The sequence below is a fragment of the Symphodus melops genome, assembly GCF_947650265.1.
Source record: "Symphodus melops genome assembly, chromosome: 1".
Taxonomy (NCBI): Eukaryota; Metazoa; Chordata; class Actinopteri; order Labriformes; family Labridae; genus Symphodus; species Symphodus melops.
Window position 1 is genome coordinate 8,041,390 of NC_136691.1, and position 144,179 is coordinate 8,185,568.

The 144,179-nt window shown below is 39.7% G+C and overlaps 4 protein-coding genes and 1 long non-coding RNA gene across 6 annotated transcripts in view; 3 read left to right on the plus strand and 2 right to left on the minus strand.

Moving 5' to 3' along the window:
* Positions 1-1,793: 1,793 nt before the first annotated feature.
* Positions 1,794-4,582, minus strand: LOC306819995 (melanocortin-2 receptor accessory protein 2A-like). Its single transcript, XM_079337621.1, has 4 exons — positions 4,332-4,582; positions 4,109-4,242; positions 3,479-3,578; positions 1,794-2,915 (listed from the first exon to the last, which is right to left on the minus strand). Exons 2-4 carry the CDS (start codon positions 4,224-4,226, stop codon positions 2,453-2,455), a joined length of 681 nt encoding a protein of 226 aa, XP_079193747.1. The 5' UTR covers positions 4,227-4,242; positions 4,332-4,582; the 3' UTR covers positions 1,794-2,452.
* Positions 4,583-13,423: 8,841 nt separating this feature from the next.
* ripply2 (ripply transcriptional repressor 2) lies at positions 13,424-14,458 on the plus strand. Its single transcript, XM_079337632.1, has 3 exons — positions 13,424-13,922; positions 14,024-14,091; positions 14,183-14,458. Exons 1-3 carry the CDS (start codon positions 13,803-13,805, stop codon positions 14,343-14,345), a joined length of 351 nt encoding a protein of 116 aa, XP_079193758.1. The 5' UTR covers positions 13,424-13,802; the 3' UTR covers positions 14,346-14,458.
* Positions 14,459-20,286: 5,828 nt separating this feature from the next.
* LOC306820014 lies at positions 20,287-81,643 on the plus strand. Its single transcript, XR_013778627.1, has 3 exons — positions 20,287-20,410; positions 76,324-76,419; positions 81,560-81,643. It is a non-coding gene; the product is annotated as an uncharacterized lncRNA (long non-coding RNA).
* Positions 39,924-50,849, minus strand: LOC306819973 (single-minded homolog 1-like). Its single transcript, XM_079337600.1, has 12 exons — positions 50,583-50,849; positions 49,410-49,845; positions 47,763-47,845; positions 47,580-47,669; positions 47,336-47,444; positions 46,846-46,931; positions 46,324-46,523; positions 46,011-46,117; positions 45,716-45,863; positions 42,868-43,024; positions 42,398-42,785; positions 39,924-41,925 (listed from the first exon to the last, which is right to left on the minus strand). Exons 2-12 carry the CDS (start codon positions 49,582-49,584, stop codon positions 41,183-41,185), a joined length of 2,286 nt encoding a protein of 761 aa, XP_079193726.1. The 5' UTR covers positions 49,585-49,845; positions 50,583-50,849; the 3' UTR covers positions 39,924-41,182.
* An 18,519-nt stretch (positions 81,644-100,162) lies between the features above and the next one.
* LOC306819957 (glutamate receptor ionotropic, kainate 2-like) overlaps positions 100,163-144,179 on the plus strand; it is a 68,304-nt gene continuing 24,287 nt past the window's right edge. Inside the window, exons 1-6 of one of the 2 annotated variants that reach the window (XM_079337583.1) lie at positions 100,163-100,739; positions 120,034-120,201; positions 121,418-121,681; positions 124,095-124,276; positions 126,803-126,856; positions 129,097-129,270. In XM_079337583.1, the coding sequence (XP_079193709.1) occupies positions 100,616-100,739; positions 120,034-120,201; positions 121,418-121,681; positions 124,095-124,276; positions 126,803-126,856; positions 129,097-129,270 (966 nt within the window). In that variant the 5' untranslated portion in view covers positions 100,163-100,615. The remainder of the gene's footprint in view (positions 100,740-120,033; positions 120,202-121,417; positions 121,682-124,094; positions 124,277-126,802; positions 126,857-129,096; positions 129,271-144,179) is intronic. The other variant, XM_079337584.1, reaches the window with a different exon arrangement.

The window sequence follows — 144,179 nt, forward strand, 5'->3', positions numbered from 1 at the left end:
AAGAGTTTAAGCAATGCCCTTGCTCATATCATGGTAAAATACATTTGGACCTCAAAATATGTTGATCCTCTTGTTTTCTTGTAATCGCCATTTGACTGGCATAGTTTGTTTAACACCAACTGGGTCCCAGAATTTCCAGCTCTAACAAAATGTCAGTGTTTTCTCTTTTTCCCTCCTCCTGCTCTGCCTCTCAGTTGCTCCCCTACTGCTCCTTAATTGTTAAGGCGTTACTGTAGCTCACCAACTGTCAACAACGATGCCTGCTGAGACCGCCATGAATGGGGCACTTAGAAAAAAGAACAAATGGCAGACTTGATTTTACCTCACTGCCCCACCCACTGGTTGCATAATCTTACTGCACCAATGGAAATCAGGCCGGAAAGTCAAATTGAAAATAAAATACATATCACGGTTAAACTGCTGAGAAGCAAAAAGCAAGTATTTCCTGCATTTTTAATATGTAAGGCCCATCAAGAGCTGGATAGACCATATGTATGCATTTATTTGTCTAGACATTTGCCTTCTATACAAATGGTGTATCAGTTTTGTTGTGTTTGGATGGTTCAGTGGGCACAGTTGACTGAAACCTCATTCAGAAGATAAGTAAGACTCTGACTCACCCCCGCTGCGTCCTTATCACATCACCTGAGCAACCATCGGCAATCATGACTGAACACATAGTGGCGGTCTTCATTCAGAAACACAGGGTTGGCAATAATCATGAGGAAATAAAGCTTAATTGACTTTGTTTGAGTGATAATTTTAGGCACCTAACTTATCACTTTTGTATAGCCCTGCCCCAGCTGTTTGCTTTCTTACAAACTTGGCATATGCCTGCGAAAGAAAGAGGACAGGTGTTGAACATTTATGGTGAACAATTATTTTGTCTGGTACATCAGGAGAAAGGAATTAATGGGCTGTTTGTCAAAGATGGGCTGTTTGTCAAAGTCTAAAACAAAAAGAGGATTCGTTGGAGTCACTTCCATGGCATTGTTGATTGACTCTCTGTTATTCCCATCACATCCCTGCAGCAGCTAAATGTACGAAGCTGCGGCATTTACTCAGAATGGACCGTAATGGCTCCCAATGTTCCTTTGCATAATCATCACCTGATGTGACTTTAAGTAATTCAATTTGTTTGATGGTGAGGGTGATTTTCACATGAATATAGGCACAAACAGTGAAGAATAGCTCAGGAGAAGTCAATGTATGCCTTTGGATTGTGCTTTTCTTTCATGTAATTTAATTGACTTTTCATATTAGTACTAATATTTACTGACTTCTCATCATTTTGGGAAAGACTGCATTTATATTTTCCCCCAACTGCTTTTAGCTATACTTTAAATAAGAAATTGGCAAAACCATTTTGACAGCTTTTGGTTAATTGACTTTAACTTTTAAGCCTTAATGTATTCCAAACACCATTATAGTAACTCACTGGAAAAGTTTGGCATTATCTTTTTTTATAGGATTCACTTCAATTTGATATAATGTTGAAATAATTGGCAAGAGCCCCTTCAAAATCCTGTTAATTTGTAGCTTTTAGACATGATAAACCTGACTGGGATCTCTTCTTGTAACCCTATATGTGATGTTAAATGATGCGACAACAGATGTTTTCTATATTATTGAGGTTTATTTGGACAACGACAACTTCTAATCTAAGAGACAGAACAATAGCATCAAATTGTCATCTCACATTACCTGTCCTGCAACCGTCTGCTTGATTTTATGCTACTTGCTAATTACACAGTTAAAGTACACCTCTAATGTAACACAAATTCTAAATCACGCGAAATGGGAAGCTCAACTTCTGTCATTTTTTTTAAAATATCATCTCAACAGGTAATCTTAAAAAACTTTGATTGAACAGCAACTGAAAAGACTATTTATGGTGTAATTCCAGACAAACCTATTTCAACATTTCAAGGTAAATCCTCAAAGCTGATCTGTTATCTATAAAACATCTCACATTAAGCCACTTCCAAGCTAAAATTACCACTTGATTGTTTAATATAGCCTATAGCACAACAGAAAGATGTGCAACAAAAAAAGCTAATAATAGAAGAATGAATTGTGGAGTGTTCTGTCCCTGCTGAGTTAATAGACTAATTTTTGTGAGTGAAACCCATCTTGTCAGAGCACAGCTCCATTCAGTTCAGAAGCCTCAAAGTAACTACTGCAATTTTCAGAGTATATTTTTCTTTCCTCTTGAAGACATTTTATTCTAAACTGGGAGTTGAGCTATCTCATTTATGCTATCTCTTGTGGTCTCTTGCTTGATTTATGCTTGTTAGAAAAAGGCTTTGTACTGTAGGGTTGTTGTAAAGGACAAAAGAATATGGTGATTAGTTTTTCCCTATGAGGTCACATATGAACCTGTGAAAAAAAAAGAAAGAAATAACATAATATAACAGTACCAGTATACATCCATGACTGTGATATATTTGTCTCAGTGGATGTCACGATGAGCGTCCTGGGAGTGAGCCTGGCGCTCCAGTATGACAGACGGCTCATACAGCAGATCCTCCTCTCCAAGATTTGAGCTCTGCTCCAAGTTCACAAAGTTAGGGATGTTGAAGTGAGAAAACAAGTCACTTTCTCTGTCAGCCTTACTTTCCTCTATTAGTCCATTTAGAGGTTGGTGTCTCCCAGCTTCCTCGACATCCTCCTCCATCATCCCCGAAGAGCTGATACCTCTGGGTCGGTTGAAAGACTCCTGCTGTTTAACAGCTGTCTTATTATCTGACTTCAGCTTCCCGTGGCCCTGATCCTCCTCATTAATGTAGAAATGAAAATAGGAGCGGGACGATAACAATGGGCGAGAGAAGGCTTTGTCATTTTCATCCTGGGGACCATCAATGTCTACGAGGCAGCTCCCAGGTCGATGGCGCTTTTCAGCAGCATCAGAGTTTCTGTCAGAAAAGAAAGAAAAATCCTGAGTGAGAAAAACGCTTTGGAAACATGATGGCCTTTGATTTTTATCATTTGCTTAAAATAATGCAGCTGAACACAAAAACTGAGAAGTGATCATTATTTGTCTTGTTTTGTCGTCTTTGTACAGGGATCAATACTAAAAATCCACCTGGAATCCTAGCACAAAGAAGGGATAATATGAGTAATAACCGGAGAATATGTCCCCTTTTTCCTCCCAGCTTTACAATTCCAGTGTGTTTATAAAGGATTTTATACACCAACTCCCACTGCTGATCCCTTCTTAAAATGGAAATATCACTTGTGCTATATAAGAAATAACCTCCGAATACAATATTAGATGTTCACAAAAGCAATAACCCTTAATCATAGAAGAACAACCTATTTTTGCCTCAATTAAAACAGACATGAAAGCTACTCCAGCTTTGAGCAGAGAGGTGCAGAACTGAGCACATTGAGCTCTCCTTGGTGCTGAGGTTGTCCCCTGGAGACACTCGTTTGATGGTGAAAGCTAAAAACTGCATTAAAGCTTATTAATACTCACTCTTGATGGGGCGCTCCTGTCTTTGTGAGCAGCGTCAGAACAAAGAACATGAAAATGACGAACACAGCAAGTCCAACCCAGAAACCGATGACGATAGAATCTGAAATGTCAGACAACATAGAGACTTATTAGAGTGTGTGGAGCCATAATAATCCTCTGTATTCATTACTTGTGATCTTCTTTCTCTCAGGGGCCCAGAGAGTCTCGGTGATTTAATAAAACGAGCATTCAGTATCTATTATTGGATTACAGCCGCCAACGTGTCTGTATAGGCTTGCTGATGGTTCTCTTTGGGTTTCATTAATTGGCATCTCATTATCAGTGGAGTATAATTTGACGGTGGAGGTTGTGCATAAATTATTGAAGCCAGATAATTTTGGTGATTATCTGGCGTTGGTTGTTTACGACGCCAGATAATTCTTAAGGAGAATAAGGGGGCACGAGTCAGCCCACAACTAAGGCAGTACAAAAACCTGAACCTCGACATATGAATTGCTATTCAGTGAAGAGGTGAGTAACCCTGACACTAACAGCCTAACGCACGCATTCTCACGTGCACCAAAATGCACGCATTCTCATGCACGTGCGCACTTCACAAGTTAAAGTCGACAGATGTTTGATTTGGCTCACATCTGTGCGCTATGAGTCCCTCAAAAGACACTGGCTCCTCGTCGTCGTAATACTCGTACTGCCACACGTAGTCACTGCGACGTGCGCTTGTTTGGCTCCGGTTGTGGAAGGCAGACATTTCCCACCGATTTTTACTTCCTAGACAAAAGAAAACAAGGACAAATCAGCCCAACTGACCCTTAAAAAAATCATAAAGTTACTCAAGGCTAAGTTCACAAAACACAACCTTCAGAGACGTGAAACCTTTAGGTGATGATGTTATCCACCGCCTGGAAATTTCGGAAATTACGCAAAAGAACTCCTCGGTATTATCTCCCTTTTGGGAATAAAAACAACCCGACAAAAAAGGTGAGGAAGGGCAGGGAAATCCATCGCTTTACAGTTGAGCAAAAACTCCGTCCACCCTCGTGTTGTGAAAGCAAAGCAGGAATCTTATACGGAGCAGATCAGTGCGCATCACCTCCATCCAGCTTCCCTCACTAAACTGATGACTCTCTTCACTGACTGTAGAAAACACTGGTCTGAAAATAAATAAATAAATAAAAACGCTCACCTCCTTCTGACACTGAGCTGGAGGCTGAGACTCAGATGTATCAGAGGCTATTGAAACCATATGCTTAACTTTAATGATTACAATAAAATAACGTGTTTATAATAATTTTAGCCTAATTATTGATCTGCTCTAAGTTTACTTTACTATTTTCATATATAACATGTGAAGCAATCTTTTGAAGAACACTTTGAAGGAATATCTTCTGATGACAGGACATTTCATTCATTGATGGTCAGTGGTCAGTGTGCAGACTCAGACTTCTAACACAACTGAGATGATGTCAGTCTGCAAGATGTGAAATGAACATTATTTTGAGTGAGCAGTTTTTAAAAGGTTGTAAACAACTAAACCATGACTCATGAATTTTAAAAAAAATCGTTGTAAAATTACTTTGATATCTGATTCCGGCTGAAAAAGGTGTATTAAGACTCAATAGACACATCACCAAAGGCCTTCTTTTCATCCTTTGATCAGTCTTCATTGAGTCACAGGCTCCATTAGAAATATTGCCTTACTGTCACTTCTGAAGGACCTCTGGAGCACAGCCCCCACATGCATCTATTCATTTAATGATGCTTCATACGTTTTATTTTTCATCATCATTGAATTAACATTTACTTGAGTGACCAAAATATTGTAATGATGCACTCATATCCTTCTTGTGCTTTGGATGTCCTTTAAATACTCTGCACTGTTACAATAATTAAGTGCATAGATAGACGATAGGTGAGTACTGTCTTTTATACATACCTGTATATTGTTGAATAGTTTTTATAATAGTTTACCTCCCATGTCTGGAAAATGTGGCTGCAAAGTGCCTGGATTTGACCAGCGTAAGCTACACAACATATTATAGAGCAAACTCGAACATTATCAACTTGGGTTTAAACTAAGTCCTATTCAAGAACTTGACATTTAAAGCTATAGCTGTTTGATTTCTCCTCACCTCATTTTGGCACCATCTGGTGGTGGTAGCAAGAATGACTGCAAGAATGCCCAACTGTTGATCACGCTCAAGAATGATATATTCAAGGCATTTTACATGATTTCAAACATTTGCATCTGAGGTTTGTCTAAGATGTATTTTACATTGAACAGTTAAATCTGAATGAATCATATATCCATTAAAAATCTAGATCTGGCTCTTTACAATCATTCTGTGTTCTATGATACGTAGTAGACTTCCAATATTAGTCTTGAGCTGTGCAGATGGTACCCAAACTGATCCAACCCAAAACTCAGAATACCGTAAATGCATTGACTGAAGAATCATGTAAATGATTTTAATTGTATACAAAGCCTACACACTACAAATAAACAATCAAAAATCAAAGTTGCTATTTAACTTTTAAGCATTAAAACTTAAAATAATAATATTGTATGTCTGATGATTCTTTTGAAGCCTGTGTTTTGATTTTTTTTTTTTTTTTTTTTGCTTTCAGTAAATTGTTGGTTTCTCACATCCAAGTTGGTTCTTTTGGATAAATACCGTAACTACCATCAACTAATCAGAAATTATTCACAAACACCCCTAAAGCACCATGTGGGTTTCTATTATTCCCTTTTTTAGTCTAAACATTACATCATTTCTTCTTCTCAGATAATTCGCTGAAGAGTGATCAAAGTAATTAATGATCAATGCCTCAGTAATAAGACTAAATGAGGTCTTCTATGGAGTGGATATTGCCCTTAAGCCAAACACCTTCACAAAACATGGACAGACTATGACATAAGAGAATGAATCATACATGCCACTCAGCATTATATAAACCCAGAAAATATCAGCAGGTACCATACATTTCCTGAATCTAGTTACTCTGCTGCCGACATCTTTAAGCTGGAATGGTTGAAAAGGCTGCATCAAAGCTTGCCATTCAGGATGAAAGCCTCATATTCCACTGCAGATCAATGGTGCATATTTAAATGAAAGCAACTGTTCTCTAAAATCTCTCCTACCCTTATTGCTTCTGAATGTTGATCTCTCAGCTATTGCTTTATTCTTCTTTTGCCACCATGTCACAGGGAGGGGATTTGTTGCACTGGTTTGGCTATTGCCCTGTGATCCTTCCTTTTCATGTCTTTCTGTCATTCTCAGAGGCTAAATATGAAAAGTAATTAATTAACCCACTCACTTACTTACTCACAAAAACAAAACGAAGACCCCAGGAAGACTAGCTGTCATTAAATTGGCAGCTAATGGGGATCCTAATAAAACAATAAAACTCACTGCAAATATTAACCACAGTCTCCATTTCTTTAGATGTCCCCCTCAAGGATTGAGCAGCTCTTTTATCTAAACAAGGCTGAATGTATTAGTACAAAACCATGACAACAAAGAGTCCAGACCAGGAGACATAGCTGCATAATTAAATGCTTCTTTATGCTTCCTTTATTGCAGTTTCCCAGCTATTCTACTATAATCATATACAGACTGTCTGTCAACCGTCGTAGACCATTTCTTACATTTTACCCAAACATACATAAAATCCAAATAAAACAAAACTTCAAGTAGTTTTATCAAAAGTCTGATGATTATGCAGTCCGTGAGATATTATATCATGGCCATCTAAATCTCTGTTAGTAAATTATCTGAAATCAGAAATCATTGATGTACTATTTTTAACTAAAACCTGACTGTGTCAGGATGAATATGTTAGTTTAAATTAATCCTATCATCCATGTCATTTTAATACTCAATACCCAAGAGACTGCCTGAGGTGGAGGAGAGGAAGCAGTTTTCAACCCTCGACTAAAGGAGAATTCTGATATTATATCATTTCACTTTACTATCCTAATTCACAGAATCTTTGCCAAATTAAGTCCTTAGCAATAATAGAATAATTGCTGTCTGCGACTTTATCATTCATGTGGATGTTGATAATAAGGACAGCTTTCATGTCACTATCTTCACTTTTGGCTTCACCCATGGGTGTAAACAAACCTACTCATCATTAAACCACACCCTGGACCCTCGTTGTACTTTATGGTAAAATCCTCTTTTATCAGATCATTTCCTAATAACGTTTGACTTCATCTTACGAGACTTCACTCCTCCAAGTCAATATGTGTTTACTAGAAACATCTTGTCTGATAAGTGTAGCTGACTTTAAGGAAGCTATTTCAGCTGCTTTTATTTCAGTGCCATGTGTTCACCCAAATAAAACTGCTTAATAACGGTTATCACTATGAGCTTAATCAGTTTGTAGATAGTGTTGTAGATTCTCTGAGAGTCACTCTTGATTCAGTTGCCCCCTAAAACAGAAGGTTGTCAAACTTTAGGAACAAGCTCCATGGTACAAATCAGAAACTCAGATTCTGAAACAAAAGTTGTTACACAAACAAAAGTTTAAATTAATTTGGTAATCCTACAAAATGGAGAAACGTGTTTCCTTTGGCAAGATAGTCTTAATAATTATAAGGTCTTAAGCCATGCTCAAGCTGCCTACTACTACAGTGATGTAGTGTCTAAACAACAAGTATTCAGTTATTTGACAAAATTGACTTCAAGGCATCCTGTCTTCCCACACTCACACTCTCCTGTTAACACTCAACACCTGAAAAAAACAGCACCATACAACACACTGGAGACAGTACAGCAGAAGAACCAAGTAGTATGGGCACTCCCTTTTCTGGTTTGTGAAATATATTTTGCAGCAGGACCAACGTATACTACTCCTCTCTTATCGAAGACAGTGAGTCATAGCTCCATTGAGTCATGTATTCCTTTAGCCCCCATAAGTAATGACTTCCTTAGAATCTTTAATAATAAAATTCTAAATAGAGACTGAATTCATAACCTCCCCAAACTTAGGTGAGACAGAAATAGCTCAACAACCTGAAATTTACCCACACTGGTTTTCCTCTTATTAATCTTTCAGAAATGAATCAGATTATATTTAAGTACGAGGCGGTCAACCTGTCCTTTAGACCCAATGCCAACCAAACTGCTCACTTCTCTGTATGCATTCACATTATATCATGTTATTATTCCAGCTGTCAATCCTCATGTACTAGTTGAGTAACTAACCATAAATAATCCTGGGAGCTCCTGAATTTATCTCGTAGCTTTCTTTGGATCATTGTAGTTGATGGCTTCCTGCAATCTTAAAGCAACGTTGATAATCAGATGTCTGATATTTAAGCCATTTGAACAGCACTACATCATTGAGCAGCAGGTGAGTTTCTCAACCCAGAAAACGGGTGTTGTAAATTGCATTTAATAGCCTTTTTTGTCTGTTACTGGGTTAATTCTGAGTTTCGACCGCTGCATCTAAACGTTCCAGTCTCCAAATGCTTGATTTTAAGGATTCCGAGATATTCAAGCTTTTCAGTGTTTCAGCAGACTTATTTCCCCTTCTCTCACTCTGCATTGCTGATCTTAAAACTCTCTTCCGCTCCTCTGTCATCCAAATTGATTTTTGCAAGTGTTTTTTTTATTATATTTTTGAGCCTTCTGAATGTGTTTCTGTCAGCTTGCAGTGGGCTGCATATTGAGGGGATGCTGAGGTTATCTAAATGCAAAGTAAGAGCAGAGGACAGGTCACTGCCATCTTGACTCTTGCTCTGCTTTGCTTTCTGTGGTTTGAGGTTAATATAAAGAGGATGGAGATGATGCAATTGAGAAAGAACCAAGAGAGAGAAACATGGAGCAGCATGACTCAACATTAATTAAATAAAATTATGAAAGATGGAGGATACCAAGACTAGTTGTTATAGGGATGGTTCTTTATTCAATAACAGTTAAGTTCCATATGTTATCCACTAAAAGTCAGATGTTGTATAAAATAGTCTGCTTACACTAATCAGGTGTTATGTTGTATTCACATTGTTCACAGACCATGCTGTCTTCTAGCAACACTAAACTTTACCACATCAGTTGGTTTCCAGGGAAACGCTAAATTGAACTGAGATAGGGTTCAGTCTGACCTTCTGCTTTTTCATTCTCAGAACATCACTTAGAGTCCATGGAAGGACATGTACATACTGACATACTTGTGCACTGCATCGCTCACTCATGACATCCACATTGCATCGAACAGTAGCTGCAAAGCTTCTCTACATTATTTGAGGTAAATCAAATCAATCTACCAAATACGTATCCCAAGCTCTAACTTCATTCACAGGAAAGCTTGAACCCAATTCCAAAGATGGGGTGTTATGGATGGATCTAGAGACACATCTATCTATCTATCTATCTATCTATCTATCTATCTATCTATCTATCTATCTATCTATCTATCTATCTGTCTGTCTGTCTGTCTGTCTGTCTGTCTGTCTGTCTGTCTGTCTGTCTGTCTGTCTGTCTGTCTGTCTGTCTGTCTGTCTGTCTGTCTGTCTGTCTGTCTGTCTGTCTGTCTGTCTGTCTGTCTATCTGTCTATCTGTCTATCTATCTATCTATCTATCTATCTATCTATCTATCTATCTATCTAACTAACAGTTTAACAGTTTAACAGTTTAACATTTCTACCTCTTTTTTCCCCCATCACCACGACTTTCCTATATTATCCAAAAGTGGTCACACGTCGAAAACACGGACCAGGTAACTTCAATAGGCATCCTTGAAAATGAGTCAAATGCATGTTTAACATGTTCTAAATATTTCACTCTCTGAATGATGATGTTCAATTCTGATAGCTTCTTTGGCTTGTTTCTGACCTCACAGAAGATAGCAGAAATGGAAAGTTATAATTAGACGTTGAAAGTATAACTTGACCTGCCCTCGACCTGCTCCCTTGCTGTGAACCTCCTGTTGCACTCTAAAGGTGATGATCTTTTGGATCTTGGTAGTCGCTATGATCTCCAGAGTTTCCTCCTCTAAGATCTGGTTGAGAGGGCAGATATCAGGCCTTTGGAAAGCTAGAAGCCATTAAAGTTGACTACAAACGTGTCCAATCATTTTTTTCTACATTATTTTGACAGTTCAAACCAGTATTTTTTCTGTCACACATAGTAATAATGTTCAAATGCAAGATAATAAATTGATGGCACCAACGAGCCTGCAAGGTGCCAGCAGGCGCAAGTTCTAAAGTGAAAACCAGAAGTAAAGCTCTGTGAAGAATTTAAGCTTTTTTTTTTTCAGATATTTTTCAAATCAGTCCTTCAAGCTGCTTCAAACAAATAATGAAGGACTGACTGATTTAATGGTAACTCTTTGAGGGGAACAGAACTAAACTTGCTGCTTTTCTCAGTCAGTGTTTGTGTAACATTTCTTATTACAAACATGTATATTGGGTGTTTGAACCTAATTTACCAAGATATTTATTCTTTTTAACATGTCCTTCAGTTCATGAGATAATGCCTTTCGTTGAAGTTCAAATCATAGATAGACATCTTCTCAGAGACATTTCCAAGAAACCAGCAGACATATTTTCGGGAACATTGTGTTTTGGTTTGTTTCAGATTAACCACATGTCCACTGAAGTCCGAGGAAAAGATGCAAACCTGGAGAAATTCTGCGAACGCTGGGACATTAGATAAGAGCTTGTTTGTCAATCTGCGTCCTGGAGTGCTAGTCTAATTGAAATTATAGCTCTCAACTAGAACACAGAAATATAATCAGGAGAGTCAGAACAGATGCCCGGCATTAGGATGAAGTCTGGAAGCAATCAAACACATAAGAATCATGCCCCAAAAAGAGTTCAGCACCTGATTTAGGTCTAGGTAATTTAACGTGGTTATTTTATTATTATTATTTTTTTTGCATTAAAAATAATTCATGATAATTTGGAGGAATGATTTGATGCAGTGATAAGAAAGTGATATCTCAGTGGATATCTGGAAACATTTGCTGTGGCTGTTTCCATGGAGATGGACTTTTGGAGTCAAGTATAAAGTGCCTTTGTAAGTCAGAAGTGTAAATGACTTGGGCATAAAAGATTGAACTTGACTCATGAATAATAAACCAGACACAGCAAAAGAGAACGACAGGAAGAGTTGAAAATTGGACAAAAGTGGTGACATAGAAGTGCTTGAAGATGTGTGTGAGGAGAACCAGATCAAAAGGGTTCTCTTAAAATAGCTGTCTTTAAGCTGTTTGGTCTTTCTCTTGCATAGAAATAAAAATAAATAAATCCAATTTATAAAACAGAGACATCTTTTCTGATTTTGAGCTGCAGCTAAACTTGTTTCACTTGATCTAATTACGTCTTTTAGGATTAAAACTATAGGAAATGTTGTTATTTTTGGCTTGGTTAACTTCGTTCTACATGATGAAGGACCTTTTAGTTTTCTGTTTTCTTGTATGTATACTGTGTTGCATTTTGATTCATGGGGAAATTCAATTTTGATTCATTCAGCGCTGACAATGAGTGACCTCATATCAGTTGTTCATGCTGTCTTTATATTTTTTCAATTCGTTTGCTGTTTTACATAGTTTGAACTGCGCCCATGAAAAATCATTTTACAAAGTATGAGCCGTATACTTTTTGATGACCAGTATATACAGTATTACGTAACATGAAAGACCCAGCCTAAGTTTACGATTATATATTTAATTAGCCTACCTATATTGTTAACATGGCCTTGTGGATGTACGACAGGAGAATGTGATGGATTCATATAATTGTGCCTGCAGAGCAGTAGAGTGTGTGTCCAATTAGCCACAGAGCAGAAATGGACACAGACAGAGAGAAAAAAAAGACATGAGGCCAGTGAGGGAGGTCCATGTGGACCTTATTAGTGCCAACTTCTGACTGCTCCCTCTCCCTGGAGAGAAGGGTTGCGATGTGGATGAAGCTTATGGACACTTTTGTTTAAAATGCTGGTCATGCACGGTTCACCTCTAACCACAGGCACCTTCTCTGCAGGCCCTATGCGTTTACACAAGTCATACTTTAATGTGGCACCCAGCAGCCGTGAATGAAGATAGATAGAGATAGATAGATAGATACTTTATTGATCCTGAGGGAAATTCAAGTAATGGGCTGAACACAGATTAACATATTTCACATAATGAAAGCACTTTTTATATTATTTTAATTTAAAATATAACGTTATGTTAATTTTGTGCCATCTTAAAGAACCACAGTTCCACCTAGTGGTGCACTGAAAGGAAACACAATGGGACTATTTAATTGAATCAATGGAACACAAAGGATCTTTTTAATGAATGGCAGGCACGTGCAGCTCATAAATTAGCTCCATTATGAAGTTTTCCATATGAGAGTGATTGTGATGCAGTCAGCCTGCTGTTAGCGGCCCCTCCCTCCTGCTGTTGAGTACACAAAAGGCTGACGCGTGTCAACCCTCCTGCGCTCTCTCCAAATGCACGCGAACGTTCTTCCATCACGGCACTCAGCAGGCATTGACAGTAGGGCACGTGTTTCTTCACACCTCACACACACGCAAATGGCTCCACAGACGGAGTGAGATACAGAGAGGTGAAGGGGTTGCTAAGTTCAGCAAGATGTTATCAGCAAAATCTTAACCAACCGACCTGATCCTGATTTAATTCAGACGTGTTGGTTTTATTTCTACCTGATTTACCAGATATTATCAATTGAATACTTCTTTTGAAACACATGATGCACATTTTAGCCTTCACATTCTTTGAACTAAGAACCGTGAGCATGCAGATGCTTTTCAAGGATAAAAACAAAAGAAAGATAATAAGCTTCTGCTGTTTTCTAGAAATAAATAATATTTAAGAGAAAAAAAACGTTTTACCATGTTTAGTATTTATGTACCTTTTCTATTCTTATTGCTATGCAGCTATTCACGTTCGTTCTATGTTGAACGTAGGCTTGGCAATAAACATGCACTTTCTAAGTATTCCAATCATTCATCTGCTCTGCTCGAACCCATAACATAGACGGTAATATGAAGGCATAGAGCAGGAAGCCATGTACATAAACCTCTGATCCGGAATATAATTCATTAACCATGTTTCAAGGTGGCAAATAAGTCCATTTAATTAAAAAAAAAACAGATTATGAAGGAAAGTGACCATATGGTTGGAGTTTGCCCAAGTGTGATTTCGCACCTCACCACAGTGGCGCATGGAGACACTTGGGGACGCGTCAAAGCGCAATTTGGCACCAGCAGCCTGGGCCCCTGATAAATAGGAGCTTCCTGCATGCATTCAGCCACACATTCTCTAAGGATCTAAAGCAGGACTGACCACCACAAAGACAGAAGGAACCATGGAAACTTTTACTTCAAGTGGAATATCTTCTGTTCTTACTGGAAACAATTTTTCACAGCAGCCTGGTCGTTTATGGAGACCGTGGACTGGAAATGCGAATACAAGTGGTGTGCAGAAGGTGAGTTAAGGAATTCTCGAGCCTTGAAAGTTTGTGAAGTCAAACATATTCAAAAAGTGTCTAAGTCTAACGAGTCGATTCGATTTGTTTTGTGCTTTCAGGCTCATATTCACGGAGACCTTTCCGCTTCAAAACAAGCCAAAACTCCTCAGGTCGTTCATCCAGTGAAGTAAGTCAAGTTTTGTTTGTTCAATTGTTTCTTTAACTAATTTATTTGAATGCATCTTATTTACATGTACTTTACCTCTTTTCTTTCATAGGTTGTACTGGCCCAAATCCAGATGTTTCGATTATCTGTACCAGGACGCAGAGATGCTGCTGCGTAACTATCCGGTGCAAGCGACCATCTGCCCGTATGAAGACTCCAGCAGCGATGAAGACAGCGATGACGAAGAGGAGGAGATGGAGAAGGAGCTGAACTGAACAAAGCCCATACTTTTGCATATTGTCATAATATATTTTTCTTAAATTATTACTGTAAATATGTGTAAATAGACCCATTTTCATTTGTCAAGAATGCACGCTTAAGTTATTCATATAACATTTCTACCTCTTTTGTATTTTGCTGAAAAACGCAATAAAATATTTAAAATGAATGTCGCTTTTTGGGGAGATGTTTCTTTGTGTTTATGTGTGACAGACTTATAAAGCGAGTATTTTAAATTACCAAGGAAACCAGTATTGAACGAGACAACTGGGACTTTAGGACTAACTATTTGAGAAGACTAAACATGATTAGTTTATACAATGACTTTGGTCTCTGGATTTATTTTTCTATTAAACAACATGACGACCTTTATTATATACTGAGGATTACGAACACGTGGGCTTAGTTTTTGAATACACAGACGGATAGAGTGATTAAGGATTTGCCCGCGGACAAAGCTCTTTTCCAATGAACAAGTGCGGGGTGTTAATCGCGCAGTTTCCTGCACACTGTCGCCTGAAGTGTGGAAACTAAGTGACACGTGGAAGGTGTCAATCACGAGTGTCAGTGGACCATAGAGATCTGTAAAGAGATAGTTACGACAAGAAAAAGATTAGTAGGTCTGGAAAAAACACAGACAATCCTGATATTGTTTGGTTCTTACATTCCATAAAAAAGTGAATTAAATGATTTTTTTTCAAGTTCCAGGGGGCCTTAGCCAAGAGTTTAGTGCGCGGCCCCATATATAGCACAGAGGCCCGAGTCGTCTAAGAGGGTGGCCCGGGTTCAAATCCGACATGTGGCTTATTTATGACCATTCATTCCCCGCACTCTCTCTCTTTCTCTCGCTCCCTGATTTCTGACTATATCCATGGGCCTATCTCTACAAAGGCATCAAAAGCCCCCAAATAAACCTTAAACATTCAGAGATATATACAATATATATAATATTACAATATATGATATATACAATATATGAGATGTAGGACACGAAATGACACTAGAATTCATCGTCACATAAATCCATGGTAAAGACCAGGGTCCAAGATATGTTTTTTTCTGCAGGTATTCTTACATCATGAATAGATGAATGAATAGAGTGTACACAAAAGCATACACACAACCACACATCAAGCTGTGATAATTCTAAAAGCTTTTTTCAGGTATTTCAACTCATACTGTTCTACAGATGTGCATATTCAATACAACAACCACAAATGTGCATCTTCACAAAATAAACGTGAATGATTTGTTCAACAATAAAAAAGTAATTAGTCTTTTTGATTGCATTACTGCAGTAGATACAGCTCAACTTTAACTTCAGAGTGACCTTTGCAGGGAGATTCAGTGCAAATTGAGGATCAGGTTTATAAACCACATGATATGTTGTGTAGTGTGTGTCATGTTGTTATCTGCACTGAAGGTGAACAATTAGAATATTATATTGTAGTAAAAATATCATGTTGCCCTGCAGGCGTTGGTTTCAAGCAAATTATTGCATAAACATAAACATACATTTTGCGTTTGTGAGTTGAACTCTTCAACTCCCCCTGGTGCCGAGCTCTCATGCCGGTCTGTGGGAACCCTTGGGATCACCTGTAGGTGTTTTTCAGGGTGCAAAGTTTACACACCTTATGAAGTGAGACATGGTGGCCTGTGACTGGTCCTGGATCTCTGACCTCCACGGGACAGCCTTTATTCTCATCACAGACAAAACCTTTTAAGAATAATATGAATCTGATTATACCCAGAATTCACTGTCCAAACATGGAGCAAAACGTCAATAGCTAATTGATCAAGAAAAGAGTTATAAATTAACAACAAAGGTGTGTTTTTCAGGGCAAACGCTTAGAACTGAGCGTGAGTATAAACTGAATATTCATATGCAGATCTCGTCTTGGGGTTGCGATGATGCTCTGATAGCCTCTTCACCTCTCTTGAGCCTGGCAGAGACTTTCCCAGGCTTTAGTGTCAGAGCTGCTGCTTTCAGGAGTGTCACTTACTTGGGTGTGAAATCTGCTCACCTCCAGAGTTAAACATAAAACCAGGGCCTGATGCCCGAACTGATGAACTTATAACCTTCACTGCAAAACACTTCAGGTCAAAGGGGGCACATGTCGGGTATTGTACATACATATATTACATGTGTGTGGTGATAGCGGTAATAGAAATTAGACACAGGGGGAGAATACTGTGGAGGAATAGAGCCTGGACAATACCGTTTCAGACAGAGATGTGTTTATTAAACGATTGAGTTTAAAAAGGCCAATTTTACACATGTGTAATGTTTGGTGAATTTCCCTCGGGATCAATAAAGTATCTATCTATCTATCTATCTATCTATCTATCTATCTATCTATCTATCTATCTATCTATCTATCTATCTATCTATCTATCTATCTATCTATCTATCTATCTATCTATCTATCTATCTATCTATCTATCTATCTATCTATCTATCTATCTATTTCTCACTAGATTTTGTGTTCAACTCTGAAACGCAGCTCTGAGAACTTTGCTGAACTCTGCACAGATTCAGTGTTTTCGACACATGCTGTCCTTTTCTTTCCCAGGAGCCGGTGTGAAATCAGGCGTGAGGAATACACACCTAAAGGGGTGAACAGTGTTCGTTTTTCATGTTTGACCTTTGTGTTCCCATGAGCCACTGCCACTGCTTAGTCTCAATCTAATGACAATTAGATTGATTTCTGACCACAACAAGCAGCTACAGGCACAACTTTGAAGATAAACATTTCAGTACCTGAGGGCCATTTTTAAAATTAAAAAAATACATTAATATCTACCTATCTGGACTTTATGTGTTAAATTCACACATCGCAACGCTGACTACTGTACAGCTCCTGTATACATGTATACATCTCACATACTTTAAAAAAAATTAAATTTACTAAATGTTGTGCCACTTCAAAATCAAGTATTGATATTGATGCAAACATTTTGACGTTACTTTTCATAACCTGTTATTGTATTTTCAAAGGACTGCAGGCAGTGAACTCTGCCCGAGCTCAGCGTGGTGTGATCACAGACACCAGAAGAGGTGATGAAGTGTGACTCAGCCGTGCTCAGACTGAACCAAGTCCTCAGCCTTCCCACAGTCACACCTACGTCCCTCACTGCAAACACAGAACATGCTGTCTGATTAACACCACGTCAATTTATGAGTATGGCAAATGACTGGACCATTAGTAATGAGTTAGCCTGAACAGCAAAGCTATAACCTGGGAGAATCTATCATGTCATCCATTTTTGTTTATATTGTATATTATTATAATTTTTTTTAAACTTATGAACCCATTTTGGTCACAGCTGATATATTTTTGTATTTTTGTTTGGACTGGTCTGTATAACGATGAGATTTATCAACACTTTGTTTATCCGTTTTGACATTTGCTCTTGAAAGGTGACATAGATAAACGTCGCTTACTAATTTATATAAAGGCTTCTTGGCCAGCTTCTAAAAACTGAAACAACTACTTTATCTAAATACATATGCAGAGGTAGTGGTCGGTTGATTTGCTGAAAGTTTTCTGTGACAGACAAAACAACGTTTTATGTGTAAAAACTGCTAAAGAAGCCCTGAAACAAACAGGAGGTCCCTCAACTTTTCTCACTGGCTCATCTTGTCCCTCCCTTACCTGCATTTGTGTATCTACAACAAAGTTTCATAAAAATGTGGTAATGTGTTTATTTGCAATGACCTTACTGCACCAATCTGTATAGGCTATTACACTTTTTGTTGTCATAGGTAATTCCACTCTTAGCCACAGGGGGTCACTGTGGTTGGTGACAGTGATAAAGGGGCGCAGGTAGAAAGGAAGTGTTGCTCTTTGTGGAGTGAAAAATAAGCTGATATATATATATATTTTTTCGGGGTTTTGCAGAAATTTGCTGCGGTTTTGTCATTCAAAAATTAAAGAAAAAGTGGATTTTGACTGAAACAACAGTAAGTAGGCAACTACTTTCTCTGTGGCTTATTTTTTATAGGCCTAATGTATAATAATGATAATATTAATAATGTCATTGGTATTAAATATCTCGTTGCAGCGATATCACCTGTGTGGACATTTGAAACAGTTCACTTTTCTGGCTTCTCTTTTCAGTCTGTCTTTGAATAAACTGTACATCGTTGTTGCTTACTCATGTTAGATTTGTCTCGATTACTAGTCTCTGTTTCGTTTATCGGGCTTTTAGGCTTTTCTTTAAAGTGTTCCCATGAGATTCTTATTTATCCTAAAAGGTCATACTGTGACTATTTCTACTATTTTAATTCATTACGTGCTTTATGTTTTTTAAAATGTTGATTACTACAGTAGGCTACATGCAGTGAATTGTTTTAGAAACCTGCGCAATGACTTTAATTGGCCACTAGATGGAGCAAGAGATCCAAACATGAGATGTGAACTGGCGCTGTGCAGCTGTAGCTCTTTGCTACAGATGGGGGCTGTGTTGCACTTGTACTGCAACCAATAATTGTCAGTTATGCGATAGAATTAAGATAACTGAAACTCAGAGAATAAAAATAACAAATAGGTTCATTATTTGACTTTCACAGTTTATGATTATAGTCATAATCTTAATACAACATACATTATGTACATCTTATGTTTAAATACAACAACAGCAGCAAGCATGCACATTTCTTTGCACTACAAAGGGGATTTAGTGTCTCACTATTTCTTGTTGCATCCCAGTGCAGTATTTACAGTCAGGAGATGTCTAATTTAAACTAAAGATTTATGGGTGAGTGAAAGTGAATCAGTATGCAGATATGTTTCTGCTCAGATTACACTGAAGGGCTTTAAGCAACAGATTTAACAGTTTCTCTCATATTGTATTTATTACAACTTTTTGGTAAGCACGTGCTGACGACAAATTAAAACACGAGATTACCTTTGATTTGAATGGTGATGCTTTAGGATCATTTTATTAAAACAACATTTTAATAAAACAAAATAAAATAACGTAGATAAAATTTGACATCAATATTAAAAAACACATTTAATGAAAACTAATTAAGGTCTTATATACTATATCCAAACTTTGAAAACAAAAATTAAAGTTAGAATAACACAAACAAGTTTTGTAATAAATAAGGATTTTTGTATATTCATGTGACTTCATTTATTTTACATCATATATTTTATTGATTATTATATTTTTTCTAAATGTATATTTTATTCCATATTTGTGCGCACGTGTGTGTGTGGGGGGGGTTATTCTATCTTCTTTTTTCTATTTCTGATGTGATTAATAAATTGACACAACTATGCATTTATCCATCCTGTCAGTGCACTATAAATATTGTGGCTCCTGTCACTCATGCCTCCTGAGAGTGTGATATACAGGCCTCGGCGTGATTAAGCAGCTAACAGACTGAGCAGCAGTGTTTCCGTAATGAGACGGACGAAAAGCAGCATAAATCTGTCAGCGGTTCATTTCGACCGCCGAGCTGCCGTGTTTTATCTCGGCACATAAACATTCGGCATCACGCCGCTGTCTCACAGATGTAGCTGTTGTGCTTTTCTCCACCTTGTTACCTCGGCCTCCACTTAAACAGTTAGTTTGGTCTCCTCTCTCTGAGATGTGTGCAGTGCAGATAATTACAATTTCAGCAACGTTTGCCAGGTGATTACCTCATAATCCCCTATTTCATTTGATAAGTCACGCATTGATTTAACTCTGAGTTGGACCTAATGGAGTATCTTTTCCACCGCCACAGTGATTTGTATGCCGGGGCGAAAGGACAACGCTGGATTGGAGGCAGAAAAACAGCCACTCACCGTTCCTGCTCACTCAGACGCTGGTGAAAGACGAGCAACAAGAAGGCAGGTTTAATCACAGCAACCTGAATGTGAGCAGTAAATCACTGCCATGCCTGATGCAGTAACATGTGCTGGTAGTAAGAATTGTCTCTGTTTCATGTTCTCTCCCCTCACAGGCTGGCAGAGAAGGAGAGAGAGAGAGGGGTGAAGGAGGGATGAGATGAGAGATAAGAAGAGAGACCTGTTTGGTATGCACCTGTCTCTACGGATCAATAAAGGTAATTTGGGCTGATTCCTCCCTGTAGGCCTCTTAGCAGATAGACGGGGAGAGGGGTCAGCCTCTGCTGAGCTGCGGGGAGCTGGAATAACTTAGAAACACACTCTGCAAATGACTGCCCCTCTTTGAGAATGTCTCGTTCATATGTTCCTCTGCGATGTGGCGCTAAGTTCTTACACCAGCTGAACTGCAGGTAGGTAAAGGTGCACTGTCCTGGAGCTTTAAAACCTGCATGTTTGGCCTTCTACACGTATGGAAGAAGTTACTTCTAAAAAAATTAATATATATCAACATGATTAATTTGATGCTTTTTTTTTACAAAAGGGGTAAGTATGAAGGAAGTATAATATAAAGAAGTGGAGAATAGAAGTAAACAAGTTTAAATGCTGTGTGTCTCCTGGTGATGTCGCCATGCCAACCAATGGAAATAAACCAATTTAAAAATCAAACTGGAGGGGGTCTTATAAAAATCAAAAAAAATCAAAGTCAAGGCAAAACTATGAATCAGGCGAACCATGCGTTTCTATTCCTGTCTTGTCCTTGAAATTCCTCCCGTTAAAAGCAAAAAAAACAAAAAAACCCCCACTGTGCCTGATGCCTGCTCCTCTTTTCCTACCTGCTCACACATCATCTGGGGGACAAAAAACATATTTAAGTACTCATATAATTAATCCTATGAACAATGTTGTGATCAAACTTGAACTTTTGATCAAATAAAAAAAAAACAAAGCACAAAATATAATATCTCCAACATTCACTTAATGGTTTTGAGAAGCAGCTGTGTGAGAAGAGAGTTCACAGGGAGGTGAGGATGCTGATGAAGAAGAGGTTTTTGTTTAAGTTAGGAGCAGGCCGTTCACATTCACAGGTCAGACTTCATTAATTATCATGACCAGGGGTGTCAGGTTGAATGAGGAATAACTTGAGCAACAAACACAGACACATTAAAGAACCCTGATGCCAGACTGTGGCGTGAAATAAAGGCGATGATTCGTTCTGTTCGCCATTTACGGTTGTACTGAATCTCATGTGCTCCCATTCTGCTGCTGATTTCACTGTAAACCTTTCAGACATTTGTAGTTTTTTTTTGTGTGTTTCCAACCACACACACACACATTTTGTTTTTCTTCTCACATTCCTAATTCTAACCTCGGTCTATCTCTCGGGGCTGAGGTGGGTCTCATCAGTCGGTGATAGGCATGAAGGAAGCCATCCGTCATGAGGGGGTCACCAGTCTGAGAGGAATGCTCTGGGTAAGGGGTGGACGTGGTGTAGGGGGTGTCCCAAGGGAGAACAAAACCACCAAGACTGAACCCCACCTACATCCAATCACTGCACAGCATGTTTTGCTTTAGTTGTGTGTTTTCTCAGAGTACACAGGTGTGCACTAACACCTGCATGTTATACACACACACACACACACACACACACACACACACACACACACACACACACACACACACACACACTGCAATTTTCCTGCCAATTATATTCGTGTGTTGGAGTGCTCGCATGTTGCGGACTGCTCGTACATGCTTCCCCCCCCCCTCATCACTTCTTATAAAAATTTGCTTCGATGGTGTCGATTGCAGCAGAAAACAGGATGCAACAGGTTGGCAGTCCAGACTTTGGACGAGCAGATACCTTTGAGTTTGTGTGCCCTGAAATGAGGTAACCATTGGTTGTTGTTTTTTCTACTTTTGAAGCCTCAAGTTTGGCCCTTTGGCAGTCGCTGTTCCAGCAACCAGAGGCGAACATATTTGTGAGACAGTGTGATTATGCATGACTATTTCTTTCCTGCTTTGCTTCAGAGCAGACTTAATAATCAGAGGTCGCTACGCCTGAACCATTCCAGGCTTCATCCTCTATTGAACTCTGTATGGCAGCGTTAGGAAAATGTCTTCTGAGGTCATTTACTTAGTTTTATACAAACTGACTCCTTTCTGGAACCATTAGTGTTGCCCCCTGCTGGCCTGTAGAAACATTGCAGGTTTAAGGCACTTGCTTGCTTTTGAAACCATGAGGCTACATCAACACAGTCTCTGTATTGTTAATATGTTTTGATAAGAAATGGGCAACAATGAAACCCAAACAAACCTGCAGTCTTGACCATGGCCTGATCGATATGCGATTTCTGGGGACGATATCGATTTTAGATGAGAAAAAATCAAAAACTGATTAGTCGGCTAATATATTTCTTTGAGCTTTGTTTGAAATATATACACATTTATTATTTATCCCTCAAATGTAGTTATCAAACACTTGAAAATCATTTACACTAAAACCAAGACAAGTTAGGTTTTTGTTAAACTGTTAAACTGTTTTTCAAGGCACACTGGAGAGTGATAATGCTTCTTGTAATCCATATAAAAACACTTTGATGGTGAAAGAGAACTGTTGGTGTTATAAAATGAAACTCAAATTAAATTATTTTTGACTGGTGAATAAATCTTAAAACATCAGCGCATGTCTGCAATAAAATTAGCCAATATCGATAGTCACTTGAGGCACTAACATTGGCCGAAATAACCGCATGGCCGATTAATCAGTCGGGTTCTAGTTTTTATAGCTTTGTCCATATCAGTATCCAATAGGATCCAGTTTGGTTTTTACTGAAATCAGACACAAATGTTTCAAGACTGAAGAATGCTGAAAGTTGAAAAGTTAATGAAGGTTTGGACTTTGAGAAAACTTTTTTACAACATTAAAAAAAATGCTAATAAGACCGTGACTGTGCATGAAGCAATCCAACCAAAGGAGCAAATAGCACAGTTATTAAAAAATTGTTGATAAAAATCGGATTTAAAAAAACAAACAAAAAAAAACAAAAACATATCGTATATATACTGAGGGGGAAAAAAAAAGAAAAAAGGTTTTTAAGCCAATGGGAGCGGTGTCATTTTTTAAAGCTAGTGTCATTTTCTAATATCTTGGTTTCAGTTTCACTCAAAATGTTCAGATCCACAATTTCTGTTTCTGTATGAATATCTTATTCTCATTATTAAGCATGCAGTAATGCATGAATTAAATTATAGAGTAGATATGCAAAAAAAAAAAAAAAAGTAGGTTTTGTTAAACTGTCCTCAAAGAAGAAAAAAAGAATGAAACTGAATATGCCATCTTACATCCTTGTGTTTGACTGAATCATTCTTTGGAGTAAGAACGAGATCTAAAACATCAAGTGTCTGACAAAAAAGTGGGATTAATAGTCTACTTTTGCTTCCCGTATCCTGCTATCAAACTTCAATTATCTTCCAACATCATTAATTGTTTCTTGAGGCCGCACATATTGATAGTCCGACATGTGCGGAACAGTTTGAGGCCGACTTAGCTGACAAGTCATTTCCATTCGAGTAGCCTGACCTAATCACCATATCTTATTATCATTCACATGAAAACACTAATTACAAAGGCAGGGTGAACCTGATTTATGCTAATAGAAACGTGAATATGCGACGGATGCATTAATCTAGAGTATAGGACCCTGCGCTGGTGTTAACTGTGATTAGCATGTCATTACCATAGCATGGGTTCTATCTACTGGAAGCCCCGCGTCTGACGGGCTCGGGGAAAAAAAATCTCTCCACTCTCTGAGAGGGAATGAGGCTGTGACTCTTCACTGCACGGGGAAATAACGCTAATAATGGAAAATTAACAGTTTTGATTGTTTTCCTCTAAACAACAAATATCTCATTAACAGCGTGTCTATTGTAACATGTTGTGTTTTAGAGTGTAGGAGCTTAAACATCAGGGCATTCGAGCTTTTTGTGAAAGGTTGTTCAGAGGATTACAAATGAGCGAAATAAAGGAGTTCAAATGAAAACAAATTTGTTAAAGAGTTTCTGGAAAAAAAATCTAATCAGTCAAAGCCCACGATGGTGGAAGATAAGTTCTATAGGTAGACCATGATTTAAAAAAAAAAAAAAAAAAAAAAAGTTTCTATGATGTGTTTCAGTGTCCATCCTTCTTCAGACAAAAATAAAAACATTTTTCTCATTGGCCGAGTAAAGACATACTGTACTTGAAGCTGATTTTCCTCACAGCGTGGTTTGGCTCCACTTATTTCTGCTTCTGCTGCAACTTTGTACATTCTTGTGTGGCCTAGTAAGGTGAAACAAACAGGCAGGAACTTAATGTTGCATAATATGCTATAACGTATGCTACATAATGGAAAATATTTAAATAACGTGTGGGAAATGTGCTCTTTGCAAAGCTGCAGCCACAATCCTCAAAAAAGCCTCCAAATTGTGGGCAGGGTTCTGCAGGCTGTCTCCTGTCGTACTGTCACACAAGTTGCCATTCTCTCTGGCTAATTAGTGGTCTGAAGAGTATCTTGCTCAGCTCACTTGGATCCCTTGTCCAATGAAAACATTTACCAGGCAATATTTACAATATTTTTTCAGGAGGTAAAAGCCAGTAGCTATCAGGCAGACATATTTCAGCTTTCTACCCAACACAATGGAACCTTGTTTATGGTGCTCAAAGCAACAGAAGTGAGAAAGGCAGCAACACTTTTCCCAGCACCAAACACTCCAGGTACTAAATGTAGTATGTCATTAATAATTTATCTTTGGTGTAAAGTAGTTCCAGCAGAGCCACATACAACAAATATTTTATGCTTTATCAGATACCAGAAGAGATTATATAAAACCTTATTCTTTTTGTTCTTTGGGGGTGAACTGGCCCTTTAAATGACAAGGTCGTTATTATTTTACACTAATTTAAAAGTCTGTCTCTCAGTTATTGTCCTGCCCCCATACTTTACATGTTTAAAGCAATCTAAGAGGTTTCCCAATTAAAGCTGAGATCAGTCCTTTTTTAAAGAACATTGCCAAAAACACAGGAAATAGTGCAAAGAGATATTAAGGAATATTATAGTAGGGGGTTAATCCAGTAAAAATCTATTGCTACTCATGTTATACATTTTGATAATTTCCTGTCGAGTCATGGGATTATTTGACATCATGATGAAAACAAAATGTCCCCAGACAGCCTCACACTTTGACATACAGCTGAGTCTAATGGTCGCTAAATAAAAAGTAAGCCAAATGAAAGCGGATTTGCAGATGTGTTGAACGCCACACCTCCTTTTGCACAGTGCAGGTGTCTCCCAGTGGCAGTTCCCATGCACCATCTGTTCCTCCTGCCGACCAGCTCCATGCAGCTTCCATCAGGCAGGAGGATGCGTTTGTTTTGGGAGACACGAGAGCACAAAAAGAGGGGGCCCATCCTTCAATCCCTGCTTTGATCCCTCCATTGAGAAGACCCAGGCGTGGCCCTCTCTGTCTCTCTCTCTCTTAGCATCCCCCCGGCTTGTGCCTGCCTGGATGGCTGAATCTGGAGGCTTTGGCGACACGGCACTCCAGCAGAATGAGCCTATTGACGAGGCGACAGATTGGCTTTGAGTGTGCGTGATGGTTATCCCCCACTTCTCCCAACTGGTCTCCCTTCTCAGTCTCTCATTCAACCAACCAAAGACAATCCCTGCATCTCCATCTTTTTAATCAAATTGCCAGTTTGTAGTGGATTTAAGAGAGTGGCGGCAGCCATTGTTGGCTAATCTGTATCAGACAGAAGAGGTGATGTTGAGTGCGGTCCTTTTCTTAGTCAGGATTAGGCTTGGTTAGCCCTCTTTTGGAAACATGTTTGGCTTTAGTTGGAGCTTGTGAGGTACAGAAAAAAAAAACTCTTGGACAAGCTCAAAACCAACCAACAAGTTGAACTGAAATGTGTCAGAGTTAGAGGGGTTCTTAAACTGATCCCAGTGTCTGAAATACCTGGATGCTGCCTAAGTATTGGACTTGGTACCAGCAGGTTTGTCAGTCAGTGCACCTGTGACACCAAAATGATTGTTTTTATTCCTTTTATCCTTCTTTATCTCTTATGACTGACTCTCAAACTAAAGAAAGATTTAGCATGAATTCCCAAAGTCAGGCAGTAGAAGAAGGGCGACCACAGTTTAGCCATTGCATTTCATTTGTACTTCTCATATTCCGTTATTTACATCAGTGTTGTAAAGCAAAACGTGTAATCGGAACATCTCTTCTTAAGAATAATCTTGGAGACAGAACAACTTAATGGCGGCTTCTCAACCATCCAGCAGGTTTAACAAAAGTGTGTGCAGGAGTGTGTGTGAGAAGTTTGTACGAGGATAGATTTATCATTAGCCAGGCAGAGGGTCATCTGGCTTTAATAGGTGTACTCAGGTGTTGGTTCTGATGTCTGCAGCAATGGTGTTGTTTGCTGTTGGGAATCAGATCTTGGCTCTCCCCCTTCCCCCTCTGCCCTCCCTCTGCCCTGCTCGGGTCCCTCTGCACCCCGGCTAATACCAGGCTCATTACAGCGCTATCGATCGGCCCTCGCTTCAAACCAAAGGGCAAAGAAGTCCTCTCCTTTCTCTCTCTCCTTTGTCATTCTTGTCCCCCTCTTATACCCTTTTTTAATCTGCCCTTTCTTCCTCACTGACATCATACATACTGCCATTTCCTTTTGAGTAATTATGTTTCCGTTCAAAGAGATGTACACGTCGAGAGAGTGAGAGTGCATGCACATAAGCCCCAATGCAGACATCACTGGATCTTTGAGGAAATACACATTTTGGCTTTTATTAGAGGGTTTTTTGGTGTGATGTAAACATTGTGACTGTATATACAAATGGACAATATGCCTCAACTTTCTCCTGTAGGACAAAGATGAAGCCAAAATAAGCCAGTAATGGGCACTGACATATTTCAAATTTGCATCCGGTAGGGATCAGCTCGGAGAGCCACTGAAGTGACGTCACACTGCTTCCTCTAGCCAAAGCTCCATTTAACTTATCGACAAAAGGGAATGGATCCCTCAGTTTGGTAAAATCCACAGCAGAACAGATTTCTGTGTTGGTTTTAAGCAGACACTCATAGTTAATGAGGTCCAGTTATTTTTGTATTACTCTCTGCTGCACTCTGCCAATCCAGTGCGCACAGCAGTGCAGGAGCTATAGTCTTCAACAGAGTTGTCAATCAAGGCATTTTATACCTTTTTAGCATCATCAAAAAGAAATCGCTTAAGAAAAAAAACGTAGTGAGAACGCCATCGTCGTGATAATAACGATCATTACAAAACTGTTTGTAAGATTTTTTTGACAATTCACCTTCAATTTCGTATCAAAGTTCGACCCACGTCCCATCAGTTAACGTAGTCGTGGGCGGGTCTGTGACCTATACTGCAGCCAGTCAGTAGGGGGAGCTCCACATCTGTGTGCTTCACTCGAGGTTAGGTATTTCTCTGTCCGCTCTGTGTACAGTCTGTAGTTGTCAACCGCAGACCCTCACTGTACCTCCACCTGTCACTCAACCAATCCTTCTGTCTCCAAGCCTTCATGCTTCTTTTCCTAATTTTTCCCCTTAATCTCAGCGAGAGATTAGGCGCTGTGTAAAAGAACACCCAATTTATTATCCAGATCTCTGTAGAAGTATGCAGCCTTGTGTGGGCCGAAGTGTAAACACAGTGAATTGGCTTTAAAGAAAAGCCCGGTCTTAAATTACAAAATTTTTTATGTAGTGCAGGATGACATTAAACAGCAGGTTTACTTACAATTACACAGATTAAAGTGCATTGCATTGAACATGCTGTAGTGGTTGAGACAAAGTTAGGAGAATGAATTCTACAAAGACCACTTTTTGACTGAATATCTTTACATAATAAATATCAATGTATCCAGAGATTTAAAGTCGAGAGACAAACTATACATTATTACAGAAATATAGCCCTGAACCTATTATATCTTTATGTATAGTAATGCCATTATTATTTTGGAAAGCTCAGATACTTCATCTACGTGTTTCCAACAATGTCCAATGTTTAGTAAGGCAACAGGGAGCTGTATTTGGTTGCCTGTCCTGCAGGAGGAAGAGAATGTCTTCAGTATCTTAGAACATCTCTGATTACTCCGACCAGAGTATGTTGCTTCAAAGATTTTAAATCTGTTTCGAAAATGTCTTTTGTTAAAAAAGGAAACACCTTTTTTTTTTTACGATGAATTTGAATGTAAAATTATATAATATAACCAGGAAGTTATTTTCTTTCATTTATAAACAACATTTCCAGGTTCAAAAATGGATTTCTCCAAAAAAAATAGAAAATCTTCACCCTAAAAAAAAAAGCTCTAATTCAGTCTTTGAAAGCACAAAGTGTGTTTGCAACATGCAGCAAAGAACATCCCTCTCTGTTGACAGAATGTATTAGCATTTTTCCAGCTACAGTAACTCAGCATGGGGTTTTCTGTCCTCTGACCTCACAGCTCACAGGCTGCATCGCCCCTTTAACCATAATTGCTTGCATACCATATTACACCACACTTCTTGACTTTGCATTTGCATCCTCTGGCATAAATCTGCATTCATCCCTCAGTGACTTTACCCTCAGAGTCTTACAGTAGGGTTTTATAATAAAAGACTGTTCAGTGCAGCTTTACAGAGGTGATGCTGGGGCTCCTGCAGTTACCCAGGTTGGCTACCTCTGACCCCCCGCTACCTCTATGTCTTTGTTTCACGGCTGACAGAAGGAGTGCCAGAGCTCCTCCAGCGCGGGTGATTTATGACCGGCAGCTGCTTCTGCAGCCCATGACCCACACAGCTGGGTGTCAGATGTGGTCTTCCTGTAAGTAGAAACTTATCTGGCAACCCAACATCAGTGGAGCACTGGACAGAGAATGAGAGGGGGTAAAAGAAAAGAGGGGAGAAGACAAAGTAGGAAAAAAGATGGAGTGGTAAATTGTCGAGAATAAAAGGCAGTAGAGAGGAAGCCGACGGAAATGATTTAGGATGACAGAGAAATATGCCAACATTTAAAAAAAAAAAAAGCAAGTAGCTACTATGAAACAACAGCTAACACTAGCAGTCTATGGCTTAGTAGCTAACATTTGGGTCCATAGTGAGCTCATTACTCGTTTACTTTATGTATATTTTCTTGTATTTCCTTAAGAACTGTAGGCTAACGCCATCAAACTAACTTTAATTCGGAAGGGGTCAATGCTGACATTCACTGTTGTTGGATGGTAAGCTAGTTAATGGTGTTTCCATTTTTGAGCCTTTTGAACAACCTTTTAGAATCAATAAACAACTTTGAACTTTCACATTTATGATTTGCTAACATTCCTGTTTAATAGTGTTACACGAAAGGAAAGCTATACATGAATCCATTTTAAACAAAACCTCATGTTTTGAAAACGTTAACTTAAACCCAGATGTAAAACACATGTAGTGAAACTATCACACAGAAATGTAAACTTGGAAGTGGCTAAATGCTCATCTTAGCTGTGCTCTAACAGTAGTTAATCGGGTCTCAATTATGTTATCCCTTCTGATTTTCTCTATACATTATCTTCATTTTCTAATAAACCAAGAAAATGTTAAATAATTCCATTATTCATTATTTCTCCTATTTGAGCCAAAGCAATAGGACACTGTAGCGTCTTAGGTTGCCACCCTGAGAGCAAAATGAAGGCTGTGTGCTTGTGATGAATTTATAGATTTTATTCATTTAAATACGTTCGCTTCCGTCAACTTAATAGAATTCTTACATAAGAATTCTTCCGACATAATGTCTGCAGTGTCACTACAGACATTAAAATGCAGACTACCTTATTGTCATTTTAAAATCAAACCTGTGTAAACAGGAATTATGAGTTTTATTTATCTGTTTGATATTGTTCTGGGAAAGATAAAAAAATTGAAGAATGCCAGAAGCTCCAACAGAGTGACATCAAGTCCTGTAACAAAAAAAAAAATGCGACATGTGATTCAAGACAATTGATTTGAATGCAGCAGCTAAGCTCTGCATTGATTTCTGCTGGTGTGGAGAAAGCAAAATGTTTGTATTATTTCATAAGCCAATTAGCTGCAAGGAGACTCCTCTCCCTGTGCGCCTATTGACCCGCAGTCTGTGGCTGCAGCTTTATTGTCTGGGGGGCGCTCTATAAAAGATCAATAATAGGCGAGTGATTGGATTATGGGGTAATCAATGCATTGTTCTAATACATCAGCAGTGATTACAGAGCACTGGCTAATAGGAGGCCTTAGAGAGCTGTAATGACATCACACTCCTGTATGTGGGCAGAAAAAAAATTGTGTCATAAATGAAGTGTGGGGTGGATGGAATTATGTATGTATGTGTGCAGGTGCAATTCATGTGTGTGTGTGTGTGTGTGTAGGGGGTAGAAGAAGGGCTGGGGAGGGGGGGGGGATGATCGGTTGATTTTCTTGATTCTTCAAACAGCTGAAGAATAGTACTACCAGATGGTGCGTGATCGCTCGCTCAGAAGGGGCCATCATCAGACTCCATGCTGGAACAGAGTGACAGGGCAGCAACATGTGTGCAAACTGCTGTGGAAAAAAAAAAATACTCTTCACAGTTTTCTTTCTTAATTGTACTTTCGTATATTATGTCACCTTTTAGTAATAATTGAAATTAGAAATTTGTGATAACTGCTGCTTTCAGGGGGGATTGTTTTAGATAAATTGATCTGTCCTCTCTGTGGAGAGAAATTGTCAGCAGATGTTTGCAGCAGTTTGGATGATTGCATGTGTAGCATTCATGATCATCTATTTCTATTATCTATTTCTATGTGAGAGAGTGAATAACATTGGCTTTTCTTATGTGTGACAATGTGTGAGCTCGGTCGTACGTTCACAAACATTTTCAGCGCTTTGCATGAGTGTTCTCCCCCTTTGGACTAGGTCTGCACTATTAATCACAATGAAAACTTGACGAACTGCAGGATTTTGCACTTCTGCATCGGCTTCATTTCTCAATAGCAGAGTTTGGCGCTTGATGATATCCCTCCTTCCCTCACTTTAAAACAGCAGATGATTTAGTGTTGTGAGTTATGTACAACCACCCACAATTTTCAGCTGTGACTTTAGCATCACAACTTCTGGAAAAGTTTAAGAGTGGTAAGCCCTTTAGCAAGGCACAGTATCATCAAAACATGATTTTCTTTCAACTCCTTTTCTGCCAATCCAAATTTATTTCTCATTTTCTCGATACAATTTAGCCACAGAAATACAACATAGCATCAACATGTTATTCTCTTTAGATGAAATGAAAAGGTGACTTTTCTTGTTATCCCTTAATGTGGCTCAAATCCAGGACCAACAGCATGAAGCCACCAGCTTGACAAGTTGTCCATTGTCTGCTCGCCTGAGAGGAGAAACGTGACCAGCAGGCTAATCTTGTTAAACACTTAGCACCACAATGGCAGAAAGTAATGATGTAATGATAATGATGAACCTTTTCACAACTTATTATCTGTTTATCAACACGTGTCAGGCCGTTTGCTGTAATTTAGTGAGTGATTGCCGCCACTCTCCTCCTTGTCTGTCATCATTTGTTGGATTTGTTGAAGTATTTAAAGCTCAATGATATCAGTGGTGTGACGGACAGGCAGCAGTATAAGGAGTAGTTCTCTAGTCCCAGTTCTTTATCTAACAATTTCCCCCTTAAGATGAGAGAAAGTCCAAGTAAATGAGATGTGGTTTAACACCTTAAATCCTTTTGAAGGTGTCTTTGTTTGGTTTCTTCTTAACTGCTTTGTCCCAGTTTCTCCTGCTCAAATAGGAAGTGGAGCCATCAGCTGGTCCCCGAGACTTGCACAGGGGAGCTTTAGAAGAGTTTCTGTTTGCTCAAGAGTTTAGGAGGCTTTTATGTGACAACTTGTTAAAAAAAAAAGCAATTACAAGACTTTAAACAGGGAAGAAGGAGAAAGTAGTGGGTGTTCCTCCAATTTCAGTTTTCTTCCATTTGTTTGAAGGCATAATGACAATCCAATCAAAACCAAAAAACAAAAAAGCCTGGAAAACAATAACAATAGCATATTATTTACAATAATGATAATAGCACTGTCTCTTTAAAAGCCAGGAAGTTCAATATCATACACTGATGGATGAAATACTACATTTTATATTTATTTTATTGTATTTATTATTTATCTTTTGTGAATAAAGCATAACAATAAGAGGGGGTAGGACTGGGGAAAAAAAATTCTGTCCCTATTGAACATGAACTATATTATTTGACTTGTTTATTTGGTGTGGAGGATCCTGAGGATCCCATTTGTTTTTGCTTTGTTGTTCCCTTCTTTATTGCTTCCACTTCTTATCTGTTTGTTTTATTGTATTTTACATGTTCAATATAGAGTATGTTAAATGCATGCTAATGTTTACATTAAAATATCTAAATTAAATGAAACATTGACTTAACCCATGTTATATATATATATATATATATATATATATATATATATATATATATATATATATATATATATATATATATATATATATATATATATATATATATATATATATATATATATTGTTTTAGTTGATTACTTACATTGCCTGAAATATTTCCAAAAGTTATGAAAGCCAGAGGAATCCGTAATTCTATAGTTGTAACAGGATGTGTCTTGTAGGAAGAAGGATCAGAGAGGAAACAACCCAACAAGATTACTAGTTGGGAGGAAACCTAGAAAAAAACACACAAAATGTACATTTTAGAAGAATATCTACATTCTATTACATTATAGTCCATATATTGATTATGAAATAGTTGTATATTTGTTACAGGAATATGCAGCAATATAAAGGAGTGTCCTTTAGTTTACAGTGGCAGTATCTAATCAGAGGAGGAATAATCTGATACCAGAAATCAGAATTTGGTCATAATATCTCATAAACTCTATGATATCAAAGTTAATTATGGTTTTATAGATTAGACCTACCATATGTAGGCCATTGTGTTCAATAGCACCATAACACTGTCACTATATTGGGTCGGCTGTGGCTCAGCGGTTTAAAAAGCGCTTTGAGTTGTTAGAAGAGTAGAAAAGCGCTGTACACGCTCAAGTCCATTTTCAAATTTACTATAAATGACATGTATGAGTTGTCTGTATGTATATCCTAAGCCCTGGCTGTCTTTCACCTGACATGGACAGCAAAGAGCTTTGAGGCCTGTTCCTCTCAGCTGTCACTTTCCCGGCTGTTTAAGTGTCCGTTTAAAAGCTGCTCCGTCCCAGAGGGCTCGTCTTTTACCCATCAAAAGCTCTAATCAGCGCACAAAGCTGAGACAACCCACCGTTCGCTTGTTAGCCCTCGTCCCAATCTTGGACGCCCCCTCCCCCTTTGACATTAACACAGGCACTTAATTCCCCCCTATTATGTTCTTATGTTTCTATAGCCTCCTAATGAGACAAGAAAGGGGAGTATCAGGTTGTGTCCATTGATGCAGCGTGTGCTGAATGTGTGCGAATGCGTGTGTCGATGCTCTGAGCCATCTGCCCATCACAGGAACACGGCGTGTAATAACAGAATCATGACCGTGGAGATCAGTGCCCGGGCGGGGAGCCTTGTATTCATGGAGATTTGAAAAGCAGCCATCCAATACTGATCGGACACGCCCAGCTTGTATCCCCCCCCCCCCCCTCTACTTTATGTGCACCCTAAACCATCACGTAGTCCCTGCTGGAACCATCCTTGGGCCTCAGCCTCCATGTTGCCAGGGACGACGTGGTTGTCGGGGTCAGAGGTGCTTGTTGGAGGTGAGGTTCAGACAGCGGGCCCATCTGATAGGACCATCTGGACGAGTGACCTGACATAATTAGTTATTAGTTCTTGTGAAGGAGGGGGAGAGGAGAGACGAGGAGGTGGTTAGACACAGCCAGCACTGCTTAACACGGTGTTAGCAACAGATGTGACTGTTCTTCTGCTATTATTAGAACGACATGATGGAGCATTAAAAAAAGAAACGGCTAACTACTCATAAATCCCTCACTGGAATCTTGCTCAGTTTAGTTCTCACTCTTTGTAGTTGTTTGTGCACTGGAAAGGCCAAAATAAAAATATTCCAGGATAACTGTGTTGATATGCAGTAAACAGCAGGTGTGGGAGTTTTGTAGCAAAAACAGAAAAGGTATCTTTCCAGTCAACAGTTCCGGTGCTCAAAGACTCAGACAGGATGAAGAGATTAAAGTTTATTCAGCAGCAGAAGGGATGGCACACTTTCTTTTCTAAAGTAGAAATACACACAGATGCGCAAATGTCTCTGGAAAAAGGAGGGGCTCTGTTTCTGAAAACTGTTGCAGTAAGTTCTTACCGTGTAAAAGTAAAAAAAGTAAGTGAGAGCTGTGTCCCTGCCGAGATAACTACACTTTGCAAACATTTGGAGATCGGTAGAAATGTCAAACCACTTTTAACTTTGTATTTGTCCTTTATAATTCTCATCCCTTCATGACAGGTTCAGAAATCAAACAAAATGTAATAAATTTGTAGTTTACATGTCTGGAGAAGGGCATGGGAACATTATCTTTATAATAACAATCATGTGTTTTACATCTAACAAATGTTGAATTTGAAGAGCATTGTGATCAGTTTTGGTGTCGAAAGTGTTTCTTACACTCTTGGAATCATTAAACAGGAAACCAGAATGTGGACATTTCTGCACTCTCTAATGCAGCTTTCAAGATGCTTTTGAAATATTGGAAACCTAAACATGGTAGGAGAGGGGACAAAAAGCGACTCTGCAACTGGACACAAACTGTCAAATGTTTTAACTCAATCCTGTGACTTTCTCAAGTATTTGAACACAGCGTTGTAACGACAGTAAAAAAGTGATAGCACTGTTATAGCAGTGGTTCTCAGCTGACAGGAGAAAGACAATATAATGAAACACGTTTTTAAAAAGGCACATCGCCTTTTTTTAAAAAAAATTTTTGGCCACACATTCCTGACCCACTGAAAATGGCTCTGCGAACCACTTTTGGGCCCGACCCACCAGTTGACAGCCACTGCTTTATAGAACTAGACATATGTGACTACTTCTAGTATCTTTATGTATTACTATTTATTACACTTAAATCACATTTGTATAGTTTTAGCATTTAGCATATTAGCAGCTCCTAAATCCCTGTCAGTTATTGATTGAGTATGAAGGTAGAAATGTTTGAATCTTTGTCAATTATAAGAAGACAGTATTTTAGTGTTAGGAATAGATTTGAGTTTTGCTTTTCTTGTTAGTTGAAATATTTTTCACGTGTGTTTGAATTTATATTTATGTATTGGGATGAGAGCACATATAGAAATTGAAATCCACCCTAACAGTAAAAAAACAAAAAGTATGTATGTATGTATTTATTTATTTTTTTTAACAATTTTCATGTGAAGTTCAGCTCATTGTGAGGACTGGAGTCAAATGTGACGATGAAGGACTATGATGGTTGTGTGTCAGCAGCCGCCCCTCCTGCTGCTGCTGCTGCTGCTGCTGCTGCAGGGGAATCTCCTCATTGGCATGCAGGCGGTGACTCTGAGCCGCAGAGCACCGGCACCTTCTCTCAGGGGACTCGCTCCTCGTTCCTTCCTTTCTCCTTCTTTCTCCTTGTCTTTCTCTCTCCTGCTCTCACACTCTCTCTCTCTCTCTGTCCCTCTTGCCCCCCCCCTCACCCAGCTGTCACAACACTGTCTTGCTTGTGAGTGCTGCAGGGATGCGAGGAGCAGAAGAAGAGCCCGGTTGATGTGCCACTTTCAAAACAGATTTCAAAACAGAACGGCTGAAAGTCCTCTCAGGAGAGGTGTTGAATCAGTCTGAAGATTTGTAGCGTGCATGTTGCGCGCTTATCAATGCACGAGGGCTTTTTTCCTGCAACTCAACAGGAAATCATTTAATAAAAATATATTTCCAGAGGGTTTCTTGTGCCTACAGTACATGTGTCCCTAATGGGATGATTGTAATCATGATAATATATTAACACATGAAAATCAGAATTCTCTCTGATGTGATCTTGGCAGATTGCTCGGCTGTTTACGGAAAGGGAGTTGCAAACAAACACAACTCCATTGGCACGAGTTTGGAGAGCCTTTCTCGGGGTTGTTGGAGTGAACAATAGTAGAGGAAAGAGAGAGGGGGGGGGGGGAGAGAGGAGCCATGGATCCTGGGTGGCTCTGTGGATTTGTTGGCAGCAGTGAAAGCAGGGAGAAGAGCGCTGATAGCAGCCAGACTCAAGCTGTGGGCAAATCAAGCGTGAAATCAGGAACAAAGGGATTCACAGGATTGGAGGGCATTAGATTCACACTGTCTGAGACTTGTGTGTGTGTGTGTGTGTGTGTGTGTGTGTGTGTGTGTGTGTGTGACAAGAGATCAGGATATTGTACATGTAGTCTTTTTTTAATAGCCTCATTGCAGAGGGATTAGTGAGTTTCAAATTAAGGTGCTTTTGATAGGGTTTTGTAGAAATTATCATCCTTTTGGTGCTATTGTTAGTTTAAAAACTTCTCATTCAAGGGGGAAACATTCCATCAAAAATAGAAATGGCTTTTTTAGTTTCAAGTTTGTCGGATTTACTTCTTATGGACAAATTATCATTTTTTTTCTTCTTTTTTTTTACAGGAGCTTTAAGAAGCTTGATTTGTTCACGATGGGATCCATGGACTTGGATCTTTAGGCCATGGAGTAGCAAATTTTGGTGGTTCTGGTCTTCTCATGAGGCTTTAAATAAGAGATAAATACAGAAAACAATGGTCCTATCCTTTTAATTCAAACCTTGAAATAAACTTTATTAAACTGCTTAAACCATTAGATAAAGTCATCAACAAGTGAGGGTAAAGACCTCATCATAATGCTTTAAAGTGCATGGATGTTTTTTTTATCCTGCCTGTAATTAGCTGGATCTTTTCTCAGCAGCATTCTCTAATCAGCTGCTGTGACACAAAGACAAACCTCATTTCCTCTCACATTTGCACAATGACCTCAGTCTCCAGACTCAGCCGATCAGATCGACCGGATGACCTCAATATCCTGGTCCACCCGATAAGAACATCTAAATGTGTTCTGGTGCAGTCAGGTCTGCAGCAGAGGTGTCACTCAGTGCCCTGCTTGAATGATTTTCCCAGGTCCTGTGCTGCTTTTGCCCCCTGCCTCCCTCATTTGCAGGTGAGTCACTGGCAGCAGTTCAAGCTTTTATTGTTGCTGCATAGGAACTGAGTGTGAGCATGTTTTTTTTTTTTTTATACAATGAGGGGTCAAAGTAGAAATGAAAACGTCACGACTCCACGCTGGTCTGCAGCAGCATCATGAGAAATACTCTCTACTACATGCTTGTAAATTGTGGAGACACGAGGGGAGAACACACTTGAATTGACATACTAGTATGCAGTTGCACCTCGATCCTTGTCCTGAAATAAATCAAGAAAAACATTCAGGAGCTATCCCAAACCTCACCACCCAACCTTGGTTCTATTCTGTGGTTGTTGATAAGTTTGGATCCATTTCTCCTTCACTGCAGTCATGACGCCCAGAGATCTTGCTCCTGTGGTTCTGCACTTTGCTTCCATATCGAGGCGGCTACATGGTGCAAGCAGAATCTTTAGCTCCTCTTACTGCGCTTGGTGAAAAGACACCGACTCCCTTTCGTGCTCTCTAAAGTAGCATCATAGTTTTACTGTAAATGGTTATATTTGTTGTACTGTGGTTTATTATGGGGTGGCTTCTACGGATAAAAGAAAAATCATTAACACTTTTCACACATTTTCTTAAAATGGCATTCTTTCTTTTAATTTCTAATGAATTTAATTCTACACCTAACTGCGTTTTATTCCACTTACATCTTAAGTTGGTGCTTAAACGTTCAAAGACTCAGTCTGAGAGTGTCCTGCATCGTCAGTTTGTTATCTCTGCAGGCTCTTTGTTTTCTGTTGACTGTGATGGAAAATAACCAAAATATGCCCTTGAATACATTTCTGAAGTAAATACACTTTACACGGAAATTTCCATTTGTACCAGTTTATTCTTCCACGTCACCTACTTCAAGATGGAAACATTGTAATAACATTAAAGGTCAAGTGAGGGACTCTTGGTTTATTTTGGACACCCTGGCAGATGAAGGTTGTACTGTTATCTCTTTACAAAATGTTGTCCTGTTCATGTGTCTGTAGTGTTTTTTTAACAAAAGAAAACCATCTTGTTGTCTTTCAGCTTTTGTCCCAAACAAAATACACCCTACTGTTGTTGGGGTTGTTTTTTTTTTAACTTTACTGTGATTAGTTTTTTTTTTCAATCTGAGAGAAAATCATTACTGTGAAATTACCAGCTTCCTTCTAAAGGGCTAAGAGGGTGTGGAGAGGATTTTTCAGTGTAGAGGTAAAGAGGCTGAGGAGGTGGTTGTAAGTGTGCAAAGTCTGGGCAAGGGGCCCACTGTTTGGCCTCATTTGTAGCTGACTACACGTGAAAGCCTTCAGGGCACACCAGGCAAAAGCCCCAGTGTTTAGAGGGGGCGAAAAAAAACTCCCATTATTGAAGTATATCTGCAATAAACACACACTTTCACACACACCCTTACTAAACCTTGGTGATGTCAACATCATTGCAGTTGTACCTCCTGGAATGACAGCAGCACTGATATCTGGCACACCATCACATGGTCACGTCAGCAGTGACTGATGGGGGGGATCTGCATCCAGGCCCAGAACAGGTCCAGGTCCCTCCCAGATCAGACAGCCAGCCAGGCGGCCGGCCAGCTCTCCAGCTACATGTGAATAACTTACATATATTAAAATACATGGCAGCCAAATTGGCTCTGAGCAGAGGTCAGAGCGGCTAAATGTGCAGGTTCAACAGCTCCAAACAACAGGAACGTGCTGCTGAAAGAACATTAACAACGTGACAGCGCTGTAGTGCTATTAGCCGTGTGCTGTGGGAATGACTTGTATAATCATTTAAAACAATGTCATCCTTCAGCTCATTTGTTGTGAGGTACAATATAAAAATAAATGACATTTGATATTTGAAATAATTTTCAAATGACAAACCTTTTTCCAGAAATAATGTGTTGTACTTTTGTCTCCGTTTTCCAAATGTGATTTATGTTGATCCTATGTGTCGTATAGCAGCATAGCCTGTTGTACAAAAACTATTTAATGTGAAATTATACTCCAATTATTTGAATTGTAGATTCAGCTAGAAAATGATGAGAGAGGATGTAAATGAACTGGATCTGCTTTATTTTCTGAAAACTATCAAAAATAATTAAATAGGCAACCTTTTCTTACCCTTCAGACGTGTCTCTCACATTCCAAATTGGGTAGAGTTTGCAAAACACTACAGTACCCAGCTGTTCAATGAAACCATTGAACTTTTTAAAAAGGTTTCAGTGTAGTTGTAAAAAAATGACAGTAACATACACGACCATCAACTTCTGCATGTTCTTAATTTTGTTGTTATCTACTGTGTATATCCTCATATATATTTTAGATTGATAACAAATCAGACATTTATCATGATCCTGTGGTATAGGCAAATGTTTAGTAATTCAATGACATGGAAATATTAACTTAAATTATTGAGTATCTAAATGCATATTAAAACCCATAAATATCATACATCCCAAAATGTATTGTACTAGGTGGTCCTTAGTTTCCTCAATCAATGCATCAAAGGGATGCATGTCTCCATTATGTATTTAAATCGCAGTCATGGAGCGTTTGGGAGACGGCAGCATCATAGGTGTTTAACATTCAAACCAGTTTGACAGTTAATGTACAACAATAAAATTACAGAGACAAAAGCAATTTGTTTACAACTGTATTTAGATTTAGAGACTTTTTGAAACCAATTCATAAATTACTGTATCTGGTAACTACTTTTCCAAAAGATCATAGTGTGATGATATTTACATCATAGAATAAATTAGAAATAAAAGACATTCAACATATTTTAGAGAGGCTTGTATCAATTATCACAACCCTTTAGGCTCTCATGACAAAAGCATTGGAGTTTTAAAGAACAATATGTTCTTCAGAAGTTTAAAGCATACTCTACATATGCTTCTAGTTAGGCAACAGTAGCGTGAGGCGAAACAGGAAAAATAATACCTTCATCGTATGTCTTTTTCGACCCAAATATATGTGGAAACATCCCATGCCTACATTTAGAGGGGATAGGTAAATTAGCAGTGTGGAGGAAGTTTAACAATTAATCAGAAATTGACCAGCTTATCCAAAACTTTTACATATCAAAGGCATTTTTCACTTTTTTCCTTTTCATTAATTTTTAAGAAATCTAATATTTGTGTTATCCAAACATCTAAACTCACTTTATTCAACCAGGAAAGGTTCTACAGAAAAAAATGACACATACAGAAAACAGCTTACTGACAAATAAATACCAGGAAACATTGACATCTTACAATAGTGAAACGCTTGTCTTTTCCATTTTGCCTTTTCCATCAAACATTACACTCCGTGTCACAGAGTTTTCAGGTGAAGGGGCAGTGGAACAACAGACTTTCTTTCTACCTTTGGAAACTGTGTCCCGGACAGATTAACTTACATGGCCAACGATGCATGAGGTGTTTTGAACAGAAACACTGGCTTGATGTTTAACTAGATTCAGAACTTCCCTTGCCTTTTGCAGGGAGGTAAATTCAGTTAATCGCCATTAAAATAACACTGTACTCCTATGAAATGGAGCAAACTTCCTCCCTGTAAAGTGGCATACACAGTGCCACTTTCTTTAACACTAGTTCTTCTCACAATGAGGAGAAGAGATGTGTGACACAATGGTCGACAAAAACAACATGTGCTCAATGGCCACCAAGGACAAACCAATAAAAGCACAATTACTCGTTTGGTCTTTTTTGTTCCTTTGCTTGCATCAAGCAGCTGGTCCGTGTTTGCTTGTTCATGAAGCCTCCACCTTTGTGCAACATCCTCTTTTCAAGAACTGAACCTATGTGTACCAGATATCGTCAGCTCCCATTGGTTATTATAACAGAGGTGGCCTTATGTCCCTGCATCTGCTCGGCTTGCATCCTTACATGGGATGCCATATCATACTGGACTCCCCCACAGGCCAGGCTTGAGTAACTCCTCAGGTTCTCCGGGTCATACAGGTGATCCAGAGAGTACCCGGTTAAAGCGTAAGCCGCTTGCCTATCCAAAGGTTGTCGGTCTTGGGCTGTGTAGAGCAGCGGGCTTCCTTGGGGTTGCTGAGAGTGAGGTGAAAGATCAGTCTGCATGTAGTCTTTGGCGAGGGTAAGACCTGATCTAGGAATCCCATCCGAGCTAGGGCTACTGAGACGTGAAATGGACGCCGGACTGGTTGTGTTGTCATCATTGTCATGTGGACAAGAAACTTTGACTCCATCACGGTGATGGAGGCGTTCAGAGGAGAGGTCGATGCTTGGAGCTCCAGGACCACGGCACACCACACTGGGCATGGTGAGCTGGGAGTGGTGGGGTAACGTGGAGGTAAAACATGGGCTGTGAGCTTTGGCGAGTCCAGAGACGTCCAGTGGCGCCTTGTGTTGTTGCAAACGAGTCTCTTCCTCTTTAATCATCTGCTGTGTAGCTCGGATTAGGGTCTCCATCTTGCTGGGTTCTCTCTGGGTTGCCCGGAATTGGTCACCATGGTATCGCTCACCTGAATCACTGGTGGACCCACCTCCTTCAGGTGAACTTACTACACTGTCTTCATCCCAGTGACCCCGACCTGTAAGGAGAGTTCAATGGCCATATTTTAGTACAGATGATTCAAAAAATAACATTGTGTTTATACTTAATTTGATCCTTTGTGCTTGCATTGCCAAATTTTAAGACTTTCCAGATCATGATCTGTGTCCTAGACTTCTTTTTGAATACTTCCAAGTGGCATTTTTCTAAACCAAAAGTTGCTTCTGTAAGTGTGTAATTCTTCTTTAAATGTATAAAAAATGGAGGTCTGTTGTACTGAATCTCTTGGCAGAAGCACACTGGGGGTTGATTCCCTGTTTGAGATGTAGAATACCTTGGCTTTCAATTGCAGGCAATTTTTAAACAGATGGTAGCAATCACCACACTGGCAAGAGACGGCGTAAACAACTTAGCATGTCCCATAATAACATTTGGAAAAGAGCTACCAGGAGAAGCTAGGCCAGAGCTATTTTCAGAGACAGATGGTTGTGGTCTCAACCCTGACACCTCACCGTGAATGGCTCCATGGTAGGATGTGATTTCATAGCCCTCACTGTTCTCTGCAGACGACTTTGGCAGTGAGAGAACAGAGCGTGTGGCGTCCCACCACATTTCTCTTCCCGACTGAGGCGTTCCTAAGAAGTAGCGGCCACTCTGGCATCGCACCCGGTCGCATGTAGTGGTTGCGTGAGGATGGGTTGCGGCATGGGCAAGATCATCTTCTGATAGACCCAGGCCGTAACACAATGATCCTGCGTCTGGATACAGTCGATAGGCACAAGATGCCTCTGCAGCCTCACTGGGGTCCAACAGCTGAGGAGACGCCGAGTCTGTCAGTGGGCTCCCTCCCCACTGGCTGTCTTGGTCTGACTCTGAACGTTCTGGGTTGAAAGCTGAAAACTGCAATCAAAAAACAAAAATCACATTCTAGCCCAGGAGCTTATTTAAGACAAACGAGACAATTATGTATGCTGTTTATTACCTGCGGGTAGGGTGACACTCTGGCTTTGGCCTTCGCCGGGGTCAGCCGTGTCTTGGTACTCTTCCTGTCTTCACTGTGATTGTCAGCATAAGGGAAGGCAGGCTTGGTTGGGCTCATTTGGTCCAAGGACAGCTGCATTCCCTTGTACTCAGTATCCCTTTTGAAACAAGCAAAATACATATCAAAGACATGTTTGCAGTTTTTAACCCATATTTATCAAAGTTGTGACTTTTTAGCCAAGCTAGATCCTCTAGGTATTGTAATTCTGGAGAGAGGATAACTTTAGTCAAGATTGAAATGTTTTTAATATTGAGGGTAATTACTCAGCACCATCACAGGCAGATTGCCAAGAAACTAGGCAGATAGTGCCTCCTCAGGATAGTGTCTCACAACCAAGAGGATAAAACAGCAAGTTATGATGAACATAATGTCGAATTTAACAAAATACTTGAGAAACGAATAGGGTTACATCTAATATAGCCAATTTACATGCACATATACATATACTTATTTAATTGAAATGATCATCTACACACACTACAATGTAAATACTGTAAAAATAACTACCTCATGTTTACTTCATCATCCTTTTGCACTACTCACCACTGTACTATTATCATATTTAGTTTTTCACATATTAGTCTTTATTTACTTGTTTATATTGTTTAGTTAATTGTTAATATTTAATGTTTACATTTTACAGAGAGAGCACAGTCTACCGATGTTAAATTCCTTGTGTGTTAAACATACCTGGCCAATAAAGCTGATTCTGATTTAGGATGGCTTTTTTCCATTATCCAACCATCTGGCAATTATTGATAACATTGTTAAATAATTTTTAGTTTATGAGTAAAATTGTTGTTTACAATCCTTTTCCCAAGCAAAAACGGTTGTCTTAATTTTGGCCTAATTTTTGAAACAAGCATTGAAACCATTTAAGCCCAAAGACATTTCATGATAAAAAAAAAAAAAAGCTCATCTTTCCCCGACAGATCAATCAATCAATCAATCTCCAGCATATCATACTGATGCTCTCCTTCTATGTTATACAGTCTTATTGATCGTGTTGTGACATCATCAGTAATTTATCTGCAGCAGACATCTCTACTAATATTAAATGAAGATACATACTGTAGCTGCACAGACATATTGCAAACAAACTCTTAATGCCACCAACAACATTTACGATAAGCCCAAGAGATTAAGCTCTCCCACTTCAGAGAAAACAACAACAGTGAAGAAGTTAATCATTCTTTTTAGCCATATAACCATTTATAGACCATGCCAAATAGCAGTGTGCAAACACAGACGCATGAATGTGCACCTATGCACTGATCCTCTTCTGCAGGAATCTAATACAACACAAGGTGGATAATGCAGACATCTTTTTACATGTATCCTTGCATGCAGCTTGTACACCATCTTTGACACTTTAACCCCCTGTCCTGTGGCTGAACTCGATCCAAGTGTCACTGTCGAGGGAGTGAAAAAGGCTCCTGTGTCAAGTGTTCAGCAAACATGAGCCTATTCTTAACTTATCACATCAACAGTATGTAATAGCAGCTGCCTGGCATTTTAAACCCTGTGGCCCATCCCTGACCCTGCACAGTCCGCCTCTTTAATATGACTCTAAATATGACCCATTCTTCATGTACAACACCTCTGGGGAAAGAGTGTGTTTGGAGAGCCAGTGCACAGCGTGAGTGTTATTTGCTCTTGCAGGTATAGTTGCGGCGGCTGCTTCTGCATCCTATCTGTGCCCTGGCTGACTTATGTCTGAGCCAATAATGTCGGGCCGTTGTGCAAACTCAGCTGTGTTAGCCGAATTCCACCTCAGGGTCAATGTCAGAGCACCCCATGCCTGAAAACACGCCACCAGCCCACCTCTTAACATGATTTATTAATGGATTCATGCTGGGTTAAAATGCTGTCAGGGCAAGGTGATTGAATTAGTGTTTGTTTTTTAAATGTAGTTGTTTTTTCTGTGCTAGTGGTAAGTGTTACATGTTTCGGCTATATCTGTGAGGGAGCTAGTTTTGCCGTTAAAATTCACTGTCATTTTAATGTAGTTACTTTGTTTTCTTCTAACTGCATTGAGGAAATCGATACCCGGAGTGCAGATGTATGCATGCATACACGTGTGCAGACTCACAAACACACTCACAGAAAGACTCACGCACAGAAAAGCGACATGTGGATCAAGAAAACCTAACAAGGAAAATCCAACATGTGCTCCAGCTATGAGATAGGTATTGATTCCTAGTTCCCTGTTTGATCGATTTTGCTTTCCTCGGACTGCAGATCGATGGTGACAGTAGAGGTTTTTTGATGGGGTTGAACCCCAGTGTTTGTCTTGCTGTCTCAGAGGGCCTAAGTGTGCTTTGTGCTCTCATAACACACAACTGCCTGAGCCCTGCAGCAGTATTTGGTAGATTTGTTCAGAGAGGCTACAGAGGGATAAAGAGAAGGATTTCTCCAAGAGACAAAGACCCATCGTATCATCGAGTGAGCTGCGAGCATGGATCATGGGAGTGTATGATATGATTTTTGCTTAATCTGGTTACATTTTCGATGCTGTTCCCTCTGCAAACACCATTAAATATGCAGCTGCTTTTAGCTCTGTGTAGCTACTATCGCCTTGTGTTACTATGTTCACATAGCTGTCATTTAAGGGATTACAGTCCAAAAAAAGAAGAAGCTTTAAACCCCTTAACTATAGCTTAATCCGATGTTCTATAAAAGAAGAGGGAAAAAATATGTCTAGCTTATATCATCCTTTTCATTAGAGCAGCCCGCTGAAGAAAACTTTCCCTCAGTTTTAGGATAAAAAATATTAAGGGAGACTCACGTTAGGACATAGTTGACGCTGACTATGCAGTGGGGTCTCGATGAGCGGCTGTTGTGCACAATGGTGGCGTAACTCTGGACCCAGACCCAGCCGCCGTGCTTGGCCAGGAAACGATAATACTTTGTGGTGACTTGGCCTTTTACCAGCACTGGGAGGAAGAAAAGAGTCAGTCAGGAGGTTAATTGTACAACCACACATGCATTTGTTTGTGCCATCGTGTGCTTTGGTGTATGTGCGTGTGAGACTGTCTGGCAAGGTGGTGAAGAAGCAGAATAGAGAGCAGGTTGTGACTCACAGAGGTGATGTGCACAGCGGAGATGGAAGGTGTCACAGCTGTGGACGTGATGGTACAAGGTTTTCTCTATCAGGTCCTGGGGCTCGTAACCTGTCAGCTCAGCCACCCTGAGGAGGAATTAAGCAGCTGTATTAAAAAAAATATACAGTGATGCTTTGATATTTTTTTTTGTAATTCTTGTGTTAGAAAGGCAACAGTTGATTCTGTGGAGTTACTCAGAGCTCATTAAAGTCCACTAAATATGCTTTACACACAAAAAAAAACATAGAAAAAGAAAGACAATTAGTCATTATATAATTGATTGCTTTTGTACCTGGAGTCGAGGAAGATGAGCTTCATGTCTAAACTGGCTCTAAACATGAACATGTTGCTGTGCAGTTTGATCTCTGTCACGGCGCTGGGCGGCAGTGAATGACCCACAGCCACCAAACCCACATTCTGGTAGCAGCCCTCAAAGGGGGACATGTCCAAACTGTACTGACGGATCTTCAGGTAGCCGCTGCAGTGGATCACCTGAGGAGGAGCAGACCAAGTGAGAAGAGAAAATCAAGAGTAGAAAAGGAAACCCCAGAAATGCTTCTTTATTACAAGGTGTAGTTCTGTTTAATGATGTACTGCATGGTGCAAAATGTTTATGTTGTACTTTAAAAGAAACATATTTTTTTTACAGGAGACAGGCTTGGTTGAGCTCATAGTAATGTATGTCATAATATTTAAAAGAAAAAATCTAGCCTAGTAAGTATAATTTAAGTGTTTTAAATACTTAACTAATTGATTGTATAAGTATGAATTGTTTCACTAATTACTAACGAATTTATGAGATTGTCTTGCCCACCTTGTATCCACCGCTCGTCAGGCCTGCGTTTCTTTTTGCCAGCACACATTTCATCCGCAAAAAGAAAGAGCGCTCCATTTCATACTCTGAAGGATGAACAAAATGAGAAATCTGAAACCGTTTGATTTTCGAACAGCAATGAGCAATTCTTAAAGACTTGATGTATTTTTTTGCGTATTTGTAAACGTTTCAAAGTGCACCGTTAATAAAGGGTGAAATGCCTCAATTTTACAAACCATATTCAGTGATAATATAATTAACGCATGATGTTTGTTAAAATATAAACACAAAAATATTTTAATACACAGAGATAATGGAATTTAACTGGTAGGTAACGTATTGCAGATTACAAACTGCAGACTGCGGCTCATCTGTGTAACACTAACATTCCTAATGGCTTCATGCATATTGCACACAGGACATTTTATTTCGATTGTATAAAGACATCATTTGCACTTCGGACATATTTGGATCAAAAAGTGTGTTTTACCTTGGACGAAGTGTGAGTGATAGGGCTGATGTGGCGTCAGCACGGCGGTCATCTCGTCGTGATCGGCAGGATGAACATATTCATAAATACTGTTCCCAGTCAACTCTACCTGTTGACAAGAACTCAGGTAATTAACACGTCACAGCTGTCTGATGGTTGTGTGCATATTTACATTTAAAGATCAAGCCAACAGAAAATCACAGGAATGCAGATTATTAGAATGGAGTTTTTGAAAAAAACGGACCTGAGACAGTCCTAAATGGACCGACGCTGTCTCTGAGATGTACATTATTTTCCCATCCGGAGCTACAACGAAGATGAAGCCGTCCAGCGTCTGTGAAAAAGCGAGAAGCCATAGATTGTCATTTGTTATTATGACTCACACTGCCGAGTAGAAGTGTTGTATTCTCATTTGAATAGGCTGTACCTGCAGTAAATGAGATCCCAGCTCTCGTCCAACATTTTCCAAAGATCTTGTTCGGCTAGTGTGACCCCAGGCTTCACCCAGACCTGCACAGAGTCCAATAATGATGCGTGGCTTTCACAGGCTATATTTCTAGTGCATTTACCTTTTTATTAATAATAACAAATAAAATACAATTGGTTATTGGTTCTAAATTGTTGTATTTTGGCCAACTGAACAAGCTGTCTGTCAAGCTGTAGCCTATTACAAACGTATACACACACACAGACACACACACACACACACACACGCTCTCTCTCACAAACCCTCGAGCCTGCAGGACGTGCCTATTAAAAGGCCCATTTAGTGTTAAAGTATGCAGTGCGCTCCTGTGTGTCACATGTTGCTCAGACCTGATGTTTACAAGGTGCATTCAAGGGCAACGTGCTTCTTTAAAACACTGTAATTAGACATTAATTGTAATGAGATGATAGGCTGATTTAAATAGCGTGATAAAAAGGCAAAACAAATATCAATTAGGCTATTTTTTTCCTGGTAAATACAAAGTCAATTTAAATCTAACTCAAAATAGGCTATGTCTGTTTATCTTCGTTCAGCAGGGACGAAACTGAACAAAGAAAATCGCACGTGCTGTTTTTAAAGGTATTAGAATAATGTATTAGTAGTATTATCAATACATTTTAGATGTTCGTTTGCCGGCTGCAATTGAAAATGAAAAGAAGTTTTCCGTTTACGGTCGTGGAATAATATCAGTCCGCCAGAGGAGAGGACAACAACTTTTTTTGTTGTTGTTGTTTAGTTTTTTTGGCGGAAGGATGTATTAGAATATAAATAAATGTCGTTTTTCTTAATATTTATTTAGGCTACTTGATTTTTAATCTTAATCTTTTTTACTTTATTCACGTTATATTTAATGACCTAAATATAGACTAGGCTACTCGTGTTTACCTGTGGCTTCAATGATTTCATGAAAGCCCATTATCTTATTTTTTCGTACATAAAAGCTGGAACATGTGTGGCTCCTGCTCACAAGCCTCGTGATTGGAGGCCGTGCGGGGCCTTTCTGGATTTCTAATTGCTTCGTCTGGATCTCAGTCACGCACAGTGAACGCAGCCTGCAGAGAGGGGCTGTTTAAAAGATGGTGGCGGATCGTTTCCTTTAGACACACTGAATTAAAAACCAACATAATCCGTTTCTCAAGACTCCCTGCAGATCAGGGAAATATGGCTGCAGTGTTCCTGTATCATTGTAGCATTGAATGATTTAAAATGAGCTCATGTCTTGTGTCTTCTAATTTGCCTTCAATTTTGTTGTTTCGATTTCCAATGAGACACGCTATATGTAATTCTAAAGTAGATTTCAAAATAATTTAAATTTAGCCTTTATATATTGTATTTTAAAACAATTACAACTTTTTTTTTTTTTACTAAACAACTCGTGGATTAGACTGATGTTTTCTAATGACGTTAGTCCACATATTCCTTTTTTTGGTGGCTGTGAATAACTGTTATGACCTCGACAACTTGGAATCACCATGATGGAGGTGTAAGCTAAATAATGTTGGTAAACTCTGTATGTCACTCAAAAGATGACCTGATTTAAAAAAAAAAATCTCAGCATAGATGACAGTGGTGCGTTCAATGTCTCACCCTGAGGGAAAACAATCCTCATCTTCAGGTAACTTGTGGTCAGTCTTATGATCGACGCTTTGTCCAGCTGGGAGGTGATGGCGGACGGTAAAGGCAACATTTTAGCCAGTTCATAAAATTCACTGTTCTCCTTTTCTCGTCTAGTCCTTGCTGCAGTTTTGGATTTTTCCTTCATCTCTGCGCCGATTCACCGAGAAATCCTTCCAGTTCTGAATATAGTCCTTCACATCAGCTCTTTGACTGAATCCTTTCTGCTTTGCCTCGTTTTCATCGCAGGTGTGTCTTAATTAATAAAGAGGCTTGAGTTTTCATAGACACGGTGTAACCCCCCCCCAAAAATCAATATTATAATGATAAATTCCCGATTAGGTTGGGTGACGCATCAACTGGTTGTAGATAAACCTCCACAATTCTGCAGCAAGATTTCATCCATGACCTGCAAAACACAGACAAGAAAAACATACATTATTGCCATATTTAGATGCATTTACAGTGTCGCTCATTTTACACGGTTTGACCGGACAGGTAGCAAGTGTCGTGCTTCTTAATTTTGATGCAGGCCTGAGAGTCCGATAGAGCCGAATCTGGAAAACATTGGCCATGTGTAGCCTTCAAATAATAGAATAAGTCTTTTTTTTTCTTCTTCTTTAGCACAAAACAGCAGCTGCGTACGAAAAGAATAATCGAAGCACAAAAGAGAATATTTTCAGCAACAAGATATAGGTGCAAACAGAACGAAAACAGATGCAAGGAGATACAATATCCCGTAGAGTTTTTTTATGTTATGAAAGTAAAATCAAGCGAATATTTCCTAACAATGGTTCAATCGTGTTGTTTTATAAGCTCCCTGCAAACAGGCTAGTGTAGGCCTGATTTTAGAATGAATCAAAACACAGCCTTTAGTATTTATCCTTAAACATTTCACACTTGGTCCACTGGAGTTCATATTATTATTTTGCTTATCAAAAAATACGAAAAGACAATTTGGGCGTCATGTTGCTGATCGCTGCATTTTGATTCAACAGTTCCGGAATCGTGTCTAAAAACTACTGACATTAAAAAACTTATAGTCAGATTTATTATCATATTTTTTCTATGAAATTAAACAGTCCACGTTATTTTAGCTTTGCAGACTGACATACTTGTTAACACAATTATTTCCAGTCTTCCTACCCGCGCTGACACTGTTATTTCCCAGCATCGGAATCGATCCTGTAGCATTCCCAGCAGCCTGCTGGGAATTTCACCTGTCCTGAACCGGGTTCACCAGTCGTCCCAGTTAAGTTCGGTCTCAGCTCCTCGTGGATTTCCACCTGGAAAGGCGACCGGGCCGTGCACTGCATACACCTCTCCAAATTATAACTACGCGCAACGAGTGGCATTCGTGCCCAACAAGCCTGCTCTCCTCCACTATCTCAATGTCCCTCTCTGGAGCTGCCGGGGACCCGCCCACTCTGTGCCCAGCCTGCTATGATTGGACAGAAGCGTGGAAAGTTATCTTCTGATTGGAGACTGAGCATGGGCGTTAACTCTGTACGCCAAGGTATTCGTACCGTGGCCTGAGTGAGCTTCGATGTGATCTTGTTTTTTTGTCATTAGCTTGAAGATCACGGATCAAGCAGAAATAAATGAATAAATCCGCTTAAAACAGCGCAGCGAGGGAATTTTCTTCAGGTGATGGTCTAAATAAAAGCCTCAGGTGATTTTTTTTTTAAAGGAAAACGTCCAGAGCTGAACGTTAAAAACATGTTTTTTTAAGCAAAGAAAACGGTACTGATGTATTTAAGGGAATAAAACAATAAAACAGACAATTAGAATCAGTTAGCTCAAATTTCTCATCGTGTGAAATTAACCTTTTACTATTCACATTATGACATGGACCGAGCCTGTATGTGTAGGCCCATAACTCGCTGGGTGTACATTGTTCTATTACCTTCAAAATGATAAATAAATAGTCTACAATTTTTTTTATGTAGAAATTTTTTTTTCAATTTCCATTTAAAAACAATCAGTTGAATAATGATTTTGTAATTTTAATGAAATGGGTTGATTGGGTTATTTTTATTTAAGAAGCAAACACAATAAAGTGTTGATAGCCTAGATAAAATAGTGTGAGTAACTTCTTTTAAAAAAAAAAAAGTATTTCGCTGCATTCCTCATGGTGCTGCTGTTAGTTGTCAGTATTCATCATGAGGCCGTAAATCCTCCACCTGCAGAGCCTGGACCTGCTCACCTGCTTCAATGGTTCCACTCGTTTCCCCTTATTTTCTGTCTGGTGGTTTACCTCCCTCTGGTCTGGATTAGAACCTTTATAGGTTCAGAATTGAAGGCGTTTTCATATTTATTCCTCAGCAATAAGAGTGTGTTTTTTTTTTAAACAGGAGAGAATGCTGATGTGAAGTGGAGAGGATCGCTCTTTCTTCGACTCTAAATTTGAAAGTAGAATCATAAGATGGCTTTGCATGATTTATCGGTTTATTTCTTCCACATGGACAACAATAGAGTTCATTTTTTCTTCTCATCAGTTTTCACTTATGATCAAGTTCTCTTTGTATTGAGCAAATCTGGACTTTTGGATTTTTTTCCCCCCCATCAAAGATCCAAATGCAAAACAGTTTACACCCTTATCGGAGAGCAATGAGCCAAACCAGAGCTCAGGCGATAGTTTTGGTGTCCGTCACACCCGTTTATCTGAGGATTAATTTCCATGGTGTAGAATCAGATGAGAGCGCCGCAGCGCATGTAGTTTTTTAATTAGATACCTTGCGCTCAGATGGAGGAGGATGAGGATGGAGGGGGAGAGAGGGGAGGCTGTTGGTTAGAGCAGCGGGCGCGGTGACGGGGACGCGGACGTATGATGGTGAGCTCATTACGCACATAATTAGGTCTTAAATTGGTGCTGCATCCTGAAGGTAATTGGAGATTCTCCTGCTGTCTGGGAGCAAATATCTCTTTTCTTTGTGTGTGTGTGTGTGTGTGTGTGTGTGTGTGTGTGTGCGCGCGTGTGTGTGTCCAAGAGAGACGTGTGTGTTGTCTTAATAGCTTCTACTGGACTGAAAATAGATCCTTCAAGGCTCTACGTCTAGTTTTTTTCCTCATTTCTGACAGAATAAAAAACAATGGTCTTTAACAATGTTGTTACATGGAATAAGTCATTTTTAGATTTTTCTTATTGAGACCATCCAGTCTTTAATGTTTACACAACCTTTTGTCAACCTCTTGGTGTGTGATATTGTCCCTCATCAGGATCTAATTTATTTCCCATTTTTTGTACACAATACCCTTAAAAAGTCAAAGGTCATTGTCTTCTAGCAAATAGTGCAGCTTCCTGTCATCTACCTCTCTGCAGTGACTGCCAGTTATGGGTACACGCTTTGATCCATATAGGTAGAAGATCTACACCGCCTGGACATACTGTTAATGCCCCACCACAGGCCGTCACACCGGGGGAGCTCGCTTTGCTGTCCTTCCACCCCCCCCTCCCCACCTCTATCCGCCACAGGAGTCTTACCAATCTTTCCATTTTTATTGTGTATTTATAAATCACCATTCTCAGTGGGAAGCCTGGTCTGAATTTCTCACCAGCATGAAAAAAAAAAGTATTGTGAGGGCGTGTGGGTTAGTGAAGGTTGTATAGGAAAGGACTTGAGGAAAAGGTTAGAAGCCCTTAGAGGTCATTTTCCCCTCACGTACTCCCAGCTTACAGAGCCAGGGTTTGTTTCTTGATGCTTTCAGTACTGACTTATAATGTATTATGTACCTGTCACACATGTGCTTTATTGTCCTCAAGTTAAACCAAATAGAAATGTCAGTATTTCACATTTAACAAAGACATTAAGTTTTTTTTTGAGACTGAGATGGTGGACAGAAATTGATGGATTTTTGATGTTGCACAGTCACACTGACACTTACATTTTTGGATCCATGATGGACTGTTCAAAAGAATCCACTGGATTAAAAGTAGATTGTTTTACTTTCATTTGCAGAGTTTCACCATTGTTAATGGTATGTTGTAAGGCTATTAAGCAGCTTGATTCATCAATGCACTGCACTATGTATTTATATATATATATATATACATACATTTATGAACATTTTCAGGTCATTTGTGTCTTTATTGGGTAGGACAGCTGAGAGACGGGAAATGTTGGGAGGAGAACGTGAGGGGGGTGACAGGCAGCAGAGGGCCGAGTTTGGATTCAAACCCACACAGTTGCTGCAGTGAGGACTACGGCCTCGGTACATGGGGTGTGTGACATAACCACTAGGCTATGCGGCCACACACCCCCCACTCCCCCTCCTTTCCCCTTCAAGAAGCTCAATGTGTCAACAAGAACAGGCTCTAGACACCACTTAAGTCTTTGCAAATATAAATGTATATGAGTTGGATTGAAAGCATCAACAACTTGAAAACAAATCCAAGATACAAGATTTACTTTGGAGAATTACATCAACATTTAAACAGAAGTCATTATAGACATACACACACACCACCAGCACATTAGATTTCAGTTCATATATGGTGGGAGACATACAGTATGTTGTCTATATAGATATATCAGAAGATAAAAAATTCACGAGGCTTCTCTGATATAGCAACAAGCTCCAAAAGAGGAAGGAGGAATCGATTGTAAATGTAAAAGATTTCAGAGAAAGAGTGAAAAAGCAATGAGGCTAAGGCACCATGTTGGGCTCCACTCTGTGCTGCCAGATTGAAACGGCTGGAGTATGTAAACAGGCTGCATGTTCAAACCAAGATTGTGTTTTCAGTCAGTTATTGCCCACTCTTTGAGTTTTGTTTTCTCGAAAAGACGGAAATATTATTTAGCACTCCCCGTCTTCTTTGAGCTGCTGCTTTTTAACCGGCCATTTGATTTGCAGACCGACTGCCGGAAATATCATATCGAGCTCTTCTCTCTCCTGGTATCGCTGACTTTTTTTTTTTACCCCATCATTCCTCACTCTCTGTGTCTCTTTCCGCCAGGCCTCTTCACTGAGCCCATCTGCTGTGTGCAAGCGTTAATTAACTGTGCTGCCATTTCCTCTGTGTGCACCGCGTTTGAAGGTGCTTAGAGTACACGAGTCAGCCCGCAAGTTCATCAAAATGCTAATTCAGCCCAAATTAGAGTTGTGATTAACATTACACAGTTTCCTATGCTGAATCTCTCTCTCTCTCTCTCTCTCTCTCTCTCTCTCTCTCTCTCTCTCTCTCTCTCTCTCTCTCTCTCTCTCTCTCTCTCTCTCATTGATGAGTGTCCAGGGAGAGATAGACTTTTCTCTTGGGTGTTTTTGTCATCATCGCCAAAGTGGAAGAAACACAGAAACCGTGAGAATTATGTGTCCAAATGCTAACAGTTTTCTTTAAAACATACTGATAAATTGTAGACTCTGGCATCCCATTTTGCCCTTCAAGATATATAACTTCCTTTGTCTCTTGCCTGCTTTAAATACCTTATCAATCAAGGGTTTTTTTTCTGCACACAGCTCTAAAAAGATAGCAGAGAAACCAGAAGAATTAGCCAAAAGACTCTGAAATGCCTAGAATCCTAGAGCTGCGGGGGAAATGCAGAATGAACATCAGTCTGTATTTGTTTGTGTATAGATGCACTATACCTGTGTGTGTGCTGCTGCTTAGTCTCAGACTGTGTACACACGTGAGGGACCAATAAGCTGCAGCGCTGATGCTGTGACACATTTCTGACTGTATTTACCCTGCTCTCCAGCTGCCCCTCCACCTCCCAGACACTGTCATGCAAAAAAAAAAAAAAAAATCTTTACTGGACTCTTTAATTTGCAACCAATCCATGTGGCTTCTTGTTCACCTTGTATAAGACATCCATCTGAAATCTGTGCTTTAAAACCAAATTTTACCTAACTGGTAAACGAAAGTCAAAAGCTTATGACAGTCATTGGCATTCTATTTCACTCTGTTCTAAGCTGCAAAATTGTATGCAAATTATAAACGTGTCATGCTGAAACACAGATTAGTAGCCTCTCTTACGACTTTGCTTTGCTAATTCACGAGGGAAAACTGGTGAAGCCATATGCTCCGGCTACAACCGAGGTGGTGCCATGTGTTTTTTTCCCCTAAAACAACAGCAGCTTGACATTCTGGATGTGCAAATGACAGTGGAAAGCTTATTTAGGTACTGTAGTCTCTGTCTGACACACACACACTCTCTCTCACACACACACACAGGGATAATGTTCTGGCGGTAATGAAAGCCCCCGGCGTTCATCACTCTGTCTTAAGCAGTGGTTATTGAGGCATTAAATATGTCTACACAGGGCTCAGGGAAAGGCAGCCAGATCAGTGTTCTCCTCTGAGGGGGCTCTGTTTGCATACAGACAGGTTGGGGAGGATTGAAGGGACGTGCGCCGAATGGAGTCCGGGAGTCGTAACTGGGTGCCCACCACTCTGGTGTTAGCGCCATTATGGGATGTCACTGTGGGAGGACTGCAGCTCTTCAGCGGGATTACGGAGATTCTTGCTGAAATTGAGCGGAATTGGAAACGTGGCTGACGGATTCTCTCCAGAGTGATGTGTGCACAATACTGACTCACACGCACACTCACACTCACACACTCACATGCACACTTACATTCCTGTTCAAACAAATGCAAATGTGCATTTACGCAAACATTTTCCCACAACAGGAAGTCAGATGATGTTGATTCTTGTGTGAAAGAAAAATACGGATTTCTGCAGGAGGATTTGAACAAATGCCAACGATCATATTCCTTTTTTTTTTTATTTCTCTTTGGATTTCTACTTACATCATGCAAAAACTGCAAAACAGCTCAGTTGCATGCCTCAGCAGCCTCTACTGTTTGTGATGCATGTTTGCATACTGCAATACTGTGGTGGTTTATTTTGTTTTTTTAAGCCCTGCTTGCAAACCAAATTCCCCTTTTGGAAGAATAAAGATTTGAATTGTATTGAAATGAAGTAAACTGAAACAGATCTGAGACAGAAGGAACTACTCTGACATTTTCATACTAAAACACCAGCAGAGACAAAAGGGAAAATGTTAATCGTTTTCTCTTTAAGCAGCCTAAACCAGGAGGGGCATAACCAAATCGAGCTAGCTAGAGATCCAAAGGAGGAAATTGTCTTTAGTGGTGGACAGTAGCTTAGACTTTACAGCTCAGTAGCCTCCTCCTTTTATAATGGGTTTGGGGGTCAATGTGTTGAGGCCACACTCCCCTCTGAGGGTCCCTTCTCCTATGTCGTAAAATAAACATGCTGGGTGCGACCCTGGTGAGGGTGAACATTAACACCCCAGCCACTGGCCCCGGAGGTCAGCCAGGGGTCAGCAGCCTGTGGCGAAAGGGAAGAACGGAGATTATTCTTCCACGCTGACAGCCACAGCAACTTGGCATCAGACGCTCTGCAGAGAGTGTGTAAGAAACTCACACCAACAGTGGTATGTAAATTCTGTCTGAAGGATTAATGGCAGCACACACTTTCTTTTATAGTTTAGGGTCAAAACAGTGTTACGTGGCTTCTCGTTTACTTTAAACAGACAGTGCCACTGATTTACACACCTCTTTTATTGTAAAAAAAAAAAAAAAAAAAGTTTAGAGGGTTTTTTTAAAAGTTAATTTAAAAACGTACGCTTCAGAATGTGTTTCTATTTTTGTGTTTGTGTTTTTTTTTATTTTGTGCTGAGCAGATTATAAACCACTCCAGGGCTGAGGGAAAAGCTCTAAATGAAACAAATTAACACATTTGCAAATTCAATACATTAATTTAAAGCACTGCTCAAAACGTACTTATTGGCCTTTGAACATCGTTTAAACAGTTTTTTTAAAAATCCATCCTGTCAGTCAGTGTTTACCCCTTTCTCTTTGAGTTTCAGTTAAAAAGTTTAGATTTTCCCTCAGTGTCATTTCTCTCCTTAATCGAAGTAAGCGGGAGATAGTTAAGAGAGAGTGCTAGTTGTGTTGGTTATTGTAGCTGTCTAACCTTACAGCTGTGTCGCTGTGGTCTCTTTATGTTGAACACATTGTCAGCATTATTCTCTGGTGAAGGCTCATATTATTGTGGTTTTGTAAAATAGACGTTTCACTGTGTTAAAATGTGCACTTGTGATTCTATCACTATTCTATTTCTTGCTGACTCAGCACTTTATTTTATTTGCAATCGAAGCTGTTCAGAGCATCAGCCAATTATCTCTGTTGCTTCTACGAGGCGTCAGAGCCTCTTTAACTTCATTTGCTTTTTAAAAGGTATTTTTGTATTTTTCCATCTCCCTTCAATGCCTTGTTGCAAAACCAACTGCCCCCCCTCCCAATAAAGTTGGAGTTGTTTACATTATTTAACATTATTATATATTTGTCTGTGAGACCATGTCTTTGTTTCCTGTGCCACTCTGCTTCTGTCTGTTAAGCTCTTTAGTAAGCTACTATTCAAAAATGTTCACATTCGTTTAGTGTCATGACTCTTGCTATTTAAAGTATCTAAATCTTATACTCATTCTGCCTGCACTGTTTTGCTCTCCACACCTGGTGGGAAAAAATCCATTGTTTCTTTTAGCAGCTAACTGCTTGGATAGCAGTTGCCTGCTGTGACAATAATGCTCGCATTGAAAATAAGCCAAAACTGCAACGTTTCATTATTGAGCCGAAAGAGGATAAAGTGTTTCACAGAGCTGAAGGGAAATGCAGAGTTAGTCAATAACTGCTGACAGCTTCACTGCACTGGGCGAAGTTTATCTGTCCTACTATATTTGGTGCTGAAGAATTTAAAAAAAAGTCTGTATGTTAAGTGTTTTCTCTTCACAGCAGTAAGGTTTCAAAGTCGTCAAACCAAAACAATCAAATATTCTAAAATGTTAAACACAGGCGGTTTTATCTGTTTTTGTTGTTGTTTTTTTAAAGCTGTGTAGTACCTTATCTGTCTGCCACTTGGTGCGCCATAGTTAGCATAGCTTCACTCCGTGTGAGGAGTCTTTGCTCAGAAACATCTGCCTGCCCTGGCAGAAATGAAGGTACATGGAGTTGAGCTTGTACGGCGCTTCTCTCGTCCTCTGACCACTTGAGGCGCTCTTCACCCATTCACACACCGATGGCAGAGGCTGCCATGTAAAGTGCCCACCAGTACCAACTAGTTGACTCATATGTTAGGCCTACTGATGGAGCAATTAGGAGTTCAGTGACTTGCCTGCTTTGACATGCGATTGCAGAAGCTGGGAATCGAACCTCTTTCCAATTAGAGACAACCGACTCTACCGTTGAGCCACAGTCTGTGAAGACTGTTAAAAACAATATAGTTTTGTTGCTATCAGAGAAAGTTATTTGCCAAAATATGCTGGAGCGCTTTATTGAAATGTGGGTCGGTTGACAGTTGTATTCGGGTAACTTTATCTTTCTCGATTTGTTTGAATGATTTCTTGTTTAGAAAACAGCTTCCTGGTGAGGCTAAAATAAAAATTGTTAAACCGACAAAAAGACATGAAAACGCTCGTTAGATCCGAGTTGGAATTCAGAAAAAGGTTGATAATTGGTTGATCACTTCGATTTCCCCCCTCCCACATCTCACACAGGTAGTCATGTGATCCATTGTAAAAAATAGAAGTATTGATTCCCGCCCGTTTAAGTGCCTACAGCCAGTACTGTGCCATGATCCATCCTGGAGAACTATTCCGGATGTTTTTCATGAATTGTTTTGTAGCACATCACAGGTCCAGGCACCAGAAGAGGCAGAGCGGAGTGGCATGTGCCTCCCCAGCAGTGACTCTAACCCTGGTGCATTATTCAGCTGGGCTTTCACCCTAACCATGGGGAGCAACAGATGTCAGACATGGCTAACCAGTGTCTGGAGAGAGATGGCACGAACAACAGACCTGCCAATACCAATCAGACCTGATAGTGCACTACATGTTCTATACTGACATCATAACAGAGGGGGGAAAATATGCTCTATTCTTGGCTAACCAAGCTAATGTGTCTTTTCTTTAGCCAAAAGACACCACAACTAAAAGCCAGGAAAACAAGACATAAGAATTTATAAGCCAGAGGATTTATCTGTCCTTTTAGCGGATCCACAATGTGCTTATAAAACCTCCCCCTGCAACAATTAGAGGGGCATAGATCACATTCTTGCCTTTGCAGAGGCCACATAACACCATAAGGCTTTGGGACGTCTCACTCGCATTGGGAACGGTCTGGAAGATGCTTTACTAGATGGATTTATACACGGCCCGGGCTGCTTCTCGGTGATTGAATGTCTGTGTGCATGTGTTGAGCCGACTCGGTGTGGATCCGTCTGGGGACTCATAAGGCAGGTTTGAATTAGGCATGAGATAGGAGGACGATGTGTGTGCGTTTGTGCGGGTTGTTCATGTGTGACTCAAAGTACTTTATGGTGAAAGAGCGTGTAAATAGTGACCGGAGACAGATGTGGGCTCGTCCCTTAAAGGCTGAGGATAAAAAATGATTGGGGGGGGAGAGCTCGGGCTCAGGACATTTTTCAAGATAAACTCCAAACATGTTGGAGAGGAGGCCAAACAGGCCACAAACACACACTCCGCTCTTTCTCTATGTGATGGCTTTTTTAGCTGATCATATCCAGTTGCACAAAGTGAAATCAAATCTGCGAAAAGTCCACGCAATCTTTTTCATCTATGCAGCTCAAGGCTTTACCTAAGAGGTCAGCTAGAGCTCTAAACACCACACAGCCTATAAAACATGAGCTGCAGAGTTGTGAGAGACATAAAAGCAGTTCCTTTTAATGTTATATTGATTTACACACCGCATGTTAAAACACCTCACGGTCATGGATCATTACTTTCATCCCCTAACGAATCAAGCTGGGAGCTGAACTGGAGCCAGTGCACGTGAGGCCTTGGACGTTTCTAGATCCACATGCACTGGTTTTGGGTGTCCTGGTGTCTAGACAGTAGCAGCCTGAGAATAAAGTCTGAACTTAAGAGAGCCATTATACAGCAGGGAAGGAAAGCAACAGTACAGTTTCTTTTTAGACTTGACATGGAGCTTTTGGTTGAGTTGTCAGGTCCTATCAGCCTCGGATGTTTTTATTCACTGATGCCATTCAAGCGTTTTAACAGGCACATTTGTTAGTGCAATTACGACAGAATTACTGTTTGTGTTTTGACCTCACAACACAGCGTTGTGACAACAATGGGGGAAGATGGTAACCATTAATTAGTTTCACTCAGCTGATGTTTTGCTGACGTGAATGTCTGGAAGATGAAGTAAATGTTAAGCAGGCAGTCAGCGGCAGTTGAGGTTCAGATAAGAAACAACATATAAAAAGATTAGCCTAAAAAAAATGTCATTGGTCAATATTTTTTAAGGGATTTTCCTATTGTTTATTTTCTATTTTTTGATCTGTGAAAAAAAAGCATTTATTGTGAATTTAAAACACTTTATTTAGTCTTAAACTGTGTTTATATCAATTATTAAATAGGACCAATTAAATAAATAAAGTATTTACATTACCTGCCAAAACATTAACTTATTTGAATTTTGAACTTTTAAAACACAATTTTGACGTACATTTATGAGAATTAAAATATAGCTGTTCAGCAAACAGAAACATTCAAATGAGACACATCCTGAATTATTGGTAGCAACTTGGGATGTTGTTTAGAAGGAACTAACAAAATACCATTAAGAGTTTAATTCTTATCATGACTCATTTGAAAAATATACATTTTGCTTCGTTTTCTACCTCCAACCAGACTCTGACTTAACATACAGCCAGTACACATGCACTGTGGTTGAGTATGGCTCCCATTTACATTTTAATTTTCCAAAGGAAAACGCTTCCATGTGAGGCTTTGCGCTCAGAAAATGCTTTGGTACGTATCGTTCACTATTATTGGCTTAGAGGGTTAAACAGCAAATATACACGTGTGTTATTTGACTTTATTAATAGACACTCTCCGACCAACAACAATAGAAAAAGCACAACAACAACTCTTTTGTCTTCTCATGCAAATGTTCAGAGTAACACCCCCTCCACACTTTGTTTCCCTGTGGTAACAACATTTACATTTCACGAGCTCACTAACCTTTTTTTGCCATCAGCATTGACTTGTCACTGAGCTGATTTACTGACCTTGGTCATTTCCATGCAGGCTGGTGGCTGACACAGCCCCTCCCCCTCCCCACCCCCACAAACACACACACACACACACACACACACTCACTCACTGCAGATGAATATTTACATGGCAGTTAACAGGTGGCGAGTAGTTTAATGGTGGTAATTTTCTGCGGGGCACGTGTAGCAGGAGAGGAGGTTTGAGACTTGTGCTGCTCGGCTGCTTGTCCCATTCTTGTAATGACACATCCCAGGAGATATATCTGCACATGTTTGTGACATATTTTACCCATACAAACGGACTTCACATGCTGTCCAATCAGCATGTAGCTCTTGGACTAATGTTATATAATCAGTGTTTTATTCACGTTCATAGCTAAAAGTGCTCATCTATGCAGATGACATTAGTTGATAATTGTACATTTTTGACATTTGTTGGATTTTGACCTAGTCAGCTTTTTGTAATAAACTCATTTCATTTTGTGGGATGATCCGAAAGGAATATAAAGTTGTTTTTTACACAATGACACAAAATAAAGAAAAAGATGAAATAAATCTTTCTAATGTGTTTTTAGATTTATTATAAAGCACAATTAAGTCAAGCAAACCATCTGCGAAGAAAACTCAAGCCTTCGCCTCTGTTTCCTACGTTTAGATTATAGAGATATACCTTTCTCAGAGCTGATATTTCACACCAGCTTAATTTTTTCCCCCCCTTCAGTGCAGAGAGATTAGGTTTTATTGTCCGTCTGACAGCCATGCAAATGTTAAAGCACTGGAATGTTCCACAAAGCGGAGCAGATGGACTCGGCAGGCCCCTCCCTTCCACTCTTAAGGAACATGACATCACCACATATGGTCTCAGTGATTGATCTGTCGTCAGAGAGTGATGGCTGGGCGAGAGGAAAGAGAAAGCAGGGAAGTGGCTACGCATAGAGCCGAGGCAGGCGTAACATGTTCCACTGCAAATACTTAGTGAGGGTGAATGTGTCAATGGGCAGATTGTTTTTTTTAAAATATGGATTGGCTGTGTGTGTTTGTGTTAATGTGTTTGGTGTGTGTCTTGGATGGCTTATGTATTTAAATGGGTCTACGCTCACGAAATGCTAACCGGTTTCACATGCATTCAGGTTTTTATTCTTTTGGTGCATGCATAACTTTAAGGTTAACCTCAGTTTCATTAAGAGCATGGACCCATCCTGGACCTGGCATAACAGAATGCATGAAGGTGATTTATGTCTCCAAAGTCAAACATTGTAACTCTGTAACCAGAAGCTTTAAGAAATGCAAATGCTGAACCAAAGTGAGTGAGAGAAATGATGTTGGCGAGAAAAGCAGTGGGATGGATATGCAGAGGCAGACCCAGAACAGAAGCTGAGAGCTTGTCTTGTCCTGCTGTGTGTCTGGCAGATTGCTATGGAGCCTGTCATTGCAGCCAGCAGGGAGTCCAGCCACTACATGGCATTCAGCAGGGAAGGTGAATAAATCACTGGAACACACACAGGCCAGAGAACAGTCCGCCTCATGAAGCCAAGACTGCCCTCTAGTCCAACCTAGCACAACAAAACAACCGTTTTTTTACTCTGAAAGCTTAAGTAGCCGTGTTTATGTGATTTATTTTACAAAGACCTGGCGGAACCAACCCGAACATTAAAACCATACGATCTGTAAGTCAATTGTTCTTTAAGATTTTGAGAGAAAGTGCTGTGTCCTCTCTCTTTATTTACACACATAAAACCTGTGTGTGAATGTTCAGGGATTGGCCAATAAGGAATTTAGTTTGGGTGTCCTGGGACGCTGAGCCTGACCCATTATATCCATTTTGTTTAATTAATTATGATTTGGATAAGCAATGATACAGGCCAGTTAAATGCCATCAAGACTGAATAGATCATCAACTCATGTTTAGGCAATTTATTCCATACATTTTTTTATTAAATGCAAAAAAACATTGCACATGTTATTTTAATCAATATTCATAAATCTTCAATTTATAGAATGTTTTTTTGTTCTTTCTTTCATGACAATTACACAAATTAAATATTCATTTTCTACACATGATCAAACCGAACAAATGAAGGCTGTCAGTTTCAGCTGAAGAAAATGATCTAAAGCTGCCAGTCTGTTGATTTCCTTGAGATTTAAAATAACAACAATAAAGCCTAACAGTTATTTTAATGATCATTAACTACGTTCAACATCCTAAAAAAAACAACAACAAAAAAAACTTTGTGTTGTCAAAGCAAATATGTAATTTATGTCTTTTGGTTGAGCATTTTATGACTACATCTAAATGATTTAGCTGTGAAACGGTTTTGTTCCAGTTCATAAACAAAAAAAAAGTCCTACAGATCAGGTTGCTCAAATGGCTTCGGGAGAAATACAAAGCTGACATCAAATCTTTTACAATAAGTGCAGCTATCATATTTATATAAGAAAATGTTGCTGAGATAAGAGATTTATTCTGGGGCTTTTTTTCTTAATCTGTGTGAAATGGTATTACATCCACCATTATGCCGATCACTGATCAGGGCAGTAAGCAATGGATCCAAATGCAGCGTTCAAAATATTCCCTCAAAACTTTGGGCGTGTTACCTGTCTATGTTTTTAACAGACTAAAGAAGAGAGCTCTGATTGCATCTTCAGTGAGTTTCTTTTGTACTTCCTTAGTGCCACTGTTGTTATTCTACATTGTATGAAAAGCATTTTTATGCACACTGAGCATCCATGACAGCGATTTTGATCATCAACCTTGAATTCTGAGTTTGCTCAGGATATCCATATTTTGTGACTTTAGCAAGTGCTCATGTTAACAAATGCTCAGTAGTGATAATATATAGATGATATATATCACAATGCATAGCTTTGGACTTGTTTACATTTTTGGCTGGTTTAAAGTTTGCATTAGAGAGAAAAACATTTAATGATGAACTATGAAACCTGAAATATTCAACATCCCACTTCGGCCAAATGGCACATGCCTCTGCTGAGGCTAGTTGTCCATTGATCTTTAATATGCAATCAAAATGATTATATATGTTTAGATATTTTTTTTAAAGGTCAATATTCATGGTTTGATTTCTCAGTCTCTGTTTTTATAGTTAATAGGTTTCTTCTTTCTTCTATCTAGTTACATTAGAACCTGGTTGGTATTTTTTTCTGTAATACTGCTGATGAAGAGACAAACCGATGGCCCTGAATCCTCTTCAAAAATGTAATAAATGCAAATCTTACAAAAAATGATCATGTCAAATATTTGCAGGGACCTGAATCCCTGTGGTCCCTGGTTCACATGCCCCATTTCATGGAAAGACTTAGAGGGCACAGGGATGTCAGTGACACCTCATTTCATCCTGGAATGCTGTGAAGAAAAGCATGAAACACCCTGCAATTGGACCAGCAAATAACAGTGTGTGCTCCTGGAAAGAGTGGCTCATTGGTTTGGTCTCAGGAATGGCTGTGACGAGGAAGAAGACAAGCATGTATTTACATGAGACACCCACACGGGCCTCCATAATCAATCTTCCAATCTTTCCCGGTGCAGACTCAGCCAAGAATCAGTGTGTGGGATGGAAGTCATGGTAAACAGCGTGAATCTCTGCCAGCAGCTCTATTTAAAACCTTTATTTAACCGCTCAACGGCAAATCTTTTTCCTGCTATGTCATGCTAAACATCAAAGCTGTACACATGCTGCCGTTTAGGGATTTGTGTTTGCCGTCTGAACCACAGTGACTAAGAAAGATTTCAATCTGACAAAGTCCAAAGAGATAGCACACACACAAAGAGGAAACTACACAGAAGAGGAGAAGAAATATTTTATATTGTTTCATGAACACACCAGAAACATTTTTCTTTTGAGCTTTGTGCATATAAAAGCAGCAACTTTACTCAGAGGATGACTTCAGGACAAATCTATAATGTAAAAAGAAAAATGATTGCTACTAAAAACACGAGCGTTTCCCTGTATAAAGTTACCGTAAGTAGATACACACAAAGCTTGATCATGAAAAGTAGGAGTTCTTGGAAGCAGCCATTCTTCATAGAAATGGGACATTAGTTTTAAAGCCAACGTGTGTGTTTGGTCTGGCTGACCTCTCTTTAGGACATGGGAAAAATTCATGCTGCCTCTCAGTGAAGCAAGGATAAATCACATGAGGGGGATCGTCTCGCAGATGTTTCAGGTGAATGTGTTTGTTACCTCTGCATGAAGTGGACACGCCTGGTTTATTGTTGTGGCTTTTACTTAAAATGATTAGTCTTGTATCATGAAATTGAATGAAGTCAAGGGGAAGGTGTTCAGATGCTGTTACTTTCTCATGGTAATAACTTTATTTATAATGCACCTCTAAAACCCAGTGAGAAGTTGCCATGCAGACAGACGTTTAAAATCAAAGAGTGAGCCAATGAAACACAAGATCTATATCAAATTGAATTAATTAAAGTAGCACACTTGTTTAAGTTAAAATAAGGTTTTCAATGATTTAGAAGTCGACACAGACGCTTGGCTGAATCCTCAGAAAGAACAGATATTATAGAGATATTAGCCTGTAGGGTAGAAGTTCAACTCAGGTTGTATTGAATAAATACAATTTATAGCTCCTGAACATAAAGTAGTCATGCCATAATCTTCCCCGCTTGCATGATTTGGGGTTTTTAGATTAATCATTTCACAGTATGAAGACAAAGACAAAGCCATCTCTCAGCAGTCTCCCTCTTTTAAACGTGTTGAACAGTGGCCATAATTTCTGTCTTTTCACGTATACCTTAATCATTTGTGTAAAATATTTGCCAATTACTGAGAAAAAAAACAAACAAACATTAACTGACTTCTTAAAATATTTTAGGGGCATATTGAGAGCTATGACTTTAAGGAGATAAAGCGGACGGCCTGCTTGCTCACCTCCATTTTTCTATGAGGTTTAAGTACTATCTCTATTAATATCTTAGCCAATAAAGACACAGATACAGATACAAGATCTTTGCAATCTATAGCTAGATTGCAATTTCCAATATTTTAGTCCAAGGTAGCACTTCCTACGCTGTAGCACATACTTAACTCTGGAATACTCATCTCAAGAGGTACCCTGATGTTGAGTAGAGAATGGGAACAACACAATCACAAACACAACATTGCAGGATTAAAGGATGGAGGAAATGTATGAGCAGTGGAGAAACTAGCGGGCCGTTTAAAATGTCCAGTCATGAACACTTACGGGTGAATGAGTTCTTTAGTGTAATTACCCAGCAGATCTGTGACTCACCAGAGCTTAACTCTGCCGCTGCAATAATGAGCGTCATGACGGAACCAAGAGTGTTCATGTGTAAAAAGTCTGTGTTTTCCGTTCGTACAAGGCAAATAGAAAGGTGAGAAGGTGGAACAGGTCGATTGTGTCACTGATAATAGCTTCATGCTTGGTTTTTCTTCACGTTTCCTCTGTTTATTTAGCTTCATTTTCTCTCTAACACCTTTTTCAACCCTACTCTTGCTCAGCAGTCCATATCGAGTGCATGTTTTTTACATAATCTCCCAGCCTCAGTATTAGATCTGCTGGTTGATACGGGGAGTTGCATGCCAAACACTTCCGCTCAGATTTATGACTTGGCACTATCAGCAGAGCTGTCACAATTATCACCCAAGTGTCCAAATCCAAAGTTAGCCAAACCACATTGGCAAAATACATGAACAGTTTGTTAAGGTCTGCTAATGACAGATAGTTGATCCCCGGAGAATCTTAAATATCCTTTCAAGTGTGCTAAAGTATCGCAGAAATGTATTGAAACGTTTCATCAGTGTGGTGGCTGAGTAAGTGTTTGAAGCATAGGGCCAAGGTCGGCTTCAAACCAATGACCGCCGTGATCAGGATGATAGCCTCTGTAAATGGGACGTGCATGCAACATAACCACTTGGTCACCCTGATCCTCAGTAACTTTTTTAACACATCATGTTTTGAGTCAACACTTGGACTTGGAGTCTCGGTTGACACTTGAAATAAGAGGTTTCAAATTTTTTTGTTTTCAAGTCATGCCTTTATTTGAAATATAATCCAGGCAGACTATAGCTTTGAATTTATCTTTTTTGTCTGTGTAGATAGAATGTGAATAAGTTTGTTCTGCTTTTTTTGTGCTTGAAAAGTCGTCTTGTACTTTTCTCTGTGATCTTTGGCAGTTTAATGACCGTTGCTACCGCGCCTCATTCAACGCACTTTACACAAGGAAGTCATTATTGTCATATAGCTGACAGAAAGGGCCAGCTTATGACTACAAATACACCAAACTTTCCAACCATTATAAAAGTAGGCTGGAATGAATGTGAGTGATTTAACTGACGTTTTAGCTCCGTTTTAAAGTACCGTAAATTCCGTACTATTGAGCGCACCTGGATATAAGCCGCACCGGCTAAAAATAAGTAAATAAATGTATTTGTACATATATAAGCCGCACTTGATTATAAGCCGCAGGTGTCCACGCTATAACAAGAGCTATTTACACAGACGTAGGCTACCGGTAACATCCGCAAATACTGTAGCGTCCGTACGGACGTTAAAGGACGACGAGAGCGTTCAAATAATAACTTAATAACCCGATCACTGTCGGCCGTGACCACGCCGTTTACAGCGGAGAACAAAACCATAACTTGCCGTAACAATCCAACTCTCTCCCCCAGCGTTCTCTCATACAGCCACTCAACACGTTCTCGCTGGTGCATTCACTGACTCTCCACATAATCGGAATTATGAACACATTATCAACTACTGACTTTACAACATGAACCGTTACAATACGAAGCCTAGCCGACGGTGTCTGTAACACGGCTGATGAAAAAGATGACCGTAATATATTTCACAAGAAAAAGTCCATCCATTCACTGCCTCAGAATGACTTCATTACTCACTTCCTCAGTCTCTGTTGTCGCTGTCAGTGTCATCTTAACGTGCAGCAGCTCTGTTAGCTTCTTTGACAGCCAGGTCGATCGCCTTTAACTTGAAAGCTGCATCATATGTATTTCTCCGTGTGTTTTCCATGATGAGGGTGCGTGCATGAAGCGCAAAATGACTGATATTAAGATCCGACGTGACGAAGTCAAATGTTTTTGCGGCAGAAGCTCATTGTCCCCCATAAAAAATCCATGCATTAGCCGCACCGGAGTAGAAGCCGCAGTGCTCGAAGTGTGAGAAAAAAGTAGCGGCTTATAGTCCGGAATTTACGGTACACTTGCGACATCCACTTCTTAATTGCTTACTCTTTCTGGCTATAAAAGTCCATAATAATTTTCTTTAATCCTTTTTTTTTGTCTCTGTTATTATTTTATTTCATCAATTTGTTTTCAAAGCGTATTTAAAAGGGAAAATCTCAATATTTTCTTTCAAGACTCATTTGCATACGTCTTCTTCATTTTATTATCACCACAAACATCAAGCCTCCTGTTCTGGTTCCAGATGGAGCGCTGCCAGCCCAGAAAGGTGTTCGCTACAAAGCCAGCTGTGTAAATTGTTAATTTTGAATTAGCAAACAAAAACCTGAGTCGTCCGCTGAGGCAAATATGATAATTGTTTGTGGATTATGGAGATCTGGTTGGCAACTTGGCAGAGGCTGTGAGTAAATATGAAGAAAGCTCAGCTCAAACAAATGCACTCACTCAACCAATGGCGCGGTGTAGGACTGGTGGTGCACACTGGGATGATCTCTGGGGGAATAACCAGCTTGAGTCTCTACTGGGATAAAATCATCAAGACACACGTGAGCATCATTTAAACAGTGAAGTAAAGCTAAAAACAATCATTTGTAAAACACATCATATCAGGCAATTCCCCTCAGAAACACACAAAGAGTAATCAAAGGCAGAAAGAGGATACAGCTGTTGGGGTTGTGTAAAAACAAAAATGGTTGATTTGTTCCTTTCCTTCGGTTAAACATTTAATAAACATTAATAATTTATTTTAAAAATGACTTTGGCTAACACGTTATAAATGAGTTATCTGACTCATGACAACTGTTGTCTGAGATAAAGAGGCCACAATTAATCAGTCAATCGTTGTTTGTATAGTGCCAGTTCATAACAAGTGCTATGTCTAGACGCTTTACAGAAGAGCAGGTAAATGTTCACACTCATTGTTCAGAAAAAAATGGAATAAGATGCAGGAAGAATTTCCCCTTTTGTATTCCTCGCTTTTCTGTTGTCCACACTGACTTTGCTGCAAAGGTGGGGATCGGAGCCCGAACAAAAAGATTTGCACGTTTGCATTCACAAATGCAGCTAGGGCTTTCTTATCAGGAGTTTTCTGCAAGTGTGAATTCACTCGCTCACAACAACTGAAAAACGTGTTTATTTCAGCTAAAAAGTGAATGTAAATACATGTTGCTTGTCTTAAGAAAACTTTGAGGAAAAAAAGCAAGAATTGTCTCCTATTCCTACGTATTGCTTACTGCATTATAAAGAAAGCCTATCCAATAGTCTGACACTTCTGTTACGGCTACGGTTATAATTAAGGTTGTGTGCTCTCTTTTCTATCCTAAAGAGTGCTGTTGTGTTTGGGATTTACTATACACAGATTGTAACTTACTGGTTAGCATAGCCTGAAAACTTCTCATGACATCATCCGTTACAAAAAGAACGCTTACATGGGAAAATGCCACCGAAACAATTCAATTCACACAAAAAGCTGCAGTTTGTAATTGGCTATTTGATGCAACCGTCAGTCATTTTAAGCATGGCTGACATCTTCCAATCCGACGTCATCTGACCTTTAAAGTGTTTGCCTGGACTTGCTGCTCTTTAAAGAGAAATTGTCTATCTGATCCGCTTCTTTTCATGTAATAAGTCGGTTTTGTGTGGAGACAATCTAATCTCTTTGCTGCCATTGAGACCACATAGCCCAGCAAACCTTGGGATTAAAGCCTCACAGGGACTCCTCAACATGGTGTCCCTTGATCGCCTTTTCTACCACAAAAAAGTAAACGCTCCCGAGAAGTGTGTGAACTACCCACTCTGGGAAAAAAACACAGAAAGGAGACTTTAATGTCTGGAGTTGTTCGACACTCTTGCCATTGATACACAGCCGCTGTTTGTGGCTCCCCCTCCCTGTGCGAGGCGATGGTCTTCAAGGATGGGTGGTCTGTCTGGGGCTGGAATTGGACGTGTGTGTAGGGGTGTGTGAGCTCCCTTTGTGTCGGGGGAGAGGGGGCCTTTGTTCTCTTAACCAGGGAGGTGGGACCGACAGATTAAGCCTTTAGAAGTGCAACCGACCACCATGAGGGCACGCCACGAGGGAGAACGTGTTATCCTGTTGGTGTGGATGTTTGTGTGTGTGTCTATAAGTGTCTGTGGTGTGGCGTTGTGTGTGCCTGTATGCGTCGTTTGTGATGTTTAGTATATGTTGGAGAAGAATTTTTTTTTTCTCCAAAATATAAAACGGATATTAACAGGAAATTCTGATCCTCGCATTTGTTCTCATTAGCATGGGAATTAGCAGGCGTTAGCGAGGATCTGATGCAGGTCAGCAGGTCAATAGTTCTTATCCATCTGTCCTTCTGATGGCATGCCTCTCAGGTCAGTTTGATTCCTCTGTGAGGGAGCTAATCTCACCCCAGTGTTCAGTGAGCCTCTACAGGGTCCTCTGATCTGCTCCTTCAAACCCCTCTGCTCCACACACACACACACACACACACACCTACACACACACACACGCACACCCACACACACACACACACACACACACACACACACACACGGGGGAGGAGGGAAGCACACATGCATATTAGTTTAGAAGCAAACACAAACAGATGGGTAGCTGTTTTACAACACTACTTTTTATCCAACAAATTCTAGAATTATTTATTTTTTTCAATGAAAGGGTCGGTATTTTTAAATATTTAATTGAACTCTATTAACCTGACTGTCACTTCAAGATCAACGGTCATTTTTACAGCCTTGGATTACAGCAACACACATATTTAACTATTGACAAGAGAAACTTTAAGTATTCAGCTAAGTCATATACCAGTTGCTTATTTTTATATGTATTGCTGAATTAAGTCACATCATCTAAAACTTTGTCGCTTGACCTCACTTTACCGATCCCTCTAACTTTAACTTGCCACATATTGCACGTCATATCTGTTAGAGCTGTGCTCAAAAAATGATTATGGCATTATGTCTTCATGTGCTCCTTCCAAAATCAATCTATATCACGATATGTATCGTATCTTGGGGCTGTGGTTAATAAATAAATAGTTATTTTCAGTTAATGGGTGTATAGTTTACTTGATACTTAGTAAATAGATGTAAATACATATTTTTATCTATTATTTACACTCTCTTCTTCTAGTCTTTTTAATGACGCAACACTTAAATTACCCCCTCTGGGAATCAATACAGTATGTTCTTAGCAAATATTTTTAAAGTTTGAAGAAAATCTTAAAGTTCTATTTTCCATTTGAGTTCTGATAAAAAAAAAAAACTGATTGTCCACAGAACAAAGTTTTAACAGAGAGAATCGGTAGGATAGACTCGACAATTAATGTAATAAAAATAGATTTGGTTTGTGGCTTTAATTTTGATGTTGACAGCCCCAACATGAGGCCCTTTAAATACACACATCATGTTCTGAACTCTCCCTCTGTTGCTCTATGTGGTGTGCTTCTATCCACGCACAGCAGGTTACAACATATGCTAAGGCTTATTTTTGAATACTGTTGGACCCTGACTGCAGAGAGCAAAGCTTTTGGGAATAGGACAAGCACACCATCTGTGTTGTGTTCCTCCATCAGTCCTCTACCTCATGAAATACCCCGACCTCCTCCTCCTCATAGACTCTGATTCTTGTTCCCTCTCTCTCTCTCTCTCCGTCCTCAGATGTCTTCCTACACAGTGTTCCTCCGTCTGTCATGGTGGCTGTCTGAACAAACAAACACACAAGGGTCCGGGCGAGCCAGACGGCGTGATGTGGGATTGTTTGCCTTGGTTGCTCCCGTGCGAGAGAAAGTTTTCTTAAGGGGCACACAGAGGTCCGGAGCTCAACGGTTGAGACCACAAAACAAATATTTACCCTGCTGCCTCCAGCGCCCGGCTCTGTTTTTCCTTTCTTTCTTCAGCGTAGAAAAGAGAGGATGGACCGGGTTCTGGTTCTGAGGAGAACAAGAGAATATGGGCCACATATTTGTAGTTGATGTTGTCAATGCTGCCATGTCTTGAAATATTACCTTTATGTTTATATAGTTGGGGGTCTAAATGAACAATTCATGGCAAAGGTTTGGGATTGCGTATTGGGTCACCCATCATCGGTGAAGCAGGACTTAATTACTGCAACATAGCAGCTTAATACCTAAGTACAACCACTAAATGTTGTCATTTTTGCCACTGGCACTCTCAGATTGTTTTGTGGTGTAAAAAACAAGGAAAAAAAAATTCTGGGTGCAAATGTGCACATACAAGTTTGTCCTTTAATAGTGCTCTTTTTTCTGCCTGTAGTACTGTAGATTTTTCAGTCAACATCTCTGACAACATAAAGAAAACGAAATCTACAGAGGTAGAGGTTTTTTTTAAAAGGGTACCATAATTATTATAAATTCAAGTTTATTTTGGGGCTTTTTTTTCTCCCTTTTCTTGAATAGAAATGGAGAGAGAGAGAGAGAGAGAGAGAGAGAGAGAGGAGTAGACCTACAGAAACAGATTCAGGATCGGGATTTCAATACGCGACCAGTGCATTGAGGACTGTAGCCTCTGTACTTGGAGCGCCCTTCTCAACCCCCTGAACTAAACCAGTGGCACAAAGAACAAATATTTACATTGAGCTTCTCTCTTCAACATCATCAGACTCCATTTAGAAAACAAGAACAACAAAGAACATTTTTTAAAGGTTTATGCTGTTTTTTGTCGTATATTCCACCTTAGTCTGTTAAATGGTTCTTTAGGAACCAAATTAATATTTGTGTAACTCATGATGACACAAAAAACGTCTTAAGGTATCCTTTCTGTAATTGTTTACACTTTGAATATGGTCTCATAAGTAAAAACATGAACTTTTAGTGGTTAAGTTGCATCCATTAAAACCTGTTTCACACCTGCTAGCTATATTAATCAAATGGAGCCAACCGGAGCCTTTGTGTACCTTCTTGTCATATTGAGCCCATGAAATGTTAAATTAATTGAGCATTGGTTTAAAAAGACCAGGATTAGCTTTCACAGCAAATATTGTTGCACTTATACACACGTAATTCACTTTAACCGATCACGGTTGCACTACTGTTTTTTATTTTACTTTTATTTTACAGTCCCCCACCCTACTCACAGAATGTTTCCTCTGCCAGTCCTGCCATGCTCTTGTTCTCCTGCTTTTAATCTCTCCTCTCTTTTTGCCTTCCTGCTACGATCAAACACAAATCAACAGATATCACCATCCCTTCAATGCAGCCATTAGGCCTCAGCCTCTATCTGAATTTAAAGCATCTCTCCCGTCGCTCCCCTGGCCGTAAATATGCACATGATTGACTGCGGGGTCAGCAAGGAAGACAGGAACCGAGTAGAAATGCCTACTTCCTGGAGGAGACGGGCACAGCAGGGGGGCTCTACCAATCATGCGTCAGCACAGAGACATTCTGGGATGCACGCCGTCACACATCAGAGATGAACAATAAAGCAGAGAGGTGAGAGAGAGGGCGCTCAGAGGAAGTGGATGATTTCACTTGTTGAGGTGTGAGGCCTGTGATGGACAGATATGCAGGTGTTAACATCCTGCAGGAAGGAAATAGTTGTACGCTTTGCTGACCTCCACTGAGAGTGTGAGTGTACTCGGGTCTGGAATAGAATTCATAATGCCTGCTTCTCCTACAGACAGAAAAGAAAAAGCAGTGAATTTTATTTTTGGGTTGGAACTGTGAAAAAAAAAACCTTCTATGATGTGTACTTCACAAAGTCTCCCACACATAAAAACAACAGAATATTCCATCATTTGTCTTCAACATGGAGAAAAAACACAAGATCACCTATAGATCTATGGCGCCCTCTGGTGTTATCTAGGTTCAACTTTCTTTCCAGCGCCACAACGAAACTATTCAAGTGGCAAGACAACAAAAAAAGGAAAAGGTAGACAGAAAGATTTTTATAATTATCTTGTGATATTACGGCTTTGTAATTACTCACAATTTTTTTTTTTATGATTCTTATTGAATGTTTGTCAATCAAGAGTCTATGATTGTTTGTATTTTCACAGCTTGTAGTGGAATATAATGGGAAAAGAAAAAGCCTTAACCCTGCTGCGTGTCTTCAGATAACAAAGGATAATATCTTTGGCTTCATAGTTTAGTCATGTGTGATTCTTTTGACCAACTTTGGAAACTTTGTTTACTTAGCCTGTACTTACTTCATTTTGTCTGGGTGGTGTGTAATGTGACCTGGTGTTTCTAAATACATACAGAGCTGTTCCTTGGAACTGACAGGAATTTTATGTACGTTACTCAAGAGTTTCTAGTGGATGTAATTCTATCCTTTTAGTTTTTTGTTCCTTACTGCCCAGTGAAAACCTTGTCTCTCTTAATAGGAGATCGTTAATTTGGATGTTTCATATCGGGTGTTGATGAGGAACACTTTCGTCTTCTAATGTTTAAAATACGACTTTAAAAAACAGGTCAGGTTTATTAAAATGTATTGTCACAAATCTGTAAATGGCACCATATAAGAGATGCAAGTCTTTGATTAGTTCAAACTTAAACATCAGCAGCAGTCAAATATTGCTTTCACAATAATGCAGCAGTTACAAGAATCCCAAATATCATACTGAATATACAAGTAAGACACTGACACAGAAACTACTTTCATTTTAAAACTCTTCACTATATTTGACTCATAATACTGACTTTTACTTAAAGCTCCTGTTGGTTTGGGTTGACTTTAGTGCCACCTGTTTAGAAAATGTCTTTAAGAATTTCTTCCAACAGGTGTAAGTAGTGTTTTTTTTTTTAAATATTTTATTTCATTTTTTTTCTTTACAAAACAGCACCCTGCTTTCAAATGTAAAGTATTTGTGCTCTCGAAATTGTAAAGAAAAAAAATAGGTTGTTTTTGCAGGTTAATGTTTATCATTCCGTCTGACATCTACCTGCCGGCAGCAGTTTCTGACATTAAAAATACATATATAGAAATATTTTTTTCATTTTGATGTGCTGAGGCCAAACAGTCATTTATTCTTCTTTGCCTTTTTAGGTCATGAAGAGACATCGATATTAACAGGAACAGAAGGTAGGACATTTGCTCGTGTTTTGTGATATTGCTTTATTAACTTAAGCAAAACATTTGAAAGCTTTTTCAGCCACCGCAAATGGTTCATTTTTTTAGTTTGTCATTCTCTAATTCCATGCCATACACATTTCTTAGTATCCCGCCCTGAGTGTAAGTCCCCATCTTGTTAAAGGTGACTGGACCTAGCCAGGTTTTAAATAGCAGATCATCTATGTTCATAAATGAACCGTATTTCATTTAATAGCAACAACTTTGGTTCAACTGGCAGGGGATTATTGTTGCATTTTAATCCCCTCAGTACTTTCAAATCTTCAGGTGAAGGGAAGACACTCAAAATGGAATCGCTGTTCTTTGCCATGTTCATAAGCAATTAAGTATTCATAAGCTGTTGATGTTAATGGTTGGTAAACTTTAGGTGCTACCTGACTGAATTTAATTTAAATGCAATCTCCAGGAATCTGTTAAGCCGGATGCACGGGGCTCCAGGGGGCTTTTTTTGCCTGCAGGATTTGTCCTTCAACCACTGATCCAGAGTTCAAGTCTTTGCAGCATTGAGCGTTACTGATTTGTCCTTCCACAAGATGCTTAATCCCCCGTTTCCGTCCAGGGGACCGGCTCTGTAATCATTCCTGACCTGTGATCACCCCAGAGGATGGCAAACAAGAGAAGAACTTCCCCACTGGGATCAATAAAGTACCTTAAGGTAAGAGAGAGTGACAGTGGACAGAAAGTTAGGTACTCTTTCCACCACTAGGTGTCAGCTCAGATTTACTGTAAAACTGAAGAGCCGCGCTGGAGCCTTCAATGACTGCTTTGGAGGAGAAAGAGACCAAAAGCAATGATACACCTGCAAGTTGTCTGGTTATGACACATCAAATCACTTACATATTTGAATATTTGAAGTCTCACACGGCTTCTCGATGTAAATGAAAACACATTAGACCATACAGTGTTTATTATTAGCCAGATTGAAAAGAAAAGACGAAATACAATAATTTCAACACATTTTTACTGTAGCCTAGATTTACATGTATTGCAGGTAGTCAGCAGTAGCTTCGCAATATATCAGGAGGCCTTTTTGTTTAATAGAAAGGTAATAGGATCAGAAAGAAATGTACTAACAACTGATTAGCAACACGATCCATCACCTAGCAGTTTCAAAATCTATCTTCCTCACAATTAACATTAATTATGTTGAAGAAAAATAAAAACAAGTATTATGAGTGTGAGCAAGACAGATGACGAGGATATACATTATCATGCAAAGCTAAGTGAACAAGTGTCGAATGAATAAAAAAAAACAGCTGCTGGGATTCAATCATAGATACAGTATGGAAACAGGGCAGCTTATATTCAGGATAACAACAAGTTGATGAGTGTGATATTGTTTTCATTCAACAGATCTACAAGCCGCCTATACAAGGGGCCAGCATCGTCAATTTAGACACAAACTGTCAGCTGCAATGTTAGTCTCAGTATACTTGGGCTTTCTCAGTAAAATAAGATAAATGATGTTAAAGTTCATATACACAAGCCTTCCGTTTTGTAAAGTAGCCAGTTAGCCCATCTCAGACTGTTAGATACGATGGCTGAGGCTAAGAGGAAGAAGACAGTGATGGATGAAGCTAAGAATGGAAAAAAAGAAACAAAACAACAGTTTACATCCCGGCAGATGTTATTGAGAACAGATTCTGACATTAGGTTAGGCTGTATGCTTATCATTGTCATCACTGACCCATGTTTAGCAGGTTCAGAAAGACCTCGAGCCCAAATTACTGCATGTCTCAGGTTTTCTGACAAAGAAATGAAAAAGCTGTCTCTATCGATTTTAACCCTCAAGTCTGAAACCTTACAGACCTATCTGAACGAGTGTAGCCATGGCAACAGTTGTATACACATCTGCATACATCACATTCAAACAATTTGCAAACAACCAACTGAAGACGCTTGCAGTTAATATTTGTGTAAAGTCTGCACAGATAACTCTATCTCAACAGTTGACTTGGTTGCTTAGTTTTCTGTAACGTCTTTGCCAGCTTGTCACGTTGCCTTAGAGCAGTAAACTGAACAGTAGTCTCATGTCTTACAACAGTGCAGTTGCACTGAGAGACCCTTGTTGGGCGCCAAACACAAAAAAACCAAAATCCTTTTTATAGTGCAGCTTTAAATGTGTGCTTTGATTGGCAGAAGAGGTAGGACGTCAGTACCATTGCCATAGTGCCATTGTCAGTACCATAGTGATGACGATGGAGTACCACTCCAGTGCTATATGTCAACCTCCCTTCTGGGGATATTTTGGCTTCTCTTGCACAATGGGAAGGGGTGGAGAAGTGTTGTCCATTTTGATATACATTCAGTGATAAGCAGTCATGGATTTCCTTTGGATCAATTGGTTATTCATCTAATTCTAATTTATGGGCCATTTGTCGTCCACGAGATCAACTTCTTCTGCACTGCTGTCTTTTTAATTTAACTTAGCATGTGTTAAGCTGCCATATTCCCACTCTCATTCATAATTCAAAGAAAAACATTTTCTCAGTGTTTCCTGTTGTCGGGTACAAGCAGACGTCTGGATGTTCTGTCCTAGAACGTCTCCCTGGGAGTCTGCAGTGCCCGTTAGAGCGTTTTTAGGCAAAGAGGCCGCTAAGGAAGGGCTGTCAGCGGATATGGATGTTTCCCGAGCTCATTAAAGGCCTGTCTGCTGCATGCCAGGCTTTGGGAGACAGAGCCGGAGATAGAAAGCAACATCATAAAGGAATTCCATCCATCATGTTTCCTCCATGACATTAATATCTGTCATACACCTCTGACAGTGCAATACTGCAGCCAAAGAAACATCTTTCTATCTCAGCGTTACAACGCTAGCCAAGAGGGACATGCATGCGTAAGTGTGTATGTGTATACACGTGTTTTTGAAAGGAGAGACGCAGGGTTTATGGATGTATCATTTCTGCTCCCATGTTCCCATTATAAAACACTGACTGAGGCTCTGAGTGTATCTAGTGTTTTCCATCAGAGCAGCTTCAGTAGTATTCTGCCCAAAAACCACTTTAGGCTGTTGAACCAAAATCTGGATTTTAGAGTGCTTCTACAGGATGTTTATGTTGTAATGATTCATAATGCGCAGTATCAGGGTGAGGGAGGAATATTAGAGAGAAAGCACGACACTCAGCGCATCGTGGAATGAAACTTCAAGTCCTTGCTGTAGGACGACCCGCAGTCCAGGGTGTTTACTGAACTGTATGTAAAGCAGAAATGTCCCCAGATTTATTTTGAATTCCTTTTTACAGAGACTTGCTTGATTTCCAGACAAAAACGAGCACTTCCACATGACTTCGCCAACTCTTCCTCTGTCTTCATGGGATTCTGCGTTTTAATCGAGGACAAATCAGCAGCAAAAACCTGGAGTGGATAAAGGATTATGTTGTTTGCTTTGCCATTTGGCTAAATAGTCTAATAGAAGACATGTAGGTAAGGTTCAGAACACTCTGTAAAATGTACACTATTGTTACGCTAGATGCAAGACCAGCTTATTGATAAACTCAAACTAAGGTACAGAAGCAATGGCTCTTTTTGCATAATCTCCCATCACGCGTTGTGGTAGACTGTATGGTTTGTAGCTTGTTAAGAAACATGCAATTATAAAACATTGTTTGTTTTCATGCAGTTTCTTTAGTTATGACCAATACTGCAGCAATTATTGCATTTCATGTCCATGTACCAGTCTACAGCACGTCTGAGTAAATGTTCCTTACAGTGATTATTACAATTCTGAAAAAAACGTTTTTTCAGTCCCTCACACCAAAAATTGCTACAGTGCTGAAGAAATGGACACAAATGTGTAAAAAGTTATAATGAAAACATTTTATTCTTGTTCCAGACGGATACACATGTAAAATAACATTTCAATGTTGCACTAAGTTAGGTTGAGCTACTGTTTTATGAAGCTGCTTAATACATCTATTGGAGTTTAATGACTATTGTCAATTGTTGTGCAGTAGGTTATTTAAGAACATGGCCTCGTACCGTTTCTTTAAGACTTCCTTCAAGGTCTAACATGTCTTTGAAACCAAATAGACCTCATAAAATCCCAATTATACTTATCTATGATAGCGAAATGAAGTAAAGTCATTACTTTACGATTCTGTCCACCAGCATAATTTATAGTTTGATCATTATTTCTTGTGTCAACATTTTAGTGAAGACGGACACATTTCTGATAGTTTTCACATTTCACAATGAGCACATTGATAAATGGCCACACTACTGGCCCATCTCACCCACACTGTTGGCGAGGTGGAGCGTGAACGTGTGCAATATTCTCATTCAATACATCTACACTAACTTCTCAATGAATGTTACATTGATGGACGGTAAACAAAAAGCTTGCCTCTTGGCAGTTTCTGAGCACAGCATATTACTCCTTTACCTCCGATGTAAAACCGCCCACCCTGAAATATACTATTGAGGAATACATCTCACATTCACATTATTGGATTTTTATGAGCTTGATTCCCCTTGTGCCAAACGTCAAGTCTCCATTTTAACCTTTTGCTCTCTGTCGCTCTCTCTTCCTGCATCATGACCACACTCAGCAGCTTGGACCTGAATAATAAGCCAATAAAACTGTAAATCAAGCTGCTGTGGATGGCTTTTCAATGGCTCAATGGTTAACCCACAAGCAGATCAATTTACTATAGCCATAGCTTTCTCTGAGGCTGGAGTGTGAGACGCTGCTAAGAGCATCACAATGTATTTATCTGCTTTTAGTGCAGTGCTGAGTTCAGCATGCTGCAGCATATTGTACTTTATTTTTCAAATGTGTTTAAATCCTTTACAGATATGACGACTCACTGTTATGATAGATTAATTGATTGAATGTTGAATGCAGTACGGCTCACACGATGCAAGATTTTCATGAAAATAGGTTTTTCTGCAATTTCAGCCGATCGCTCTGGAAAAAAAGGATGAATTTTACATATAAGTGCTAAATTGTGTTTGATATAGTGTTCAGTAGTCTAATTCTGAATAAAATGTATATGAGTTGGTGAACATCAAGTATAGGATTCACAGATAAAAAAAAAGTGTTTATCACACATCTGTTCCAGAGAAGACAATAATCAGAGATTTCACTTAATAAATCTGAGGGCAGAGTGATAAACTGAGTTTAGCAATTTGTGAGCGAAAACAGCAGAACATTCTTAGATTAAATCACCATAATCTAGAACTGATTAAAAAAGACTCCTTCAACTTTACTTTTCCAACAATACAGGGTGAATTTTAATGTGGTTTACAAAGTTTGGGGATCAGGGTTTTTCGTTAAAAAAACAATTCTGACTGAACGAAACAAATACACAGATATTTTTACTGTGATTTATTCAATATGTATACACTTTAGTGTGGATAGATGTAGGCGGTTTTAATTAATATCCTATGATGTGGAATTAGCATATATTTGGTTTTGCTGGCATTAGTTATCAGAACAGTACAGGACAGTATCATCTGTGTATAGATGAATGTCACTGCCATCAACTTAAGTGCTGGCATTATTGAGATCATGTGTAATCTATTCTTAGAGGTGAGATAAGAGCACACAAAATTGTTATTAACAAAAAACACAAATGAGATAATTTACTTGCATTCAGAGTTACAGTAATGTCAAATAACTTAAAATGAGTCTGAGAGTAGAGATACATTAGATTTTCTTCTTTTTAAATCCTAGTCCAGCTTTTCTGTAATAAAATATGTGGTAATGATTAATTTTGTGAACATCTTCTCACTGTTGTTTATATCTCTTTCTCCCTGTCTATCTCTTTCTATCCTCCCCCTTTAAATCTTCTCAGATTGCTGCAGCAGCACAGCACTGACACTCCCTGACAGGGCTCTCCTTGGACCTCTCCTCCGGGCCATTTGTCAGCAAGGCAAGGCCTGCATCACTGTGTCTACAGATTGGCAGTTGACTGTAACAGCGTTCAACGTGAACGAGCACAGGCACCCGTAGGGGCTGTGAATGAGAAATAATACAGAGTCGAGCTGGGTAAACATGATCCTCTAGCGTAATGAATCAGTCCATAGCACTTCCTTGACAACAGAAGCCTGTCGGGTATAAATGAAAACACATGCATAAATATTCTCCCTGGTTAATATTTTATCAGCTGCACCCCCGCCCTGCATGCACATGAAACAGCACAAAGTGATGAACCAGCATCCATCTAAACACTGGCCATATGTTGTTCCACATTTCTTTTTGACTGTCTGTGAGTTCAGAGAGAGGAGCAGCTTCTTTTCTACAAGTCCCGTCGCTCAGGGTGATTCATCATAATTTCAGACAAAAAAACACATCTAAATTCTCCAGAGTGACGTTTGTTTGCTGTTCAGCAACCTTGAAACTCCTTACGCTAAAAGATTTCATTAAATATCCGGCCTTAAATCACAGCTTGTGTAAAAAGCACAGGTGACCAGTGTTTTTATAGATGAGAAAAGAGATATGTGGTTCTAATTAGACCACTGGCTATCTCTGCGGACCTCCTGTCACTGCCGATGCCCAAACGCTCTCTTTAATTACTCACAGAGAAAAGAGGATGTCAAGCGAAAATAGCAAGTAGGCTCCATGTAAGACATGCTGGATGATTTCTGCTTTGGGGCAGCAAGGATTCAGGCTACAGCACTGGGAAGACATGCAATCCATCACAGGATGAGAGCTCTAGTTCAACTAAGAAAGAATGATTATAAAATTAGCATAATAAGCTTATTAAACATGGAGCAAAATACACCCACTGTGACGTTAAAGCTAGGGTTATTTTTACTTTGTTTTTCATTTTCAACTTCTTCAAAGCTTTGAACCATGCATTTTAACTGCTACCTTATCACACTTGCTTAACATAAGCTGGTCTAGCTGGTCAGTTAATTACCAATGTTGGCTAAATAGCTAGCAATCTGTGCCATTCTTTTGCATTTCACCAATATAAACTGTTACATTTCTCACATTAATTCAAGGATATGAACACTTCACTGAGTTCTCCACCCAGTTTGACATGACCATAAAAGAGAAGTGATTCAAAGATTGAGTTTGGGAATACAAACCATTGAGAAGAGTTTCCTCCATCATACCAGGCTCAATCTCAGATATGTAGCTTTGACATCCAAAGGGAGCTAGCTGTATTGTTTCAAATGTGATAAGGACAAATGTGTCACATCAGTTTAAGCTAAATTCTGTTTAAAACTTTAAAGGCAGAGCAGGTTTCTCCAGATACACGTTTTAAGATGTTGGTTGAAATTGTCTTTAGGTCTTGACAGTAATTATTAATTCATGTTCTCTGAAAAAACAACAACAACATGTTGTTATTGACATCGTGAGCTCTAGCTCAAAGCAACACTGTATTTCTGCAGCTAATATAAGTGTATCGACTTTTTAAACAAAAAACTTACATCAATTAAAGCTTCAATCTATATATTTGGAAAATGCACATTTTTAATAATGTTTGTATTTTTTCATATCCATCTTTATTCAGTTATAAACATGTAGACCTGTGAAACATTATTCATAAAAATCTGCCGTCATCACCATGCTGCTTTGCTTCATGTGGGTATGTTGCTACCCTTGTGTTTTGTAGAAAACTTGTATTGAGATTTTCCAGGCTGACAGCTGATAAGAGAAACCTTGTACTGATGACACACCTGTGGCACATCATGATTACCTGCAAGCCCCCCAGAATGGTAAGTAGCGAGAGTAAGTCAGAGGCACATGCACTTCCACACACAGGAGGGTAACCTGGAAGAGAAAGAAACAGAGTGGGATGGCTAAGCAAACCCAAAATTGATGTTTTTCTTGGTGGGGGGGGAAAAAAAACAAGACAACGGCGCATTCTTTGGCATGATGGTGGGCCGCACACCTCCTTGGTTACCATGGTAACAGCCATCCCTGCAGAGCAGGGGTCCCGGCTCAATCCCAGAGGCCACTCTTTGATTGAATGGTTGTCAAGATGCAAGACGAATGATGACGTGTAAGAGCCCTGCTGACAGACACACTTCACGCGGAGGCACAGTTAAAAGCAATAAAAGCTTTTTGTGTTTGTGTGTAGGCAGAAGTGCAGGCATGTGTGTTTACCGCATGTATTAAAGAGCAGGTCAACAGGGGGTCGAGAAGGATTTTTGCTTGCCTGAGAAAAATATCAACGAGTCCTCCCTCTCTGTCTCACTCGTTATACAGTATTTAATGGCATGAATTCTCTGGGATTAAACATTTACATGAAGAAATATAACGTAACCCAACATTTGCACATTTATTACATAAGAACTGTTTTTCTAATCTGCAAGTTTACATAAGGAATAAGTCTGGAGTGTCTTTACAGTTTATTACAAGAAAAAAGAGTAGCAAAAAGAAATCAAAAAGTGGACAGTTCATGCTAATAAAGATGTGCGAGTCAGGAGAAACTATTCAACAGGCACATTATCAAAATTAGCATTATGTCTTTCTTGCCTTAATGTAATGTGAAGTCCATTTGCAGTGATAAGTAAACCACATAAAGCGCCTGCTTTACATTATCATCTGCAACACTTCCTTGTAAATGTTGTTCACAAAGTAGGATAGCAATACAAACACATTTTAATTTACAGACAGAACTGACTTCAGTTCATGGCTCTCATTTGCACACATCCAAACCTAATATTTGCACGTTCTTCATGGCACTTTGACCTTTAAATTGAATCTGTTGATTTAAGCAATATTTAATAATATATTAATAAATTACATGCCTTTTTTTAGCTTTTATTATTCTTTTTTTTTTCATTTTGAACACACAAAAAAAAGCGAACTCCATGTGATTGAAACCAATTTTATTTTAAGTGAATTTATCTGATAGAAGTATAACAGCAATGTTAAGCAACTATACAGCCATAATGACTCAGCTTCACATCCAGGAACCCTGTCACTTACAATTATAAGCGTGAGTGCATATAAACAAACAACACAGCCCAAATTAAGTCCACACATTTTACTCTCACTTCCTCATACATATAATCTGTACTTTCCGTAAAAGAGAACATGAGCTACAACATTGGCAGGCAATTGCATAAGTGGTTCACAAATTCTGTTGTTACATTTATGACGCCCTAAACAGCCTGTTTCATTAGAGGTGAGTGTGAAGCAGAGGTAGGTCACAGATGTGTTTCATAGACTTACAGTACAGCAGACACTCTTTTAGTATACCACAATGCTGTTAATGCATTGGGAGTGCAGGAGCATAAGCTGAGACATCAAATATGGCCTTATGTCTTCATGCTGACTGTACTATTGAGGGAGCTGAGAGATTGAAATGACTAACTCCTCACCCCAAATGTAATTTAAAGGTGCATTATGCAGATTTGGTAGTAAAATTTGAAAGTTGAGAAGTGAAACCATTCTATGCTTTATTTTCTGAACTAAATACACTGATTTTATTAAGAGGAAAAAATAGGTCCCTGGAACACTGTTCGGAGCTAAAACGCTACCAGGAGAATTACGGTTTTACTGTTGTGGGCCCACCCCATAACTTCTCGCTGAGCATTTTATCTTCAAAAAGTGTCCCAAGGACCAAATATGGCTCAGTTGGTACAGTCAGTTGGTTTTTTTACCTCGAAGTTCGGAGGTTCAATCCCTAGCTCCTACAGCTACATGTCCAATGTGTCCTTGACAGCAACCTCTGCCATCAGTGTGAAATGGGTGTGAATGTGGCCTGCAGTAAAAAAAAAAAATTGAGTAGTCTGAAATAAAAAGTGCTATATCCATTTACCATAATGCTTAAAATGTAATTTCATCCAAATGTAAAACCTTTTCTCAATTCAAATTGATTTAACTGCAAATGAAAGTCAGTTTGGATCATATTGTTAGGTTTTTAATTAAGTAATTTTGATATCCGCTTATACGATGGATTGGACTGGTATTTAAATGTTATTGAGAATAGTGTATTAACAAGGATCACCAAAGGTTAAGTCTATGTCACAATATCTTTTTATTCTAATGTGAACCTTGTGTCCGTACAGGCATAAAATCAGGATATGAAACAGGATCTAAAGTGTGTTTTCATGCATGGCTTTTCATACTTCTATTTGTCTCTTAGAAAAGCCAGCCGTGTGGTTTTTGAATGCTGAGCTGAATTTCACCCCCCTTAAAAGCTTGTTTCATTAGAGATAAATGTGGAGCAGGGGAAAGTCACAGGCATGGGTCATAGACCTACACCAGACTCTTCACAGTGGACAGTAACCATGAGACTAATTGTACGTGACAGACACCCAAATCTGTGATACCTTTAGAGTAACTTTCAGCTTGTTGTCTTGGTTCACTCTAGTGTTGTAGTACTGAGTTGAGACTAAAACAAAACCAAGCCTATAATTTTCACTAAAAAATCATCATCTTGTGTGCAGCCGACGTGTCACTCATTTTGATCATAACACAGGGATGGTTGCAATTACCCGGGAAAATTCGAATTACAAAAGAATTGGCTATTTGTTCTCTTAGAAGGGGCTATCACAGTGATAAAAGAAAAAAAGTAGAGGTGGTCTTTACCATTTTGATATAAAATGAACAGTGCGAGACCCAGACAGCTGTTTGTAGCTGCAAAGACAGCTGTGATTAGAGTAAAGATATTCACGTTTTATTTCGTTATGAGAAGTTGGTGGTGAACAAATCAATAGTAATTTGGCTGAAGTGACTCCATGAAGTGACTCTCACTTTTTTTTTTCTTTCTAATTCAAACGTAGCATAAAACTATTAAACCAAGTGTGAATTACCCCATACTAGACAATACTGTATCACTGATAGCATGATAAAGTTGGTCAAGAGAGATAAGAGCATTCACTGACAGCACACATAGCAAAAAATACAGATGAACATCAACCACTAGTGAAGATTATTTGCATGTGCTGCGATGAGATAAATGCTGTTTGTAGGTCAGTAGAAAGGTCTCACAAAGAGAAAATGTGTGTGCTCAACTGAAAGTCTTTAGTCAGGTCCTTCACTTCAGGAGGAGAGGAGAGAGCCTCCATGAGTAAAGAAAGAGATGGGGTTGGGGAAGAGATTTAGAGAGGTGTGTATGTTTTTTTTGGGGGGGGGGGGATAAATGGGTGATAAATGAGTCTACACCATGCTGTCATTTGCAGCGGCTTGTTCAGATGACAAAGTTTAATGGTGATATATGAACAGACAGAGATGATCCCCAGCTCCTATTGAACAGAGGGAGGTTTCAATTCTTCTCAAAGGGCAATTAATTAGTGTACACTCAGCCACCACAGTGCACAAACAATGTAAAAGCGTGGCCATACTCTTTTTTTTTTTGTGTCTGACAACAAAATAAGGACGAGAAAGTCTTGCAATTGGTGATGTAAGAGGATTAGAAACACCACAAAGGGGCAGATCGAGTGCAGAGAGGCTTTGTCTACAGTATATAGCTACCACTTATGATATATATATACAATATATATCACTATAAAAAGTATACACACACACATACATATATACATTACATTACACACTGCATATTTATTTAAAGAAGATAATGTTTTTTTTCTTTGTCTTATTGGAATACAGAAACATTTTGAGCAAATGATTTCCAGAGTAGAAGCTCTTTAAAAACCAAGTGTATAGCAACCTTTCAAACAGAAAGAGTCGTGATGCTCTCAGGCCCTATATGTTCTGTTACCATGTGATAAATTATCCACCTTATATAACCCCAACACAGAGCAGTTTCTAAAATATGCTGCTGGTACTAACTCCCAGGTACAGGTGCATGCATTAATTCCTATCAGCTGCTTGCACCTGAATCCTCCTTTTATTATTGCTGTGATAGCATGACAGCTGCCTTTTACTGCAGGAGGCAGCCACATTTCTGCTGGATTATAACACTTGATGCAGCTTTGCCATTCAGCTCTCAAACTGATGTGTATAGGAAAAGAGGTACTCTAGCTGTACATTTTAGTTACCATCACAGTCTCAATAGATACACATAGGAGCTGTTATAACTTGTTGGTTGTCTTGTAAGTTTTTACTAAGAAGTCTGATTGGTCAAGAGGTATTGAATGAGTACAACAGCAAAAATGTGTCTATGGTTTTCAAAAAAACTCTTTCTCAGTCTTTGACTTGCCTGAAGAGCAAATGCCGCCAAGCCAACTAAAAAAAGACTTTGTTCATGGGTGGCATTAAAAATGGAAACACACATTTGAAGCTACAAAATTCCAAGTACTGTAGCTGGTCTGAGATGTTTTGTATAAACTGTATATTCAAATGGACAGTGTGCCTCAGCCTCCTCTTGTTGAACATGATGAAGCCGAAATATCCCCATTATGGATCCTGACATATTGGGAATTTGCTAATGGAGTTGACGCTGTAGGGGTCGACTGGAACCCCAGAATATCACAAACCTATTTTCAATGAGGGGGGCGAGAGACTGAGACATGCAGCTACTTTGGCCGCATTTCTGTAGACTTTGAATTTTTGCACATAGGTGTGTCTAAACGCACAAGACACCTGGAAAACACGCTCAATAGCATATAAAACCAGAAAAAACATAATATGGGGCCTTTATGCTGCTTTTGAAGTTGATTCTCTCTTTGCATTTATTGTTTGAGTGCATGAGTGCTCAGTTAAAGTGGTGCTTTTGGTCTGCAGTTGCCACGTTTCTTTTTTTTTACTCCTTTCAGTGTGCTGGACCAAGTGGTATGCCAGGGACCCCAGTGGAGGCATGGACCTGAAGGCTCCGAAGGAACTGAGAAAAGAGAACCCATGTGAAATTTGTGCAGACCCAGTGTACATCGAGGCTGTTACTGTCCATACAAACACCTCAGCCCTCGATACTGGGGATACCTCCATTTGTAAGTGGCCTTAAGGATACCATCAAAGTTTACATAAAGACATTTTGCTACCCACCAATCTATCAATAGTTATTCCCAACATCAACACCTCTATCACAAAGTTTCCTAGTCATTAAAATGCAGCGCCTGCAGTCTTAAGCAGTAAATGAAAACTTTGTAGATGCACATTTACATTAGATGAAATTTTAATGAGTCCCATGAGGGAGCTGGATAATAGGCACATAATGTCTGAAAGTAGCTGAGCCTTACTTCTACTGCTAAGAGATTTCACAGGCAAAATACCCTCTTTGTGTTCTGAGGAGTAAGACACAAGAATAGCCCTACTTGTTGCTAATCGATGTTTATTTTCTTCCTTTTTTTATATGAAGCATTTTAGAGTCAAAGAAAGACCTGACATGATAATATGAAATTAGATTGCATTTTTATTTAACCTAGCAACTCTTACATCCTCTTTATAATTTTTTAATCCATCGAAAATGGATCACCACATACTGGCAGCGATGATCATTGTTTATATTATCTTGCTAAAATCTATCTAAACTATAAGCAATAAACAACTTTGTAATCTAACAAACCTTTAGGTTGTAGACATTGTAAGCATATGAGGCATTTGAAAATGCTCTAAAAAATGACATTCAATGAGAAAATATCCCATTAAGTTATTATAATTGATCACTGGGGATGTGTTGCAGAAGGAAAGATCAAAAAAAGTACAGTAGGGGGCGCCGATAGCTCAGCGGCAGCGACAGCGCGCGTACCATGTTGTGAGGCTTTGCTCCTCGCGCGGGCGGCCCGGGTTCGCGTCCGGCCTGTGGCCACTTTCCCGCATGTCTCTCCCCACTCTCTCCCCCTTTCCGACTCTATCCTCTGTCCTCTCAATAAAGGCAAAAAGGCCAAAAATAAATCTTTAAAAAAAAAAAAAAAAAAGTACAGTAAAAATTTGTTATGGAGCGTAGAAAATTAATCAGGGAGTGTGAAAAAAATAGTTGTGCATAGTTTTTAGCCAGTTTGTCAAAGGTAACAAAAACTTGTCAATAAAAGGTATCCTTACCTTAGAGCTACCTTTATCTTAAATTAATATCTAAATTAGACCACCATTTACATCATGCCTCTATAGATATTAGAATTGATAGTTTCTCTGATTTAGATCCTAACTCTGCAATGTTTCCTTCAAAGTAAGTGTTCCTGATGTTAGCCTGCACCCACTCAAACTCCTGCAAACCCCGAAGCACACAGGCACATTTATAGCTACAGCACACACAGTGAGGGGATGCATAAGAGATACAAGGTGATTCCAGCTAAACCTACCCTGTCAACTTCTCAGGAGATGAGCACTTGTGATAGGTGCTGCAGAGAAATTCTGCAGTGCATTGTACAGAATTCAAAATAAGGTTGGAAAACTTTCTCATGCACTGTCATGCTATTCATACGGTAGCCATTATGACTTCATGCTCTGGGTTGTGAGTTCAAATTCTTTTGTAATGCATTTTAAGTTGGGTAAACAAGGGTATCTATTGACATTATTATTTCAAAGCTTCTCAATAAAAAAACTAAGAAAATTAATAAGCCATGTAAAATATAAAGGGGGTATTATAGGACACAACTAAAGTTTAAATAAATATCTTAATATTTAGATTATAGAAATGTATTTTATTCAACGTCAGCAACAACAGCCAATGCTAACATTAAACCATTTCATAGTCCGCAAATATGACATCTGCGAGGAAGTAAATTTCTAGCTAAGATTACATTGGCAAATGAATAAAATAAAAAAATAAAAAATGGATAAACTACCAACTAGCATTATTTTAGAAAAAGGAATACATTCCCTGTTAGCAATTCATTAGCAAGAAAAAAAAATAAACTCCTAGCTAACAAGCTTACAAGGGATACAATTATGAGAAAAATTAGCCTGGGCGGAGTGATAATGTAACTTCCGAGCAAAACAATTCAAACTAGGATTTCACTCGCACTCATTTTTGACAACCCATTGGCTACCGTTTGACAGCTAATGTGAACAGCTAATGCTAGCATTAAACCACTTCCTAGTTAGCAAGCTAGCATTCTATCAGCAAATTCCTAGCTGACATTACATCAGCAAACAAATGATTTTTCAGTTATTGCAAGATACCCTGAATTTTATGATGACCAACTTAGCATTATACAAATGTTTACAGTAATAGAAGTAAAAACTTCAACCAATATCTGTACTCGGTACACGTTTTATGAACCAATCAGGCCTCCCTGTCTCCTTGCTCGTTCTCTACCCTTAGCATGCAGGAGCCCACACTCAAAACATGAGCTGAAATCCGCTTCTGGACAAATGTAAGTGAGGGGTTTGGCTTTTGGGGGAGCACAGAGGGGAAGGGGTGGCAAGATGGAGCACGGAGAGAAGGCTTCTTTCCAAATCCTGCTAGTTTTTCAAAAATTACCTACCCTGCCTTTAATCAATAATTCTGTTGCCTCAATTTATTTTTTATAATCATTTTGTTTCAAGCAGGCTAATTGTACAAACGAATGTCTGACCTTGTTTGAGGAGGGGAATTATAAAAAATAATACAAGAGAAAGAAGTAGATAGTGAACTTGAGTCAATCTGGTAAATGTCACTTTCTAAAGGTAAAACTTTCGAGGCGAATCTCTGCCATTGGTGGTGAAATGAAATGAAATCTTCCCTCCTGAAGTGTTGAAGCTTTACAACATTATGGTGTCCCATTCTCTTCCATTAATCTCACAATATTCCATGGCTGTAAATGCCTATTTATAGACCAGGGGATGATTAAGTGGTGAAGCACTGTGCCACAAAGGGACCCATCTCATTTTCTTTTTCCATCCTTTCTCTTCCTTACTCATTCTCTTCTTACTTTCCTTCCCCTCCCCTCTGTGTTTTTATCTTTTTCACACCATCTTATCACCTATTCCTCCTATAGCACATACAGAATTTTACACACCAACTTACTTACTGTACATAGTTTAGTTGTCGGTTAAAATTATGTAAGACTCAAGAGGGTAAGGATAAGCAGCTCAATTTCCTTTTTTTTTTCTATTAAGCGTTCAACAAAAGGGTTTATGGAAGTGTTAATTGTTATGAGACTTCCCAAGGAAGAGTGACAGCTTTAACAAGAGAGGATAAATCCATCCTGCTTGTTTTCATGCCTTGGATCAAGAGCGAAGGGTGTCCAGAAGAGGGGGATATGCCCACATATGGATACATCTTTCACCTGCAATTGCAAGGTGTCCTTAAATGCAAGTAGAGCACAGCACATGAACAAAAGGGTTAAGCTCAATTTCATATGTACAGACATGATTAATGGGGGAGAAGTAAGGAGAGGAGAGAACAGGAGAGGAGAGGAGAGGAAAGAAGAGGACTGACCTCGCAAGAGCTCAAGACCGGCCTTGTTTCATCACCTCCAGAGCTGGGAGGGCATTAATGAGATCAAACCCCTTCTTTATGTTTCCACACCAACGCTCTATCTGCTGGTCCACATCCAGATTTTTTTCTCCCTGGGTTTTACAGGGGCTTAGGTGGCAACATTTTTCCTTCAGGGTGGATTTGGTACAGGGGCTTACTGTAGATGCTAAGGACCTTTTGTAACAAGTATTTGTCTATTAAAAACACTCTGAGGATTTGTGCAAGGAAGAGAAACCACTGGAAGTGATTCAAAAGACTTGAAACTTGAATACATTAGAATTAGCATTGTGCCTGTTAGAAAAAGCAGGAAGGTGTCTGCATACAAGAGGCAGGGGGATGTTTTGAAATCCAAAGACAGTTTATGCAATCATTTAGCTCTTATGCAATGAATGTGTTTGTTTTTAGAATAAGAGTTTGGGATTAAAAGTGGCATATGTGCTTAAACCTTTTATGAACAATCAGTGCTCGACAAATTGGTCTCACTGTTTAGAGTTCTGTTTATCAGTTCAGTATATTTTCGTACCACTGCAGTCTTGGCAGCTCATGAAAACACTCCAGCTGTAGCAGGCACAGTCCGTGTACCTTGAGTTATTTTTAATAAATCCCTAAATAGGCAATTTCATAATTCCCAAATCCATGCGTCAAATGCTGTTTAGTCTAAAGACACAAATTCATCACATTTATGATGGTATGAATTTAATTCATGCTGAATTATGTGTAAATGAATAGCTCAACCTCCATCACTCCACTCTGTGGGTAGTGAAACAGAAACTTTATATCCCTCTCACCATAGCAATATGAGCCTGAAAAGCTATTAGAGCATGACGCCTGTGAGATGAACAAGACAAAAACGTTATGCCTGTACCTTTCCGGAAGGTGAGAACAATACCGGGCTATTTTCACTCTGACAAGCCATATTAGTCGTGCCAGCTTTTTGCCTGCCGGCAGCTCCTGTGTGATAGCTGTCTGGGACATTTTGTTTCCAGTCACAGTAGCTGATCCCTTGATTGAAAACATTGAATGCTGAGAGGGTGTTATCCCTGTTTGGAGTTTCTGATCCTGGTTTCTGAGGCGACTGCTGGGCCCTCTCATCCCCCACTGCAACAGTTGATCCCTAGATCTTTGAGGGAACAGAATGGATTCCATTACCGAGATGGAAGCCAAAAAAAGGCTGCAGGATGTGTGAGCTTGCTACAACTCCTGACTTCCAAGGTATGTTATTGTAACTTTTGAAATGAGAAAGTGAAGGAATTCTTTTACAACTTTTCCTTTATCTTTAGATTTGGAAAATTAACTGTCTTTGTAGTGGTCCTGAGTACCTTAAGAGTTGTCGAAAGTTTGTGGTGATAGTCACTATTATTGATGGTCTATAGACCGCTTTTTATAACCGTTCAGCTTCAGAGTCACCCGAGTTATACAGTTTATAAAAAGGAAATTAAGCATTACCTCACGTATCATAGCCTACACACCATTAAAGGTTTATGTTAGCATACAGGCATTTTCTAACCTGGCTAATGATAATATAAGCTGGGACATACTAATTGAGCTATCTCATCTGTTTGTCTAGCTGCTGGCTAATTGAAGCTATTGGGTTACAATTATATTGTTTTAACTAGAAAAATTGTCTAATTTTGAGTTGCTCATACTTCTGTCAGTCAGCATCAATTTATAAATAGAGAATGATAACATATCTCAGATTCTGCAAGGTCAACTTACAACAACAAAAAAACAACAACTGCATACTCTCCTTTTATTAGTGTGATTGTAGGTAATTGTATAAATATGGTGAACCAAGAGGATACGTCTACTGCTTATATACAATCTATGCATTGAGCAGTCTAGTTTTCATATACTTGTTGACGTGTAATTACAATGGTTCCATTCTTTTGTCACTGGTCTGTAAAATGGTGAGAATTAGATCAAGCCCTAATGAGTAACTAATGAGCACCATGAAAGCCTATTATCAAAGCTTCAGATGACCACAAATCAACCGTGTGTCTTTTCTCTGTTTACACTTCCACTTCTGGCCCTCCTCTTGCTCTTTCTTAGTGACACCAAGGATCAAGATGTCTCAGCAGAAAGAAAACTTTATTGGATTCTTTCCTGTACCAGAGTATAAAGCTTTGTGAGTTGCTCTTTCATCCTCCAGTTTCTTTCTCTGCTAGAAAAGCCTTGGCACTGACACGTCCAACGGGGAGAGTCACTTTTTGCAACCGTAGCCAAGATTTCTATTTGATTGCCAAAATATGAAGCCAGACAGATGCATCTGTCCACATTCTATTTCTCTCTCTCTTAAACACACACTTTCAAACGTGCATGCACACACGGGGGCTGTTTCCTCATCTCTCACACAGAGAAATGCCCTGTAAGGACGTCCTTATCCTGCAAACCAGACGCTGCTGGATGCGCTGTAATAACAACTCCAGCAGTTCACCATCCAATCAGTCTGACTTTCTGCAGTCTATGAATATGGGCACGAGTGTCTATATTTGTTTGTGTGCCTCTGTCTTTGTGAAATATGTATGATTTTTTTCCCCCCTAAGATCTGAAACCACAAAGCTGAGAAGAGCCTTTATTTTCTGACAACAACACAAACATCAACAGTGATTGAGAGACTGATTTCCAATTTAAAAACTTAGAAACATAAATAAAATGAATAAACAAAAGAGAAGTACTTATTTGTGATTTCCTTGCACATAAACAAAAAGTGGATTGTCCCGTAGTAAAAATTTAAGGACTTTAATTAAGGACAAAAAATTCTTTAAGGTAGAAACTGGGTCAGCTATGCAATCCAATGAAAATGTTAATACTGGCTCCATTTATAAGGTATTCACACCAATCTGTCAAGCCTTTACCTTAAATTTAGGGCTTTAATTTGAATTTCATTGCAGTCCTTTAAAGTAGAGTGCAAATATACATGCAACACAATTAATTTAAAATTATTTAAAGTAGGCTATACATATGCCTAATGGCTCCAAAACCTTTTCTTTTTCTCTCTTTGTTTTGCTATTTGAAGTCTCTTGCTACTGAGATTCAAATGGAACTCCTAAAGTTATGAAGTTGTGCATAGGAAAGGCTTGTCGTAATTTAACCTACATGAAATAACTGAAGTCCATGGGCTCTGCCATTACTGAAAATGTCATCCAACCCATCAAAACCTAAAGCTTGTAGTGATTAACATTAGAGAGGCGCGCTTCTATGATCTATGACCTTGAACAAACACGTCCCCATTTGAAGGCACTACTAAATGTGCTTGACATCTTTCAATGACATCTTTCCTCCGCAAATCATGGTTCACCTGTTTCTGTAAAATACACTCCTTAAAAAAAAGTATTCTTAAAGATAGATTAGCTCATATATTTCCAGCATAGTGTTACACAACTTCACTGTGAGTGCAAATAATCAGACACAGTCTCAGTGGAACACCTGTGCTTTTCAATAGAAACATGACCCACGGCAAACATTCATCAGACTTGTCATATAGCAAGAAAAGCTCAGGTGGAACTAAGAACATTAACAATGGTTCAGTTCACTTAAAGTTCCCATTAAGCCATGAAGCAGCTACCAGACCTGGCTGGAACTGCCAATCGAAAGTGTATTAAGATCAGGCTTTTCTGACGGGGACTTTTGAAACTATTTGCTGTGAGCAAAGGTCAAAATGGTACCTTTATAACTCAAGTATCAAAGGAGGCACAAACGAAGCTAATGTTCTGGCAATCATTTATTTTTATTAAATCACATGCTTAATTGCCATAATCCAGTCACTAACATCACTAACATGACTGGATAATACCAACATACACCTAAACCATAGGCCAACTTTTAAAATAAAAATAAATGGTTAAATCATTTCATACAGTCATTAACAAAACATCTCAATTGTAAGTAATGATTACTGTTATTGTAATCAATTTGTATGCGAGTATCATGTGACACACACAGGAGGCCTATACGCAAATTAATTGGACAAGCTCTATCTCTGAAAAGAAAACTATAAAGATGCTGTGTCTTTCCTGGAGATAAATTCCCTTCTGTCTGCTTGGTACGTTAGTAATAATTTAGCTAGCTCTAGTAACCACAGCAGATTCATTAATATTTGTAGTCTATGGTTATAAATCGCTGGTTTAGGACGTACGGCATGCTTATCTTTAGTATGACGTCATGCCAGTATGACAGTAGTGGAACGGGGCTACAAATGTACGAAGAATTGTATCTATTTACGTGTGTTGCAGAAGATAGCTTTTTTACTTTTGCAAAGACAGTTTTCCCTGTTATATTTCATGCTTATGTAGGCTACAGTTAATTTATGTCATTCTTGTGTTGTATTTTTGGGTGCATTAAGTAACAGCCATTCATTACTTAGAGCAAGAACAGCTGACTTGACTGAATAATAATAATATTAGTAATATTAGTAGTTCTTCAACTTTAAAGCATGGATAGCCTGCTTGATTAAGACCCTTTCATTATTACTGTAATGTTTAGCTTACTACAATAGTGGATTTAGTGTTATTTCACAAACATTATGGTGCATTCTAAGTAGTACAATTAATTCAGTAACTTAACTCTCTTTAAAATAACTTTTATCAGCAATATTTAAAAAAAAATAATTGTCTCAACAAAGTCAGAGTACAGCTCCATCAGTAGCATAAGAGTGCCTGACTGTGATTGCTGTGTGGGGGGATTTGCAGACATCCATCAGCACTAACAGGAAGTGACAGTGTGCAGAGAGGTCCTAATTACTGTCTCACTTGACTAATTGTCGTCTCTGAAGAATGTATTCCCGATGAGGGCCCCAAAGATCTCATTGACAGCATTGCTCAAGACATACAGGCCAATGCGGATTTAAGCATGTTGCAATGTTCAAAGGCACCCCTGAAGCTAAACTACAAGTGGGAAATATTGAGCTCAAAACTGCCGTGATTGCTGGGTCAAGTGAAGCACTCCTCACTAGAATGAAAGAGTTGTGCTGTAGCTGCGAAAAAGGAACAGGTTTGCATGTGCGAGCAGTAGAGGGGAAAATGTGTTTGTTTATATAGCACTCCTCTTCAACTTGCCAAAATGTTTAGACCTCCTTAGCTAAAGTCATCCTGACACAATGGGCTGATGAAGTGAGAGCATTGTTGGCTTTCCGCAGCCAACCATGTTAAAATAAACTTGTCGCATTCAGGATAATGCTGTAGAGATGAGGGTGAGTGAAGCTGAATGAATGTTGTCTCTTTCAGGGTCTTACCATTCAAAGTGCATCAGCTTCTCGTTTCCATGGTTTCCCTCCCTGTGCCAATGCTATCTTTCCAGCATTCTGCCTGCGAGAGGGAGTGAGGGGGAGAGAAAGAGAGGGAGAGAAACACAGAGAGAGAGAGAACGGCAGAAGGCTTTTAGCAGTGGTTATCTCTCCTTTGCATAAAGTCCCCTTTGCATTACCCAGTGCATGAATGGGCGTCTGAATAAACACACCAACCAGCTCATGTAGAAGCCTCCATGGGTTACAAGCGAGTGGGTGTGTATAAAGTAATCTAATTTGTGGTCTGCTTCAAAAATGACACGGTTTGATCATGGGTAGAGAAAAAAAAAAGAGTCTCCCAAATGGTATTTTCTTATTAGTCACAACAAGCGAAAGGCGCAGGAGTCAGTTTAACATCATAATGAGGCAATTCAACATTCCCATCGCCTCGCCTTTGTAATTGGTTTACACACAAACACTTATTGTACCCTCACTTGCTTAAGGGGGAAAGTTTGCTAAAGTGTGACTTGTAATTGGCAATCAAGATAACTGCAAAACAAGTATGAACTACAGATAGTTACAGGGTTGGATAACTGATTCTTTTGTCCTATTTGTTCAGGCACAGCCATACAATTTAGACTATTAAGATTCATGTAGGAAATCAAGTCAAGCCTTAATTCTATTCCCCAAATTAAATTGTGCACAGAGTTAAGGGGCACCTGAGGACTTTCCAAAGTGCAGTACTCCAGTATGGGGCACAGAGGGCGCTGTGACTTTGAGAGGAACCCCTACGTGCCTGTCAGTGGATGTCTTCTCCCAGAGCCTCAATAAGCATTCCTTTCATGCTGTGTGTGGAGCTCTGCTGACTTATGTGAAGCCCTGAATTTCTCCATAATTATGCTAATGGTCCAGATGGTAGCATGATGAGTGCCATTCTCTTTGATATTCTCGCACTGCTGCAGAGCACTTGTGTTGCAGACCCACGCAAACCAACACACGTTCAAAGTCAGTGTTCACACCGCGTAGCACTTGATCCTGTGTAATTGCTTTGTGTTTCTCTTTAGCTGATACAAGCCCCCTCTTCACTATTAAATGCATTAGCTTTTATTTTTGAAGAGGAATTTGACAGATGCAGTTTTGTATAATGGAGTACTACTCCAGCCAACGAAAGGTTTAAATGTTATGAACCTTTGTTTATCCACACATGTAGTTAAATGCCCCAATACTGCTGTCAAAAAATCTTTAACTAAGTTTTTCCAATGAAAACAGATATCTTTTTTTCAAGGGTTGACCCTGGTCAAAAATAACTCAAGAAAATAGGTTCCCCATTCAACAGGAAAAAAACAAACAAACACAAACTTTCACATTAAATAATTCTTTAAAAACTGCATTTCAAATACACATAAGCCATTTAAATGATTGTAGTGATGTTAATTTCTCTTAGTTTTACACCACACACACTCATACACACAGGCCAGCCATTCACACTTGAGTCACACAATGACTGTGTTCATTCAAGCTTTTGGACTCTGGTAGCGCAGATCAAAGAACTCCTTTCACATCCCTTTTGGGATTAAATAGCGCCTCCACCCTCCTGGGGGCGGGAGGCAGCTCCACTGTACCTGCAGCTCCAGCTGATGCAGTGGGCCATGCGAGCTGCTGTTCATTGGGGACAGACGCTGATAAGGTGCATGTAGTGTAAAATCAATAGCGTGCAGGCCCACGCAATGGCTGCAGATATCCATCTTCTCAGTTGAAACGTATCTGTACGACACTGCCTCATTTGAACCTGCTAATCAGATAGAAAGGTGATAGGCCTACATACATCCTCCAGATATCCACTCTGTTTTACCATGAAATGTTGAGCTCCCTTTCTGTGTGTGCCACTAACACCTTCACACTGGAGAAGGGTTTGTTCGTGAGAGGCTTTCATGTCTAAAGTGGACATATTTGCATAGGTTAAATATTAGCGCCTTTCTGAGGCTTCATGTCCATATCACTAGATTTGCTGTTCTGCCAATTTTAATTCTTCTTATCTTGATCCTCCCACTTGTCTGGAATGACTGTGGAAAAATGTTGGAAGGTTCTTGCTTGAAATCATGACAAAAATGTTGAGAAAGAGGAAAAAAAGAAAAGAGGAGTTGTGAATGGCAAAAAACTGAACTGCTACATATCTCTGAGAAAAAAACAGAGCCATGTAATCCTGCAGGCAAAATATTATATCGGTAGCATGCAGAGGTTGGCCAGGTTGTTTGTTGCTTTGCAGCGTGCACAGTAATTTCTATATTTTGCCAAATTCAGGAGGATAGTTATAGACTCCAACCAAGCCTGAATGTTGGCTCAGACATTGCGGGTTGTTTTTATTCCTAGAAAGATTACTTACAACAAATTCTCATTGCTTTACAGAATACAGGACAGTGTGTTGTGTCTCTGTCCATGGTGCTGAATTAAACTCCTGTGCTTACAAATAAAGCAAAACGTATACAGAGTTAAATACAGGTGACAGCTTTCCCTTATCACATCCATCTTCATCATAAAACAACTGCATTTAAGGGATGACATGATAACTTTATTTTGATTATCATTGCTTATCCCAGCTATGAATTGGTATCAGTGCTTGATGGTTGTTTTGAAGGGAATGCAAGTAAGGATGCAGCTTGCAGTAACAGTTAATGATAACAAATTTTACAAACATCTTCAAATCCGTGCAGGCTTGGGGGCAAGTTATGGATGTAGCAAGAAAAGTACAGCCCAAAAAAGGAGGTATGAAATGATGAAGTTTCTCCTTCTCATTACTTCTCCTACTCTCTCTCTCTCTCTCTCTCTCTCTCTCTTTCTTTCGACAATTTCTCACTTTCTCTTCTATATTCCCATCCTCCCCCTTTCTCTCTCTCTCTCTCTCTCTCTCTCTCATTCTCTCTCATTCTCTCTCTCTCATTCTCTCTCTCTCTCTCTCTGCTGCGCGTTCACAGCACTAACCTTGGCTCGACGTCAGAGCCTGTGCAGCAGTGCAGTATAATGGGAGCGCAAGCAACCCAGAGCGCCTCATAGGGGGCTGTATATCGCTGCTGTATCCTCTGCTTGGCGCTCTCTCGCCCCTCTCCATCCCTCTCAAGCAGCTCACCTCCAGCTCATGCTCGGGCTCCCCCCTCCTCTCTGGATCCGTACCCTTCGACATGGACGTCCCGCCGTCCCTCGACCCGGAGGATTGTTGCTTCTTGGCGCAGTGAAGGAGGAGAAGGGGAAGAAGGAATCATGCCGGGACTGCTAATGGATTTTGGGAAAGCGCAAGTGACCATGCCGTGATCTTGCGCATCCAGGGCCGCCGTCACCCTGCCTTGCCCAACGTCCGTAGAAGAATCACGGGGGAATCGAACCCGCGCACCGGGTGGATTAAAACCACAGTGCATTTTTTTAAAAACAACATGAAGATTACCTCCCATCATCTGATGATAACCAGTCTCGTTTTCAGGTCCAACCTCAGGCTGATCCCGCTTCTGCTGCTGTTTCTTGGTTACTCTCGCGGGATGCCACACGTTTTAAGATTTGGTAAGAACCTGTTTGTTTATGAAGCGATCACATCTGTGTCGATGTCTCATAACGTGAACGGACTGCCTGATATGTCATTGGTAAAGGGCTTTCACGTCATGCTAAAGCGAAGGTATCGGCTCATGTGTTCCCACTCTTGCACTTGTTTTGTTAGAACAAAAAAAAAATCGCATTTGTTGATGAATAGTACGGTTCTGCTCTCGTCATGTGTCATGCCATTTGTATTCACACTTTCTTAACAATTGCCTGACACCATCGAGAGTGAACCGTGTTTTTTTTTTCTTTCTTAAACACTGAAACCGAGAACTTTAAGAGAAAATCAAGCGTGTCTATCACGTAAAAAAGCAAAACTCCGGTGCAACAGTTCACGCTTATGAGCAGCCGAAGAAACTCACTCTCTCTCTCTTGTGTCTCCTTCGCCTCTTAAACTGCTGACACCCTAACAAATCCTCCGCAGTAAATGTTTACATGTGAACATTACCCCCGGAGTGCGAATCAATCACTCCGATCTGTCACTGTGGCCTGATCAATATGCCGGGCACTACTTTTTTCATTGCTAATCCCTCTGAACTGCAAACCAGCCGAATTTCCCGCGTGCACATTTCTGTTTATGTATAACCTTATCGATAAACTCATACATCCGGTTTGCTTGGCCACGTCTGAGTTTAAACAAATGTAATCGAAAAGCATCTCTTCCACTGACAGTACTTAAGTGTAGCTCATTAGCCTTAAAATTGATTGGGCACTTCCCTTCAAGAACTGTTGCAGTGGAATGAAAAATTGACAGAGGAATGATTTAATTAAAGTTGATGGTTAAAGTAGCCTACTTCCTCAACACCTGCTGCTCCAGTGCATTGCTGCTGATCCTTATAGGTTTAGTATTTTGCCATTATCGCCTGTGTTTCTACTCTTAAATCACTAAATCACTAAATCACAACCTCTTGTGGTTTGATCTGCTGCTTAATTAGATCCGTCTGGGGATGGTTGTGTTTTGCCTTTCTCTGCTAACACACGGAGAACATCTTGGAGTGACAGGGGTTACCCCCCCCCCCGAACAGCCCCCCCCCCCCCCCCCCCCCCCCATCCCAACAGTGGATGTCATCAAGTGTTGACAACACATCCTTACAATCCCACAATCCCCCAGAGGGTCCTGTTTAAAAGTCAGGTTGCGTCCGCAGGAGCCGCCGCTATGGCAACGGGATGTGCTTGTCTTCCTGCTGCATCTTCAGCCTCCGATGTGCTATTTCTCGTCTCACACGTTGTCTGACAGACCCTGAGCATCTATTCACTAATCTGCTGGGGATGGAAAAGTCCCAGCGTGATACTATTTGACACTAAAGTTTACCGGCTGGTAGATGATGAGTAAAATCTGCCGGGGAAACAGTTGGGGTTTAAATGATAAAATATCTGCAAGATTGGCCAAACTTTTTCTGGCAACTGATGATTCTAATGTGTACTTATTTACGTGGTTGATAATGTCAAACAGATTATTTTGGAGATCCAAAATCCTGCCCTATATGACAGGTTAGATTTGCAAGGCATCAGGTATTAGAAGCATGATAAGGATAAACCGTGCATGATAAAGATGGAATCATGACACTGTGATCTTTTGAATTTCGGTTAAGCTCAAGCTTGGTTATGCTGGGCTCTCTATCTCGGGTCCGACAAAAACCACTCTTCAGGACCATGGATAGCAACCTGACTTCCTTGAAGCTTGGCCCCAGCCCTGTTGCTGAACAAAAAAAGAGATTGTTTCTTGTCTTTATGGAAGAGCATACATTTTAACTAGCTTTAGTCCCCTGGTTTTCATACAGTATCATTTCTGTCACTACAGTCGAATCAACTATACATCTTTTTCTCGGTAAGATGGCTCCATCTTGTGTATTGTAATTTATTCTCTTTATAAAACATGATACACGTGTCTGTCTTTTGCTTGTAAAGGGATGGAGTTACAAAAGAGACAGAGATACATGCCGATAGGGATGTGTGTGGGTGATATTATCAACACAAGAAAATGTATGTCAGTGTGTGTGAGCACTTGTTCTGTGAGAAAGAGGAGCGTTAGAAAAAAAAAAAAAAAAAAACGCCTTAAGAGACAATGGAGTCCTTTTTTCCCTGTGCGTTTCCTGTCCTACAGGATGTGCTTGCTCAGCAGAAAATCCCCAGCTGCTCCTGCAGGAGGCTGGCTAAATGAGGAGGTCGTCTCCCCTGGGCCCGTCTGTTCCCTTTTCCCGCCCCGAGTTCCCCGTTCTGTCCAGACAAGCAGCTCACATTGTACAACCACAGTTCCCCTGTCAACTTGAGACCTTTACACTCGTACACACTGTAACACCAAAGCATAGTCAGCCCTTTGTGTTCGCTATCGGCCTCAACATGTAGAGCGACAAGTGTCGCAGAAGAAAAAAAAAACAGAACAAGAGGCATGTTGGCCACCACCTGCAAGCAAATGTGCTGAGCTGATTTCCACACAGAGTTGAATTATTGTGTTCAGTGTTCCTCAATTCAGAAATTGCACAGGCAATTCATTTAGTTTGTTATTGAAGTGGACCCAGGGCAGTACTCATCAGCTGAGATGAAACACACTAAAAGGAGGATCTTTTTATGACAAGTTCATACTCGCTCGTTGGGAGAACTGAATGACATTCTGCTGCCAAAGTGATACGGCAATGTGTCTCAAAAACCGAGCGGGATTTTCTTTAAATTGCCCCTTCGGTTTGCACTCCAATTCCAATTGTACAACTTGGGCCAGTTATTCAGAAAAATGAACTTGATATTTAATTTGAAGCTAAATTAAGAGGGTTTACTTATTCTTTCCCCTTTAAATTTGATCGTAATCATATTCTGAAAAGGCTGTCAGGGGAGATTGTGCAAGACTTCTTCTACACTTCACCATGGTGCAGATTTTAGAAATCACGGTTGCATTCAAGTAAAACTTTGTTTGCTAGCGGCTAAAATTAAAAGTGTTTTTTTTTTTTTTTTAACAGTCCTTCAAGATAAAGCACCGATGTTATATGTTCTTATTTAGCTTTGCTCATAAGAAATGTTCATTCACACACGCCATTAGTCATCATAGCTGCCTTTCCATCAAAGCTTATCTAGTTTAGCTCAAGGACATGTGGAATTTAGAGAAAACAAAGTCAAACAGAAGAAAGAATCAACCATGATTATGAGGAAGTGTTTGAATCCTGATGACCATAGTTGGTCTGCGGCTGTGAGGTTGAGTGATAACATTATCACTGCCATCTTCACTGGCAGACGCTGGATGTCCCTGGGCTGTCAACTGCAGCTGAACGCATTGTTGACTCAGAGAAGCTCATTTCTGCTTGTTTATTTCCTGCTTATGTTTAGATTTTTTATTTTTATTTTTTTCCCCAGCACAGACATGTCTTGGAATATTTATGACTAAAACAGCAACATTGAATTTCATTTTGGAAAGGAAAGCAAGTCCTTTTTTGCTTTTGTTTAGTCCTCCGGCAAAAAAAAAAAAAGCACAATCCCCTCAGGTTGAAGCTATGTTTATCTAACTGCTTCCACAATGCGGTGCTAGGATAAAGGTCTTTTATTACATTTCTAATATTTAACACTGTTTTCATCCCCTCAGCTTGTTTTTGCTGGCGAAATTACAAGGTTGTGGAGAAGGGTAATTTCAAGGGAAGTTTGTAGTTAATTGACTTTATTTGCTTTTTGCATCCCGCCAGCCAGAATTATCAGCGTGCTGGAGTTAAGTTTGGGATTGCAGGAATTACGGATAACACCCTGTGCCCTGGCTCACTGCCAGCACTTTCGCAGCAAACATTTAAATAGTCACAAAGCTGCTTAAAATATTCATGTGTCACTTGGCCCCGCTTTAGCTTATAGAAATATGAAACTATCTCCTCTCTGCTGGCAAATGATTTCCATGGTTTAAAAATACCCACCGTGGGTTTCAAGAACAAAAAGGAGATCTGTCTTACATTAGCATGCGGCACCATACATGGGCTCCAAGCAGGGAACTATCCGGATGAATTTCTTTAAACATGTTTACAGTCCTGAGTCTTTGAAGGTCTTGCTGTCATGCCTCAGTTACAAAAGGCTCAATGGTGATTAATTCAGGGAACAGATTTCTTGCCATTTTTAAATGGGAAATATCTGTGAGGTATGAAATTAGTTTTCTTGTGCTTAGCGTTTAGTCAATTTTAGATTTTCCAGCTACATCTGAAGAAATTATTTACAGGCAGGAGACTGTAGATGTTTGACCTTATTTTCAGGGTTACCATTTCTAGCATAACTGCCTCATCGGACATGTTTCCATTAATCAGAAAGGTATATCCAGGTCCTACATTCTTCTGCTGCCTTTTTGATGGCTGGACTCCTACAGTACATCGGCTTTCATTATTCACAGCCTATCACTCTCTGTCATTGTCACTCAAGGTTTTCCCTGTGTAACAGAGGGGGGTTAGAGGGTTAAAGCTGTCCCTTGAGAAGAGCTCTGCAGCTTGTCTTACTGCCTTCTTGTCTGGCTCTTAGTTGACTGAAGGTCATAGCTGAAAACACTCACAAGAAATCTTTTATTTTTATGCTTATTTTTATCACATGTGGAGCTGTCCCTCTCGCAATCCCACCCAGGGAGATGGAAGACAATTTGAAGTAACTGAGAGGTGTAAGAAAAGCAAAAGAAGTGTTTGTTTTAGAGGGAGGGGGAAAAAAAGAGATAGCGAGACGTGTGAGCAGGAAGAAAAACAGTGAGTGTTGAGGCCAGCAGATAGAGAGTAAAGATAGATTAGTTTGCCTGTAAGCAGTCCACTCTCAGCCCACTCGCAATTGTGGACTTTTATTGCTCTTTTCTGATGGCTTTAGACAGAAAAGGACTGTACAGTGTGTTGGGGAGATATCGTAGGAGGTCAGGAGACATGCACTGCAGCTCTGAATAAATGCCAGCAGTATAGTTTAGCAACCAGAAAATGTGCCTGTGACGACAGATACAAATGAAATAGCTTATACCTGAAGGGGAAAAAACATCAAAAGAAAAAAAGATCTATTTAGGTACCTTGGGGAACTCCTCCAAAAATAGATTTCTTCGATCTTAAGGATTCATCTATATCATGTCATTACATATTTGGCCCTCTCTACTCCCAGCAGACCTGTGGGAACCAACAAAAATCAATATGTTTGTATTGCAAATAGGAACAATGAAAAAAACTGGCAGAAAAGCAGGTAAACACTGCCAAGTCCCAATTGCCCCTCTCCTCCTTTGTGTATATCTGTCACACAACGCCATCTGTGAGAATGCAAACATGTTGAATAAGAATCGTGTACTAAAAATACATGTGTGAATAAATGATGCATGTGAATACATAAGGACTTACACACCTTGCAAGTTTCTTTAGTGTTTTGATGTAGACACGGTGAGTCGGACTCACTCATTTACTCACAGTGTAATATATGTTTGGAACAGGCTGTGCCATAAGATGCTATATTGTGCCACACTTTGCATCATTCATTGGAGGAACATTTAACTTCATAGGAGCTCAACTGCAGTAATTAACCATTAAGTGGTTTCTTAATAGAAGTGTAACGAAGATTGCTAGTTGAAGGTTTATTTTGGAAGCTGGCGATAGTGTTAATTAAGAGCCAGAGTAAATGTTTACTGTATATTAGCTGCATGTAGGAGGAGGCATTGATTGCCTTTGGTTGGGTATGTTGGTTGTGTTGCTGACTTGCTATAGGGGCTCAGTGTTATGTATGCATTAATGATGTTATCCATGTGGAGATACATGTTTTTAACTGTGGTAATTACGTGTGAATTTCAAGCCTTCAAGAGTAGGTAAAAGATATTTTGATTCAGATAGACTGCAAATGAAAGCATTGACGTCCAACAACACGGGAATCCAGAAGTCAATCGATTGCAGAAAGCCCTCCTGTGTTCAGGTTAGGCTGTGATGTGATTCACCTTCATCTCCAGCCAGCTGAATAAAGGAGTAAGAGGAGGAGAGAAGAAGGAGGAGGGCGAGCCACCGACTGAAAGGAAGAGAAAGCAAGAGTTCGGGCTCCCATTGACAGCACAGCCGGTCGGATGTATGAGCGTTTCTCTGTGTGAACCAGCGACACAGGGGGAAATGGGCTCTGTGGGAGGACGTATTGAGGCAGGCTTACTTAAAAATCATGTTCTTTGAATCAGCATGACGCTGTATTGTCCACGAACCACCGGGGTTATGCAAAATGTCTCCTCCTGCTATGTTGAATTTCAGTTTTCAGTTCTTTTTCTCCTTTTGCTCAGAGGGTTTTTAAGTATTTGTGTAGCCTTCCCTAAATCAGCCTTTGAATGTCTTTTGTTTTCAAGACATTTGTGTCAGGAAATGGAATAAATGAGGAACATGGATAAAAGACAAAACAGATTAAGCTATTGTAAAAAGACCACGGAAGAGATCTCAAGTGTGTCTTTGTATTTTTGCAGATCAAGCTTAAATGTTCAACTAACTACACTCCTGACTGAAATATCCATCTGGGTTTGTCGGCTTGAAATGACACACGTCCCAATTTTATGTGTTAGACCAAACAATCCAAGCCTTATCCACGACGGCCGACTGAAACAGACTCCCCATCTTGTATCTGTTTCAAGATTTCGAGAAGACATAATGGAGCCAATTTCCTTTGTGGCATTAGACATACTACAAACAGCCTTTGCTTTACGCACAACAAAAGACTCTAGATTCCTTCCCTTGTCTAATAGGCAATAATAGAAAATTCCAGATCAGAAAGAAAAGATGAGATCACCTCATTTGTTTTTATTTTACCTCAAGATCCTTTCTTATTTATTAAGGAAATAGATTAGCGTGCATATTTGAGGAACTTTATTATTCAGTCTTTTTTTTTGGCATTGATAAGCCTCTGGCTGTTTTTCTTCTCAGTGCAAGTAGCTTTCATTTCTTTCTCCCTCTGCTCCCATGCTGTTGCCTGTGTGTGTTTGTAGAACAAGCACAGAAAAAAAAAGGACACACCTTTGCAGCAGCAAAGAGCAGCATATTGACGTGTACCTGTAGCTCTGATTATCTGCTTGCTTGTGTACAGCAGTAGCTGATGGGAGGCTGATGAACCCAAACCCGGAGCTGACATTTCCCTGGCCTGTGGCTGAGGGAGAGGCAGGGGGAGGCAGGTGTCCGTTCAGGTCTAATGGGCCATCCATTCAGTCGTTTAATTGAGTGTCTTTTATCTGCCTCCAGTGACCTCTTTTATTCTCCATTTCTCCCTCTCGGTTTCCTTCGCTCATCCGTTTTTTTTCCACGCCCCTCCCCTCCTCTCTTTCACTCTAAACTCTCCCTTTTTGGTCGTCTGACAGAATGCCTATCTCCCATCTACAGCTTACTCCAACTCCAGGCACCATGGCCGTCACCTGTTGTTTTGTGAACAAATCTGACAGGCTGTGAGGAAACATTGTGACAGCGATGTGCACTCAGCATTAAATCAATAGCAAGAATCCAGACAAAAAGAGAGCTTGCAATCCATTCTGTCCTTTCTACGTTTTTTGTTTTTCTTTTGTCCTTTCGCTGTCCTTCTCTCTGTATTGTCTTTGTCTGTTTTTGGCTCTCAGCTTGTCTCCTGGTCCTGCCCCTCCACTTTGTTCTCTCACACTATCATCACGCCTCACTTTCCCTCTTCCCCAGGTCTCACTGTCCTTGCACACAAAGGCAAAAATCCTCAGATGACACACAGAGTCCAAATCTTTATTTCCTATATTTGAAATTCAAAGCAAAGACTACTTTTTCTGTCTCACATTTCCATTGGACCTGTCCAATCTTACTGTGCCATGTAATACTAAGGCTTTATAATGTTCTCAGACATTTATGGTTACATCATTTAAACTGGCCTATATGGCATCATTTTCATCAGTCTTCAGGGCAGGTCTTGTTTCTTTTCTTCTAAACATACATGTAGGGTGCATCATTTTAAATGACAGACATACTGTCGCTCTGTGGAGGCAAAATTAAAACAATATGAATTAACTGCAAATGTTCTGATACTATTTTTACACCTAGATTCTGATAGCTAAACTTTAGTATGGGTTAATATTAAGTAATATTTGTAAGAGAAAAAATACATGAAATAAACTGTGCATCAGGTCACTTCTAGCCTTGTATTTATGTGAAATGCTTGCTATCATTATTGCATGGCCTGACTTGGTACTTTAGGATTTCTATACCCTGAAAACAAGCTGACAACCTAGAAACAAGCCAAGCTGTCATATGCAGCATCTCAGCTAGCCGCCTCTCTTGACATCGTCCAACAGAGAGTATCAAACAGAGACTTTCTTTAACATGAAACTTGTTAGCAGCTACACTGCCAATATGTTCTTTTGACCATTAACACAAATAAGTTTGTCCAACAGGTGACTTCTTCTGCCCAGGAAAAAAAAACATTCTTATATTCACTTGCCCGCAGACATATGATGACACATCAGCCTTTGGCATCGGTGTGTGCCGCTTTATTTGCAGATCGGTCAATGTTTGTTAACAGGATCGATACTTGACTGGAAAATACTGATGGAAAATATTTGCCAGCTAACTTTCACTTCTGGCTAGCATTGTTTTAGTTTATTATTGACACATAGAAATACCGGAATATAGCTTGAGTTTAAAGCTCTTATACTAATTGCAACTACATAGTATCATATCATTTTAATAATAATATAATACTATTAGCATGCAGGCTACTTAAAGAAAGGTGGAAACATACTTTTTAGGTTGTTCAAACCATTTATTTTATCTGATGGATGCATCTGCTACTACTAAGTTGAAGCTGATCCTACTTGTAAGGTCGTACATCTGACAATGATTTCTACATTTAAAGAAGTCTAGGACTAACTGAAGGAACAATTTCTGAGCAACATAATGCTTTCTTTTTTTACTTGAAGAAATGTAATAAGAGGCAGATTGATTAATCAGCCAGCCGATATTAGCATATCACATGACTGTCAGTATGTATATGGTATTTGATAACTACATTATAGATTATCAACCTCTAAAGTTTGAAGAGATCTAAGGAAGCCAATGTATACCTCAATTTTGAATATTGGTATCGGCCCCAAAAAGCTCTCATTGGACCAGTCCTACTTCTTATTGTTTTTAGCATTTCAAAGTCAGTGTAAACCAGCTTCTTTAACATTTCTTAAACAATGATAATTCCCACCTTTAAGTAAATCTACATTTATGAGGTCAAAAATTATAATAATCAGACTATTAAAATCCTCTCTCTCTCTCTCACTCGCTCTCTCTTTCTCTCTCCCTCTCTGTGTGTGGCCCAATAAAAACCCAACTGTGCGCATTGAAGAGCCACATCCTGAATTAATTCTTGACCTTTTGCTCTGACTGGGAGATAACATCTGCCCTGATACAAGAAAGAAATTCTCATTTTACAGCCATTTTGTTGAAATTGACAATGGGAAGAATGTAATACAGGGCCATTTTGATGAGCAGGAGAGCAGCGAGAATTAGAATGAGAGCGGCGAAGGACGATAGAGTCTTGTGTAATTTGCTCTGACCTAATTGCAACATTATAAATTGAGCTCCCTTTCAGCGCCGTACCAAGGTCGGCTGCATATGATATATATCTGAATCATGCTAAATGGTGAAGTTTCGGTTCATGCTGCTATCACACTCTCCATCTTTATAAATGGAACAAATGTGTGAGAGTTGTTTGGCAGGTTTTTGGAGAAACAGTTTGAATTCCCACTGCTCAACTTTCAGACAGTTTGTCTTAAGACTCCAAGATTACGGCCCGCGACGTTCTCAACTCTGTTTATTTTGGCGAGCGCTACATATTGAGGGCTAGAGTGTCCAGGAACATTCGAGACACCCTGCCTGTTCATCGTGCTTCGCACTTTTAAGCTACGCCATCATGAATTGTTAGTCCAGTAATACTGCCCCGACGTTTTCAACAATGTTGAGATAATGATTATAAACCAAGAGACACACATGCACATGAGGATGAACTCCTGCCTCGTGTAGCCTCTGGTAGATAATTAGCATCTCTCACACGTGCTTAAGCTTGATTAAAACTCAGTTTACTGTGAGCTGCACTGAGAGGTCGCCATCTGTTACCTGCCGAGGCCACCATGAGATGTACTCCAGTCATAGGAAGCAAAGAAGGGTGGCGTTTTATGTGTGTGTGTGTGTGTGTGTGTGTGTGTGTGTGTGTGTGTGTGTGTGTGTGTGTGTGTGTGTGTGTGTGTGTGTGTGTGTGTGTGTGTTGCCATGAAGAAGAAATAGACGGGGCCCATAGTAATGGCAGAGATGGGTGAGGCATGAAGCATCAGAAAGCATTCTGCTCAATAACCGCTTTCTCTTGCTCTCTATGCTTCGTATATGTGGAGCCAAATCACATGTTTTTCTGTGTTGGCAGAACAATCTCCTGACTGCAGTTCGAGGAGTTGTGTTATTTAGTTGAACTTATAACCTTGCCACTACAGTTTTGGGAATACTTGTGTTTATACCTTGTTGTAAGATTGGAATTGTGAGAGCTCTGAGGCTTATGAAACCCCCATAGTGTGGGAAAGCAACTGTGCTTTTCCCCAAAATGTACATCAATCAAATCATGTTTTCCCCTCTAAAACTCTATTACATAATAGTACACCATAGCCGCAAGGTGTACATGTATATTTGTTATTTGTGTCATCTTGTGTCATGATATACCCAAGAATATTCGGGGCATGCGAGGAAGCATGCATCCAAAAGTCTCACCTATCTTTGTCGTCTTAGATGGAAAAGTTTTCTTAAATGTGCCACAGAGAAACAACATAAAGACAACTGAAATGTCTTTGCTTGCACAGAGTGAAAATCATTTATGAAAGCTTGACTGCATGCTCTCAGGGAGCACTGAATGATGTCAGGAAAAAAAAGCACAAAATGCATTAACACCTTTCTGCGCGTTACAGTACAGCTGTTACCTCTGGCTCTTTTAGTCTTGGTTGGATTGTGTGTATCAGGAGCTTACAGAATTCATATACAAGGTCACTAAATGATGATCCAAATCCAAATTCCGTCCTGCCTGGCCCGAACTTGTTATTTTATTTTGATGAGCGCCTCAGTTTAACAGCATACACCAGCAACTTCAGCAGCCCTGTAAAGTCACAGACCATGTTGTAAAGAATTTAACTATTAGTATTTGATAATCAGCTGTTGACTGCCTTTAGACGTTGATACAACTACTTGGATACTTAAAAATATATTGTACGGAATAATATCTTAAGGTCGAAATGTTCTCCGATGGAAATGTTCAAAAACCAGATCTCATTGGGTCATAATTGAATACCCTTGATCTACATGTTGTGACTGTATCCCTTTAAAAAGTTTGTATAGCAGAGAACAATTCTAAACCATCATGACATATCACAACCAACATTTGTGAAACATTTCAACCAATCCACTTCTTTTAACGAAACACAGAGCAATTTGGACCTGAGATGGAACAGAAAATAAGATGGAAAACAAACAAACGTGTCTCTCACAGCAAACTGTGTTCAACCTCCAAAAATAGAAACAATTTGGACCCATTTCTCACTGGATGAAAATATTCAAGTCAACAATTCACAATGAAAAATATTTCTGTTTTTTAACATATTACTGACCAGTATGATATGATGGCTGGCAAAGTAGACGACTTAAGTATTGGAAAAAAGGCAAAGCTGAATTAATTAATTTTACACATTGTGTGATTCTACCACAGTTCCACCATCATTACACCTTAGTACATACACATTGCATCAGCAATAATAATGTAATATACTGTATGCATCCCAGTATGCAATGTGACATGGCATTGAGGCCTTGTAGAAGCACACTAACACGCACAGGGATGATCTGCACCTATACATACATTGCCTCCCTCATTCCTCCAACATACCTCTGTGACTACCATCAAGCACTCCACCTCCAAGCATTACATATTTCAAGGAAAGGCATAAGAGGGGCGAACATATCCCTCCTTGAAATGGGCATTTTTAGGAGGCTAGTGATTGATGAGTTGATCAACAGAAAATGAACTGATGACTATTCCGACAATCTTCTGACAATCATCTCCTCCGAGCAAAAATGAAACTCAGAGAATCAACACCGTTTTTCATCCCAAAATGTCAACAAGAATTTTTCTCATCTTCTCTGACAGAGAACTGCATTTCTTCTGTTTTTGAAGACTTTGAGACGCCACCTCAGGGAATCGTGATGGACATTTTCCACAGCTTTCTAATATTATACAGAACAAACAATTCATTGATCAGTGGAATATGATTGGCATGTATGAAGCAGGAATGAAAATAGAATAATTGGCAAATAATTGTTGTTTTTTTTATTTGCATTGATGTCAATCACAGGGGGAGAAAAATCTATTGAAACATGTTTGTCACGAGAGATCCAAAAAGGCTTTGGTCTCTCACTATAATTCTCTTGATGTTGTCTAAGCACGGACTTGTAGCTTTTTGCCTCAATTGTTATTGCAGGATAGTTACATGATGGTAGAGAGTTGCTCCGAAAGAGTTTTGATACATGGTAAACTATTTTTGACCTCATGTTGTTTTAAATCTCTTCTTTAAATCTCAGAGGCAGGCTGGTATTTCTGTTAAGTGTTTTAGCGTTTGGCTCTTTCTGCATGCCTATGTGGCTTAAAGGAGCTCTTCTAATCTCAAGAGCAGGCACAATTTTTTCTGAGATATGCATGTGTGTGCGCAGATGAGTGTGTGTGCACTTAGCTTTTATACGTCTTATTTCCACAGAATTTCTTTTCAGTCGCAGTTTGAGAGCAGTGGAGAGGCTGGAAACCGCGAGGAGACAGAAATCATTTGAGACTTCAGCGATTCAAGGCCCGTGGAAGTGTACTCACAGTTTGGCACAATTAGTACCAAAAAGGGTCCCTGCTTGACAAATTAGCACACAAATGTCAGCCGGTAGTTTAGCACATTCACAATGAGCCCTTGCAAATTAGCACATATTTAGAGGAGGGAGCTGGCGCATTATTATAAATAGAGAGAGCTGGGCAAATTAGCACATCTGTTGCCAGTGCTCAGATTTAATACACGTTATATGATCACTGGTTTCCAACTTGGCACTGGCAGTGGATTGAGGGTGGTGGCACAGATTTCTAATTGAACACTATATGTGTGTGCTCATTATAGCAGATAGATGGGATTGACCTTTTGGCAATGCTATTGCTAATTATCAGGGTTAAAGTCAACTTTTGTGTATCTCTGAATCTCACAGGGAGGTGTGCATTTTTAAATTCTCCCCATCAGTCACTTGTGCAGGACTCAGTTGTTTCTTACCTGACAGTCCTGTTTAGTCTCAATCTTTGTGGTGCGTGATTGTGTGTGTTCTTATATGTTGCTTCAAGTGTGTGAGTCACCCGGAGGCTTAGTGTCCGACGGTGGCAGGTGACAGTCCAGTGTCAAGAGGCTTTAGGGAGACACAGGGGGATTCAATTCCTGAGAAATAAACACACAACAAGCCAAACAAGTTGGATAACAAGAGCTAAACTGCTGTTCAAATAAGCTGCTTTTTAATGGTTTCATGTCCACTTTACTCTAACAGAGCGCTTGATTGTTTGCTGACTCACTGGGTTGCTCGTTTGTTGTTGTCTTTTGTTTTCAGCTGGTTTTCTTTGCTGAAAGATCTTTTTCTTTTAGCTTTTTATGTCATGAACTTTCCTGCTCAGGGAATTCTATTGTCTCCTTATCATATCATAATATTTCACTCCATAGCGATTACTTCTATGTCTCTAATTTAATTTAAGTTTGGCACTTAAATAAGTTTACCAGACCCAGCCAAGATCTTTATCAAGTGTCTCTACAGAAAAATGTTACTCTATTAACCAAGTTTACTGCTTTCCTTATCATGCTCTTACACAACCAAAGGCCTGCAAGATAAGATCTCTGAGCCCTAGCCAGAAAAGAAGTAGCTGCTCCAACACACTGTGATGATGTATCACCTGCGTTCAAAATGGAATTAAATTGTGTGTTTCTCTCCACATTCGCATGTAGATTATATCGGAGATGATTGGCAAAGAAAATATTTTTTTTATGAGAAATAAAGTTTTATAGCAGAACTTTGTGATGTTGAAAACAGCTTGAATATATATATATATATAATTTATTTTTTGTCAGAATATGCAGATGTTTCGTATTTTTTATATCACTATAACAACTAGCGAGCATCCTGCACAGTTTTACATGGGCTATAGTGAGATTTCTGGGGATCTTTAGGGAGAAACAGAATTGACCCTCATGCAGCAAAGGAAGGTCAGTCCAACACAAGGGAAGCTACAGATTAATGACCAGGGGCGGTGACTCTCTGTGGGCCTTCATGCATCATGTCCCATTCACCGCCAAACATGTCAGGGAGCGCCCCCACTGGGAATTTGGGAGATATTTACGGAGCATTTCCATCACTTTTGCCCCTTTCCAATTGGCTCTGAGCTCTGATCCTCACAGGCTGAAAGACGCAGGGAGACAGAAACAGGCCGGGTCGTGATGTGTAGGGGTCTTTAAGCCTATAACTGAGTGTTTTCATGCGCGTACCTGGGCCACTGCCCTAGCGACAGGGTTGCTCGCTGGTTGCCATAGCACCCACCCTACAGCTCACCGCCATCCTGCAGCTGCGCTGCTGGTCATTAGTCACTCAGACAGGCCGTATGCACTATCACAACGTCCTTCCTCTTCCAATCAGCCTCTCAACATCCAAAACTGCAGAGGACTCTCAGCTATAGAATACTGGTAGATGCATGAGTAGCCATGGCAACATATCTGACTCTCATCTCGCTGAGTACAAGTGAGCATCCTTTTGTTGAGAGAGCTAATTGTGTTTTCATTCATGCTTTAGTGAGTAAGCTTTTTCTATACGTAGTAAATATAGTCTCTGTTTTCTTAATTATAGTGTGCTGAAGTTCAAGATATATAATATTAGTTTAATCTTTTTTCAGAATGTGAGCTGCAGAATAATGCTTTATATCTTTTGGGTGATGCTTTTTTGGGCACCTACACAATTTTTTTTCCATCTCTATTTCTTATGATGCATGTCCTTGAGAGGTTAAAGCAAATAAAGAATTTTAAGTTGAGTCAAAATCTTTTACTTTTGGTCATGTTTTCTAATTTTCCATCCAAAATGCATTTGAACAACTGTGAGCAAATATTAAGAAAGGAATCATATGTGCAAAGAGGTACTCCCTCCCACACTGCTTCTTCATTTCCACTTTCTTTACAGACTTTCTCGCTCCTTCTTTCTCTCTTCCTCGCACACATTTTACACACACTTACACAAACACACACTTAGACACTCAGATCAACGGGCCTGTTTCCTCGTCTGGGTGATTATCCGGCTCATAACTCACTGAGAGCTTTCACTTGCACTATAATTCACACCAATCCCAATGATGGCGGCTCCATAATTCACACGCACACTGATTATCTATGCTGTAACTCACACACCTGCAATCAGACGGACCACAACACCCAGCAGTGGGAAGAGGATGGACAGATAGATGACATAACTAAGTGTTGATGGACATTAAGCAAGATAAATTAACGATAGACTTTTTTTTTTTTACTTTTCCTTTATCAGATAACTGTTGAGACAACTAAATGAGTTCCTGAATCAAGTTCATGACATCTTAACCCATGGAGACAAACACTGTCATTAATATTAATGTATCAATGTTTTATTTCCTCTTGTATCGTATTGAATCACGTCATGGGATGGTGTTTGATCCTTTCTTAACCTTTTCCATCTAGAGACTGGGTTGATCTGATCTAATATTGCTATCGTAATTTACACAGATCTCTCTTTAAAGATATTTAAACTAAACTTCCAACCAATCTTCTACATGACGATAAACAGACATGATTTGTATTCCAAATTAGAAATGCAATGCCGGTTTATGCAGCCTCACACATAATACCAACAACATTAATCACAATATTTGTAATGATTTCAAAAAACATTTGGGAAGCAGCATCTGCATCGGTAAATATGTGTCGGCGTCTGAGCGGAACTGAAAAAAAGTGGATCGGTGCATCTCTATTTGTATCTGTAATGTAATGTGTGTGTTATATTACTTAGAGAGTCAGATCATATCCTTTTGTAATATATCATGTCATAGTGTAACATCTCTTATCAATATCAAAGTATTGTTTTCTATTGTATCAATTGGTATTGTATCACGTCACCGTATTTTATTTGCTCATCTCTTATCCTGTTGTATCCTCTGCAGTGTATTATCTCCGATCATATTTGATAGTGCCATCATATCACAACCTTTTGTATCGTATCGCGTCATCCTGTATTGTATCGTTTGTATTGCACCCTATCATAAGACCAGTGCTGTTCAGTATAGTATCGTGACCTCCTGTATTTTTCTTATAGTATCAAATGGTGCAGCGTGGACTTGTATAAAATCTCATCACATCGTGTGTATCACTCTAAATATGACATTTCTCTGCATGATTACATTATCTTGAGGTATCATGTGGTGTTTGAGCATGTTGTTCAGTACTGAACGCTGTTGAATAGTTTATATCTCATTTCATGTCATGTCATATTCATATTATATGTTGCTTTTTTTAAACGCATAGAATCCTGAAATACTCAGAATACATTATTAAAGTAACTTTTTGGAGCACTAAATCCCAAAAAAACAATTGCAACGGTTTTGAGTGCACTGTCGATCTCTTTTGTCGCATCTTTAGAAACCTGACATGGCCCTTTTTTAGGACCTAACTGAATGTTCCCTCTCTGTGTTCTCTAAGGTATATGCTTTCCTTTTTAACCAGCATGTGTATTGTGCCAAAGAAAATCTGATGAGCATAACTTAATACCCTTCTGCTCATTTTCATACTCTTGAACAAGCCAGCGGAGCTCAGTGGGTTCCCTCAGGGCAGTAGAGTAATAATTATCTATTAGGTCAGGCTGACATGATTCCAATCATCTTTAATGGTGAATCTCGGCTCTTCGTTCCTTTTGGAGATTAATGTGCCATTTTGGTGAAATGAAATGCCTTGAATAGCTGCATGTTCACATCACACTGCTGCATTTCAGGAGGACTGACACATGAAAGCCTAATTATTGGAGCTCGCCGAGTCAGACTGAACAACTAAATACACTTAAGTGCCTTTATGAGTTTGTGCTGTGCGATGATCTCATATTCTCTGTCCCTTCATTTCATTCGACAGTCATCTGCTGAACTACAAACACCGGCAACTACAAAAACCGCCATATCATATACGAGAGTGATGACAGTGATAAAGATCTTCTTTGCCCTCCTCTACTTCCTTTCTCTCACTCCCTGCCATGGCTGTAGCTGCTATTTTTGGCCTCCCTGTCTATTATTGTACATCTCTCGCTTTTTTCTGTAGTCTTTTAAAAGCGCGTCACTCTCTCTGTCTTTTTGTCTCTCAGTCTCGCTTTTTTTCTCTTGCACTCCGTAATTGAATCGATAAACAGGCTTTGAACTTTTTTTTTTTTCCCAGGATTTCGTCAAACCGGCTCTCTGTCCTTAGAGAGGACAGGAGCCGTGGACAGACTGCTGAACTCTGCTCTCTGCTCTCAATGTGGGTTTTTTTCTCCCCCATTTCTTTTTCTTTTTTTCTTTTTTTTTAAGCAGGTTTCACAACCAACCATTTCATCTTTTTTTCCCCTCTCCCCTCATCTATTCTCCTTTGAGTGTTATTTCTTTAAAGACTTTCTCATCGTTCAGTACCCCCTTTAAGGTGTACCGTTTTGTCATGTTTAATTTGAAAATTAAAAGAGGTTGCTTGATTCTATATCGCTTTTACATACACATTTTCACTGTGGATGTTTAAACATCCATTATATGCAAGAAACGACTCCCAACCTTTTGCCCTTGCACCTTCTTTTATCCAAGGAAAGCTGAGCACCCACCCTAACACCCGTCTGAACTCACTTCAGAAAAAGTCAATGAGTATGACTACAAACTTGTTCTTCTTAAAAAAACACATTTGAATACATTTCCCTGTAATTTTTAAACATGAATCTATATGCAAATGCAAATTTATCAACTGCAGAACAGAACACGGGTCAGAGGTTGGAAACCAATATCCTAGAGCATATTTACCCAGGACTTTAACTAATGATGGATTTGTGATTCTGTGTATTCTCACAGGTCACAGTTAAACCTGACATCCTAGGTTCTGGCTCACTGATAACTGCTTGTAGATGACACACTGAAAGGTTTGCCAAAACACACAAAAATATGATTTTGACTGCAACATGGAGCCAGATTTATTATCTTTTTTTTTGGGGGGGGGGGTGTGATCGTCAAATGGTGGCAGGAAATGTATTTCTTGACATAAGTTGTTTTAACGAGTCCCATTTGTCGCGGCTTCATTTAGGACTCTGCACAAGAGTGACACACCATCTGGAGCTTTAATGGTTGTTGTTCAGCTCAACATAATTGACAAGTCTGATGGGAGCTGTTTGACGTCGACAACACCTAACTCTGTGTGGTAAATAATATTGTATGGCATGGCAAAATGGTGTGAATTGTTGGGTTTTATCTTTGATAATACTGAGCAATCGTGAGGTGTGATTTTTGTACGCCTGTAAGGTAACAAGGGTTTTTAGGCAGGCACAGCATGAAATTCTCATCAGAAAGCTCTTCTATTACAATTTAACAACAGGGGAATACAAAGAAGAATGAACATGTGAACCTCTGAGTCGATATGTTCTAAATTAGTGTTATTTAACAAATGTGAATGTTTTTATCTCAATTTCTCACTTGACTTCTCCTTCACAATCTGTCTTCTTTCCTTTCTTCAACACTTGTAATAGAGTTTTGGATTTTCCCATGGCTTAGATTATTTCTACATTTGTCTGCTCTAATTTCTCAGCTCCTTGCGTTCCTCTTTTTCCTCTCTTTACTGAGAATCACTGAAATCAATGGGACAAAATTGAAGTGTGAACCTTTTTATCAAAGCGGAGCAGGGGAGTTAAGAAAGGGCAGCCACCCCTGAACTCACCTCCCCACGCAACTAATTGCCTATAATTACACAGCTGACTGCCACAGAATGCAAATCAGATGAGATCCGATGGGCCAATCCTTACTGTAAATCTGTTTTATGTCAGTGTGCAACCGAGCTGTGGCGAGCACACAGCATCGATAATATGACAGAACATTGGAGTGGTAAAATGACAGAACGGCTTGAACTGCAATCCCCAGCATCATATTGATCATTAGGCTGACTGTTGCTTGTGTTAAGGATTCTATTGCATTCACAGCAGGAAGAAGTGTTTTCTCAGAGCTCTGTCTCTGTTTTTCTCCTCAGGAGGAATATTTGAATCCATTGAGAGCGGCCCCTCCGGAGCGGAGGAACTCGCCTTTAAATTTGCCTTGAACACAATCAACAGGAACCGCACCTTGCTCCCCAACACCACCCTGACCTATGACATCCAGAGAATAAACATCTTCGACAGCTTCGAGGCCTCAAGAAAAGGTGAGCCTGAGTAGGAGGGCAGGACATTTTGATGAAGCAGTGTTGCATCAAATTGTTTTTTCATTTTCTACACAAGTTAAATTAAAACATATTCAGAAAAAAAAAAAAAATGTATTTCTTATTTGGCTGGCGATAGAAAAAAAATGCCTTCATAATCATTCAAATGAATACATTCAAAACTCAGTTACAAAATGTTCCTGCAAACCAATTTAAAAGTCTGCTATTGACTGTGTGCTTATCCAGCTCACAGATTATGTAAATTGAACATTAACTACTAAAGATTGGAGAGAAACACAGCAAGTCAATAAAGACAATCACATTATGTGTCTGAAATAACACTCGTTCAATATACAGCACACTTTATTCATGTTTTCTATTATGGCAGTCACATCTTTCTACAATTTCTTTGACCCATTTGATGTGAACAAAAGAGACGTAGAGGTATATAGCAGGAGGATTTATCGTCAACAACACATCACCCACTAAAACCCTGAAACAGTATCATAAAGGAGAACACAACAAGTCATTGTAATGCAACAGTCGTCATGCATAGTACCATTTTACAGGGAGATAGACTGTAGTAGCTCAGTCAGTTGGGACTTGGGTTAGGAACCGACCAGTAATGCTTATAATTCACTGATGCTTGAGTCAGGTTATAGATGTTGTAGATGTTTCATTCAAACCACAGTGGACTGTTTGAAAAAGGGGATAATATGTCCTCTTTAACAATTCAGTGCTTATTTATTTAGTAGTACATGAGAAGACAACACAGTGATTATGGACTTAAGTCAAAATAAGTCAAAATAAAACAATCTGAACTGTCATTACAGTGCATTTTAAAGCAGTCAACAACAAGTGTTTGGCAAAAAATAAATTATAGCTTAACAGTGTCCTTGCATAAGATAGCATGCAATCTTTGAGGTATACCAAAATGTTTAATGCATTTCCTTTCTCATTTAAAAAAAGTCTTGACATTTTTTTATATTTATTTATTTTTATTTTGAAACCTGCAATTGAACAGTTTTTCTCACTGGCCACTTCTGACCTACCTATACTTAAAAAGTGCAGCATTTTTTATAATTTTTTTAGCAACCTACAGCTACTACAGACAAGTGGACATTTGTAGCACATTACCTGACAACTAAGTGGACTAAATTGAACCCCTACATTTAAAATCCTGAATAAAAACGGATTTCTTCTTTTGCCTTCCTTCCAGCATGTGACCAGCTTTCCCTTGGCGTGGCGGCCATTTTTGGCCCCTCACACAGCTCGTCTGCCAATGCGGTCCAGTCCATCTGCAATGCTCTGGGAGTGCCCCACATTCAGACCAAGTGGAAGCACCAAGTGTCAGACAACAGAGACTCGTACTATGTCAGCCTGTTTCCAGACTTCTCGTCACTCAGCAGAGCCATCCTCGACCTGGTGCATTTCTTCAAGTGGAGAACCGTCACTGTTGTCTATGACGACAGCACAGGTACAGGTACAGTCATGTGTCTGTCTTTATCTTCCAGTCGTGCCTGCTTCTGTTTTGCATGATGAGTGTGATAATGTTGAAACTCTGCAGCCTTTCATGCCCCCCAAAATGGCACCAGGTGAACTGGAAAAAGGAGCCCTGCTGCTGCTGCTGCTGCTTCGAGTTCAGCTTGTGCTTTGTAACCTGTCAAGTTAATTCATAAATCAATAGCTTACTGTTCTGCCTCAGTCCTGCAGGTGCTGCCCATGTCAGTCTTCCAGGAGAGTGAGCAGCAGCAGAGGAAAAGAGAGAACCATGTTACCCAGAATGACCCAATGTCTCTTCAGATTAATCCAATGCAGAATTGTAGTATGTGGGGGCCTGACAAGCGACATTAATAACACAGAGAGACACTTGATCTCTGAGGGTGGCTATCAAATGTGTCTGCGAGCCATTTCGGCTGTCCTGTGACTTTGTGGAGTGGCGCTTAATGTACGTTGTTAAAGGCGAGGCGTATTTTAGCTGAAGTGAAGTGATATTTTTATGAGGTAAAGCATAATCACTCCAGACATATAACAATATTCAAATTCTTTCTCGCAATTTATGAACCATTTGGAATGATGTGGATGACAACTTAATGTAAGTAACTGAGAAAGAGTTAAGAAGAGGTTTTAGACAGGTTGAATAATGATTTACGCCCTCGGTGGAACAAACGAGTGTTGTTGTTGACAGTCATAAATTAAGCTGCTGAATAGAATCCCCTGTTCTGTTCTTTCTTTTCAAAGTGTGGCTGATAGTTGGCTCGATCTACTTTGAGAACAGGTGCATTCATTTCAGTAAATCCTGCATCCACTCTGGGATAACCTCGGATGTTATCCCTGTGACTCGACCCACTTGCCACATTTTTCTGACTCATCTTCTTGACCTCTCCTCACTTGCTGCCTTGGAGCTCTGTTACGTTAACACCCTCATTCTCCTGCACACTGCCCATGTGAGATGCCAAAAGGTAACCTCTCACCTCTCTCCCTGTCAGATAGGAGTGGCTCAAGTCTCCACAGCGGACCGTTTCCCCTGTAACACACCTGACGCCCTGAAAAGTGTGACAGCTGCATCACTGCATTGCTAACCCCCCCCTTCCCCGCTTCCACCTGGTCCCAGGCTGTAATCACACAGCTTCATGCTCCAGGGCCCCGCACTGCTGATTGGAGCCTATCTGACGGCTGGCAGGAAAAACTATCGGAGGGTATAAAATATTCACACACAGCCGTTAGAGGATCCAGGGGGGAAGTCTGAAGGCATTAGCCAGATCCCCCAAACATCCACGCTGACAGAGTTTCCCAAACGTTGAGCTCCCTTGACAGATATTTTTTTTCTTGCTTAACACCTCCCAAAGTGTCAGTTTGAACAAAAATAGGGAGTCGTGGACATGCCCCAGAGTAGGGATCTATTGGGATTACTTGAGGAAAGCTCAAGGTGTTTTCACTATTCCTCTCTACAATGGTGCTTTTCACAACAAGACCTGCATGTTCCTATTTCACACCAATCTTTCTGTAGGCCGCAGGGAGACCTGGCCCCACTCACAGTAAGACCATTAAACTGCTCACCCTGCACTTCATTTCAAAATAAAAAATAGGCTGAGCTATCTTAAAGTGGTTCCACAAAAAGGGGGGAAAAAAATCCTATCTCTCTCCAGTTCCCTCTCCAACTATCCACGCTGCTCCATCCATTTTTATACCCATGACAAGTAATCATCTCTCCCATCAATCCGGCCTCTTTCATCCCTGCACTCTGAAGTTCTTTACTGAGGGTGAAACTCATTGTAATCTCATCACAGTATCTCCCGGAGAGCTTTCTACCTGAGCGTGTGGTCGAGAAATGAAAGGTGAAGATTGTAGCTCAATATGTGACGGCCCACATCAGCTCCCCAGGGGGACAGTACAAGCTGGACAAACAGAGCAGCTCTCATCAGAACACCTCTGAAGTGTGTGTGAGAGAGATCGGAGAGGCAGGATTGACCACAGCTTTCCATCAGGATGAAATTGAACCTATTCCATGATGCAGTATGGTATCATGGAAGAAGAGAGAGAAACATTTGGGAGGCTTCTGTGGGATTGTTAGTTTCTGTAGGCGGTTGCAGATCGAGGTTGTATTTTGTTCTTTTTGGTAAAAAAGAGAGCAATGTGCTGGGTTGGTGTTAAATTGTCTTGATAGGTCTGAAGCAGTGTGTTTGCTTGCCAAGCATGAGTAGGAGGATCAATAGACTGAGGATTAGGAATGAATGCATATGAGCCGTTTTCTGCTGAGGAGACCTGAATCCAGTTGGTTTTTGTGGCCTCCGCACCGTCAGAGATACTTCAAAATGGCAGCAGATCAAACACACTGTGTTGCTGCATCTTTCAATTCCCCTTTTCACGCTATATGTATCCTCTTTTGTCTGCAGGTCTCATTCGACTGCAGGAGCTGATCAAGGCACCGTCCCGATACAACATTCGTTTGAAGATCCGACAGCTGCCCACAGAGACCAAGGACGCCAAGCCACTTCTGAAGGAGATGAAGAAAGCAAAGGAGTTCCATGTCATCTTTGATTGTGGACATGAGATGGCTGCCTGGATCTTAAAACAGGTATGAACCCGACTTGATGATACATTTTTTCATACTGTTTGATGTCACCGAAAAGTAATAAATAATAAGCAAATAAATAATGAGTGGCAATGACATCAATAGTCATATGAACGAATAGTTAAAAATATACAAGTGAAACCATTTTAATGATTTTATTGGCCATGTCAATATTTCAGTCAGGAGAGACTTAATTGAGAATCAACATTTAATTATTAACAATAAAATGTTCAACAATTTCAGAATGTAATGTGCAAAGCCTTGTGTGGGGGCTAGAATCCATCCATGACAACTTCATGTATTTGGAGAGGTAATGAGGCCGATGCATGATAGGATACCCCTCTGGAGTCTAGACATTAGTGGTGGTGGTGAAGAGAAATGGAGGCTGTGATGAGAAGTGGGTTACAGCCTGAATCTACTGAGCTGGATGGAGGTGTTGGTCGCACAGAAACAACAGAATGGCTGTGGGAGAGGGAGACTGTTTTTAGCTATTGACGGCAGCAGGATGATGAGGCAGAGTCTGGTTGGTGAATTATGACAAGATAATGAATGATTTAAGTGCAACACTTTAGTAACAGTTCATAAAAAGTTTCTTTTTTTCTTTTTGTTTATTTGACTTTAAACTTTGTACCATTTTTACAAATCCATGTTTAAACCAATAATGCTGCTGCTGTATTAGCCATCTGGCCAATGTAAAAGCTTTTTACCAAAGTGATTTCACAACTAATAGAGTTTAACAAATTGTCAAAATATATGAGAATCTTTTAGCTAGCTACAGCTGAAAATGAGGACAGTATGAACACAGAAGTTAGCATATCTTTGTATTTACATGGCTTAGGAGATACGGCATGGCCCCTATTTAGCTAGCTAAGTACCATATCATAAAAAGAGAAATACTGTTATTAGCAGCATTCAAAGTTAGATACATATTTCAGACTTTAACCATTTTAAAAATTAAATTAAGGTTTTTACAATCGCTTGAAGTAATGGAAGCTAGTTAAAATAGGTAACAATAAGTTTTCTTATTGATGATGATGAGTCATGACCCAAGCTAACCTGGCCATGTAAACAATCTATAGGTAGCTTTATCGGCCTTGCTAAGCTAAGTCTTGAAATCTACAAAGATTGTAATTTATAATTTTGTCTGCATGTGTTTTTTTAATAATAGCCGCCTCTCACCAGTTGATTTGATCAGAATAACTTGACAATGTTTTTAGAGGAGCTAACTGGCTGCATAGAAAGTTTCATTTTGATATTGTACAAACCATCAACAGACACTTGCCTATGATGAATTGTAGCCTATGCTGTTTCCATATTAATACAAAAGTATAATTAAAAACTATATCTTGTTAATGATTGTCAAAATGGAATTCTAAATCAATATCTTGTTATCTAACAAATCAAATTCTAATAATTGGTTCTATTATTCCACTAATTGTTAGTTCATTTATATAATTGAGACAATTTATGCATATGATTATTTGTTTCATAAGTTTTTTTTGAAGGTCAATGTGAGAACAGTCTGCTAAATTTATGGGCAAGATGAGTCATTTTATCTTTGAGCCTCCTGGATTGAATTAAAGCTGAATTAACTGCAGTCCCAAAATTTACATAATTTCTCCCCTCGCAGAAACACAGACTCACTTCTTAGTGCATCCACTCAAAGTTAATTCATAATGTATCTGTGTTAAAACAACAATAAAATGCTCTCTGCATCGCTGTTTCTCTCTTGAAGCTCTAACGCAAATGTCTTTGATACCTACTTTATGCTCAGTGCATCTTTAATTCCTCTGTAGAATATTAGATCTCTTCTTCTGACCCTCATAATGGATACTCTCCATCGGACAATAAAGGTTTTTTAATTAGAAAGTCTAATTCTGCTCACAGGCATGTTAAATTCATTTAACAGGGGCACATAATTTATGAGAATAGTGGGGGTTCTTATTGAATTGAAGGCTTCTCAAAGGAACAGCGCATGCTTGATTTCTTAATATAGCTGTGTGTCTACGACAAGCAACAAGGAGGATTATTTATTGATGTTAATACTTAGGAGTCATAACAAAATATATACTGCATGTCAACAGTCTATTGCAATGCCTCTTCCTTGCATTAGAAAATAATAATTTAGTGTGCTTTTACAGAAATAAGTTTTCAAAAGATATAGAGTTAATTGTTTGCCTTTCGCAGGGAAAGGGGAACTGTGAAATAAACAAGCTCACATCCATGCAACCAACACTTGTTGTGTGAACATTTTCTAATTAAAAAATATTTTTGGCAGCTACTTTAGATGTGTCATGTTGAGCTTTTGTAAGATGTTAAGTTAGGTGTTTAGCTTTGTGGAGTTAGTTCAGACCCCCCCTGGTGTCCTGTAATGTAAAACTTTTTTCGCCGCCTCATGGCCACAGCCAGAGCAGCTTCACAGGTTAGATAAAGAGTAAATAAAGAGCTTAGAGAAATGGATACTATGTAATAAGCTTATTAATGCTTGATTTTTTTTTGTAAGCTCTCACTATTCTTTTCTTCCTGTAGGCCCTGGCCATGGGTATGATGACCGAGTACTACCATTATATTTTCACGACCTTGGTGAGTTTTATCTTAAAGTATTACACTTTCATTTCTTTATTGTTTTACTTGTTTTATTGTACAGCACTATATACTTGATAATATGTGTAGTTCGAACAGTTTTCTATTTCTGGGCTTACTGAAATACAAATGTTAACCTCCTCTTCCTTCCTGCAAAGCAAAAATACGTCTAAATTCATTTGTCTGATTTTTTTTTCTTTTCTCAGAGAAAAATAGAAACGAAACATGAAGCCAATTATATCAAATTATTTTCATTTTGTGCCAGACGTTTTAACCTGCACTACAACCAGAATTAGAGTTATAAATAAATGTCCCTGAAAAGCTGGCACATTGTCATCTGCTTGTTTATGAGTATGCTCTCTTTGTTTTAAGGTGTTCTGAAACTTTAGTTTATTTTCTGAATTCAACAACAACCTTTTCACCCCGCCTTGCTGTCTAAAACCACGAGAGCAGGAAACAAAAGCTGTTGGATATATTTTATTCTGACTCCAGCAGTGCTTGAAGTTCTCCAAAGTTCTTTGATCTAGCCACTACAAAGATGACATGCTATCATTGCTGAGCCCAGAGAACAGAAGAACAAGAGCTCAGATAACAGCCCTGAGTAAATGAGACTGAGGCCCATTTGGTCCATTATAGCAAACAAATTAGATGCTGTGTTTGTTTGGAGCACAATTGGAAAGGCTCAGGAAAAGGTTAGAAAAAACTGACCTTAAAACAGACAGTTACCAGTGCAAAGGGCGTTCAGCTATATCTTGTGCACCCACATAAGGACCTGGCTAGATGAAAGGGAAGTGAGTGACAGCAGGTATGTCATTGGGATGGGAAAGAAAGCGGTGATTATAGGGCTCTTTCCACCGCATGCTGCTGCTTGTAACGATGGAAACATGCCTGCTTTAACATCAGCCAGTGTTTGGCAGGCCACAGTTCTGGCCAAAGCTTCTGTGTACTGGTACTAAGCCATCCGTGCTGTTTTTCCGAATAGGACGGCAAACATTGACCGTGGCAACCTCATTCTGCGTCCATCACCTGCTGTTGCTCTGTCAACTGTGTTGTCACATCCCAGAGACATCTGCCTGGTGAGATGCCAGAGATGCTGTATGCAGCGGACAATTGGGTTGTCCTTTCACTTCCACATGATAGATGGCAGTCTACCAAAAGCCTTCCTTTAACCTTGAAAGGCTTTCCTTAATCATGGCTACTGCCTCAGCATGAAATAAAATAACTCATGAAGCACCTTCAGCTGCCCTCCTCTGCCCTCATTTATTCTGATAAAGCTGCCACTCAAATGGCTACTCTAATTATTGAGGACAGATCATAGGCAGTGTATAAGAGGTAGACATAGCCTCTGTGTCTGAAAAAGGAAGTCAGTGCATAAATGATTTAGAGCTGCATTCTTTCTAATGGCCAGCAGATTGTAACTCAATTTTTTTTGCTTGAAAAGATGACTGCTTTTTGGTGAGTCGAAGAAAATGACATTATTTATTACATATTAGCAAACGTTTTCCTTGCAACGTTATGGTCTAAAGCGCTAGCTTAAATTTTCCAATTATATAGTATCATGTTCATTTTTAAATAGCGTTCATTCTTAGGGGCCTGGCTAGTGTTTCATTGAGAACTCACAAGCATGATAACTTCAAAAAATGTCTTTTGTATCATTTAGGTGTACTTAGACATACTGATGAGTCTGCTGCTAAATGTTAGTACTTTGATTAAGGCTTTAGCCAAAATTAGCATCTCAATTCAATTTAAGTTAGAAACGCAACTTGCTAACCAAGCTCGCATTTTTTTATCAATTTCATTGTTTATATAGGGAAGTACTGTAAGTTTGAAGCGGTGAACTGATGACACACACTACAACACTTATATAAAGCTAAAGCTAAGCTGACTTACATCGCCCGTCCATAGATGGGACTTTAGAATACATAAAATTCTGCAACAAATGCACAAGAAACAGAAAAAAAAACTGAACTCAACAATAAAACAGATAGACAAATACAAAATGAGCTCAAAACATCATCCGTCTCCAAACTGTGTTACTCAAAAAGAATTAGGATGGCCTCATTGAAAATGTTGAAGGCCCACGTCAGCTCCCCAAGGGGACAGTACGAGCTTGTTCGTTGGATACCTCCACTTTTATACAGTCTATGGGAAAGATGCAAGATGTACCATAGTTGCACACACATAAGAATACATTGATTTATCGGCAGCACATTTTTAATATTTCATCTTTGTGTCTACAGGATCTTTTTGCCCTTGACATGGAACCATACCGCTATAGTGGAGTCAACATGACCGGGTTCCGCATCCTCAACACAGAAAACTCTCAGGTGTCGTCAATCATCGAGAAATGGTCAATGGAGCGACTACAAGCTCCGCCCAAACCGGACTCAGGTCTGCTGGATGGATTCATGACGGTAGGCAGCGATAATCTTTTAGGTGTTGCTAACGTAACACACATGATGTGCTGTTGGCGCACATAGCTATTATTCATTTTAATTCACCTAAATGACCAAATCAATTGAAGGCCATAACGTAACAGCCTCTTTCAGAGTTTTATGCCGCAGGCGCTCGTGTTTATATAGAGTGATCTCTGAAGCGAGGTGAGCATAGATTGAACAAAAGAAATCAATGCTGTGAAATATACAATAGTTTGAGAGGATGAATGAAGGAGCTCCAGTTGTCAATCACAAGCCCCATGGTGCATGGCTCCTGGGGAGGGCACGGGAGCAGCCTGAACGCCCCTCTGAGTAGAGCGTTCGGGTTGGAGCTCCGGCGTCTAAATGTTCAGTAATGAGCCAGTGTGAATGGTAATAGCCGTTTATCTGCCCTCCTGCCTCTTTCAACTCTCCTCTGGGAGTGGGGCCAAAATATGACAATCTGTCAGTGTTCATGCAGAGAGAGGGAACAAATTGGATGGAAATTATGGCCTTGGTTTTTTTTAGGATGGCTTCCAAAAACGCATGGGATGAGGTGATTTGAAAGTGAAAGAGGGAATGCGGCTCGTCATGGACATTCAAGGTCCCTCTCTGTGGGTCTGTTGTTGTAAACAGTCAATTTACTCCACCTCCCTCGCAACACCTTCCTTGCAGACAAACACCTTTTTTTCCCCCTTCTTGCAGCCAGCCTTTTCTTTCTTTTTGCCAAATTGAAGACGTGGTATCAGAAATAAGTGCAATGAAAGAAGTGACTTTACATCAAAGACTTGAGGACAAACCTTTGAATCAGGTGCCTATTCATTCATCCACCACGACTTTAATTAGTTTTCAAAAAAAGAAGGATAAAAACAGTTCTAGAAATTAAAGGATATATGTTTTACTTTTCTAAACAAATATATATTACTGCACTACAGTGAAACATTTACTTTAACTCATACATTGCAGTTAATTATATAATAGATCACATTTTATTTCCCTCAAACAAACAGCATCTGTTTGCCATAGGCTCTCCAATGCACAAACAACAAGAATAGCAAGTCTATATGCAAAAAGATAAATGCATCATGCAAAGTGGTTAAATCACTTAATTTGTTTTCCTCGACCGGAAATGAGTGCAGAATGCTGGATTGATTAATTACTTTGCATGAATCACTTTGTCAGATCTCATTCTACATATTGACATATCTCACTGGACTAGAACCAGCGTTAAAGAATAAATTATGCATCCAAAAGACTCCAGCGAGCTTGATAAAGCACTTCATTAGAGTGCTCTATTTATGAATCCCAGCTCTGATGTGTTTTATTCTTCAGAGGGTTCCACCCTAAGAGGATCCATTTTAATGAGTGAATGGAGAAATAGCAGCACAAGTATTAAAAACATTGTCATTTTAATTGTGTAATAAAAGCATAATGGGGCAGCTGGTTATTTTAAAACAATAGCCTGTTCCTACATTATAAATGTATGGCTTAAGATAATATTGGGTTTCTCTACAGCTCCAATGCGTTTAATTAATTTGCAGAGTTGCCTGACATTTATGCCACCGTTCTCTGAGCTCAGGAGCCACCTTGAAGGGTATCATTGGATTAAAGTGTAAGTGTGTGTGTGTGTGTGTGTGTGGTGTGTGTCTGTGTGTGTGTGTGTGCGTGTGCGTGCTTGACCTTCCACCCGCCCACGACCCCTCCCGCCAACCTTTTATTTCCTCTCTAGCAAAAAGCCTGCTCTTACTCTCTGCATCACGAGAACCTCACTGTGCTGCGCTTAGTGACCAGGCAACAGTTGTGTAGCAATTGTTACCAGGACAACGGCCGGCCGTGTCACCTTGTGATTTCATGAAGGATTGATTGACTCAGATGTAGGGAGGAGGGAAGGTACTGGTAGCTGGTATTAGAAAAGAATGGGTTTAATGAGGAAGTGGAGAAAAAGAGGGGGGATGGGGGAGGGCGTTAGGAGAGTAAAGAGGTGCATGTGATGTTTTCTCACGCCGCTAGGCCGGCATTAATGCAGGGCGGTGTATAATCACAGTGACACTGGGTGCCTTGGGTGAGGCCGAGTGTTGTCTCGGGAAAATATGCATAATGAGAGGTCCCTCTTTTGCAGCCACAAAACACTCGGCTCCTTTTTCTTAACTCTGTCTGTCAGAGGTATCTGTGATTTGGAGGGCAGCATATTAAGAGTAAGGATGCTAATTAGTGTGGTGCATGTAACCCCAGAGTCATTTCAGTTCAAACTGTTGGAACCCTCTATCTTCTTGAGAATTAATAGAAAGTAGAACAGAGGTAGAGGCCAACATCTTGTTCAAGAATAACTGTATAGATGGATGGATGGATAGATACATAGATATATAATGACTTACATCGTCACACCTGATCTTAGTGTTTTTGTCCCGTTTGTCTATAACTAAGGCTTACAGACAATACCATATTTATTTTTTGTGTTAATTTAATACTTTTGAATCCCAAGTATACACTTGGATTTAATCGAGGGTGAAACAAAAACCTATTTCCCAGTTGAACACCCTTCTGAGGCTTAAGGGCCCGATATTTTCTACATCTGCATCATTTCATTTATGTCTTCATTTCAGTGAGCTATAATTACCACAACAGAAGGACGGAATAATCCCCTTTGTTTAAAACCCAACTGAAAAGATTAGTGTAATCGATCATAATAATCATTAGAGAGCAGTTGTTTGGGGGAACATCTCTCTTTAAAAATCACTCGTTACTCAGGCTGAGCCACACGACGAACACTTGAAACTGATCGAATGACAGCAAGCTCATACACCGCCCAAGAAATATCCTAAAGCAGGACGCTTAACTTCAGATCAGCTCAAGAACATGCTCGCACAGCAAACTTTCCCGGGATACTGTAAGTAATTGCTCATGACATTGATTTAAAAGCAACAACGCAGCGTTTATTCCCCAAAACAACTGTTAACTTCCTTTTTTGTTCCTCTTTAATAGCTGTGCAGTCATAAAACCACTGATAAAAAGCTCATCTTGATGGCACAGAGATAATTAAAATGGCAAGAAGTGAGACAGAAACACCGCAGTGAATTTATTGTGCAAGTACATTTCTCTGCTTAAGGCTATTCTAAAGATTTTAAAAAGAGAAAAATATGTTTTTTTTTACCCCCAAAAGCTTCCAGCACATCTTGTCAGTGTATTTTCAATGTGTAAAAGCCTCTGTGTATCCTCCTTAATGGCAGGCTGCATTTCTCCAGTGGGGCACAAACACATTACAGGAAATAATGCCATGTCGGCAACCAAATCAGCAACATGAAAACTGCCATGTGCGACGTGACATCCTATCCAGGCGCAGTAACCCTGACACATTTCACAAACCAAATCAAACCATCAACCTTGCGAGTATTTTGAACAAGTGCCACTAGGGGAGTGAATATTTCAATATCTCACATTGGATTTTGGATTTCGATTCTTTGGGGTGAATGATTTATTTCTCATTTGTTTCACGGGAGTGCTTCCTTTAGATTTACTCTGCGGTGCACTTTATTATTTGAGAATGTCATGTAATGATCGGACATTAAAGTCCAAATGAGATGGAACTTTCACAATATCGAACCATGTGGTGTAGTGACGAACTGAAAAAAAAAAAAAAACAGGAGAAAACATGAATTTGATTGGATCGTGAAAAGGGAGCTTATCACAACAAACATGGCATTAAAAAAAGATACGTTTTTAATTGCCTGGAAATTAGTAAATGCCCCTAGATGCAGGATGAGTCATCAGACTTTTAAAAAACAAAATACCATTATTTTGATGTAGAAATACTAGATAATGTGGCTGGTGAAAACTAGCTCAGGATGAAAGAAAATAGGTTTAAAAACAAAATTGGGACATTTTAAATCAATCAGAATCTTCTAAATTGATCAGATGTGATTCTAATCCATTTACTCCCACACCTCTAGCTTCCACTATTTGCAGCCCTGATGTCAACACTGCTTGCTTTTGTGCTTGCTCTCCTGGATAGTTCTCCAGCCAAAATCTGGAGCATACGTGCATTCTTCATAATGCATGGGATTTAATCATGATTTCTTCATTGGACTTCTATATTTCAACAATGACACAATGAATCCCTCAGCCACAGTCTGTTTGCCTGCTCTGTGCACACTCACGCTGGTTGCTTGTCCTCTTTTATTTTCTTGACAGAGTAGCCACTCAAGGTGTGTTTGCTGTCCCTGCTGGTCGATACATTTCATTTTGAACTGAACTTTGGGACCTGTGTTAAAACACACTTGCTGTTAGCACCGGTAACCACAGAGCTGGCTGGAACTCAAAACTTATCCCCAGGTTGAAATGTAATATAGTGTATTTCATTCATTGATGATTTAAATATTAGGACACATTTTTTCCCAATACTCCATTTTGGGCAGCATCTTTGGCTAACACTGATTCTTGGTAATGGATACTACTGATATTATATGTATCATTATATGTATTGAACTTCAAAATGTGTACGCTCATCTATTACTACAGGATGTATTCCTCCAGTAGTGTTTTTAGGTTCTCAATTATATGGGAACTGTACAGAGGGAAAACAGCAAGGTAGCTGGCTACAGAGGAATACACAGAGGGAGAGACTGTTGGGGAGACGGACCGGGGTGGGGGTGGGGGGGGGGGGGGGTTGGGACACCTTGCTGCATTATCAAGAACTACAGGGAATTGAGTAGAAGCCACCCACACAGTGAAAACAGGATAGAGAGACCTGCTAGGTGGCCGGTTCACTCAGTATTTCTTTTGTTTTTCCAACTGTACATGTTAACATACACAAGTGTGTGTGTGTGTGTGTGTGTGTGTTCTATACCGTGCGCTTGTTTGAAGGCTCCTCCAAAGGGGACTGCTTGGCTCAGGTTTGGCCTCTAAGGCTGGATTGTTGTTTGGTAGCACTCGGCTGCCTGTAATATAACAAAGGGAAGAGAAATACCGACACATGAATCCCTCCCCCAGCGAGCTCTGTTCACACAACGTTTCCTCTAAATGAGAGTCCTCAGAGTAGCTGTTGAGCCAAATTTGTTCCCCAGTCAATATGAAATTGAGAAGAGGAAACACACACACACACACCCCCACACACATTGTAATTCTGCCTGATATGAATCATTGCACAAATAAACTTTTTCTGGAAATTAGAGTCAGTATTTGGGGATTCATTTTATTTGCTCAAACGGACTTTGGTTTTCAGCCTGCAGCTTAAATAAGCTCCAGAGTATATTTCATATCCTCACAGAAATGTGCTGCAGATTCATAAGCATGACTCATATTTTATCGCTATTTTAACTCATCACTATTTAATTGCTCTATACAATGTAGGGCATCTTATTAGAAACAATGGATTGAGGTGGAACATTACACAAAAAACGTAGAAGTAACAGTGCAGCCATTTATCTCTTGTAAACTAGATACAACTGTGGTGCTTTTACAGCCATTAATCATCCTACGTTTCATGGATGCCTCACAGTAAAAGAGTCAATATCAGTTTCTTTTTTAAAAAAAAATCCCCCATAAAGATATATATATAGTAGAGGAATGTGTCAGGTTTTCATTTTGGTGCAATTTCAATTTGCTCTCCAGCTACACTGAGAATTTGAGACAGACTGTGCTTATAATATTTTTATTTTCCAATGCACGTCATCAAGATCAGAAGTTGATCCTTATCTCAAGATGATACACTTTTCTTGTGATGGAAGTTCAATTCATCTTGTTTGAAAACAAAGTCTGTTGCCCCGTAAAAACTCAAAATCCTATCCCCAGAACAGGCCCTTTGATTTCTCCTGATAATCTGTTTAGTACATTTGAACGTGATACACATTCTGATACAGAAAACATTCATTTTCCCAGAGGGGCATTTTCAGTTTAAAGAATAAACTGAAAAATAATATAGTGTCTGGCTCCTTTTACACCTGATATCTGCCTTCAGGAACACTGGCATAACTGACATAGAGGATGCATGACTTAAAAGGGTTTCATAATGTGCACTTCATGAAACTCTCAGCTGAAATGAGTCGCTGCAGTTGTCAAGATGCGATCAGTGCATGTCGGCTCGGCACTTGAACAAGAGTGAACACTCGTTGTTTTCTTGTCACACTAGGTTAGTTATCCTGTTACCACTCTTCTGATGGTGTTTTAATTCATTTCGTTTTTTATTACCTGTACTGTATTGTATTGCTCGTTCTATGCAGCGACATAAAATTGCATGATTCTCCTGTGTTGTGTTTGTGAACGGGACAGACAGAGCGAACAGACGGCGCTCCACACAGGTTCACAGGTTGGTTGAGTCCATTACAGCAGTGTGATCTCCCTCCCTCTGATCCCAGTTGGCAGAGGAGCGAGCCTTTTAAAGACGGCGACTGTGGAGAGCAGACACTCGATGCCCTGTGCCGGCCACCACCAGCTGGGCTTGGCACAGCATCAACATTATTAGCACCAATGCTCCCTCGCTCCATAGAAGCCTTTTGTGAGGGAAAACAGGCAGCAGGAGAGAGAGGAGGAGGAAGGGGGCAACTAAAACAGAAGAATATGTAATGTGTTTTTTTTTTTCTTTCTTGATTTGGCTTCCTCTTGACAACTTTTTTTTGGGGTATCTTAAAAAAGTGATTATAGAGGAGAAGAAGCATAATACATATACAGTAGGTATCAAAGGTCAAACTACAGAAAAAAAGGATCCTCATTCAGAATCAACCGCACACTCCCCTGCACAGCAAACATTCCTCGACAGTCTTGCAAGCAGGCTCCTGCTGATGTTATATAGGACAATAAAAGCCTGTGCAATCAGGGGACTACAACCATCATCAGATCACTATCATACAGTCCACCCCAGGAGATGTGTGTGTGTGCGTGTGCGTGTGTGTGTGTGTGTGTGTGTGTGTGGTGTGTGTGTGTGTGTGTGTGTGTGTGTGTGTGTGTGTTTGTGCGTGTGTGTGTTTGTGCGTGTGCGTGTGTGTGTGTGTGTGTGTGTGTGTCACACTTGTGCTCAAGGATATTGGCTAGCCTTGAGAGGTGTTGGTAAGTTATCATCCTTCTTCAAGAGCCCGGCCAACCCACCTACACACGCAACCCGCACATACACACATATTCTATACAGTAATTATATAATGCGAGCGTATAGCGCATTCATTTGAATGTAAACCTATCTACAGGAATACAGCAACTTACAGAGAGGTGGGCTTTGATGTTGATATCTTGAAACCAATGCAACAACAAAAAACAGTCATCGATTAGAAGTGGAGAAAATGAAGTATTTTACTCAGAATGAGTCCTTCTATTCCAAATGAATAAGTTACAGTTACAGTTCCTTTTTACCTTTACTCCAAAACATTTGCATTGAACAAATCCTCAATTATCTAACTAAGTAGTCACTTTTAAATATAAAAAGCTATAATGGCAACTTACTATATATATATATATATATATATATATATATATATATATATATATATATATATATATATATATATATACCGTAAATTCCGGACTATAAGCCGCTACTTTTTTCTCACACTTCGAGCACTGCGGCTTCTACTCCGGTGCGGCTAATGCATGGATTTTTCTTGGGGGACAATGAGCTTCTGCCGCAAAAACATTTGACTTCGTCACGTCGGATCTTAATATCAGTCATTTTGCGCTTCATGCACGCACCCTCATGATGGAAAACACACGGAGAAATACATATGATGCAGCTTTCAAGTTAAAGGCGATCGACCTGGCTGTCAAAGAAGCTAACAGAGCTGCTGCACGTTAAGATGACACTGACAGCGACAACAGAGACTGAGGAAGTGAGTAATGAAGTCATTCTGAGGCAGTGAATGGATGGACTTTTTCTTGTGAAATATATTACGGTCATCTTTTTCATCAGCCGTGTTACAGACACCGTCGGCTAGGCTTCGTATTGTAACGGTTCATGTTGTAAAGTCAGTAGTTGATAATGTGTTCATAATTCCGATTATGTGGAGAGTCAGTGAATGCACCAGCGAGAACGTGTGGAGTGGCTGTATGAGAGAACGCTGGGGGAGAGAGTTGGATTGTTACGGCAAGTTATGTGTTGTTCTCTGCTGTAAACGGCGTGGTCACGGCCGACAGTGATCGGGTTATTAAGTTATTATTTGAACGCTCTCGTCGTCCTTTAACGTCCGTACGGACGCTACAGTATTTGCGGATGTTACCGGTAGCCTACGTCTGTGTAAATAGCTCTTGTTATAGCGTGGACACCTGCGGCTTATAATCAAGTGCGGCTTATATATGTACAAATACATTTATTTACTTATTTTTAGCCGGTGCGGCTTATATCCAGGTGCGCTCAATAGTACGGAATTTACGGTATATATGTATGTATATATATATATATATATACATATACATATTATTTGCTAATCTTACTCATTGAAAAAGTCCTCCTACTGAAACATGCATTTAGACATGCAGACAAATGTGTTAAAAAGCACAACAGTAGAGCTCTATAAGGTTTGTCTCTTGTAAGCTCTGTATTTAAAGTATAGCTGATGCCTAATTATTGCATTGTTTGCCATGATTAATGTGTCATTGCATGCTCTCCTGGAATAACAGTGTACAAAAAAAAGACATGGGTTGCTTTACCCATTTTGAAATTGATAGTATCGTCCTCCCCAGCAGTGACCCCTGTGAAATGCCCACTGTTTAGCAGCAACCCAGATGTAATTAACACAGCCTGTGTTGTTTAGGCAATGAATCAAGTGTGGGCTGCCGCCATGCTGCCTGTATCCTCTCTCTTTCTCTCTCTTTCTCTCTCTGTCTCTCTCTCTCTCTCTCTCTCTGTCTAACTCTCTCTCTCTCTCTCTCTCTCTCTCTGTGTCTCTCTCTCTCTCTCTGTCTCTCTCTCTCTCTCTCTCTGTCTAACTCTCTGTCTCTCTGTCTCTCTCTCTCTCTCTGTCTCGCTCGCTCTCTCTCTCTCTGGCTCTCTCTCTCTCTCTCTCTTTCTCTCTCTCTGTCTAACTCTCTCTCTCTCTCTCTCTCTCTCTCTCTCTCTCTCTGTCTAACTCTCTCTCTCTCTCTCTCTCTCTCTCTCTGTGTCTCTCTCTCTCTCTCTCTCTCTCTGTCTAACTCTCTGTCTCTCTGTCTCTCTCTCTCTCTGTCTCGCTCTCTCTCTCTCTGGCTCTCTCTCTCTCTGTCTAACTCTCTGTCTCTCTCTCTTTCTCTCTCTCTGGCCACAGTGCTCACCAGATGGTAGCGAAATGTGCAGGACTGTTTAGAACTCCAAAAAACTTCCCCCTCCTCTTTTACACTCCTTCTAAGTCCAGCTCTAACGTTTGGTTGTCACTTTAAAGTTATTCACGATTTTATCACACTTCAGAGTGTAGCTGATGATCAAAGGGGAGGAAAGAAACTGCTAAGTGGAAACCATACCTGCGTTTTTGCCAAACCTGGCTGGGGGGTTGATTAAATATGAGAAAAGGCCATCATGTTAAACAGCCACTTAATCAGATGTAGGTTAGGCAGCGTGGTTCTAATTAGTGTGGACACTGAAGAGGACAATGGTGCCAACAACATGCTGCTGTCTGAAGGGTCTGCTGGGACACCACTGCTCAGCTCAGAGCATTCACAACTTAAAATAGTTCGGTACATAGGAGATCATACGTGATGTTCATCACACGCACATTGTTACAACAACAATCTGTGATATCTTCAGCAAAGCTTTATGCTATTTGTAGAGATGGCAGCGTGGGTCCTGTCAGTTGGTTCGCCGCTTTGGTCTGAACAAAGTTAATTATCAACTATTAGATAGTGTGCATCCTTTTCCACTAGTGATACTGTTGGGTTGACATCTGTTCCTGGGCCAAATTGAAAGGATTGGCATTACATTTGTTTTACGCATTGATCATTTTGATAATGCTTAACTATCCAGCAGAGATTTGAATTAGCACACTACCCCTCGTCTTATCTTCCATGTTTCATAAGAACTGTGAACCGTCGTTTGTGCCATCCTGCTGATCAAGTGATTATGTGGAACACACAACTATCTTACTGGCTCTAGCCTTAACTACTGACTTTCCCAGGAGCCTTGGCTGCTCTTTAAGTGTCATACTAATTATTCAATATTAGCATTCTAAACTGAGATGGCAAAGCAGCCTTGAATGCTCAACATCAGCCGGTTAGTATTGTTAATGAGAGAATATAAGCATGCTGCTATTAGCTTTGATGTTTCTAAACACAGGCACAGAAAGGTGTGGATGCTAAGTCGTGTTATGTTAGTCTCACATTAGGTAATGTAACTATTCATTGTGTTATTAACCTTTGCTAAGGTCGCTCACTCTCTTTCCCATTCAGACTCTTTACCCCAAAGTTCAAACCTAGTCTATTGGCCTTCTTGGGTAAAACAAGCACGCACACACAAAAACACTACAAGGCTATGATGGTTATGCTAATAAATGATATTGTATTCTTGAGAGAAAATATCACTTTGACCTTGATAATATTTTTAATGTAAGTTCACAGTGAGGCTAACATTCAAGCTATTCTAACTATTTGATGAGAGTACTTTAACAACACTACAATAATACTGAATAACTGTTTAAAGACATTCATCAAACAGAGTTGTGCTCACCCTCTCACTGCTCCCCCTGGACCCTTTTCTTTCAAACCCAAAACTCTGCAGTGTAGTCCTTTATCCCCCCTTTAAAATCTACTTAAATCTACAATAAAACCATGAAGGCGCTTTCACATAAACCCAGTACAATCAATGAATCTGTTACCCAGGGGTCCTCGCTGGAAGAAGCCAGTCTCACTTCCCTGTGACAAAAACCTCATTTAAAAAAAAAAAACCAAGCTGCTGAGCTGCCTCTGCATGTGGAAACGCAATGTGAGAAAGGGATTAAACCTCCGACGCACAAAAGAAAAAAGCGGAAAAATGGCAGCGCTGGCAAAGCCCCAGTATACCCACACTTAGAAACATCCACGCAAAGCTCAGTGAAATACTGTGGAGAGCAAGTGGAGCAGGCGGAGGGGAGACACTGAGAGGAAGACAAAAGTCATGAAAAAGAGGGAGAGATAGAAGTGGACTGGGGCAGAATAAGGCGGGCAGAAAGAAAAGGGATGCAGGGAGACAGAGTGGAAAAGTTTGGGACAGTGAGAAAGATTGCACCAGGCTGAGCCGCAGTCACCCGAGGGTTTTTTTCCCACCAGAATCCTCTGACACTGCCTGCTCTCTCCCTTATCAGCCAGCAGGCCTGAAACAGGCATAATATGCCCCATAAATCACATGTCATATTTCACTGTTTTCTCTTGCTTTTCATTTTCGTATCAGAAGGCAAAGTTTGCACAATTTTCAGTGCACTGAGTCAGTTTCATCCAACCAGAGTCTCATGTTACCCACCGGTGCCAGAAATAAATACATACGTTACAATTTAACTGAAATAGTACTTATCGTCAATGAGACTAATTTGAGGCACTGAAATGTAAATTCAAATAAATAGTTCAGTAAAGACCCTTTCATTGCCTAAGTCATAATGCCGTTTAACATTTTATGACTTTTTCATAATATCAAGTAGACAAAGATATATTGGTGACATAATCATTTAGTAGCCTACTTGTTTTTAGGGGTAAAAAAACAAACACAATAATTGTAACAGTCTGACAAAATAGACTCAGATAGGAAGAAAAAAAAAAGCAAACAACAGGAACAATACAACAATAAAAAACTAAAGAAACAAGGCGCAACGACAGGGCATGAATATTTTCTTTTCCCAATGTCGAGAGCAAGCCAAAAACCACTTGCTATTTCCTGTCTAGCATTAGCTAACCTGTCTTGTTTTGCCTCCAGTTAAACCCACTATATAACCTCACACTGTTTACTAATACTAAAAGGGTCTATTTGGAAAAAGCATTTTGGGGTTCTTACTTCAAGCTAAATAGGAAGATTGTCTCAAACGTGTGTAACTTTTCCATTTTTAACTAGCCTGATGCTGTCAAAATAGGATAACAAATTGCTGCCTTACACTCCGTGAAGCTCACTGATACATATCTCAATTACTATTATAAACTATTTAAACACATTGTGTGTTTAAATAGTAAAGAGACCAAGCATATATTTGCCTAACATGATTGTAGTAAAACTGCCTTGTCATGTCACATTATGAGGTTGTTTTTTTTGTTGTTGCTACCATAGGGCAGAGTCATGCTAGCTGTTTCAAGTGGCCTTGTGAGACTAAGCTAACCTGTAACAGGGTCCAGCAGTTATGGGGACGTTCGTCAATCCTCATACTAAACCCTTATCAAGAAAGTCAATAAATGCACAACTGTATTTCTCAAATATTCATCATAAGTCATTTAATAAGGAGAGCAGTTTGTTAGCCACTCGTTACAACAAGTGGGCTCCAACTGGCTTCACGTTTAATTATTGCATCACAGTGAGAAATGAAAACTGCAAGTAAAAATCCAAAGGGATCTGAGTCATCCTGGTGCAGAGTATTATAAGCGAGGTATTTCTAGCTAAAGATGAAATTCATTATATATAACAAACTGACATTTTCTGCTGGTTTCCCTGCTCTTTACGAGGATTTCATCATGGCAGATAAAACAGTCAGTGGGGAATTATTGGGTATAGTGATTGAAGTAGAATTTTAAATGATGGATGGAGGGTGTCTTTCACATAATACTACTTGTCTAGTAAAGATTTAATTACTAAAAATCAAAAGACTTTTAAAGGCAGGGTTTTTTTTTTCTTTTGGTCTGACTAAAATCTTTGGCCTACAGTGCAGTAAAGCAGCACAAACACATGAAATGATGAAATGAATAATTACCTCCTTGTTCTATCAAATCATCAAACCCCATGGGTCTGTCTGCGATCTGAGGGCACAGTGACTGCAGTTTCAAGAAAACAATGAGCTTCTCTCTCCCCCGCTGACTCTCTGACTCTGATGCTGATGGCAATGCTGCCGGTGTGTGTATATGTGTGTGAGTGTGTGTGTTGTTGCTCTGTAGCTGGCAGCTGCAGCCCAGTGATGCATGGTGAATAACAGGTCAGTGCTAATCTCATTAGGGCTAATCAGATGTATATGATATGTATAAACATTGGAGCTCCACACTGTACACAAGGGGCCACAGTACACATCCTTCGCCAGATTGGTAGAAGAATGTGTGTGTTTGTGTTTTCAGGAACTCTGGAAAAAGAATGACTGATTGCGAAGAGGTGAGACGAGAAAGAGAGATACAGACAGGGTACAACATTATCGGAGGAATTATGGAATTATGCACAGGTGGAGAGCTGGTGTGAATACCGATGCAGTAAAGAGGAGTATTTTTGTGTAAACACATATACACACAGCAGGTAGATCACTGGATCCTGCAGTTCGCCTGTTCTAAATGAGGAAACTGCATGCAACTACGACAAATGAGGCATACCTCTGGGAAGCTTCCACGCTGAGGTTTGTCACTATGTCTGATTGCGTTCCCGTTTTTTTTTTTTTTTGTAGTCTACACACATCATCCTAATTAGTTCCTGCAACTGTGCTTATATTTTTACGTTTGTCACATATCTTGTTTATAAAACATGGGCAGGCAGAGATTAACTGGGACATCAAGTGGGTTAAACATAATATGTAAAGTGGAGAAAAGGCCAATACATCAAGTATCGAATGGTATCAGGACTCCTACAAAACAAAACCGACATAAGCCCAGCACACTTTATAAAAGGAGGCCAATGTGTATGTTCATTTAATATTACTTTGGCACCTTCATACACCATTACACAAAGTATAGTAGAACATACACATTGGCCTTTGACACCGAGTAAGATGATGATTTTATATGTTTTATGTATTTTATTTATTTTACAGCATACCATGAGTCATGTTTTTATGTCTTTTAAATTATTGTGTATAATGCCTTTTTAACTTTTTGTTAATTTATTGTACAGCACTTTGGTCAGCTGTGGTTGTTGTGCTTAAATGCTTAATTAAATAAAGTTGGATTGGATTGGATAGTATAGTCAACTATATATTACAAAACGTGTAGCTCATTCAAAGAGGTACAAAAGCTCCAGCAAGAATTGCAGTATGAAGATCAACTTCATATCATGCTGTTACAACAACCTATTTATACATGGGTAAAGTAGGCTATTTGTATCAATCAAGTATCGAATCCCGCCTTGTGTCAGTTTTGTTGACCTCTTAAGTTCCGTTTCCACCAAGCAGTCTGGGTTGGTTCAGTATGGTACCCTTTAATGGGCAATTCCACCATCAAAGTTCAGGAATGCTACCAAAATAAAGGATTCATAATGTCCTACTTTTTGGTACCCTTCTCTTGGGGTGCCAAGGGAACCGATCCAGGCCTAAATGGTTCCTTTTATTTATTGTGTTCCATTCTTCTTGATGAACTTAGATTAATAGCGGGCTTATCTCCACATGGCTTACACTCTGCTTATCAAATAAGGCTGCAGTTGCTGTTGAAAGCACGCACGATCGAGGTTTACCCTACCAAACTAAAGCAAACTGTACTGAATCAAACCGGACTGCTTGGTGGAAATGGGCCTTTATTGTAGAGGACAGATCCTGTTTGTCATCTGGAGGAGAAGGAAATTGAAAGTAACCAAACCAGCTTTTTGGCTCCCTAATAAAACCCTTACCGTTCATTTTAACCAGCACAAGCAACCTGGCGGTGTGTTTACAGAAAGAACCCACCACTTTAAGTACTTTTATTGCGGCAAAAAGGATTGTGCGTTTCAAATGTGGGTGTTTCAGCAAGAAAGAGAGACAGAGAAAGACATGGCAACAAAGGTTTTGGGCTTCTTGTTTGAAACCCTTTCCACTCTCCGGCTGTGAGTGTCCCCAGGGGATTCAGATTGGTTTCACTTAAAGCACTTAAAACAGCCCACAGGACCTGAGCTCGGCTCAGATATAAATATCAAG

Bases quoted from the DNA above. Each gene is read 5' to 3' on its own strand.
- LOC306819995 (XM_079337621.1), bottom strand. From the start codon at position 4,226: ATGTCTGCCTTCCACAACCGGAGCCAAACAAGCGCACGTCGCAGTGAC. The intron at 3,579-4,108 runs GTGAGCCAAATC...CTGACATTTCAG, and splicing joins GGGACTCATAGCGCACAGAT to ATTCTATCGTCATCGGTTTC. The intron at 2,916-3,478 runs GTGAGTATTAAT...CTTTTCTGACAG, and splicing joins ACAGGAGCGCCCCATCAAGA to AAACTCTGATGCTGCTGAAA.
- ripply2 (XM_079337632.1), top strand. From the start codon at position 13,803: ATGGAAACTTTTACTTCAAGTGGAATATCTTCTGTTCTTACTGGAAAC. The intron at 13,923-14,023 runs GTGAGTTAAGGA...TTGTGCTTTCAG, and splicing joins ATACAAGTGGTGTGCAGAAG to GCTCATATTCACGGAGACCT. The intron at 14,092-14,182 runs GTAAGTCAAGTT...TTTCTTTCATAG, and splicing joins CAGGTCGTTCATCCAGTGAA to GTTGTACTGGCCCAAATCCA.
- LOC306819973 (XM_079337600.1), bottom strand. From the start codon at position 49,584: ATGAAGGAAAAATCCAAAACTGCAGCAAGGACTAGACGAGAAAAGGAG. The intron at 47,670-47,762 runs GTACAGCCTATT...GCTTTTTCACAG, and splicing joins TGGGATCTCATTTACTGCAG to ACGCTGGACGGCTTCATCTT. The intron at 42,786-42,867 runs GTAATAAACAGC...TTTTGATTGCAG, and splicing joins GAGTGTCACCCTACCCGCAG to TTTTCAGCTTTCAACCCAGA.